This window comes from Caretta caretta, chromosome 14 (assembly GCF_965140235.1).
Source record: "Caretta caretta isolate rCarCar2 chromosome 14, rCarCar1.hap1, whole genome shotgun sequence".
Taxonomy (NCBI): Eukaryota; Metazoa; Chordata; order Testudines; family Cheloniidae; genus Caretta; species Caretta caretta.
In genome coordinates, this window is record NC_134219.1 from 46,767,154 (window position 1) to 46,905,815 (window position 138,662).

The window sequence follows — 138,662 nt, forward strand, 5'->3', positions numbered from 1 at the left end:
TGTCAAAAAGCACAGAATTTTGAGTGGTACAATTATTTTATTGTAGACATTTTTCATATGGGTCGAAAAGCCATTTTTTCCATTGAAAACCCTTTTCTGACCAAAAATAAAATAAAATTCAACCATCTCTAACTTCTCTCGTGCTGGGTTTCCCCCAGTAGTCCACCACGGCTCCTTGCCACCCGCAAATGGTCTTGAAAATCACACCGCTCAGCTGGGTATTTTCCGGCTCACCTCTCTTTGGCTCTGTGCTGCGCAGAAGCCCTTTGATGTTATTAAATCCCCTTTCAAATGTCTCTGTGTCAGAGTCACTCAGCATCTGCTCTGCTGTTTGGGTTGCAGGCTTATGCCATGGTAGAGTTTAGAGGCCTAATCAGGGATTGGGACCCCACAGTGCTAGGCACTGTACATGCATATACCAGTGAGACAGTCCCTGGCCCAAAGAACTAGTAGATATACAATCCAGGATCACATCCTCCCCTTCCTGTTAGCCCCCCAAATACCCATCCACCCCCCTTCCTTTCAGCCTGACCCTCACAAATCCATCCAGGCCCCCATGCCCCATCCACAATCCCCCCCAAATATCCATCCATGTTACCATCCTCAAATCTATCCATGCCACCCAGCCCTCCTCTTGGGACCCCTGAAATCCATCCATCCCCGTTCCACTCTCTTCTCAGGACCCCCTAATCTACTCCTGCCCCACTCCGGCTCTTAAAAATCCATCCATACCCACTGCCCCTCCTGTCAGAAACTCCCCTCCATCCCTGGCCTCCCTTCAGAACCTGCCTCCTTTTGCCTCCCCAAATCCATCCATCTCCCCTTTCACCCATTCCCTCAGCCCTCCTGCCTCCATCACATCATCCATCCTCCCCTAACCTGCCTCTCCCACTGGTTCCATCCAGGTCCCTCTCAAATCCATCTCTGCCTCCCTGCCCCATTTATCTCCTCACCAGCTGGAGTAGGGGTAGAATAGGAGGAACCTTCCTCTGTTTCCCCAAGGGGGTGGAGGTGGCTCTGGGCTCAGCTGCCTAGAAAGAGTTCTGGAGGGCGGAGGTTGGGGTTCCCTATGCTAAGCTGGGTACTGAGCTGTGGTTCTCCAAGCAGGCAGGGTGGGGTCAGGCCCCTTGGTTTGCCTGGTGGGGGGACCTTCCTGAAGTGGTAGGTCACTTACCTGAGGTGGTGACTGGCTTCCCTTGGGTGGTTACTATCAAGAGGAGCAGTAGTGGCCAGAGGAGATGTCCCTTTGACATCTTTCCTCTTCGGTGGCAGTGTGAGAGTGAACCAACTTTCCCCAGAGCCTGCAGTAGGGGAGCCCCTGAGATAACGTGCCTCTGCTGAGTCAAGCGAAAATCCCCTCATTGCTGGGAAGGGAGTGGGGCAAAGCGATGGGTTTCTCCCTTGTCATGATCTTTGGGATCACTGTCCACCTGACACAAGAGGCTTTTGACAGCCACAGACACTTACAGCAAATGGATTTCCGCACAATTCATGCTCTGCCTTTGTCTCCTTTGTTTACCAGGGACACTATCTCCCCCACCCTTAAACTTTCAATTTTTCTTTGCTAGCTAAACAAACCACATTCCGGGATCCATAGTGGAGAGGGAGGTGGACAGAGAGAGCTGAATGGCACCGGGCTGCCAAGTTCGCCTTCTGCCAAGCTGATCCCAGCCAGAGTTGTTATTTTCTCTCCAGTGGTTTCTCATAAATGGAAGTTAAACTCGGTGCCAGAGCCTGACTCACCTTTCTCTGTCGCTAGCTTCCTGGAAATCAGCTTTAGCCAGGGAAAGAGCTGAAGAAATTTAAACCCATGCTATAATTAGGCAGATGGGGTAAGGCATTAAATTCAGGTATGCACTGTAAATAGAAATTAAGATCCATATTCACACAAATCATGAAGGTGCCCTGTGCTCCTTGGCCCCTGCTGGAATGGAAGAATGGAATTCCTAAAATGCAAACTTTGGGGGAAATCAGGAAATGCAAAGGGAAGGTGGAAACTGCCACACCAATCTTAACGCTGCTCCCTTGGGAATGGTGCGGGAGGATTGGGGATTATATCAGAATTTGCCCCCTCCCCTACTAGACCTGTCATTCTCTCTTTGCCCAGCACTGCTCGCCATCCCCACTCCCAGTCTACACCCTGGGACCCAGTGATGTGAACTGGGCAGCGATATTGATCGGGTGGGTATTGCTACTGGCTGGCAGAGGCTGGTACGGTGCTGTGATCTCCCAGAGGGGTGAAAAGGGGCAGAGTTAAGGTTAGAGGGTGAGACAGAGAAAAGTACCCACTCTTTGTCCTCATCTTAACAACCCCCCCTTCTCTTTTGCTGGCACCCTGCAGGTCTAGCTATCTGAGGGTACATCTACATCTCCACAAAAGACCCGTGGCACGGCCGTGAATGGCCTAGGTCAGGCGGCTCCAGCTGCCGGGCTATAAAACTTCAGTATAGATGTTCGGGCTGGGGCTGGAGCCTGGTCTCTGAGACCCTGTGAGGGGGCAGGATAACAGATTCCCACCCAAACCCAAATGTCTACATTGCAGTTTTATAGCCCCGCAGCCCCAGCCCCTCGAGCCCGAGTCAGCTGACTTGGGCTGAGAGACTCGGTGCAGCTGGTTTTTTTATTGCAGTGTAGACATGCCCAGTGAGTTCCATCCTGCTGCCCATCACCATGGTATCTGGGCACCTTCCATGAAAAATCAACAGCAAAGTCCCTAGTGGATTTCCCGGTGTCTCTGGCTCTTCTCCCTTTATGGGATCAGAACCCTGCTCGAGGGAGGGTCTTTTTGTTTTTGGAGGGAATAAACAGGGTGTTCAAATTCTGAGCCTCACTTATGGTGGAGTAGCTTTGCAGTGTCTCCTGAAGATGGGCAGATGCCCGCTGTGTCTGGTCTCCTCTGGAAGCTTGTTGCACAGCCAGGCCCCTTCGACGGCGCATGGCTGGGGGCATTACAGAAACCAGGAGATGTTCCTGGCTTTCAGGGACACCTGCTCTCCCTGGAGTTAAGCTGGTTAATTGCAGGAGTTCCAGGGTACAGCCCTTCTCTGCAGGTAACAGGCCCATCAATGAATAGGCACATGCTCCCCACCTGTGAGGGCCTGCCCCGGTACCATGCCTTTCGTTTAAGGGACACATACATGTGCCCTTTCTCCCCTTCCAATACTGAGGCCTGCTTGCGTTGGCAGAGCGGAGCAATAGCCTGGGCCAAGGGAGCGGATCAGCGCTGCGAAATGTGAGTGATGGGGTCACTTGTGAGGCAGGGGTTAACGTCGCCTTTCCAGGGGGAAACACAGGCTGGGAAACCCCTGATGCACCAGGAGCCCTGGTGGGAGCAGGACCCTGGCCTGATCAAGTGCATGGGGATTTCCCCAGCGTGTAAAAGAAACAGAAACTCTGCAGTGCTCTTGCCTCCAGTATCAGCAGCTGGCTGAGCCCTGCAACGGGCCAAATTCTGCTTTCCATTAGACTGGTGTAAATCCAGAGCAATCACCTCACCGCCTTCACTGAGCCAAATGCTGCTCTCACAATGGGGTATATTCAGAACCATTCCACTGACGTCACTGGTGTCACTCTGGGTTTACACTAAGGTCACTGAGATCAGAATCCAGCCCCACTGACTTCACTGGAGTCACTCTGGGTTTACGCTGGGGTCACTGAGATCAGAATCCAGCCCTACTGACTTCACTGGTGTCACTCTGGGTTTACGCTGGGGTCACTGAGATCAGAATCCAGCCCTACTGACTTCACTGGAGTCACTCTGGGTTTACTCTGGGGTCACTGAGATCAGAATCCAGCCCCACTGACTTCACTGGAGTCACTCTGGGTTTACACTGGGGTCTTTCAGATCAGAATCCAGCCCTACTGACTTCACTGGAGTCACTCTGGGTTTACATTGGGGTCACTGAGATCAGAATCTAGCCCTACTGACTTCACTGGAGTCACTCTGGGTTTACACTGGGGTCTTTCAGATCAGAATCCAGCCCTACTGACTTCACTGGAGTCACTCTGGATTTACGCTGGGGTCACTGAGATCAGAATCTAGCCCTACTGACTTCACTGGAGTCACTCTGGGTTTACACTGGGGTCACTGAGGTCAGAATCCAGCCCTACTGACTTCACTGGAGTCACTCTGGGTTTACACTGGGGTCACTGAGATCAGAATCCAGATCAGACTCCACTGACTGCAGTGGGACCTCCGAATTTATACCCAGATCACTGAGATCAGACTGGGTGTCCCCTCTCCTGCAAGACGTGAGCTGTCAGCTGGTAACCGACCCATAATTCACCTGGGATCAGGTCTCTCCCCCTCCCTCCCAACAACACCACAAAGGTTTTAATCGACCAGAAGGACAGTAGGAATCCCAGACTGGATCAGACCTGAGATCCCTCTAGTCAAGCATGTTGTCTCCAACCAGGGGCGGGCCCTTGGGGAAAGGGGCGGTGCATGGGCGGGGCTTCAGGGGAAGGGGCAGTGTGGGGGCGGGGCCTCAGGGAGAAGGGGTGGCATGAGGGGCTGGGCCAAGGTTTGGTTGCTGGTGCGGGACCTTGTGTCGCTCCTGTGTCCAGCAGCGGCTAGAGCTCCAAATATTGGCAAACCGCTTGGCCCAAAAGAGGCAACGTTGTATTGTGTGATCTGAAAAGAAAGTTAAATCATAGACCACAGTGATCGTGTAAGGAAACCAGCTCCCCTTCCCCCCCAAGCTTTAACTCTCTCTCGGATGGGAGTATCCTAGGATTCCTTCGGCCTTAGCTGCTTCCTGCAGATTGTGTTTAAATGCTGTTTTATTCATGTATGCAGCGGGTGCGAGTCACTTGCCAGGATTATCTGGGTGTGTCTCACTTCATCGCTTCCCTGCCACTGGGGCCTTGGACACCTGGGTCCCTCCTGTTCTCTGCCTGTGGCACAAAAAAGTCTAGTCTCCTGGGCGGGGGGGAGAAGGGGGCCTGTAATGTGTTGGGTTTGGTGTGCGGGGTGCTGGGTGGTGTCGGTGGCCTGTGACACACAGGCGGTCGGAGCAGATGGGCCGGGGGTCCCTTCTGGCTTTAAACTCTATGACCGTGGTCGCTGCCTATGCCCTGTGTATCCTAGCGCTCTCCTGGCGGCTACCTCTCCCCGAGCAGCACTGGAAAGCGGGGCCCATTTCGAAAGCCGCCAACACACCCTTAGTTTTGCAGGGCACAGGAAAACAGGCATCAAGTCAGCCCCGGCGCGAGGTGGGATTTGATCCCCGTGCTGACGTTTTTGGGGTTGCAATTTCCTGTCGAGCTGCCCAATAAACAACAGCACAGAAACGGGCCTAGGAGCAGAGCGCGGGCGGCCGGCCGCTCTAAAAATAATATTTCGGGCCTCAACTCGGCTAGCTAAGGAAATCACCGTTACTGTTGCAGGCCACTGGCTCCTTTTCGGCTGAGGGGAGGGATAGCTCAGTGGTTTGAGCATTGGCCTGCTAAACCCAGGGCTGTGAGTTCAATCCTTGAGGGGGCCATTTAGGGATCTGGGGCAAAATATGGGGGACTGGTCCTGCTTTGAGCAGGGGGTTGGACTAGATGACCTCCTGAGGTCCCTTCCAACCCTGATAGTCTATGATTCTATGAGGGTCAGAAGCCAGGGACTTGGGCCTAGCTCTTGAAAGTCTAACGTCCATGGATCTGGCCCCGGGGGGTGGGGGTCCTACCCACCCCTGAAATACTTGGGAAAACAAACGGTTTGGGCAGCGAGGGGAATGAACTGGCAGCAGTGGGCAGTGATGCCCCAGCAGACCGGCTCCTTCGGAGGAAGACAGAGGGAGTTTAGGGCAGGCTTCTGAATGCCAGTGAGATTTGGGCGGCTTAAGGGCTTGGCCTCCCCCCCGACCCCGCCAGCCTTGTGGAGGCCTCTCTATCCCAAACCACAGCCCCCCGCCTATCCCAGCTCTGGCCAACCCCCTCACAGCTCTGCCGGTGCCCTCAATCCTGGCTTTCAGCCCCCACTGCGGGCACAGAACGGGATGAGGGGGGCAGGGGGCCATGGCCCCCCCACTTTTTACTGGCTGAAAGGGCAAGTCACAGGGGAGGGGGTGGAAAGAAGCAAGCAGGAGGAGGAGGAGTCATGGGGGAAGAGGTGGCGCCTTGGGGAAAGGGGTGGTGTGAGGGCATGGCCTCGGGAGGAATGGGCGGCGTGAGGGTCGGGGTTCGGGGAGACAGGGAGGTGCGGGGGTAGGGCCTTGGAGCGGACGGTCACACACCAAAGAGGCAGGAGCTAGGTGGATGGAAGAATTTTTTTCTAGCCACTTAGCTGCATCCACACCAGCGGCTAGGTCAACCTAACTATGGCACCCAAGGCCTTCAGGTTTTCACATCCCTGAAGGAGGTCGCAAGGTCAATATAGTTTTGGAGCCTCGACCAGGCCTCAGTCGTCAGGTTGGTGACCAAGAGGCCCACCTCATTTTGGAAGGCAGCCGGTTCTGGCCAGTGGGAGGACAAAGGGCTGAGGTGAGAAGACCCTGGGTGACCTGACCAGACAGTTCCAGACAGTGGGGAACAAAGGATGGAAGAGACAGGGCCCCGGAAGAGAGAGGGCCCAGGTGACCCGTTTACTTGGGATCAAAGACAAAGGACGGAGGAGGGGCTGCTAGGGAAGGTGATATAGGATGATCGGCTGGAAAGAGGGGGCTTCTGGACTGGGCTTCCCCTAGCAGTTTAAGGGCTCCCAAGGAGTTTGGGGGTACCTGTCTCCTTGAAGCTTCTTAAAGATTTGGGGAACTTGAAAGAAACTGGATCTTTCTTCAGCCCCATTTTCAGCTTCCCCAAAACTTTCACGGCCTTTTAAGGTGTACATTGACTGAGGCAGGGCTCAGGAGGAGCCCGTACCTCACTGAAGACATGCTGTGCTGCCCAGAGGGGCTTTCCTCTCTGGAAACTCCCCCAGTCTGCCCGCCGAGCAGCCTGCTTAAAGGAGACGCACCCGCATCTTCACAGCCTCCTGCCGAGTAGCCTTTGCTAGAGCCCACAAAGGGGAACTCAGCCATGATCACCACAGACATCAAACCAAGCGTATGTCTCTCTTACAGCTGTGGCGAACAGGGCTGGAGGTGCCTCGGTTCCAGATGGCCGCAGCCAGCTGACACCTTATGAATGCCAGGCCCAGCATGATTGTCAAACCATTTCCCAGCTTTGCCCGCTGTGTGGCTCATCCCTTGAGCGCTCACAGCTCCTGTTTCCCACACAAAAGGCAGCGGCTTCTTGATGATGCAGGAACAGCCATGATCTGTGTGGTATCGAAACCTGTGCAAAAAAATTATATGCTATTGTAACACCGACAGACCCCCCTCAGTCGTCGGCGGGCGGAATCAAACTTGGGACCTCTGGATCTTAGTGCTTGAGCTAAAAGCCGACTGGCTGTTAGTTAAGGCCATACAGCAGACTCCTTTTATCTCTCTCTTTAAGTGGTCTCAGTGCCACTACAGAACACCACACTCAGATGGTGTGTGGGTTACACTATCACTTAAAGAAAAGGAGTACTTGTGGCACCTTAGAGGCTAACAAATTTATTTGAGCATAAGCTTTCGTGAGCTACAGCCATGCATCCGATGAAGGGAGCTGTAGCTCACGAAAGCTTATGCTCAAATAAATTGGTTAGTCTCTAAGGTACCACAGGTACTCCTTTTCTTTTTGCAAATACAGACTAACACGGCTGCTACTCTGAAAACTATCACTTAAAATTTTCCGGGGGGTTCCTAGTCCTGCTGGCAGGCTAAGGCACTGTGTAGGGAAGCCTGCAATATGGGTCTCAGCAGTGAGTTTGAAAAGCACTGACTTTGCACAAGGTGGGGGTTGAGTTGTGCCTCTCTGCCTCAGGGAGCAGCCTGTTTTGTCTCTCACTGTTTTGGGGTTCTTATGTGTCATCGTTTTAAATTCTCAGCATTAAAGTCCTGTTACGTTGCAATCTTCCATCAACAATATTTTATGTTTTTCATCTAATTTGTCTCTGGATATGCCATGAACGTAATAATATGCTTTCACCCCAAAAATTCTGGCTCTGCAACATAATCACCCTAGAGCAGAATATGGAGTCGGTGTCTTCATTAGCCTTCAGTAAGGTAGGGAAAAAAAACACTGAGCAGCCTCTGCCTGATACCACTTCCTGATGTTGTCTGAGTCACCTGTCTCCGTTCGCATATAAAGAAGCAGCTGCCCCTTTCTCAGAGCCCCAGCCCCTGGGCGTGCACTCGCCTTCGGCTGAACCAGCCATGGCTGGGGAAATAGTCTATGCTGATTTAAATATCCGTGGAGATTCGTCCCTCACCAGCCGACCCCAACCTTCTCACCACCTCAGTAAGTGGATTTTACCACCTATGTTCTCACGATGGTCGTGATACTGTATTTCTAAGGCATGCCGCAGCACGGGGAGTTTTAAGGGAGATTGTACAGCACCTTGATTCTGCTCAGTGTCAGGTGAAGCACTGGCCCATGGGTCTGGATTGGGATCTGTAATCCTTTAACACAATAGAGCGCGCTCTGAGAACCTGCTGAATAGTGATGTGTCTCAGAACCCTTCATGGCCGCTTGTAGCCTTACACGCTGATCTGAATGCAGGCGAGTTGTAGGATAGGACCTCTAAGGATTCTTGGTTAAAGTGAGCTGTCGCTCACGAAAGCTCATGCTCAAATAAATCGGTTAGTCTCTAAGGTGCCACAAGTCCTCCTTTTCTTTTTGCGAATACAGACTGACACGGCTGTTCCTCTGAAACCTGGTTAAAGAAAGGAATTGTACAGGTTTCGCTATGGGATTTGTGTGTGGGACAGATGGGGGCAAATCGAGGAGCAGAGAAAGAGGTGCAATGGGCATGTCTGGGGAAGGATGAGCAGTAATTAGCACGAGAATCTGGGAGGACTAGGATTTCGGTGTTTTACTGATTCAGCTCTCTGTTACTTTAGCGGGAGCCTTGAGTGGTCTTGTTGATTTGTTCCCCTGTAACATCGTCTCTTAAACTAGATTGCAAAATCTTAGGTGCTCTTCTTTTACCGTGTGTGTACGGCGGCGCTCAGTGCGAGGGGGCCGCTAGGAATGACTATAACACAAATATTGAATCATTAACAGAAATAGAATTAAGGCCAGGTTCTCATCTGTTAGACCGGTGCAAATCCAGAGTGAGCTCTCAGTGCCGGATTCTGACCTCTTCTGTAAATCTGGAGTGACCCCACTGACATCAATAGATTCAGGGCTGGAGTCTGATCTTAGTCGATCTGGAGCGACCCCCACTGCAGTCAGTGCAGTCAGGGATGGATTCTGGTCTCAGTGACTCCACTGTAAATCTGGAGTGACTCTCCTCAGTTAACTGCTTTACTCTGTATTTGCCCTAGGGTAGCTGGGACCAGATTCTGGCAGAGGCTGAGGAGGTACAGAGAGAGGTGGAGAGATTGGGGGCGTCCGCTGCAGGAAGACATGGAAGATCTGCTGGGGGTCGGGGGCAAGAGGAGACGAGGGGTAATGATTCCAGTGTCTACTGCTGGAGGTGGTCGATTCTCCGTAGGATAGAGAGAAATCACTCTCCTTCTCTCTTGTGTGTGACCAATACTCAAAGTGCATCGGTCACATTAACACATCCCCACAAACCTCCCGCAGTGCATTATGACACAGCTCTGCCTGTAACAGCTAAACCCCCTCCTGGGGTTGGGGGGAATTCCCGTCCCCCTCCGGGGTGGCAAAATCGACCCCACCTTATTGCCTCTCCTCCCCAGCTGAAGGCTGCAAGGGGGCAAATTAATTTCATACCAGGGCTCTCTACCAGAGGCAACCATGAATCATCCACTTCTGTTCAGCCACTATCCCTCACTTTAGGGGCAGCATGGCCCGTTAAAGCTCTCATCCCCCCCACCTCCCCCAAGTGGAGTAGCATTCACTTTGCATGGCCTTAACCCTGCCCCACGGCCGACGGTGTCGTCCTAGCCCCACTGAAGTCAATAGCAGAACTCCCACTGACTTCAGAATTTCATAGAAATGTAGGACAGGAAGGGACCGCGATAGGTCGCCTAGTCCAGTCCCTTGCACTGAGGAAGAACTAAGTATTTTCTAGACCATCCCTGACAGGTGTTCGTTTAACCTGTCCTTAAAAACCTCCAAAGATGGAGATTGTACAACTTCCCCTCCCCAGGTCCCTGGCGCTTAACTACCCTGACAACTAGGAAGTTTTTCCTAATGTCCAACGTAAACCTCCCATGCTGCAATTTAAGCCCGTTGCTTCTTGTCCTGTCCTCAGTGGTTAAAGAGAACAATTCATCACCCTCCTCTTTACAACAAACTTTTATGTACATAACGTCTGTTATGTCCCCACTTTGTCTTCTCTTCTCCAGACTTAAAAAAATTGGGTTTGTTTAATCTTTCCTCGTAGGTCCTGTTTTCTTTACTCATTTTTGTTGTGCTCCATTGGCCTTTCTCTAGTTTGTCCACATCTTTCCCGAAGCGTGGTGCCCAAAACTGGACACAGTACTCCAGCTCAGGTCTTATCAGTGCTGAGTAGAGCAGAACCATACTCCTCGCATCTTGCTTACAACGCTCCAGCTAATACATCCGAGAGTAAAGGTTGCTCTTTTTTTTTGGTAACAGTATTCACCCAGCGTTCCCATCAGGGCTGACACCAAACTAAACTGACACAATTAAACCAGCAACAAATTCAGCTCAGTGACAACTGGCCGTTCATCTCTGTAGCCTTTCCCCACAGAGTTCTCACTTCACACCCCAGGCATTGTGCTGAGCCTCATGTAGGTCACAGGCTGAGAGAGCACAAAGAGGAGCGAAGACCGCAATGAGGCCGACTAGTGCCTGTGCGTTTCTTCCTTTCTTCCACAAGCGACTGGACTGCTACCAGTCAGAGCTGCGAGCTGGTGCCTGCGTCACAAGATTTAACACATCCTTGAGTTTTTGATAAGAATATATACTGGCCTGGTAATGCAGGAAAAAATGTGGGTGGTAGATATCGAGGCATGAATCATAGCAGGAATACAAATGAATCCATTATTTAGATGGACGGTGAGACCATCTAGAGTCATATTAGACAACGAAGGCCTAAGAGGTGTAAGCCTGTGTGCTACTAATTCACAGGGAGGACTGGTTGAAATGTTTCTGTTGAGTCAAGTTTCAATGGAAAATTGGGTTTTCGGCTAGATAATTTTTTGCTTGCAAGCAGCATTTGCTTTCTGCAGAAAACGTAAGTCGGTTCTTTGGTTAAAAAACCAGAATGCCTGAAAATAAAACTCTTTGCCCTGGTGCCACATGGGAATTGCAGTTTAGTTTCTTCATGTGCCCAGTCTTTTCTATGGGTGGGCTCCCCAGCTGGACTACATCTCCCATGATGCACCAGGGCCCAGGGACACCCTGATGCCCATCTTCTCCCCCCCAACAGAGGAGACCACAGGGTATCATAGGAGATGTAGTCCAACCAGGAGCCTGGCCTACAGAGGAGAATGAGAAGCGGAGGAACCTGAACTACAAGTCCCTGGAGGAAATAAAGCAACATTTCCAAATCAAAATATTTCAGTTTTTGGTGATGGGGGGTTGGGGGGGAATTGTTTTGTTTTTGTTGAAAATTCATAGTCTTCATCAGTTCTATTGTTCCAGAAGTTACAATGCAACATTCTGGCTAGACAGTCACAGGGGGGCTCCGAAGCATGGCATATTTCTGTCTAACAAACTGGTCTCTGTTATCACAATAAGGGAGACCTGTCTCAGTTTGGAGGTTTTTTTTAAAGACAGACTGAACCAGCAGGAGCTAACTAAGCTCCAGCCCCTTTTATAATTATTATTAGCTCACTTAACCTTAGCAGAGAGTGCTTAGTCAAAATGCCATCACTCTTACAGAATGCCATCACTTTCCCCGCTGGCGTCAGATAGCTCAGAGGGTCAGCTGGGCTGCAAACGTCGTCCTGCTGGGAGCTATGATGGTCCTGAGCGTCTGGGGTGAGTAGCTCGAGGCCACCCATCCACTTGTTTGGGGGTACAGCGAGGTATCCAACATTCTTGTGTTCCTCCACAGTGCTGCTCTCCCTCAGGCCCGCATTACCCGAGTTCCTGAGCACTAGGCAATCTTGAACATTGAACAACCTTAAAATTAATCCTCTGTGAGACAGAGCTATTATCCCCTTTTACAGATGGGGAAATTGAGGCCCACGGAGACAAAATGACTTGACCAAGGTCACATAGGAAGCCTGTGGTAGAGCAGGGACGTCTCCCAGGTCCCAGGCTAATGCTGTAACCATGGGGCAGGAACTCAATTTAGGATTCTATTCCAGTTGCTAAGAGATGACTCAATACTTCACCCAGGCAGGACATGTCACATGAACAAGATAACATTGACGTATGCCATTCAAGTGACTCATTCAGGACAACTTTCCCTTTGCTAATGTGGAATGGACCTGAATGTTTGTAATGAATGATCTAGCCATCTATTAATCCCCACACAGACTGCCTTATCTGTCCCCCACCATGTCACCTTATCTGACTATCTATCCCCGCCCCCGCACCGCCTTCTCTATCTGTCCAGCACCCTGCATGCTGCCTTATCTAACAATCTATCCCCCCACACCACCTTGTCTATCTGTCCCTTCACCATTATCTATCAATCTGTCACCACCCTATCACCCCACACACTGCCTTACCTTATCTATCCATCCACACCCCCACCACCTTACCTATCTATCCATCTCCATACACAGCAATCTATCTATCCAACCCCCCAACACACCACCTTATCTATCTATCTACCTTATCTATCCATCTCTGTACACAGCCATCTATCTATCTATCCAGCCACCCCACCACCACCTTATCTATCTATCCATCTCTGTACACAGCCATCTATCTATCCAGCCACCCCACCACCGCCTTACCTATCTATCCATCCCCAAACAGAGCCATCTATCTATCCATCCACCCTCCCACCACCACCTTATCTATCTATCCAACCCCATACACAGCCATCTATCTATCCACCCCCAACACACCACCTTATCTATCTATCCATCCATTCTCTCCCACACCACCTTATCTATCTATCCATCCACCCTCCCCCACACCACCTTATCTATCTATCCCCATATCTGCCCCTGCACTCCGTACCAGTCAATAGACCCTCAAAAATAGTCTATTACAGAAGGTCTCAAACATGCAGCCTGCGGGCCACATGCGGCCCACAGAATTATTTCCTGCGGCCCGCCATAGGCGCTGAGTCCACCAGCAGCCAAGCTCCCGTCCCTCCCCCCAGTACGCTGCATCCCTGCTCCTCCATCTATGTCCCAGTGCTTCCCGCCACCAAACAGCTGTTTGGTGGCGCTTAGGACTTTCCAGGAGGGAGGGGGGAGGAGCAGAGATGCGGCGCACTCAGGGAAGGAGGCGAAGAAGAGGCGGGGTCAGGGTGGGGATTTGGGGAAAGGGTTGGAATGGGGGCGGGGAAGAGGCGGGGCCTCATGGACGAGACGAGCAGTCTGAGGTATGAAGTTCAGCATGTGTGATTCTTTGCTGTGAGTAGTTGGGAAGAATGTTGGTTAAAAGTGGCAACGTATTTTGTATGAATAGTTACTTTAAAAAGTTCCTGCCATTGCAGCTATGTTGATAGACTGTTAGTGTAGAGATCATCATCAGTGTTACTGACCACATAAGGAATAGTTACAGGTGTTTATATTTTATTAAAACCCCTCTTCGCGTTACAGTTTTATGAAAGTTCATACGTTGACTTTTAAGAGCATACTATATTACTCTTCATTTTTGACTATACTTGTGTATCGTTGTATGAAAGGGTTTCAGCGATGCGGCCCTCGGGCCAATGTACTAGTCCCCATGTGGCCCTTGTGGTGATTTGCGTTTGAGATCCCTGGTCTATTACAACCCCGTGTTCTCACCATTCCAACCCTAAATCATTCACACCGATGCTACTATAAAGTTTTTCAGGGCGCCTGCCATAAAGCAGAGACCGGCGCAGCCTCCGTGGCCCCCGAGAGCGACAGGGTCACCGGGAGAAATGGACATGGTACAGACTGCAACTCCAGCTTGGCGTCTCACCTAAGACAGCGTCTGTGCGACTCCCCCCGGAGCAGCTCAGCAGGTAAACGCAACTCCCCTCCGCCCACCCGGCTCCGTCCGCGGAAGAGCTCCCTGTGACCCAAATCACGGGTGCTGCTCGCAGATCCGGGGCGGGGTTGGGTCAAGCCGAGAGCAGCCTCGCGTGGTCCCACAACATCAAGGTTTCTGCGGGCAAGCTCCCCTGAATGCCAGCGCGGCTGATCTGGGCCATTCCGGGCTCCTTCGCTGCAGACCTGCACATCTGAACCTTGTCTGAAAAATGAACAGCCCCACCCCGTGCTCCAGCTCAAGCAGATGCGACTGGGCTGGGGAAGGTCTCCAGCCTGCCTTGCACAGGAGATCAGGCTACATGATGACAATTATTTTGAAGGCCAGCAGACCTTCCCACGCAGGCTGTCAGCTTCCCCTTATTTCGGATGGGGGTGGAAGAGGAAAGGGAACTGGTTAGAGAAGCAGGGTAGGTCAGGGTGGGTGTGGTTCCCCTTCCCTCCCCACAATTCCTGTAGTGGTTGAAATGTCCCAGCAGCTGAGGATGGGGGAGGGAAGACTGAGAGGCTGGTTCCCCTCCCCGAACTCCAGGAGAAGGCAGTCTGGGGGCATTTGACCCACTGTTAGGAACAGGGTTTACTGATGGGGGGGCATTCACACAGCTGGGAGGTGTCGGGGTGGGAGCCCTGCAGTGGTGGATTACCGCACAGGCCCAGGAGACCCATGCCTAGGGGCTGCAGCCAATTTGGGGGCCACAGAAAAATCCTCCCCCCCCGCCCCCACCGTGGCCCTGGGGCTGGAGGAGTTGGGGAACAGAGCTTCTCTGGTCGCAGCTCCGCAGTGGGGCAAAGGGGCAGAAAGGAGCAAGCAGGGGCGGGGGCAGGACAGAAAGGAGTGGGGCCATGGGGAATGGGAGGAACGAGCCAGGGCCAGGGGTGGGATGGGGGCAGGGATGTGGAAGAAGGGGGGGGGCTGTGGGAGGGGCTGCAGGCAGAAGGGGCGGGATGGGGATGGGACCGCAGACGGAAGGGGTGGAGCAGGGCCACACTCCCAGCACCAGGGCCTCCCCACTTGCTCTGGTCCAGGGCCCCAGGAGACCTTAATTCACATCTGGGTTCCTGTCATTCTTTTCCCCCCACCAAGATCCCCTCAGTCCCGACCCACAACCTCCTGCTGTCCCAGCCCTGGGCTCTCCTCACCCCACAGCTCCGCCAGCGCCCCTCACGCCTAACTCACAGCTCCTGCAAGCCCAGCCCTGGGGTGCCCCCATCCCACAGCTCTGCTGGTGCCCCTCTATCTAGACCTGCAACCCCCCAGCTATTCCAATTCTGGCTTTTCTCCCAGCGGATGAAATTCTACAAGAGAGAAAAGTCCCTGGTTACCATATTTAGCCGGGAGGCTCCAAAATCATTTGCACAGTTTTGCTGAGTCTTTAGTCCCAGTAAATTCAACTCTTTACATTTCCCCTTCCAGAGGCCCCCGGGTGCAGACTCTGTCCCCTGACCTGGCTGCTGCATGGGGACAAGTGCTACTGGTTTTCTAAAGACAGCAAAAACTGGAACGAGAGTCGTGACGACTGCTTGGTGAAGAGCTCTCAAATGCTCATGACCCAGGACCAGCGTGAGATGGTAAAGTCAATAGTAGGGCATGGGAACTTCAGCTGGAGAGATGTCGAGCTCGACCTATCAAAATGCAGTGCTCTTCTAACCTCTCTCCCCCACCCCCAAATTCTGTAGTATCTGACCACCTCCCACGCTTTAATCTCAACACCCCGTGAGATGGGTCAGTATCAGCCCCGATAGACAGATGGGCAATTTCCCTTTGTGTCCCAGTTTCCTCAGTATGTCTGGGGAAACCGAGGCACCGAGGGACTTGCCCCAAGATCACTCAGTGAGTCTGTGGGAGAGCAGGGAACAGAACCCAGGCGTCCTGAGTCACAGCAAGCATCCCAATCCCTGGACCGGGTAGGCTATCACCTCACTCGAGTCACTCACGTTCTGGTAATCGGTTATTCTAGAGTCACGTTGGCTGCTCAACCAGCCCAAGGCCTGGGCTGTAAAGTTAGACTCGCAAAGGCCAAGCTGGTTCCCCCTGGTGGGAGAAGAGTTCTCCGGAGGATGGAAACACCCACAGGAAACCCTAGAATCATTCCATTCCAGAAGATAAGTGCGGAGGATTGAGTGTAAAAACAACTGCCACGGGAAACCAGCGTTGGGCTTAAGATGCCGTACGGAGCACGTGAAAATAGTGAAATCCCACTGACCATTTTCTGATAATCCTGAGCGTAAACGAAGGCCCACGTCCACAGAGGTGTATACAGAGGTGCAAATCCCTTTGTGCACGTACTGTTTAAAAAAGTTCCGCTCCAAACGCCACGGGGATGTAGTTGGAAGAGTTTGACAGCTAAAATTCAGTGCCACAACTGTGTCTATTCACTCATTACTATATAGAAAGCTATAGATACATAGCTGCAGAGCTACAGTATCTAGGGTCCTGCATGTCCGATACTCTGCTTTCTTTTGGGCACAGAACTTCAAAACTTAGGGCTAGATCCTTGAAGGTAATTTTGGCTCCTTATATCCATTTATTTCAAAACCAACTGAAGGAGCCTAAATTCTTTCGAATTACGGGCAGTTACATTTATCGGTATACCTGGCCTACACTTTACAGGCATTCATAAATAACGTCACAGGGGGGAAATACCCTATTTGGATTGGACTGCACCTGACAACCTCCAAGAGAAACTGGACGTGGCTGGATGGTTCCCTGTTAAATCAAACAGGGTGAGTATTTCCTGTTTTGAATTTAAGTCTGGAATCACCTTGTAACTTGATCATTCTGGCTGTTCGTGGGGCCAAATGCAAACCTCTGCTGGGCTGGAACTAGAAGGTCACTTTCGTCCTCGGCTTCACATGTTAAGGGCCGTATTTTCAAAGTGAGCCACAAAAAAAGGAGTGATTGCAACATCTCCAGCTGAAACGGCAGTCTTACTCCAATGCGACAGGTGTGCATGCAACCTGCAATGTCATCCATTGACCTTCATCTCATTGTTCCCTTGTACTCCCCGGTCTGTCTCCATCTGTTCTTATACTTAGGTTGGAAACTCTCTGGGGAAGGGCTGTCTTTTTGTTCTGTGTTTGTACAGCTCCTAGCACACCCAGGTCCTGCTCCCAGACTGGAGCTCATAGGCATAGGCGCCGACTCCATGGGTGCTCCAGGGTTGGAGCACCCTCGGGGGAAAATTGGTGGGTACTCTGCACTCACTGGCAGCCTGGCTCCCCACCCCGCCCCCCCGTCTCAACTCACCTCCGCCTCCTCCCCTGAGCACGCTGTCCCCGCTTCTCCTCCCAGCGCTTGCTGCCGCGAAACAGCTGTTTTGTGCCGTAACAAGCTGGGGGAGGGAGGGAGAGGAGCGAGAACGCGGCGCGCTCAGGGGAAGAGGTGGGGATTTGGGGAAGGAGTCCAATAGGGGCAGGAAGGGGGCGGAGTTGGGGTGGGGACTTTGAGGAAGGGCAGGGGCAGGAGGAGGGCAGGGCCAGGGCAGGGGGGCGCGAGCACCCACCAGTGCTAGGAGAAGTTGGCGCCGATGCGCAAAGGTGCTACTATAATACACCTAGTAACTAACGTATAGCGCCTCATACCATGGGATCCTGGCTCCTAGGCACGACAGTTATAGTAATTCTCCCTCATGCCCCCTGCTCTTGCCACCTACCCCCCAAAAAAAAGGGGGGCAGAGAAAGTTTGAGGCTCTGTCAAGCGAGGCACGGTTTGGCTGATGGGAGACCCTATGCAGAAGCGGAGTACACGGTTTATAATTAATCTGGTGGATTCGGGGAGCCCATGACAGCTAGAGGGAACAAAGTTGCGGAGGAGAGATGGGCAGAGTCTATTCTCATTCACTCTGGGTGTGTGCGTTTCACCTAAGCCCAGCAGAGTGGGTGGGTAAGTAATTCGGTAGCCATGGCCGCCCTCTCCCACCCTCGTGGCAGGTTTGTAACAGAGATCCCCGTCCACCGAGATTCTGTTCTGATGAGGCTCTTGGGTAACGGCGCCAGAGCCTGGTCACTGGCGGGTGGGATTGAACCTGGGACCTCTGAAGCTTAGCGCATGAGAATCTGCTGCAGGGGTAGGCTGTAGGCGGACTGCGGGCCAAACCTGGACCTCCAGATGCTTTTGAACGGACCGCTAAATCTTTTCGTTTACTTATTATTGTTAGTGTGGCGTGAAAAAGGTTTCTCTGGAGTCCGGCCCTTGGCTAGGCTTTGACCAAGCAATCTGGACCTTGGCAAACAAATAATTGACTAGCCCTGCCCTGATGCATGAGCTAAAAGCGAGGCTGTAGCAGACTCATTAACCTCTAGGCCACTAGACAGGGACAGGGCACAACCCCCAGCAGGCCTGGGTTACACTAGCAGTCACCCCTTTCCCCCCACACTGTCTCTGCACGTTCCTGCCGTGCATGAAACAACAAGACTAATCCCCATCACAGTTGGTTTGTTTCTCTCTCTTTCTCCCTATCAGCTCCTTACAGGCTTGGTGAGGTATCTGAACCCTGGGGGGGGGGAGGGGGAGGGGAATCAAGTGCTACTAAACAACAAGCAAGTCCTGCTCTAGGAGCGAGGTGATAGATCTAGATGCCCCTGGTGACTTTCTTTGTTTTTCTGCAGGGTCTCACTGTCGGCCCCTGACACTGGAAACAGCTGTGGGGTGTGGAAGAAGAATCAGATTCGTGGTGAAATCTGCCGTGGTACCTTTAAATGGATTTGCCAGAGAGAAGCGGTCCTGATATAAATGGCATTAACGGAGCCCCTATTTGATTAAGGGACACACAGGACTAAGGTTCGGGCTTTGGGTAAAGTTCTCAAAGGTGGAGGGCCATTGCTGGGCCTGGGAAAACGCCACCCTCCACTCTGTCAGTGCTGTGACGCTTTAGAAATACACAAGAGAAAGAGCTACCCCCAAGGGGCACGTGTAAGCACAGAATGAACTTGTCTGCATGCAAAGGCACATACGCATGGAACATACACAGAGCTGCACTTCGCAGGCCATGGCTGTAGGAGGACAGATCTTCATGAACACGGGCTTCAGAGTGTTAATTAATTATTTTAATTACAAGTGCAAGTAATTACAGAGTTAGATACATTAAATCTATACAAGAACCCCTGTACTGAGTTTGTACCACTGATTAGTATATTAGCTCCCCCACTCCATTTTAATCCTTGCAGTGAGTGTTTCCCGTGGGGATAGTGTGGAAGAGTCACCCAGCTAATCTCAAACACAATTTGCTTCTGACTCACCTTTCTCCCAGTGCTGGTCTCCACTCTAGCTACACAGCAGAAGATTAGGGTGCCCTGCAGCAAACCTAGGCTTTGCAATGTCTAATCCGGCCCATCAGATGGTGCTAGGCCAGAGGAAAAAATAAAAACAAAACAATATAGACTAGAAAGTAGCTGGAAAAGCAGCAGTTTGTCCTGCAAAAGTTTCCACAGGAAACAAAAAAAAACCCGTTCAAACATTTTTAAACATCCTAATAGAACAATTTAAGTGCAAAACTTTCTTTGCCTGCTTACATGTTTTTATTCGTTCCCCATTTCTTCCACTTTCGAGACCGTGAGTGAGAAAGGGTTTGTAGGAGGGTCGTTTAAGGAATACTTTGTGTTATGTTAACGTTTAAAAGTGAAAGTATTACTTTCAGAAAGGCTCTTACTGTTTTCCATGTGGCAAAAGTCGGAAGGCAGCCAGAAAGTGGAGAGAAGAAACAAAAAAACCAGCACAATTTCAAAACATTTACAAAATTCTGAAGACCACTGAGGCTTCCCCCCCCTGAAATTGTGTTGGGGGGGAAAAAAACAAAAACCCTTCAGAAAACTAAAATATGAAGTCACTGAAAACGAAGTTTCTGGAAAAAAAAAGTTAATGGTCAACTAAATTCTGTTTTCTGACAAACTTTTCATTAGAAAAATTTCAGTTGTCTCTAAGTTAGAATGAAGGAAGAGAGACTGAATAAAACAAGAGGGTCCTTCTAGCCTTAAACTCCATGACTATGAGCAAATTACAACAGAAGGAAAAAAATACAAGGGTTTTTGTTTGGTTGATTGGTTGGTTTTTCACACTGTTCACTTATAGGACTGACAAAGTCATAGCAAACTTTATAAAACAAAAGAAGTAAACAGCAAATCATTAAAGAGGGGAACAGCGAACACTCCATGGCATCACATGATTAATTTTTCGTTAGTTGTGAGGCTTTATACATTTCAATTATTTAGATTCCGCCGCCATGGTTTGAGCAGATGATGTAGCTGGAAAATACCCAGCCCCCCTCAAACTAGGGGAAAATACACATCTTGTCCTCCACAAAAGTACTTGTAACTTGGCTGGCAAGTGAGTCCAAGGGGATTTAAACCCTTAAGCAACATTTGCAAATGAACCTTAAAGCATCTAAAGACTCTTCAGTCTTAGAGTTTTATGCACATATTGATCTTTGCCCTTATCTAAGTTTCTTTAGCAAGGTCAGGAAACCCACCTGCTTACCCTGAATCAGATTTTGCAGTTTGTTTTGCTCACTGATTAAAAACTTGATCACGGGGAAAGTCAAGTGCAATCAAAAGGGTTCTACAGACCTCAGCTTCTCTGCCTCGAACTCACCTTGAAAGATAACTCTGTTAGATTAAAAGGCATCCGCTCTGCCTATGAGTTTGTAAGCAAATTCCTGTGGGTGGGATACGAGGGTGACAGCGACCCACAATTCCTATTGCTAGTACAGACCCATTGCCTTCTCACAAAGTGAACACTTCTCCTGGACAGCTCCACAGCTTCTTCACAGGGTGCCGGCAACTCCATAACTTTGCTGCTCGCACACCTAGCTAGTTATCAACTTCTTCTGGCCTGCACGCATGCCTGGCCTTCCCTTTCCAGTCTCAATGAGCCCAGCAAGGCCTTAACACTCTCAAACATACAGACATTTCGATTTCCACTTGAACCTGCCTCCATTTCTGGCCCTCCTTAATTATCTTCTTGGCTCCACAACGGAGACTCTCCGTCAAAGATGCAGCTCCCACGTTTTGATCTGGGAGACAACACAACACAGTGGACCCTATGCAGGAGGCATCACTAGACGCCTCAACAAAGGGCCCGTTGGGGAGTTCAGATCCCGGTCCCATTTAGCCTTAACTCCCAACTTTGTTGCTCGGTGTTGGGAGACCGCGGGAGCGAACAGAGCCTCGTTCTGCAACAGCCGAAGAAAACCCACAGCCTGGCGGCTTGTGTCTTGCCGCAGCTTCCTTCCTTAGGGAGGGTGATTTTCTTAGCCGGTTGCTGTTTAAGCTTGTCCTCAGGCAGTGCTGCCTTCCTGCTCGGCCAGCACAGCAGAGCTGCGGGTACGTCCACACTGCAATCATAGGGTTTGGTGGCCATTAATGTAGACGTACAACATGCACATGCTAATTTCAATCTAGTTAGTGTTGGGGCAATGATGCCACAGAAGCACGGGCTGGAACCCAGGGTAAAGACCTGGGCGACTAGCCCAGTGCTGCTGCCCCTTCATTGCTTTTATCACATACCCCTACTGCAGTGTAGACGCACCCACAACAGCAGGGGGAGCCGGGAAGGGGTTTTAATCCATGTCTACAGTATGGGGACATGGCAGCAGACTACGCTGGCATAACCCCAAAGCAGACACATCCTACCGTGGGGGAAGGGGTTTCCCCATCACTGCAGGAACACTGCCTTCCCAGTGACGGTAGCGAGGGCAACTTAGCTGCATCTACACTGGGGGTTACGTCGGCCTAGCTACAGCATTCCGGAGCGAGTTTTAAGTTTTAAGCGTAGACCAGGTCTCAGTTACGCAACCAGGACTAAGAGGGCTATACAGGGGCCACAATAAAGAGCAAGTTAGAAAAAAGGATTATTTACCAAAAAAAAAATAAAATCTGTCAAGCTCAATTGAGGATCTTATTGGAGCGATGTTTGGAGAGAGTCAGGCAGCCGGGCCTTGAGGGGTTTCCCCAGCCTTCGCCCTTCAGTCGCCCGGCATTGCGTCTTCCCTTCGCATCCCGTCGGGCTCGCTGCAGATCCAGTAGCGATTCGTGGAGCACCACGACGAGGTGGCAAAGCCGTCGCTCAGGTATGCGCAGTCGCCTCCTCCTCTTGCCGTAAACCTGCGACGGAGACGCCCGGGTGATTAGAGTCAGGCGGGGGCCAGGTATGGGCCCCAACAGAGGGGCCCGTCCAGTGAAACCCCTCAGGATCGCCCCCTTCCTGCATCACTCATTCCACTCGAACTCTTCCCGGCAAGAGGGGTGGGGAGGAAGAGACTAACAGGTTGATCTCCAGCAGGGTTAAGGAACGGTCGTCCGTCCACACTGGCAATGCAAGACACCTAACTCTTTTAACATAGCCGGGTTACAAGCATGGTTATTTCTGCAGCCCGGCTACGACCTCAGTGATTATCCTGCCAGATTCTTCACCAGCAGCCATTCTGCACTTGGCATTGACTCAGCATGGGCACCGGAGACTCTCTTCCCACTTTCTTCCCCACTAGGGAGGAGGTGGAAGGGCTAAGGTCCAGATTGTGAAAGGTATTTAGGCACTGCTCCTCTGCTCAGCAGTGCAAGGCCGAAGTGATTTACATGCCTAAAGCACTTTTGAAACTGAGACTTATGTTCCTAAGTTATTTAGGCTTTGAAATTCTGAGTAACGCTTAAGTACCTTTAAAATCTGGGCTTAAATCCTTACTGAACTTTTCAGGAAATACCATGGGTCTCTCATTTCCACCTACGCTGCCCGTTAGAGGGGAAAGGCATGCAGCCTGCTGATCTGCTAGGTCAGCAATGGGGATGAACCCCAAAAGCTGGGGGGAAATGTCACAAAGGAGAAAAGTAATCAGCGTGATTTTGGAAGTAACAAATTTTTTTAATCTGCCCGAGTTCAGCCCTTTTCCCATTTGGAACCCAACAAAGTGACTAGCTTGAAAAGGACTCACAGATTGTTGAACTGTTCGCCATTCACCCATTGCCAGGTCTGTGCCAATACTCGCTTTAGGCCAATCCAGAACTCAGAGATGCCTTTATATCGCATAATGAACTGCTTTTTTTTAAAAAAAAAAAAAACATTATTCATTATCGTCTGTAATGCTGTTGAAATGGTTAAGCTATTTTCAGTCACTGTTTCAAGGGGACCTGCTGCCTAAAACAAATCGCTTTCATAGCGTAGATGGTCCCTGAATCTGCAGAGAGCCTCATACATTAGCGGTGAACTGCACAGTTCAGCTCCACTTGTGTTAACTCTGAAACCTAATGGTGTCCAACTCAATGTTAACTATTTTGCTGCTAATTGTTTTAATAGCAACATTCAGCTAAGATGCTTACTCACTGCTGTTGGGCACAGTGGCAGGTATCTAGTGGGGTACTGGTGAGGATATCTGATGGGGGAGTGGGGCAGATATAACTTGTCTGCAAGACTCAGACTTTAAGGCCAGAAGGGACCATCATGATCTTCTAGACCTCCAGAACCTCACCCACCCACTCCTGTAACAGACCCCTAACCCCTGGCTGAGTCACTGAAGTCCTGAAATCATGATTTAAAGACTTCAAGTTACAGAGAATCCACAATTCACTCTAGCTTAAAGCTACAAGTGGCCCATGCCCCATGCTGCAGAAAAAGGTGAATTTTCCCACAGGGTTCCCCTTATCGGAGTATCTGAACACCTCACAATCTTTAGTAATAATCATAATGATAATTAATCATACCTAGCTTGTACCTGGCGCTTTTCATAAAATAGATCTCCTAGCACATTACAAAGGAGGGCAGAATCATTAGTGCCATTTCACAGAGGGGGAAACTGAGGCTGTCTGGTTGAGGCACTGGGATGCAGGCACAAGCCCAATGGTTTCTGTGTTACATCTTCCTGTTTTACAAGCTTTCGGGGCACACGGAGATCTCCGTCAGACCTGAGTAAGACGCTCCCGGCGTCACAGCGATCTCGGCGACCTGCATTTTGCTGTGAGGCTGGGAGAACCTTCTCCAGCCCTGAAGAAGAGCTCTGTGTAGCTCAGAAGCTCATCTCTCTCCCCAGCAGAAGTTGATCCAGTAAAAGATTTCACCTCACCCACCTTGTATATCCTGGGACTGACCCGGCTACAACACCACTGCTCAAATCCTGCACCGTCACATATGGGTGACTCATGTTTCCCTGTGTCTGGCTGTTCCCTGGGTGATTCTGACTCAGTGGGGATGACTGAGGAAGGCGGTAGGATGAGCACAGGATAAATACGGAGACAGTCGGCCAGGCCATGTGGTGCCAGACCCAGCCTGGTGCCTGCTTGAAACTCAGGGCATGTCTACACAGCAACTAGACACCTGGGGCTGGCTTGTGCCACCTGATTGAGGCTTTCAGGGCTGCACCATTGCTGTGTAGGCACCTGGGCTAAGCCTGGAGGCCAGGCTCCCGGACCCTACAGGTGGGAGGGTCCCAGAGCCCGAGCCCAGAAGTCGACACGGCAATGAACCAGCCCCACCGCCCAAGCCACGAGATCCCAAGTCAGCCGGCAGGAGCCAGCCACACGGTTTTCTTTGCTGTGTAGACGTACCCTCACTGTCCTCTAGGCCAGTGGCTCTCAATCTTCCCAGATGATGGTACCCCTTTCAGGAGTCTGCTTTGTCTTCCGTACGCCCCAGTTTCACTTCACCTAAAAATTACTTGCTTATAAAATCAGACATAAAAATACAAAAGCGTCACAGCCCAGCGTTACTGAAAAATTGCTGACGTTCTCATTTTTTACCATAGAATTATAAAATAAATTGATTGGAATAGAAACATTGTACTTATATTTCAGTGTGTAGTATGTAGCGCAGTAAAAACAAGTCATCGCCTGTATGAAATTTTAGTTTGTTGTAAAGCTAGGCAAATACCTCGATGAGTTGACGTCCCCCCAGAAGACCTCTGCGTACCCCCAGGGGTACATACATGTACCCCTGGTTGAAAACCACTGCTCTAGGCAAGCACCGGTAATCCCGTGGGCTGTGGTACAAGAATTTACAGACTAGACTAGAGGGAGGGATTACTGGGGCCCCAGGGCAGTATGGATAGACACAGCAATACCCTGAAAACACCTCCACTGTCAGGAGAGAAAACAGATGCAGCAGCCCATGCTCCTGTCCTCAAGAAGCAGAAGAGATCAAGCAAAACCAGGGCTATGCTCCTCCCTCAAGTGGGTGGAACCGGGCACCCTGTTTTTTATTTATTACAGCTGGGGAAGAGGGGAATTCCAGGCCCCTCTCTCATGCCCAGTGGCCTGGAAATGTGCCCAGGGCGGATCTAGGAATTTTTGGGAGGTGCGGTTCTCTGACCTGCGTCATTCAGGCAGGCAAACTAGATGGCCACAAACAGTCTAGTTATTACGGAGACACACGCCCATTGGCAGCGGGTGACACAAACTACTTCCTAGACAGCAGCACGCAGGGGAGCAGTTACTGGCTGGCGGGTCCATCCTTGGCTTTGAGCAGGGAGTGCGGTCTAATGGTTAGAGTAGTGGGTTCATCCGGGGATCTGGCCCATGGACTCCTATAGAGCTACGGCTGATTTAACCCCAAGGTGTTTGGGAGGGAATACACAGCAGCTGTCTAAATACATAAGAGACCAGCTGGGGCCCCTCCCAGCCCTGTGGTTTCCCGCACGTTATGTTGATCACTGTTAATTTGCTACACTCTGTTCTCTTTTCAGAGTAGCAGCCGTGTTAGTCTGTATTCGCAAAAAGAACAGGAGGACTTGTGGCACCTTAGAGACTAACCAATTCATTTGAGCATAAGCTTTCGTGAGCGACAGCTCTGTTCTCTGCTGCTCGATACAACGGCCGTACCCTGTGTCCAGTCAGGGGACAGTACGCTAATGATAGCCAATCACCACTCTTCTTCCAGACTAAATCGCGGGCTTTTGGTCATCTAGCTATCTAGGGGCTTGTGTTGCCTGGCTTGGAATATGGGGAGTTCAGAGCACTCCTCGTGCTCAGAGAGGGGGAGATGGCTGGGGGGGGGAGGGTCATCTGCAGGGGATGCGGCACAGAAAGTGGGGGGTCTTCAAGCAGGTAAGTTGTGAACTTCCTTTGTAGCAGTGCCTTGCGGGGGCCCTTGCCCTCCAGAATGGCTGGTCTGTGTTCAGGGAGGAGAAGCAAACAGTTCTGGAAGTGCTGGGGGGGGGGGGGGGGGGATGAGTCTCAGAGCTCCTAGGGGGTGCGGGTGCTGCTGTCTTTGATAATACATCCCCCAGGCTTTTCCTTGGCCTCTAAGCCTCAGTGAAAGGCAATCTCTAAACGCAGGATTTCTCATTCAGTTCCACCAGCTTGCATGGGCGCTTCCCTGCTGGCCAGCAAAGCAGCTTCTTAGTGAGGACTGGAACTAGAAGAAAACCTCTGCTTTTGGAGCTGCAGGGGGCACTGGGAATCAGGACTCCTGGGTTCTGTCCCTGGCTCTGGGCAGGAGGGGGAGGCAAGCAGATGACCTGGAAAACCGTCTTGGTCTGAAAAACGCTGCCCCAGAGGTGGGTTGGATTCAGGAAGCCCTTGTGGTGTGGAACTACCCCCAGAGGGCAGCCAGATCGGTGTTTAGGGACACTGGTGTCTGCTGGGAGCCCAGCTCTGCACAGCTGATCAGAAGACGGGGACCCAAGTGAGCAGAGTTACTTATGTGGCCTGGTGTTTACAGGGCTGGGAGCTCGTACAGCTGCAAATCACCCTGAAAATGGGTAAAACTGAAAGGTAGCTGCTCTCTATCCCTCCTGCCCCCGCCAACATGGTTTCTCTGACTCGTTTTGCCTTTTCCTTTGAGCACGTGTCTGTTTCACCTGTCCTTGGCCACTGTTGGAGAGGGGAGTTGTAGAGAAGCTAGTGTGTGATGATCTGTCCAGCCCTGCAAATCCAGGGACAATCCACTGGATATCCGCGGATGTGGTTGTTTACTATCTTTGCGGATCAGCTGTGGATCTGGATTTTTCTATCCGTGCAAGCCTTTGACAGGGAGATTGGGTGCTGCTGTGGATACCTATAAAAGGTGTCAGAATAGCAGCCGTGTTAGTCTGTATTCGCAAAAAGAAAAGGAGGACTTGTGGCACCGTAGAGACTAACAAAAGACTTTAAAAGGTGGAGTGCGGATCGCGGGTCGGCTACAAGTTAATTACGATGCGAATCCAAATGTTTGTATCCGCTCAGGGCTCTAATGATCTGTCTCTATTTCAAGCTAGTCCAGTGTCCCTCTGAACAGCCTGCTGGTCTCCAAAGCCTGGTTCTCTTCCAGCCTGCGTGTGGGGGGATCCGTCCGGGTTTGTTTTACAATCCGGCCTATTGCAATTGTCCCTTTTCTCTTCCTTCTCCCAGCTCGGCTGTAGCCGGTCCTGTAACCGGGCACCTAGATCCAGCCATTGGGGTTGGATTCCCCATCTTTAAAATGAGATCTTCCTCTGTCTAGATTATAAGCACTTTGGGGCAGGGACTGTGTGTGCGTGTCCCCCATCACTATGGGGCCCTGACTAGACCTTTATGTTCCCTTGTAATATTTGCTATCATAAGTAAGGTTACGAGTCTGTCACGGAGGTCACAGATGCTGTGATTTTTATTTATTTTTTTTTATGAGCCCTCCATGACTTCTTGAACATTCCAGTAATTCAACCCCAGGCAGTGGGGTTTGGACATCCATCATTTATTGTTTATTGCCTGCATCCTGTCTGTGACTTTTAATAAAGATACCCATGACAGAATCGTAGCCTTAATCATACGTAAATGTGATTTTAATTGTTTTAAAGCTGTTTTATTATTGTGTTTATCTCTGTGCCTCTCTCCCCTGTCCGTCTTGTCTGTGAAAAAGTTTCTATGTAGATTGGCCTAGGGTACAGATGTGGGGACCTGCATGAAAACACCCTAAGCTTATTTTTACTAGCTTAGGTTAAAACTTCCCCAAGGTACAAACTATTTTACCTTTTGCCCTTGGACTTTATTGCTGCCACCACCAAGCGTCTAACAGATATATAACAGGGAAAGAGCCCACTTGGAAACGTCTTTCCCCGCAAAATCCTCCCCAAACTCTACACCCCCTTTCCTGGGGAAGGCTTGATAAAAATCCTAACCCATTTGCATCAGTGAACACAGACCCAAACCCTTGGATCTTAAGAACAATGAAAAAGCAATCAGGTTCTTAAAAGAAGAATTTTAATAGAAGAAAAAGTAAAAGAATCACCTCCGTAAAATCAGGATGGTAAATACCTTACAGGGTAATCAGATTCAAAACATAGAGAATCCCTCTAGGCAAAACCTTAAGTTACAAAAAGACACAAAAACTGGAATCTACATTCCATTCAGCACAGCTTATTTTACCAGCCATTTCAACAAAACTGAATCTAAGGCATCTCTAGCTAGATTACTTACTAAGTTCTAAGACTCCATTCCTTTCAGTTCCCGGCAAAAGCATCACACAGACAGAGAGAGCCTTTGTTTCTCCCCCCCTCCAGCTTTGAAAGTATCTTGTCTCCTCATTGGTCATTGTGGTCAGGTGCCAGTGAGGTTATCCTAGCTTCTTAACCCTTTACAGGTGAAAGGGTTTTTCCTCTGGCCCAGAGGGATTTTAAAGGTGTTTATCCTTCCCGTTATATTTATGACAAAAGCGGTTTTATTATTGTATTTATCTCTGTGCCTCTCTCCCCTGTCCCTCTTGTCTGTGAAAAAGTGTCTATGTAGATTGGCAAAGAGTCCTGTGGCACCTTATGGACTAACAGAAGTATTGGAGCATAAGCTTTTTCGTGGGTGAATACCCACTTCCTCAGATGCATGCATGCTTATGCTCCAAGATGTCTGTTAGTCTATAAGGGGCCACAGGACAATTGCCGCTTTTACAGATCCAGACTAACACGGCTACCCCTCTGATCTCTGTAGGTTGTAAGCTATGCAGCCGAGAGAGTGTGTCTCATTTATCTTTGCACCGGGGGGGGGGGGGGGGGGGCACTGATCTCTGCTGAAGACTTGGTGTGACTGCAACACATGTAATAATAAATCACAGCTGTCTGAATTTTTTTAACCCATGGGGAACCTTCCTGGCTTCTTCAGAAGCTCCAACGTGCTGTGGAGTGAGCATTGGCTTTAGCTCTCCGGGGTCTCAAATGCAAACCTCTCCCCTAGGTTCGCTCTGCAAACCCCCGCCCCCCCCCGGGCAGAATATTGGACTAGCCTTGCTGGGCTCGTGTCCTAACGCCCAATATCTTTCATCACCATTTAGCAGAGGGAGAGCAAATGTCTCCTGGCCGCTAGGTGTCAATATTACACGCTTTTAGTCTGTGAGTCTGCTCTGGCTGCTATTGGAAAGCAAGTCCTAACAGCAGGGTGTACAGTGCCTTAAACTTAGTTCACACCCTCCATCCGCAGCGTTAGAAGCCCAGGGCTGCCCTAGCACGAGCGTGCCCCACTGCCATTCCCTCTATGGGGAGTCTCACGCGTTCACGCCAGGACCAAATGCAGTTTGTGTTATAGCATGTCCTTACTAGAGCACCCCCTTGTGAGGCCCTCAGCCTCAGCGGCCCAGCTGGGCTTCTCCCCCAATCCTCCACCACTGACTGGGTTGCAGAGACCTCACTCTCTAGCTGGGCCACTTACCGAACTTCTCCCCTTTCTGGGGCACTCCACGCCCAAAGCCAGCACGAAGTAACAGAAATTTAACCTCTTCTCTGGGAGATCGAGTTCAGCCTCAGATCTGCTCTCTCTGCCTGCAGGTGAGCAAGGCTCTTCCTTTTAATCATCCCCCTCTGGCTGTCTCAGTTTGGACTGAGTGGGCCTTCATTAGCCTTTTTCTACCTCTTCTGCCCCAGTGCAGTCCCCGGAGGCTAGGAAATCCGCATCAAACTTATTACACTGCAGGGATTCAAATAACCTCTGGCGTAAATCTATCCATCAATTAATTAGCTCAGTTGATGCATTAATCTTTTGCACCACGCTGCTGACCTCAGTAGGGTCACACTGGGGATGGGGATGGTCCCAGATCAGTCGTGTGTTTCTCTTACACCCACATCTGGGGGAGCTGGACTGCCAGGAAGCTGGTGAAGAGAGGAGAGACAGAAAGCCCTGGGACTGATGGATCAGGGTATCTAGCTTCTGTGCATGGCTGCCAGATGATCGGCCGACATCAGCACATCTCTCTGTGGATCCCAGTGTTGGAGCCCCCCAAGCAAGGGAGCAAACTCCCCTGCAGACAGACTGAGCTGGGGCCTACATCCAGGCAGGAAACTGCAGCACTGTCTTTCCCCCACCAGCGGTTCTTTACACAGGAAGGGTGGGCTGCACCCAGAGTTAAGCAACCAGAGAACACCGGCCAATCAGCGCTGGCTCGAAGGCGAGCAGATGGAAAACGGGCTTCCCACACATCAGCAAAGGCTGACCCACAGGAAGCTGGCTTTATCTCAGCTGCCGTGTGACAGTGCGTGGTAATGCAGATATGATCAATCTGATGAAGGGTGTGAAACAGCTGCCATATGAGCAGAGGGTAAAAAGCCTGGGGCTGGAAAAGAGACGACTAAGATGGGAGAGGATGGAAGTCTATAAGATCATGAGCAGTGTGGAGAAAGTCAATGAGGAAGCGTTATTTACCCTTTCACATAAGAACCAGAGCTCTCCCAATGAAATTAATAGGCAGCAGATTTAAAACAAACAAAATGAAGTATTTTTACACACAGGAAACAGTCAACCTGTGGAACTCCTTGCCAGAGGATGTTGTGAAGGCCAAAAGTATAACTGAGTTCAAAAAGAACTAGATAAGTTCATGGAAGATAGACATGGATGGACCTATTAGCCAGGATGGTCAGGGATGCAACCCCATGCTCTGGATGTCGGGTGTGGAAGGAGAATCAGATTCATAGTGAAATGTGCAGTGGTGATGTTAAGTGTATTTGCCAGAGGGAAGCTGTCCTATCTAAATGGCATTAACAGATCTCCTATTTGATTAAGGGAAACACAGGACTAAGGTTCGGGCTTAGGGTAAAGTTCTCAAAGGTGGAGGGCCTGCAAAAACGCCACCCTCCACTCTGTCAGTGCTGGGACGCTTTAGAAATACACAAGAGAAACAGCACCCCCCATGGGGCATGTGCATGCACAGAATGAACTTGTCCGCATGCAAACACACGTACAAATGGAAACCTCGCAGAGCTGCACTTCGCAGGCGCAGATGTGAAAGTATGACTGAGAGGACAGATCTTCTTGAACACAGGCATCTGAGTGTTGAATAATTATTTTAATTACAAGTACAAGTAGTCACAGAGCTAGGCACATTAAATCTGTATAATAATCCCTGTATTGAGTTTGTATCGCTGATTGGTATATTAGCTTCCCCCCTATTTTAATGCTTGCAGTGGGTATTTCCATACTGGGATCGCCTGGAAGAGCCACCCAGCTAGGCTCAAATCCACCTTGATCCTCCCAGCCCTGGTCTCTACACAGCAGATCAGGGCGCTCTGAAATAAACCTAGACAACATTGCAGTATCTTCTCCAGCCCAGCAGATGGCATTGGGTCAGGGGAAAAAATAAAAATAAACCAATACATAAGAGGAGACCAACAACAATAAAGACTAGAGCTAGCTGGAAAAGCAGCATTTTGCCTTACAAAAGTTTTCACAAGGAAAAAAATATCCCCTTTCAAACATCCTAATGGAACAATTTAAGTGCAAAACTTCTTTCCCCACTTACATGTTTTTATTCATTCCCAATTTCTTCCACTTTGGAGACAGTGAGTGAGAAAGGGTTTGTATGGGTCTGTGAAGGGGGTAGTTTTTTAAGGTCGAGTAGCAGCCGTGTTAGTCTGTATTCACAGGAGTCCTTGTGGCACCTTAGAGACTAACCAATTTATCTGAGCAATAGTCTCTAAGGTACCACAAGTACTCCTGTAGTTTTTTTAAGGAACACCTTCACTTTGAAAGGTTAATTGAACACAAAGCATTACTTTCGGAAACGCTCTTACTCGTTTCCGCCTGGCAAAAGTTGGAAGGCAGCCAGACAGTGGAGAGAAGAATGAAAAAAAACTCCACAGTTCAAGACATTTACAAAATTCTGGAAAAGTTGGGCTTCCCCCTGAAATGGTTTTGATAATAAATTAAAAGAAAAAAAAAACAACTTCAGAAAACGTAAAAGATGAACTCACTGAAAATGAAGTTTCATCCATTCATGTTCAACGAAGACCTATTTTCTGACAAACTTTTCGTTAGAAAATACTCCATTGTCTCTAAGTGAGAAGGAGGGGAGACAGATTAAACAAAACAAGAGGTACCCCCCAGCTTGAAACTTTATGAGCAATGACTATGAGCAAATTACAACAGAAGGAAAAATAAGGTGCTTTTTTCTTTTACAGTTAGCTTATAGGAATGACTAAGTCATATCAAACTTCATAAAACAAAAGTAGTGAACAGCAAATCGTTAAAGAGGTGAACACTCCATGGCATCACCCGATTAATTTTCATGAGTTGTGAGACTTTCCACATTTCAATTATTTAGATTCAGCCTCCCATGGTCTGAACAGACGATGCAGCTACAAAATACCCAAACTAGGGGAAAATACACATCTTGTCCTCCACAAAAGTACTCGTAACTTGGCTTGCAAAGGAGTCCAAGGGGAATTAAACTCTTAAGCAACACTTAAAAAATGAACCTTGCAGCATCTAAAAACTCTACGTCTTAGGGTTTGACCACGTTGACCTTTGTACTTATCTAAGGCCACGTCTACACTGGCAAAACAAAGCGCTCTAACTTCCTGGCTCAGGGGTGTGAAAAAACACTGCCCTCCCCCCGAATGCAGCAAGTTTGAGTGCTTTAAGGCGCCAGTGTGGACAGGCTCAGAGTGCCGGGAGCCGCGCTTCCAGCTTCTCTGCCTGGAACTCGTAAAGAGGCCTCAATTAAAGTAAAAGGCATTTGCTCTGCCTAGGAGTTTGTAGGCAAATTCCTGTCGCTGGAACGCACTGGTGACGCATTGCTACTACAGAGTACAAAACCGGCTGCCTTCTCACGAGGGCAAACGCCGCTCCTCGGCATCTCCGCAGCCGCCTCTCTACCTGTGCTGCTAGCTCACCTCGCTAGTTATCAACTTCTGGCACGCATGCCTGGCCTTCCCTTTCCAGTCTCAATAAGCCCAGCAAGGCCCTAACACTCTCAAACATACAGACATTTCGATTTCCATTTGAACCTGCCTCTCATTTCTGGCCCTCCTTAATTATCTTGTTGGCTCCACAACAGAGACTCTCCATCAAAGATGGAATAACTACGTTTTGATCCGGGAGACAACACACCCCAGTCGACCCTATGCAGGAGGTAGCTCTGAATGAGCATCAACAAAGGGCCTTTTGGGGAGTTCAGATCCCGGTCCCATTTAGCTTTAACTTACAACTTTGTTGCTCGGTGTCGGGAGACAGCATGAGCGAATGGAGCCTGGCTCTGCAACCACCGAAGAAAACCCACAGCCTGGCTGCTTGTGTCTTGCCGCAGCTTCCTTCCCTTGGGAGGATGTTGTGTTTCACATCTCTGCTTGCTGTGGATTTTCTTACCCTGTTGCTATTTAAGATTGTTTCGATTGTGCTGCCTCCCCGTCCAGCCGGCCCAGCAGAGCTGCGGGTACGTCTACATTGCAAGCACAGGGTCTGGCTGCAATTAATGTAGACGTACACAAGCTAATTTTAATCCAGCTAGCACTGGAGCAATGATGCCGCAGCTGCGCAGGCTGGAACCCTGGGTAAAGACTTGGGTGGGTAGCGTAACCCCCACGTACCCTCATTGAGGTGTAGACACCCCCTGACAGACAGCAGCAGTGGAAGCTGGGAAGGGGTTTTATCCGTATCTACGGTATGGGGACATGGCGGCGGACTACGCTGGCATAGCCCCAGAGCATAGATATCTCCTACCATGGGAGAAGAGGGTTTTCCATCACTGTAAGAACTCTGCCTTCCCAAGTGACGGTAGCGAGGGCAACTTAGCTGCGACTACACTGGGGGTTACGTCGGCCTAACTACAGCATTCAGGAGTGAGTTTTAAGCTTTAAGTGTAGACCAGGTCTTAGTACACAACCAGGAAGGAGAGGATTATACAGGGGCCACAACACAGAGAAAATCAGAAGAGAGGCTTATTAAAAAAAAAAAACAACTGTCAAGCTCTATCAAGGATCTTCTTGAGCGATGTTTGGAGTGTAAGGCAGCTGGGTCTGGAGGCGTTTCCCCAGGCTTCGCCCTTCAGTCCCCTGGCATTGCGTCCTCCCTTCGCATCCCGTCGGGTTCGCTGCAGATCCAGTAGCGCTTCGTGGAGCACCACGACGAAGTGGCAAAGCCGTCGCTCAGGTATGCGCAGTCGCCTTCTCCTCTTACCGTAAACCTGCGACGGAGACGCCCTGGTGATTAGAGTCTGGCAGGGGCCGGGCATGTGCCCCATCGGACGGGCCCATCCAGTGAAACCCCTCAGGATCGCCCCCTTCCTGCATCACTCATTCCACTCAAACTCTTCCTGGCAAGAAGGGTGGGGAGGAAGAGACTAAAATGCTGATCTCCAGTAGGGTTAAGGAACTATCTTTTGTCCACACTGGCAATGCAAGACACCTTTTAACGTAGCTGGGTCACAAACGTGGTTATTTCTGCAGCATAGCTACGACCTCAGGGATTGTCCTGCCAGATTCCTCATCAGCATGGGCACTGGAGACTCTCTTCCTACTGTTTTTTGCTAGGGAGGAGGAGGAAGGGCTAAGCTCCAGAAAGTTATTTAGGCACTGCTCCTCTGCTCAGCATTGCGAGGCCCAAGTGACTTAGGAGCCTGTGCAGTGGCAGATTAGCCACTGGGCCAATGAGGCCCTTGCCTAGGGGTCCCTGCAAATTGAGGCACCCCTGTGCCCTGCCCCACCTGCCCAATGTTCGTGCCAGGGAGCAGGGTCAGGGTGTGGGGGCTTCCCCTCACTCCCTAGCAGGAGCGCCAGGCGGGCGGAGCGAGGCAAGCCCCCGCGCCCTGACCTCATTTCCCCAGCAAGAGCGCTGGCGGGGCCGGGCGGGACTGCAGGCGGAAGGGGTGGGGAGGGGCCCCCACTTGATCTGGCCCAGGGCCCCACAAAACCTTAATCCGCCTCTGAGCCTAAGTCACTTCTGAAAGTGACTCATGTTCCTAAAATTATTTCGGCTTTGCAATGCTGAAGTACCTTTAAAATCTGGGCTTAAATCCCCACTGAACTTTTCAGAAAAATACCTGGGTCTTTCATTTCCACCTAAGCCGTACATTAGAGGGTTGGAGCCTGGGGAAGGGCATGCAGCCTGCTGATCTGCTAGGTCAGCGATGGGGGATGAGCCCCAAAGACCCGGGGAAATGTCACGAAGGAGAAAAGTAACCCATGTTTTGGGAATAACTAATTTTTTTACCTGCCTGAATGCAGCCCTTTTCCCATTCGGAACCCAACAACGTAACTAGCTAGAAAAGGACTCACAGGTTGTTGAACTGTTCGCCATTCACCCATTGCCAGAGCTGCGCTGATACTCGCTTCAGGCCAATCCAGTACTCAGAGGGGCCTTTGTATCGCATAATGAAGTTCTTTAAAAAAAAAAAAAGCACCTTATTCATTATAGTCTGTAATGCTGTTGAAACGGTTAAGCTATTTTCAGTCACTGCTTCAAGGGGATCTGCTGCCTGAAACAAATCGCTTCCCTAGTGTAGATGGTCCCTGAATCTGCAGAGAATCTCAAACATTAGCGATGAACTGCACACTTCAGCTCCACCCCTGTTAACTCTGAAACCTAGTGATGGCGAACTCAACGTTAACTATTTTGCTGCTAAATGTTTTTATAGCAACATCCAGCTAACATGCTTACATTGTTGGGCACAGTGGCAGGTATCTGGTGGGAGGACTGGGGCGGATATCTGGTGGGGGGACTGGGGCAGATAGCACTTGTCTGCAAGACTCAGACTTTAAGGCCAGAAGAAACCCCCATGATTATCTAGTCTGAACTCTGGCACATCACAGTCCACTGAACCTCACCCAGGCACTCTTGTAATAGACCCATAACCTCTGGCTGAGTTACTGAAGTCCTCAAATCATAATTTAAAGACTTCACTTTACAGAGAATCATTTACTCTAGTTTAAACGTGCAAATGTCCCATGCTGCAGAGGAAGGCAAGAAGACCTGCAGGGTCTCTGCCAATCTGACCCACAAGGAAAATTCCTTCCCGACCCAATAGATGGTGATTATTTAGACCCTGAACAAGTGGGCAAGACCCACCAGCCAGATACTTGAGAAAGAATTCTCGGTAGTAACTCACAGCATTCCCCATCTAGTGTCCTCAGAGACGGAGTAAGATTTATTGGGACCCAAGTCCAAATTTATTTAAAAACCCTTTGCAAACCACCATTAAGAACTAGAGAAGTCCCATCAATGGCTATTAGCCAAGATGGTCAGGGACGCAAACCCAGGCTTGCGACCCTAAAGCTCTGACTGCCAGAAGCTGGAAGTGGAAGACAGAGGTGGGTCACTCCAGAAATTCTCTGTGCTGAACCCTATCCCTGAAGCTCTGGTAAGGGCCACCATCCGAGACATGACGCTAGGCTAGATGCACCATTGGTCTGACCCAGTATGGCCGTTCTAATGTTCTAATTAACACGGCTGGATTTTTTAAAATATATGAATATTTGTATCTATCTGAGTTGAGGGTTCAGCTGCCAGAGCTTTTGTTCCAGCTGATTTGTTCCTCACAAGAGCACTAGAAGGAACCCTGGGACAAGATCATACCAACATGCCGCTTGGTGTCTATACCCGTTTTATTTTTCGTTTTCCCTTACCAGGTCTTTCTGGGTGTCGATCTCAGCCAGGGAGGCATTGAGTGAAGAGCAGAGGCTCTGGCTGGAGTCCCAGATCCCCTCAGTATCAGAGAAATAATAGCATTTCCCTCGAAACCCGACCCAGCCATCCGGGCAGCAGGCAGTAGGGCGTTTTGCATTTAGCTGGGTTGGGGTGGAGACATGAGGCAGCTTGGATTCGGGTGGAGATTTCACTGAAGTTAAGAGAGTAACAGTGATAAGAGAGGTTTCAGAGTAGCAGCCGTGTTAGTCTGTATTCGCAAAAAGAAAAGGAGGACTTGTGGGACCTTAGAGACTAACCAATTTATTTGAGCATAAGCTTTCGTGAGCTACAGCTCACTTCATCGGATGCATGCATCCGATGAAGTGAGCTGTAGCTCACGAAAGCTTATGCTCAAATAAATTGGTTAGTCTCTATGGTGCCACAAGTCCTCCTTTTCTTTTAGTGATAAGAGATTTTGCTTTTCCTAAACTCAAGGGAGGAAGCTGGAGGAAGCTGATAAACATGCCACCTTGTGGATCGTGGGTAGCACCTTTCTGTGCCCACAAATCAATTAACATTGAAATGGGTCACGTACCAGGTGCAAGCCCAGATTTGCCGGTTTAAAGGCGCTTTGGTTGTTTGCTCAGGGCTGACTTGTCCTCTGGTCTAGTACAGTTGTCTGCCGTCCTCTTCCGGCAGCCCTTCTGCGCAGCTGCCGGACGTTTCAGAAGCTTTCAGGGCCAGATCTGCACAAACACTCAGCTCCCACTGACACACCAAAAGGAGCCCCTGGATTTTCAAAAGGGCTCGGCCCGTTGGGTCCTGAACATCTGGCCCGGAACATTTTAAAATCTGATCCCAGGAGTCTCCTAAGCCTTCCCGTGGAGGGACCGTCCCCATGAGCTAGGGAAACACTTTCAGCCAGAAGGGCTGTTTTAAGCTAGCTTCTCTGTGGAAAGTATTGGGGGGGGGGGGTAACCAAAGGGACCAGCAGAGGCGGTTGCCGGAAGCATCGCATACATGTAATTTCAAGCCAAAACAGACTTGGTAACTGCAGCTGCTGGCTGGCGAGGAAGGATGCGAGTCACCCGGCTTCTCTGTACTCTGGGCTGCCAGCCCCGTCTCGCTTCCCTGCTCTGGGTGTCACCGAGTGGGGCTCGGCGGGAGCGCTTGCTGCTGGTGCCTTTCGCAGGCATGTCCCTCTCAGCCATGCACCCCGACAGAAATCTGAGTGGGGGCATATGACCCCACATGCCTCCCCACCTCACACCGCCTAGGAGAGAGCCTGTGGCTGGGGAATGGGCAGTTGTCAGGGTTCCCTCCCCACTCTGAACTCTGGGGTACAGATGTGGGGACCCACATGAAAGACCCCCTAAGCTTATATTCCACCAGCTTAGGTTAAAAACTTCCCCAAGGCACAAATTCCTTTCCCTGTCCTTGGACAGTATTGCTGCCATCACCAAGTGATTTACACAAACATTCAGGGAGGGGCCACTTGGAGCTCTAGCCCCCCAAAATATCCCCCCAAGGCCTTTCACCCCCTTTCCTGGGGAGGCTTGAGAATAATATACCAACCAATAGGGTAACAAGGTGAGCACAGACCAGACCCTTGGGTTTTTAGGACACTAAAACCAATCAGGTTCTTAAAAGAAGAACTTTATTAAAAAAAAAAAAAAGTAAAAAGCACCTCTGTAAAATCAGGGTGGAAGGTGATTTTACAGGGTAATAAAAAGATTTAAAACACAGAGGATTCCCCTCTGGGCTCAACTTCAAAGTTACAAAACAGGAATAAACCTCCCACTTAGCATAGAGAAAATTCACAAGCTAAAACAAAAGATACTCTAATGCATTTCCTTGCTATTACTTACAATTTCTGTCATTTAATTCAGGATCTTTTTAGGAGATGTTTTTTCCTGCTCTGGTCCCTCTCTCTGTCCGAGAGGGCACACAACAAAAGAGCATAAACAAAAACCTCCACCCGCCCAGATTTGAAAGTATCTTCTTTCCCCATTGGTCCTTCTGGTCAGGTGCCAACTAGGTTAATGGAAATGATTAACCCTTTACAGGTAAGTGATTCTGTACTCTGGCCAGGAGGGATTTGATGTTATGGCATACATAAAGGTTGTTACCCTTCCCTTTCTATTTATGACAGCAGTGAAGGCTGACAACTCACCGGACAAAAGTATCATGGGAACAGCAACAATCACAACAACGACTGTGAGTACAACACCGACAATCAGGGGGACTTTCCACCCAACTGGTTTCCTGTGTCTAAGGTGAAGCAAGTCACCTGAAAGAGAACAAAACCCGTTCATGGTACCAGATGGCATTTATCTTGCCAGAGGCCAGGTAGCATTCCATTAGCTGGCCCATCGCCAGGACAACTGGCTTCCCAGGTGGGGAACAGATGGTAAAGTATTAATGCTGCTGAGAAAGTGCCCCTGGTACGGCGCCCCTCGCAGTCTGACACCCAAAGGTCGGTGCTTCCACATTTAACACAAGGAACCAGGTTCACGTAGGGTTGCCAACCCTCCAGGATTGGCCTGGAGTCTCCTGGAATCACCATCAATCTCCCAGTGACTATTGAAGCAATCAGAGAGATTTTAATAGGATATTTGAAAAAAACCTACATTACATCATGTTGGGGGGGGGGGGGGGACGACTCCCAGAATAGCTTCAGTCAGAGTTGGCAACCCTAGGTTCGTGGAAGGCAGCGGAAAACTCTGGAGAAATCCCAAGGGGTCACTGACTTTGCACTTCCACAGCTCCTTCCCTCCAATGCTCGCAGCCCTCTGCCATCATGGAGCTTATCTGCTTACCTGCTAGGCGGTATCATTGCCACCACTTCACAGATAGGGAAACCGAGGCAGAGGGAGGGACAGCTTGCTCTGGATCACAATAAGCCAGCAGCAGATGCATGACTCCAAGTCTTGTGCATTAGCCACAAGACTTTCCTTCTGCATGGTTTCCTTTTAGCTTCCCTAAGGTGCCTCATCTGACTATTTCTCAAGTTAGTTCCATCCAGCCAAAATAATTAAGCCACCAAAACTTCTGCAAAAAAAAGGGCATTTTCCTTCCCTTCTCCCACATCCACAGGATCCTCAGAAAGGAGATGAGCCCGCTCCCAGTTTTGGGGCTGCACTGATCACTCTTTATCAGTCCAGACTAGTCAAAATAGGACTGAGAGTCAAGCAATCTGAGCCAGCCACAGACTCCATATCACCTTTGGCAAATCACTTACTTGCCTTTGAAACACTGACTCCAAGTGCTCTAGGAATTTAAACCCCCTTTAAAAACCAACTTCACTTCGATACGGAGGAGCCTAAATTTCACTGGGGAGGGGGGGATCAATGACATTTAGGCTCCTAAGTCTTCAAACTTCCTTTTGAAAGTGAGGAAGCTTTAAAAGTTTTCCTCCTCACCTCTCCAGGTCCTCAGTTTCCCCATTTTTGGTAAGGTGGGGACGATCCCTACCTCACCACGTGGGTGGTCAGCATTATTTCTGGCTGTTTGTAAGGGGTGCAAAGACCCCTGGATGGAGGGGGCCGTTGTACTGTTTGAATAAATGACTGTGTCCGTTCAATGAAAACTGTTTTGGGCAGAAGTTAACGGTTTCTTTGAAATCCCTTCAGTCATGGAACGGAATGCTAGACCAACGTCAAAATATTCCTGATGGAAGCATTTCAGAGGCCCTGGCGGATGAAGCCACAGGAGCAGGTGTGCATTTACTGTATGTCTACAGAAACCTATGTTTGCATAAACAAGCAATCCAGTTCCCCTCCTGCCCGGCACATAGCTAGTCTCAGCAATGCCCACTGTGGGATTCTGGGTGAAGCAGGTGCAGCAATGGAAAACTTGGCTCAGTTGTCCTTAGCATAAAGCAGAGCGAGAAAGAACAAACCCATGCAGTCATATGAACACTATGCAAGTGGAATACGGTCTGTTGGCAGGCGGGATCGAACCTGGAACCAGTGAAGCTCAGTGTATGAGCCTCTACTGCGTGAACTAAAAGCCACATACTTCTTAGCTAAGACTGTAGCAGACTCATTGATCTTTAGATGCCACTAGACGGGGGACAGGGCACGACACCAAACAGACCTGGGTCACACCAGGCCACAAAATCCCACCATACAACCATCGTCTCATGTCTGTGCTTGGAAAAAACCAGGGGGCCTGCGTGTAGAAGCTTGGGACCCGGGACTCTTGATGCCAACCCCCAGAAGGCAGCATAGGTAGGGTTGCCAATTTTGTAATATTTAAGAAACAGACACTCTAGCAGGTATGCCAGAACCTTCCCCCCACCCCGCCTCTTCCCCCCGAGGCCCCGCCCCTGCCCCGACCTTCGCCCAAAGCTGCACCTCTTCCCCCGAGGCCCCGCCCCTGCCCCGACTTTTCGCCCAAAGCTGCACCTCTTCCCCCGAGGCCCCGCCCCTGCCCCGACTCTTCGCCCAAAGCTGCACCTCTTCCCCCGAGGCCCCGCCCCTGCCCCGACTCTTCGCCCAAAGCTGCACCTCTTCCCCCGAGGCCCCGCCCCTGCCCCGACTCTTCCCTCCCAAAGCCCTGCCCCCATTTGCTCCTCTTTCCCTCCTCCCCCCTTGCTTGCTGCTTATTCCCCCTTCTCCCCTTCCTGGGTCGGGAGGAACTCGCCTGCAGAGCCAGGGCTGGGAGCTGCAGCCGCCCGACGCAGGTAGGAGGTGACCCCGGCTGAGTAGGGGCTGGCACGGGTGATGACCCGGCGCCGCCCTGCCTCCCCCACCAGCAGTAACCGGACTTTGCATGGCCGGTCAGTAGATCTGACCAGACATTGTCAGGTCCCCTTCTCAACTGGACTTTCCAGTTGAAAACCAGGCACCTGGACACCCTAAGTATAGATGTAGCCCCCAGGCTGTTCCTACTCAGTCAAGCGTTAGTTACCTTGTCTTCCATTGAGCGACTGCTCTAAAGCCATGGGATCCACGCCTTTTGTCACCTCTCCTCTCTCACCGAGACAGATGAACGCTGGGGTGTGGGCACTGGGCTCTGACCAGTTCCTCTCTAGCTGCAATTGGGTCCAGTCCGGAGGCAGCAATCAACTTCAGAGATCCCAGCGCCGGATCCTCTCCCCTTGGCAGCGACTGGACCAAACTGAAATCAAGAGACAGTAACAGTCCCGATTTTCAAGGGTTGGCTGTTTGTCTGTACCCTTAGTTCCTTCCCCAGCCGGGCCCGCACACCCAGAGGCGTTAACAGTGTAACGAACGACCTCACGTTTCCTCAGAAACCTGGACCACCTCCCCGCCACCGCACGGCAAAGGGATTTAGAAAGTAAAATGGACAGACAGAGATTACACACGGGAATTTATTCACCCACCACAACTGGAAAAGAAGAGAACTGCCCCTGTCCAAAGTCCAACTAAAGGGGAATTTTCCAGGAAGCCAGTTCCCATGTGGAAATTTAGCTGGAATGCCCCCTCCTCTTCAGGAAAGTGACACAGAAAAAGCAACCACACGCAACGAGATGTATTTACAGTAGACGCTGCTTAATAACAACCCTCACTACGTTTTGCCTGGAACCAGTACTGTCCAGTTGACTATAAAGGTCTGGCCATTGGCAACCGGCTTGACAGTTTAGAAAAAAAAAAAAAAAAAAACCCTAGCATCTCCACTCTCCAGGGAAAACCCCTGCTTGCAGGCAGGTTTGCGGGGCTGGAGCCAGAGAAATGACGTCCTAGCCATCCCTTTCCTGGCTACAGCACCACAATCCTGACTTCTGCTGATCATGCCGCATCGGATAATGGCAACTTTCAGGCATCCACCAGCAGCTTGCGAACAAGCGGAATGTGCTGGATTGCTAATCTGTGGGCCTGTCTATATTAGAAAGGTTGTAGCAGTGTAACTAACTCAGTTTTAACACTGATCTTCTCATGATCCTAGTGAAAATTCCTAATGTAGATGTAGATTTAAACCAATTGAAGGAAGACAAACCATTGAAGGGCCGGGAGCAGCAGAAGCGTGCTAAAAGTGAGGGGGCCACAGGCTCCCGACTGTGGCCCCGCCCCCTGCTGTGCCCCCCAAAGGCCCCGCCCGCACACCACCCCTTCTCCCTGAGCCCCCGCCCTGACATTGCCTAGTTTCATGGAAGCCCCGCCCCTTCCCAAGATTCTGCCCCCGTGCTGCGCATTCCCACTGAGACCCCGCCCCTTCCCCCGAGACCCCGCCCCCACCCCGCATCTTCCCCTGGGGCCTTGCTCCTGCATCGTCTCCCCAAGAACAGGCCCGCTCTTCTGCCCCACCCCCGTTGCTTGCTCTTACGGCCATAGGCGCCAACTTCCACTGTTCCCGGTGGGTGCTCGACCCCACCCCCGCACCACCCTCGCCCTGCCCCCATTCCACCCCTTCCCCAAATTCCCTGCCCCTGCCCCGCCTCTTCTCCGCCTCCTCCCCTGAGCACGCCACGTCCCCACTCCTCCCTCCTGGAAAGTCCTAAGTGCCACCAAACAGCTGTTTGGCGGCAGGATGCGCTGGGAGGTAGGTGGAGGAGCAGGGATGCAGCGCGCTCGGGAGGGGGAGGGGAAGGTGAGGTGGGGGAGCTTGGCTGCCGGTGGGTGCTCCAGCCCCGGAGCACCCACGGAGTCTGCACCTATGCTTACAGCCAGTAAAAAGGGGGGGGCATGGCCCCCAGGCCCCCCCTTCCGGTGACCCTGGCATCTACATTAGGTATTTGTCTCAGCATAACGAGATCGATTTTTAACTATGGCATCCTCGTGGCCAAGATGGAGGCCGCTGTGCAGGCAGCTCCGGCCAAGAACAGATGCTTCCAGGAACGCAGCCGGGAAACTCCTTGTCACCCCGTGGGCACCTGTTCCACACCCCTGGAGTAAAGACACCACACATCCAGAGCAGTCCAATGACTACAGGAAAGGGAAATATTTATTTACAGAGGGACGAATGGAGAAAAACAGGGTTATATCCAACACAAGGCCCCACAGGCCCATGTACCAGCGGTCTGAAAGGACAGGCACTGAGCAATGTGTCCGCTGAGAGTTCAGGAGATCCGGGCACAGTTCCAGTCCAGAGGTGAGTCCTGGGTGCTCCCAGTCACCTCCGGCGCAGTGAACTTTCCCCAGACCCCAACAAACCCCTCTGGTGCCCTCTTCTGCAGCTCTCTGCAAAGCCGCACAGAGCAACCACCTCCCCACTTAACTAGCTAACAGCCTCCCTCCTTATTCCCAATGCAAGGTCACATGCTTCAGCACTCATGGTCCCACACGGCTCTGGGCAGCAGGGATCCTGGGTCCAGCGCCGGTTTGTCCTTCTCGGGCGATTCCTCCCTGGCACGGCGCTCCTTCTGGCTCCCGTCCTGGGGTGTCCCCGGTCAGCCGCTCTGTCCCTTCCGGGCTTTGGAAAGGGACGGGGGTTTGGGCAGGTTCTCAGCTGCCTCGCTACGTGAGGGCCTGCTCGCTTGGAGCTCTCTTGTCTGGAGCTCCAGACACGCACACGCTGTCGCTTCCCCTTTCCCCATCCCAGAACAACCCGCCTTTCCGCTGCCTCAGGACAAGGTTGTAAAAGGGGCCAGGCTCTCTGAACCCCAATGGGGTTACATGAGTTACAGGGGTGCAGCTTAAAGGTGGCACCTTCACCCTAGCTCCCCTAGCGCTTCATTGGGGTCAGCGCTGACTGCCAGGGGAGAGCGCCCCCTACTGAGCCCCCAGCCCCACTCCTTGTAGCACAGCGCCCCCTAGCGCTGCACTGGTGCATTGGGGTCAGCGCTGACTGCCAGAGGAGAGCGCCCCCTACTGAGCCCCCAGCCCCACTCCTTGTAGCACAGCGCCCCCTAGCGCTGCACTGGTGCATTGGGGTCAGCGCTGACTGCCAGGGGAGAGCGCCCCCTACTGAGCCCCCAGCCCCGCTCCCTGAAGCACAGCGCCCCCTAGCCGGGTGCTGACACTCACTGCAAGGGGAGAGCGCCCCCTCCTGGTCCTCAGCAGCCAGTACAGAGGAGAGGCAAGGAAGAAAGCAGTCAAGTGAGCCCAGGAGTTGCTCGCTGGGGGTAGGGGGGTGGAGAGGAGGAAGAAGGGGGAAGGGCTTGCCTTCCCTTGAAAGTCGATTCCAAATGCTGCTGCTCCGATGCGAATGCCAAGCGTTCACACAGGGAGCAGCTCATCCGGAGCAGTGGTGCCGGAGTCAAGTCATTCCACGGGGAGACCATCCCGAGAGGGAAACAATCATCGGGGCGCTGACATGCAGTTTTCCACCCTCACAAGTGGGGGGGGGGTCCCAGCCTGGAGCACCGCCCCCCACTCCTGCCGGCCCCGCCTGCCCAGTGCCACGCGAAGGGCCCCCAATCCACTGTCCCAACTCCGTGCACAAGTAAACACAACAATCACGGCTGCAGGGGGGAAGCTGCCCCCCCAGGGCAGCTGAGCACCGAGACAGCCAAACGTGGAGTTGCATCAGGAAACTAATGCAATAAACTCACCTCCCAGGACGCTGTGGCAGGAGCTGCCGTGGCAGGTTGAGGAAGCGAAAACGAAAGCAGCGACTTTATCCAGCTGCGATGTAAACAACCCCGCTCCGCCCAGTCCCTTCTCCCTGCCTTGCCGAGACCCCAGTTCCCTCCCTCCAGCCCAAGGCTTGAAGCGACTCCCCTGGTCTCAAACTAGAATCTTTTCCAGCTAAACCCCCCCGCACACACACACGCCCGCAGCTTCTGCTTTATTTGCTCCTAAGGGGGATCAGCTGCTTTGCTTGTGTCCAGCTCCTTGCACACAACAAAGGCCCTTGCATCCTCCATTCCTCCAGCGTCCCCCTCTGTTGCACAGACCCCACCTGCAGCTGCCCCGCCCTGCCTCATGCCAGGGGCTCTGTGTGCCCCCCAGATCCCCATGCCAATAGACCGGGGGTTCCCCTTTCTCCCCCCAGATCCTCATGTCCCTAGACCAGGGTACCCTTTTCTCCCCCCAACCCAAAGGCTCGCTGTGCCACCCTCACAATCCCCTCTCCAATGATATCAGCTCTGTGTCACCCCCTCCCATTGCCAGGGCCTCTGTTCACCCCTATTCCTACCCCCATCTGTGTGTCCCTCCATGCCAGGAGCTCTCTGTCCCCCACATGCCCCCCTCCCCCATATCACTCTCTCCCCTTCTCATCGTCACGGCAGGTTCTTTGTGCATTCCCCACCCCCCCCCCCCAGCTCCCTCCTCAGGGTTGCAAAGATTGGTGTCCAAAAATGCCCCCAGCTGACACAGTGAGGTCTGCCTGAGTTTGCAGAGAGCCTGCTCTGGAAGGCCACAGGCAGCTCGTAACAGCAGATGCCTGAACACTGCTGTGAAGAGCAGGGAGTCCAGGGGAAACCCCTAAAACAATCCAGCACAGAGCTCTGCTGGGATGCTAGCAGCTGGCCCTTCAGTCCTCACACAGAGACCTCTGCAGGGTTTTAAAAAACTCCTCTCCTCCCCCTTGATGGCATGGTGCGTATGGAAGACCAATTGTAGGAGGGGTGGCGGTAGGAAGGGTTCCCACCGCCTTTGGTCTTCACTCTGATCAGTGTCTCCCTACCCACTGCACCCTGTTTTTGAGTGGGCTGGGTTCAGAGAAGAAGGTGGGGAACACAACTCCAGCAGGGGGCTCTGTGCGGGGAGGGATCCCGCATGCCAACAGGGGGCCCACAGAAAAATCACTAGAGGGTGCCAAGGTTTGTTGCTGACGGAGGGGCCGCCTACGATATATGTAGGCAACAGCCTGTCGCATGGAAAATGGCCCTGTGTGGGCCTCAGTTTCCCCTTACTTACACCAGTGGACATCAGATTTATCTGGTCTTCCCCCCAGATTAGTAGGGCTCTAGCCATAGGGTTCCCCTTATCAGATTATCTGAACACCTCACAATCTTTACTAATAATAAATAATAATAATAATACCTAGCTTGTATCTTGCGCTTTTCATAAAGCAGATCTCCTAGCACTTTACAAAAATCATTAGTGCCATTTCACAGATGCGGAAACTGAGGCACGGGTAGGGGAAAGCAATTTACCCCCCTCCCCCCACTCACCCAGCAGCAGAGCTTGGAATAGACAGGCTCGAAAGCTTGTTTCTCTCCCCAGCAGAAGTTGGTCCAATAAAAGATATCTCACCCACTGTGAATATCCTTGGACTGACACGGCTACAACACTGCTCAAATTCTGCACCGTCACACATGGGTGACTCACGATTTTCTGTGACTGGCTGTTCCGTCCCCTGATAAATCACAGGGCTGACTCAGTGGAGATGACTCAGGAGGGGTGTAGGATCAGCACAGGATAAACATTCAGACACACAGGCCATGTGGTGCCAGACCCAGCCTTGTGCCTGCTTGAAACTCAGGGCATGTCTACACAGCAACTAGACACCTGCGGCTGGCCCGTGCCACCTGACTTGGGCTCGCAGGGCTGTTTCATTGCTGTGTAGACATCTGGGCTAAGCCCGGAGTTCAGACTCTGGGACCCGATCGGGTGGGAGGGTCCCAGAGCCAGAGCCCAGAAGTCTACACAAAAATGAAACAGCCACGAAAGCCTGAATCAGCTGGCATGGACCAGCCATGGGTTTTCCTTTGCTGTGTAGACGTATACTTACTGGCCTCTGGACCAGCGGCTCTCAGCCTCCCCAGACAACTGTACCTCTTTCTGGCATCCCTCCCAAGTTTCAGCTCACTCAAAAATGACTCGCTTATGAAATCAGACATAACAATACAAAAGTGTCACAGCCATTGTTACTGAAAATTTGCTTCCTTTCTCATTCGTATCATATAATTATAAATCAATCGGGATATAAATATTGTACTTACCTGTCCGTGTGTAGTCTATAGAGCAGTGTAAAGAAGTCATCCTCTGTCTGAAATTTCAGTTTGGGCTCGTGCTTTTTCTGTAGCCTGTTATAAAACTCGGCAAAGATCTAGATGAGTTGATGTGCCCCCTGGAAGACCTCTGCGTACCCCCAGGGTACATAGATGTACCCCTGGTCGAGAACTACTGCTCTAGGCAAGCACCAGTAATCCCATGGGCTGTGGTATACGAATTTACACAGCCTAGACTAGAGGGAGGGATTATTGGGGTCCAGAGCAGCACAGACACACAGCAATCATAGAATATCAGGGTTGGAAGGGACCCCTGAAGGTCATCTAGTCCAACCCCCTGCTCGAAGCAGGACCAATTCCCAGTTAAATCATCCCAGCCAGGGCTTTGTCAAGCCTGACCTTAAAAACCTCTAAGGAAGGAGATTCTACCACCTCCCTAGGTAACGCATTCCAGTGTTTCACCACCCTCCTAGTGAAAAAGTTTTTCCTAATATCCAATCTAAACCTCCCCCACTGCAGCTTGAGACCATTACTCCTCGTCCTGTCATCTGCTACCATTGAGAACAGTCTAGAGCCATCCTCTTTGGAACCCCCTTTCAGGTAGTTGAAAGCAGCTATCAAATCCCCCCTCATTCTTCTCTTCTGCAGACTAAACAACCCCAGCTCCCTCAGCCTCTCCTCATAAGTCATGTGTTCCAGACCCCTAATCATTTTTGTTGCCCTTCGCTGGACTCTCTCCAATTTATCCACATCCTTCTTGTAGTGTGGGGCCCAAAACTGGACACAGTACTCCAGATGAGGCCTCACCAATGTCGAATAGAGGGGAACGATCACGTCCCTCGATCTGCTCGCTATGCCCCTACTTATACATCCCAAAATGCCATTGGCCTTCTTGGCAACAAGGGCACACTGCTGACTCATATCCAGCTTCTCGTCCACTGTCACCCCTAGGTCCTTTTCCGCAGAACTGCTGCCTAGCCATTCGGTCCCTAGTCTGTAGCGGTGGTAACAACCTTGCTTCTCTTTCTGAATGCACCTATTGCCTTTATCCTTTTCCTCCCAGCTCTACGTTCTCCTGCCATCTGACACCCCACTAGCCTTCTAACCACCCAATTTATGCCTTAACGACAATGCTCCAAATTCTGCATTCAGTCCCAGCTGTATGAGCCCTACTAAACTGACTTGGGCATTTTGGCTCAGGGTCTCCTGCTATCTCATATTATGCTTTGAATAGATACGGTTTGCAAGTATTGTTCTGTGTTCCCACTTGCCCCCATACCTGCCCTGCCTCATGTGAAACTAGCTTGCAAATTAAAATAACCCCAAAGCACCTCCCTCCACTGTAAGGAGAGAAGCAGAAGAGACCAGGACCCAGGGCTGATCCCCCTAGGGGGCAAAGCTCGGCGCCATGTGGCTGCTTGGTTTTTTATTTATTACAGCTGGTGAAGAGGCTGAATTCCGTGTCCCTCCCTTGTGCCCAGTGGCCGGGAAATGTGAGCAGGGCAGATCTGCTGTGGGAATTATTTGGGGGCAGTTCTCTGGCCTGTGCCATTCAGGTGGGCAGACTAGATGGCCACGATGGAGGTTTCAGTGTAGCAGCCGTGTTCGTCTGTATTCGCAAAAAGAAAAGGAGGACTTGTGGCACCTTAGAGACTAACCAATTTATTCGCGCATAAGCTTTCGTGAGCTGCCGCTCCCTTCATCGGATGCATAAAGTGGAAAATACAGTGAGGAGATTTTATACGAAAAAATGCGGGAAGTGGGCAGGCTCAAGCCCACCCACTGTTAAAGGCCCCTCCCCCAGCCCAGCGGGAGGGACCACTGGACCCAGGGACCAACTGAGTCCCGGGAGACAACTAATGAAAAACAGGGATCAGAGATGCATCCGATGAAGTGGGCTGTAGCTCACGAAAGCTTATGCTCAAATAAATTGGTTAGTCTCTAAGGTGCCACAAGTCCTCCTTTTCTTTTTAGGGATCAGAGTGAAGGTCAGAGGTTCAAAATGAGGATACTGGATGGGGACACCGAGCAGACAACCCCGCTAAGGCCCGTTGGCAGCGGGTTTTACACAAGCTATTTTTCCTAGACAGCAGCATGCAGGGGAGCAATAAGCAGCTGCTCCAATCTTGGCTTTGAGAGGGGAGCGTTGCCTAAGGGTTAGAGTAGTGGTTTCACCCTGGGGGGGGATCTGACTCATTGACTCCAACAGAGCGAGGGCCACTTTACACCAACCTCTGCTTGGGAGGGAACCCAGAGCAGCTGGCTCAATGCACACGAGACCAGGCGGGGCGGCCCCCCAGCCCTGCAGCTTCCCGCGCGTTATGCAGATCACCGCTCATTTGCTACACGCTGTCCTCTGCGTACGCTAATGACAGTACAGTATGCTAATGACAGCCAATCACCAGGCTTCCAGACAGGCGGGGCTAAATCCCGCGGTTTTGATCGTGCCTAGGTGCTGTATTTGCCCGGCTTGGAATAGGGGGTTTGCAGAGCACGCCTGGCTGTTCGTGCCCAGAGAGGGGGAGATGGCTCATCTGCAGGGGATACTGCACTGAAAGGGGGCCGGCCAGCCGGTAAGCTGTGAACTTCCTTTGTAGCAGTGCCTTGAGTGCCCCGTCCCCCCCTGCCCCACTTAGAATGGCTGCTCTGTGTTCAGGGCGGGGGAGGGCTAGGAGGGAAGTGAGGGTCAGAGCTTCCAGGGGTGGGGGTGCTGCCTAAAACCTTCCATCTTCCCAGGAGCAGCCCTGGACCATGCATCTCTCACTCCCAGGCTTTGCCCTGGCCTCTGAGCCTCTGTGAAAGGCGATCTCTAAACGCAGGATTTCTCATTCAGCCCCCCCCCCCCCCGCAGCTTGCATGGGTGCTTCCCTGCTGGCCAGCAAAGCAGCTTCCTAATAAGGACTGGAACTAGACCAGAAAATCTCTGCCCTTGGAAAATAGGGGTGCCTAGTGGTGAGAGCTGCAGGGGGCACTGGGAATCGGGACTCCTGGGTTCTGTCCCTGGCTCTGGGTGTGGAGTGGGTTAGGACAGGAGGAGGAGGAGACACAGGTGACTTGGAAAATCATCTTGGTCAGAAAAGTGCTGTCCCAGCGTGGGTGGGATCCTGCAAACCCGTGTAGTGTGTACCCACAGAGTACAGTCAGATCGGTGTTTAGTTTAGCGGGGTGGTCTGCTGGGGGCACAACCAGTGGTGAGCTGGAGCCCGTTCGCACCAGTTCGCTAGAACCGGTTGTTAAATTTAGAAGCCCTTTGAGAACCGGTTGTTCCGGGAGGGAGAAATTTAATCGGCCAAAAGTAGCACCTTAGGCGCCAATTCCCAGGGGTGCTCCAGCCCTGGAGCACCCAAGGGGAAAAGTTGGTGGGTGCAGAGCACCGCATCCTCCCCTGAAGGCGCCGCTTTGGCTTCCTGCGACTCAGCTGTTCGCGCAGGAAGCCAGAGAAGGCTGAGAAGCAGGTGGCGGCTTCCCCCTCAGGCCCAGGGAGGCAGAGCTGATGTGGGCCGGCGCAAAGGGGAACCAATCCCTCGTCCCAGCTCATGACGATGTCTGCACAAGTCCCGGGAAATAGGAGCCTCCAAGAAAATTTCAACCATTGTCGCTGTGTGCGCGGAAGGAGACAGACACGCTCAACAGCTGCTACTTGGGCCAATGTGGAGACTAAAGACCCTGATCTTTTTGGGGGCCCTCTGGCTGACTCCAGGGACTGGGCATGTGGCAGGTGGGCAGGGGAGATGGGTAATGGGGGGACGGAATACAGCTGTGCTGGGTTCAGAGGGGATATGGTGGGGGATCCTTATTTCGGAGAGCGGCAGAATAGGGGGGTGGGGGTGGAATGCTCCTCCTGCTGGGGATGGGGGTAGCAGGCTGCTCGGGATGGATGGAGGGGGGGTGGTCCATCCTCTTGCTGCAGGGTAGCAGCTAGGGAGTAGATGGGGAGGAGGATGTCTCCTTACTGGTGGGGGGGAGGTAGCAAGTATGGGGCTGGGAGGTAACAGGGAGTTGGAGGTCTGGAGGATTATGTCTTTCCCCCCATTGCTATGGGGAGAAGGCAGGGCTGGAAAATAAGGAGCTGGGTCTGTGCAAGTGAGTGGATGGTGGGGGTGGGAAACTGCAAGAAATGATCTTCATTGGTAGGCTGGACTGGCCTCTTGCAGATGGCAGCAGGGTGAGTCACGGTAAAAGTGTGTGTGGGGGGGGAGGGATCTGAGGCACTGACAGATTTTATTGGCCAAGGGCAGGAGATGGGTGTGTGTGTTTGCAGGGGCAAGGTGTCCAGGTGGCTCTTAACCATATTTACCCTCACCTCTTGCTCTCCCCCCTCCCAAATCTGGACACTTAAATCTAGATCCCCCCCACCCCACCCCCGAGTTGAGTTGCATTGGGGATCTTTGAAATGTTGGCTGGGGGGTGGGGGAAGGTTGGTCTCCCTTTCCATGGAGCATATTGCACCCATCCCGTACCCCAGTATTGCAATTTCGGTATACACCGCTCTCCTGGTGCCCTATAGTTCTTCTAGCCCTGGGCTTCCCTCCTACATCCACCAGTGCCCCTTGATCCCAGGCCCCACGGGGATCACTCCCACCTAACTCTGCCAATTCACCTTAATCCTGACCCATGTTCCCTCTGCTATTCCAGCCCCCGGCTTCCCACCCTCCTGCTCTGCGGATGCTCCTCTGTCCTGACCTTCAGTCCCCACTTCTTCCCTCAAGCCCTGGTCTTCCCCCCCCCAGCTGAGCTCTGTTGATGTCCACAACTATTCCAGCCCAGAGCTGTCTTCCCCCTGCCCCCCAGCCAGGGAAGCCTGGCCCCTGCCCTTCCTCTTCCCCCTGAGGCCCCGCCTCCCCCAGCCCTCCTGGCAGCTGGAGCCTGACCCAGGAGCCTGGGCAGCTGTGAAGAGTCATGGACCCTCCACCTTCCTGGGGTGGGGGGGCCCTGAGAACAGTCCCCGCCCGCTGGACACCCTCCCCCCCTGCCCAGGACAGGTGGAGCATCTGCAGGTGCCTGCATGGCTCTTACCAGGGCTGAGTGTGGCTCCAAGGCCCTGCCCCCCAGCTGGAGCCAGGTGGGGGTAACAATCACGCAGGCAACTGTGGGGAGCCGTGGACCCTCCACCGCCTTGGGCAGAGGGTCTGGGGGGTGGATACATGGGCCAGGAGCTGCTCTTGGGGGGCCCACCTCAGGCAGGTGGAGGGGCCTGGGCTCTCCAGCCCCACTCCAGCTTGGCCGGGGGTGGGGGCAGGGCCACAGAGGGGATGGGGGCCCGTGGGGGGCCCCCCCCCCACTTCTGGGAAGGTTCCGCTGCCCTAGCCCACAGCTCTGCCAGTGCCCCATAGTCCTGACCCGCGACATTCTGCCATCCACGCCCTGAGCTAACCCGTCCGCAGCCAGCTTTAGCTTTGCTCCTGGGCCCCGGACCTGCAGCATGCCCGCTTCCTCTCCAGAGGAAATCATTGTCTTCCACAAGAGCAGCGTAGAATCCACTTGTCGCTCACACACCTTTTTCCTTCTAGGGTCTGGAGCTTGTCCCCGCTATAACCTGTCTGTGCCCGAAGGCTCCTCTGGGCATGTTGAAATTAACCTGCCCAAGAAGGCATCTCGTTTGTGTAAGATGCCAACCACCATCACGGCCTCCGACACTGCTTGTGACCCCATCCTGGTGTTCACTAGTAAAGGAAAGCAGAATTACTACAGCCGCACGTACCGGGGACGGATCGCTGTCTCAGGCTGGCTCCTCGTTTCTGTGAAGAACGCAAGTGAATGGATGGCCGGAGAATACCGAGTCGTCAGTGACCTTCATGAAATCTGCATGGCGCGTATCAACCTGACGGTGCCTGGTAAGTTTCCCAGGTGCCTTGCCTTGAGGTTTACGGCCAATTCCAGTTCAGTCTCACGCGCACAGCCTCTCCCCCCTCCATCCGATGTGCGGAAGTGGTGTATAATTCCCAGGGATGTCGTTCAGAGCGGCATAGTTCTTCTGGCTTCGCTGTCCCTGAGATCCTTGTCGACAGTTGGGATTGCTTTCTTGGAGGCAGATGGGTCAAGTGGGTAAGGCTGGATTGGGACTTCAAAGATCTGGCTTTCATTCAGAACTCTGCCCCTGATTTTCTGGGTGACCTTGGGCATGTTGCTGCCCCCCTCCCCTTTTGTCCCTCCGTTTCCCCATCTGTAAAATGGTGGGGATGACACTGACCACCTCTGTAAAGCACTTGGACGTCTATGGATGAGAAATGCCGAATACATGCTCAGTTTTCAGAGTAGCAGCCGTGTTTGTCTGTATTCGCATCCGATGAAGTGAGCTGTAGCTCATGAAAGCTTATGCTCAAATAAATTGGTTAGTCTCTAAGGTGCCACAAGTCCTCCTTTTCTACATGCTCAGTGTTGTTTATGACTCCCTTTGGGCGTCTGTTTCTTCTGCCATGTTTAGGGAGGAAGGAGGTCCTTGTGCTTGGTCTGCCGGCTCAGGCCTCGGGAGACACTGGGTCAATGCCAGCTCTGCCACAGACTGTCTGTGTGACCTTGGCCAAGTCACTTAGCCCCAGATTTGTAAAGGTCTTGGGCGTTGCTATGCACAGTGTCGCAGCCCCTAACTGATTGATTTAGTAGCCTAACTCTTTCAAAAGGCATTTGGGCACATGGGAGCTGAAATTCTGTCTATCAATGGAATCTTTTCTCCTAAGTGCCTAAATCCCTTGTGAAAAGAGATGTAGGCTCCTAACTCAGTTAGGCGTTGTGACCCTGTGCACAGCAACGCCTAAATACCTTTACAAATCTGGCACGAAGTCTGTGTGTGTGCGCCTCTGTCAGGGGATATAGTATCGTGGCCACCAATCTGCCTCTGTTTCCCCTTCATCGGGCCCCCTTTAAGAACTCACACAGGTTCCAATCACTTTGTCCACCCAGAATTGTTGAACCGCTTTTCTCCAGGCTGGCAACGGAGTTTGTCCAAACGCAGAATTCAGCGGTCCCAAAACACACCAAGTATTGTATCCATTTCAGCTCAGTACATCTCCTGATTCCTGGCCTTCCCTAGCTTGCTGTCAGGCTCAACTTTCTTTCAACCACCCCCCCTCTCCCCCAGCCCCACACTGCCCTTTACATTGGAATCTCCGGATTCCCTTCGGCTGGGATGACTCCTGTGATCAGGGCAGGCTTGGCCCTAATCTCTCCAGCCCAGGAGCAAACCGCCCTGGTACAGGGGATAACGGTGCTTCCCCCACCGTGGTGGGGAATGTTGGGAGGATAAATACTTTAAAGGGACTATGAAGTGCACGATACTACGGGGATGGGCAGAAGGGCTGGATCAGAGCCTAGATATTGCATTACTGCTTCCTGCAAGGTGCTGTGTATCTCAGCCTCCCATCGCCGCGAAGTCTTTAAATCAAGACTGGATGACTTTCAGGGAAAAAAAGCTCTAGGCCACCACCAGATATGGGCTGGACGCAGGAACCCCTGGGTGAGGTCCTCTGGCCCGGGTTATATAGGAGATCAGATCAGCTGACCTAATGGTGCCTCCTTGCCTTGACATCTGTGCCCTCCTGTTTGCCTGCAGGTCCTGTCTTGTTCCCACCACTTATATCGGAGACTCCCGCTGTCAGAGAGGGGACTGCCAATCGGACTGGAGAGGGAAGTAGACGAGGGATGCTTTCCAACGGCTCTCTGGAGCGGGGTAAGTATTAATGACCTGAATCTCTTTACAGGAGCACTTCCCAGCAGGATTGTGCAGAACTGGGTCAGTGCCTGATCAGCTTTTACCCAGAACTCTGGGTGTTTGTGTGTTGATCCCAGCGATCACCCGCAGCCGGGGGCTGTCAGATAATTAGAGCCCTGTGAATTTTTTTTTTAAATAATGTCTTATTTGGAGGGAATTGTGTGAGGTTTTGTTTTATCCACATGGTGGTATGGGGGGGTCAGGTCCCCTGGGGGAGATGGGGAAGCCCTGGGCCTGGCCAGGCCAGGCTGGGCAAGGGAAGGTTTGGAGAGTGAATCTGCCTTGCACTCACCCTGCAGCGGCAGCTCCTGTCCTATAGGGCCAATCCCCCCACCCCCCCAGCCCGGTTTGGCCCGGCTGCCCCCATACCTGAGCGGTGATGTGACCCCATGCGCCAGGTCACGACACAGGAGTGGAGAGCCAGGCCCAGCTCCGTGAGATGGGCACTGCCATTGAGGGGTGGGTGTTTGTGTTTTGTTTTTTTACCATGGTGTCTTGTATTTGCGAATTTCTTGGGGCTCTCCAGCTAATTATTTATGCCCAGTGGAACAACGTTGGGGGGGTCCCTCAGTCCCTCCTGGCGGTCAGTGGGTACAGCCCATTCCAGAGAGGTGGGAGACTTGGGTTCAAGTCTTTGCTTCTCTCCGTGGGTTTGAACTTTGGTCTCCCACACCCTGGGCAAATGCTCTAACCGCTGCCATCTTGTTTCTTCTCAAAAATGGACTGACCCTGCTTAGGCATTTAACTCCAGGAGAGGGCGCCTGGCTGTGAATTGCAAGTGGAGGGAGGCGGCTTTTCACAGCCTTCTCCTCGGCATTTCCTACTGGCTACCTTAGGCAGCCCCCTGCCTCGCACGCTGGCTTCTGTGAATCCCAATTTTAGGGGCCTCTGAATTGTATAGGGAGCCAGGGTGCCATGCTCTGGGGTGGCAGGGGATTGCAATGCTCAGTCTCCGTCCCCCTTTTGGACCTACCTCTAGGGACTGTGTTTTCAAACTCTCCCCACAGCCCCAAGGGCTGGAAACCTTCCCTGAGAAGACCCAAATGAAAGCGGGGAGTCTCCTCTAATCACAGGACTCCAGGAGCTGGGGCTTTAAGGAACGCACCAAACATCATGAGAGGCAGCAACATGAGGTTACCCTTGCTCTAGTCTGAGTGACTCTAATGTATTATTTGCCTTGGGTTAATAGCCAGGACCCCAGAATGTTAGGTGCTGTGCAAACAGATCTTTGTGGCAGAGGCCAGCTTCTTTTCAGTAAGGCTTGTTCTAAAATATTTATCTGGACCCCGTCATGTTAGTATCTGAGCACCTTGGATTCAGCCTCACAGCACCCCTGTGAGAAGGCAATGCTATTATCCACACTGGAGAGGGGGAACTGAGGCCCAGAGAAGGACTCAAAGGTAGAGCAGGAAATTGAACCCTGGTCTCCCAAGACCTAGGCAAGGGCTCTAACCACTGGGACACTTGTCTTCTCTTAGTCCAGCTGTGCCTAAACTGACTCTCATCTTTGGTTTTCTTTCCAGAGCCAAGGGGCCACAGTGGCATGTGGGTATCGCTGGGGTTCGTTGCTGCTTTGTTTGTTGCTGCTGCACTTTATGTCCGCTGGAAACGTGGGAGAGAAGGACCGGAAACCCGTCGTGGTTGCAAAGAGGAAGGGATCTTGGACTCGGCAGACTCGCCCGTTTGCGTACCGGCCCGTGTCTCGCATCTGCCCGAGGCTGGAACCCGAGACGGAGAGGCTGGTGAGGAGATCCCATCGAATGGAGAGGTGGTACAGTCCCGGGACCTGAGCCGGCTGCCCCAACGCAGCCGAGAGCGAGCACGTGAATAGCGTTGAATGGCCGAGGGGCAGGTGCCTTCTGTGTGCGTTACACAGCTACGATCGTTGCACTATCCTGGATGTGACTTCTTCCCCTGTGGGGCCAGGGCTGCCCTTGCACTTAAGGCTCCGGGCTGGGACTTGGGAGACCCGGGTCTTCCACCAACTCCCTGTCTATGGGTGAGTCACTCAGGGCCGAATATTCAAGAGCTCAGACAGTGAGTGGGGTGTTTAATCCGAAGGCTCATGCAGCTGCCTAACTGGGAATTGAGCTACTCTGAAAATCGGGCCTTCCACCGTCCTGTGCCTTAGTTTCCCATCTTTAAAATGAGATACTCCTCCATGTAGATTGTAAGCACTTTGGGGCAGGGACTGTGTGTATGTGTGTGTCCATCCCATCGCTATGGGGCCCTGGCTGGAACTGTATTGTAACATTAATAATTATAAGTAAGGCTACAAATCTGTCATGGATCTTACAGATGCTGTGATTTTTTTTTTTTTTAAATGAGCCCTCCACAACTTCTTGAAAATGCAATAATTCAACCCTGAGCAGCAGGGTTTGGGCATCCATCATTTATTATTTATTGTCCATGTCCTGTCCAGGAGTTGACATAAAAATACCAGTGCCAAAATCGTAGCCTTGATCATAAGTAAATGTGATTGTTTTTTTAAATCTGTTTTTACTATTGTATTTATCTCTGTGCCTGTCCCTCCTGTCTGCGACAGGATTTCTATTTCGTCGATAAGCTATACAGTAGAGGGAGTGTCTCACTTATCTTTGCACAAGGGGGGCACTGATGTCTCCTGAAGACTCGATGCGACTGCAATACACGCAATAATAAAGTCACAGCTGTCTGAATATTTTTTTTAACCTACCGTAAACCTTCCTGCCTTCTTAGGAATTTCCAACACTAGCAGAGTGCGATCAAATGTCTCCTGGCCACTCAGTGTCAGTATTATACGCTTTTAGTCAGCTACGTGAGGGTGAAGCCCAGTCTTCTCTGGCTGCTATGGTAAAGCAAGTCCTACCAACAGGGGTGTAAAGCGACTTAAATTTAATTCACGCCCTCATCCCCAGCGCTAGAAGCTCAAGGCTGTCCTAGCGTGAGCATGCTTCCCTGGCATTCTTGCCATAGAGAGTCTCACTCACTCACGCCAGGCCCAAATTCGATTTGTGTTATAGCACGTCCTTACCAGCGTGCCCCCTTGTGAGTCCCTGGGCTTCTCCACCCACCCTCCCATGCGGTTGTGGGGCACTCCATGCCTAAAGCCAGCAAGAAGCAACAGTAACTTAATCTCTTCTCTGGGAGAGTGAGTTCAGCCTCAGATCTGCTCTCTCTGCCTGCAGGTGAGCAAGGCTCTTCCTTTTAATCATCTCCCTCCGGCTGTCTCAGTTTGGACTGAGTGGGCCTTCATTAGTCTTTTTCTACTTCTTCTGCCCCAGTGCAGTCCCTAGAGGCTAGGAAATCCGCATCAAACTTGTCACACTGCAGGGATTCAAATAACCCCTGGCATACGTCTATCAACCAATTAATTAGCTCAGTTGACGCATTAATCCTTTGCACCACGCTGTTGTCCTCAGTGGGGTCACACTGGCGATAGAGATGGCCCCAGATCGGTCGTGTGTTTCTATTACACCCCTGCCCAGAGGAGCTGGGCTGCCAGGAAGCTGGTGGGGAGAGGAGAGACAGACGGCCCTGGGACTGGTGGAACGAGGTATCCGGCTTCTGTGCATGGCTGCCAGATGGTCTGCCGACATCAGCACATCTCTCTGGGGATCCAAGTGTTCGAGCCCCCCCAAGCAAGGGAGCAAACCCCACTGCAGACAGATGAGCTGGGTCCCACTCCAGGAGGAAGCCGCTGTGGCGTTCTCTCCCACAGTTTGTTGTTTACACAGGAAGGGTGGGCTGCACCCAAAGTTATCCAGCAGGAGAAGGCCGGCCAGTCAGCGCTGGCTCGAAGGTGAGCAGATGGAAAATGGCTTCCCACACATCAGCAAAGGCTGACCCGCAGGAGGCTGGCTTCATCGCAGGTGCTGTGTGATGTTCTCAGTGTGGTTGGCAGCCGTGGGGGGGAATGCAGATATGATCAACCTGATGACGAGTGTGAAATACCTGCCGTGTGAGCAGAAGGTAAAAACCCTGGGGCTGTTCAGTTTGGGGGGAAAAAAGATGACCGAGGGGGGAGCTGATAGAGGTCTCTAGAATCATGACTGGTGCGGAGAAGGGACTGAGGAAGTGTTACTTACCCCTTCACGTAACACAAGAACCAGGGGTCACCTGGTGACGGGAAACAAACAAAAGGGATCAGAGTAGCTGCCGGGTTAGTCTGTATTTGCAAAAAGAAAAGGAGGACTTGTGGCACCTTAGAGACTAACCAATTTATTTGAGCATAAGTGGAAAACAAACAAACAAAAGGGAGTATTTCTTCCCACCATGCACAGTCAACCTGTGCAACTCATTGCCAGGGGAGGTGGAGGGGGCCGGAAGTGTAACAGGGTTCAAAATGAATTAGATCAGTCTCTGGAGGATCGGTCCAGCCAGGAGTGAAAGTAGCCACCACGACATACCGCTGCACCCTGCACTGGGCCCAGCATCCTTACCGCGGATGGGAAGTGGAGAGCCCCAGCCCCCTCCACTCTGCCGGCTCCCAGCTGCGATGACATTCCACTTCCTGCCACCGCCGGTGAGTGCCGGGGGCGGGAAGCGGTTGTGAGCTGGGGGAGTGGAGCGGGCTGGGGCTGAGTGTCTCCTCTTCCCACCGCCGCTAGACAGTGCAGGGGGGGCTCGGCCCCTGCTCCCAGCTGGAAGCAGGTCCCTCACTAGCCCCCTGGGCTCCAGGGGGGCCCCCAAAGCTGGGGTCTGGGGCAGCTGCCCCTTTTTCTCCCCCCCGTCGGCACTCTCCCGGTAGGGTCTGACAGTGCTGCTGACGGGGGAGCAAAACCGGAGTCCATCACTTCTGGGTCCATCAATGGCTATTAGCCAAGACAGTCAAGGATGCAACCCATGGTCTGGCTGTCCCTAGCCTCTGACTGCCGGAAGCAGGGACAGGGTGACAGGAGATGGCTCGCTCGATAAATTGCCCTGCTCTGTTCATTCCCTCTGAAGCATCTGACATTGGCCGCTGTCACAGATGGGATACTGGGGTAGTGGGACCATTGGGCTGAGCCAGTTCGTAGGTTCTTATCAGCTAGTTCTTATCAACGTCTCCTCCCCACAAACTGCTCTGAACCCGATTCCCCACCTGGTACAAATCGCCCATAACTCTACTGGCGTCAGTGGGGCCAAACTCAAGCTGGTGTGAATCTACGGTTGCTCAATTGGTGTCAATGGGCCCAGATTTTTTCAGCAGGGGTCAATGAGCTGTAGCTACGCTGCCTTATTCCCAAAGAACATCTGGCCCCCCCAGGTCGGGCATACAGCCATGTGACACCTGCACCCCCCTCCTCAGCATCTGGCTCCACTGTCACGGCTGGGTCCATCGGACACCAGCATCTCTGCATGTTGTGGTTTCACACCTGATTCTTGGGGAGGAGCCAGTACTTCCTCTGTAGGCTTGTGGAGACCAGCCGGAATCCACAGGCGTCTCTTCTTCTTCTCCAATCCTCTGTTCGAAACCGAACCCGACACCGGCATCAGAAGATGGAGAATGAAGACGGTTACGTCGTCATGACCCTCCAGATGAAGAGGATAAACTCAACCCAGCCATCTCCGCACGGGAGCCAAGGTACTGCTCTATAAACCAACCTACACTGTCCACTCAGGAATGGCGTCTGCTCTTTAGGTTTCAGTGACGGCACGAGCAAAGCTGGTTGAAACTTCCCCAGCAAAAACAGGTTTTTCTTGGGGGAAAAAATGGCCTTTTTTGCCCCTCTTCAAACATGGACTTTTTTGCAAAAATATTTTTATTTTTTTTTCCAAACACCTGCAGTTTAAAAAAAGTGATCAGAAATGTGAAGACAAAAAATTTTTTTTGCGTGTTGGTTGTTCTGCAAAATTTTTCTTTCAGTCCTGATTTCGGTAGGTCAGCAGAGTCAGATGGAGAGCTTTGGTTCAAAGCAGAAAAAATGCCATTTTTTTTAAAAAAAAAGGGGGGGGTAACATTCTCAACCACAGCTGAGTGATTTTATGACATTTTTAAAATCATCAGTTTCCTGGTCTGGTAGCTCAGTCTCTGACCGGAAGTCAACATTATTACCAGCAAAGAGCAGTGCTAGAATAGGAATCTGTCCCACACCCTTTGTAGTGAAAACTGATGCGAAGAAAGATATTTAGCTTCTCAGAAATGTCCTTAGCCTCCTTAATTGCTCCCTTAAAATCATGGTTTTCCAGCAGACTAACTTATTCTTGCACAGAGGGTTCCTGCTTCTGCTCTAGTTAAAGAATCTTGTTGATTTGACGTCGTGAGCTCTTTGCTTTTCAAATTCCAGTTTGGCCCTTTTTAGTTCCCTTTCATAGACACTTGTGGAAAAACTCATCCACCTTTTCTGACAGGGCTGCAGCATTTCTTCCACAGCTCCACGAGGGAACAAACGAGTGTTTTGCTGACAGAGAGCACTTTTGATGTGCAAAATTACTGTGGCGGCTGTTCAAAACAGTGCAACAGAGATCAGTAAAGGAGACTGGTCAGGGTGTGGGGTAAGCGTCAGAGCTCTCAGCATCCAGACTGGTTGCTGTAGATATGGGGTTCTTATATCACCTTCGAATGCATCTGGCACTGGTCCCTATCAGAGACAGGAGACTGTACAAGATGGACCCATGCTCTGGTCCAGTGTGACAACACCTACGCTCCTACCCAGGGAGACAAGGAGGGAATAAACAGTGGGCTGCTTAATTGTATTGTCTGCTGGTTCTGTTGACACTAATGGGGGGGGGGGGGGGAGTTGTTAAGAACTGTTGGCTGGCCTGGCCTGAAATAACAGTATATCTTTCTGACGTGCCATGGGGTACTGGGTAGGGTAAAGGCCAGGGGACCTGGTTTAGGTCCCTGCTTGTGAGGTTGGGTAAGTCTCTGTGCCTCTGTTTCCCCTTTGTCTGTCTAGTCTAATTATACTAGGTCAACCTTTGGGCAAGGACTGTCTCTCCCTGTGTGTCTGTACAGCGCCTGGCACAACAGGGCCCTGATCTCAGCTAGGCCTTCTAGGTGCTACTGTTTTACTTCTATTAATTGTGTACCCCAGCTCCTACCCCAAAGATCTTACACTGAGATGGTCGCACTAACTCTGCCAGTGAGCCCAGCAAAACTAGATGTGGAAATTGCAGGGAATGCACTAGGATTAGTACCACAATCCGGTTGGTAGGTTTGGCAGGAAATCCCTCCATGGCTACTTTTATCCTTCACTGAAAAGGTTTCCCCACGTTTGCATTTTTACAGGTTCTCCTCCTGGTCTCGATGGTTATAAAGTTGCTGTGGGGGTTTTAGGGGCTGTGTGTGTCCTTCTGGTGTCGGCTGTGATTGCTCAGAGTGTCTGGGGTAAGTATCTGGCACAGGCGCTGGCTTCCTCCAGGCCCTGAGGGTGTTTAACCCACAGCTCTACCTTTCACACGTCCTCTGGGACCCCACCTGTCCTCCACTGTCAGAGACAGGGTACTGGGCTGGATGGGTCATTGGTCTGACTCAATACGGCAGCTCTTATGTCTGTAACCCTGTTACCTCGGTGCCTACTGCAAGTGCAGGAAGAGGGTAAATGAGAGTGGCAACTTTCATTCGACTCTCCCACCAGCTATGGTTCATCTTCCCCAGTGGGGGCATGACTGCGGCCCGGTTTCCACCGTGTTCTCCAGACCAGCTCACCTCCATGGGTCTGACTCCATGCATCTGATGAAGTGGGTCTTAGCCCATGAAAGCTTATGCCCAAATACATTTGTTAGTCTCTAAGGTGCCACAAGACTCCTCGTTTTTGCTGAAACAGACTAACACGGCTACCCCTCTGATACGTGTCTGATTCCCTGCCCTTCACCGCAGGGGGAAAACCAGTGCAAAATATTACTAAAGATACCAGATCGTGGCTTTTTTTGTTTTTGTTTTTTTTGACAAAGGCCTTCGCTAAATATTTTTAAAATTTCCTGGAGTTTAACGAAACATCTGAAAATATTTTCCCCATTCCTTCCCCTTTTTTTCCTTCCATCAGCCCTTTTTAATGGGAAAACGGAGGAAGGGGGAAAAGGAAGGGAAACAGAAGCGAAAAACTGGATTTTTTTGGGTATCTAATTGAAATTTTTTTTAAAAAAAAAGCACAGAAAATACAGATAATATTGACTAGATCTGCTACCAGAGCAGATGGTGGCATTCTACACTAGCGTAAATGACACCATAAGGGGCAAGATAATGGGGAACCGGGCCCAAATTTGCTCCCCTTCTCTCTTCCCTCTGGGCTATGGAACGTGACCTAGCTCCTTAGAGCTTCCTTATGTGCTGTGTCCTAACCTCCCTCTGCACGGATGCTGTTTGGAAGGTTTCCAGGCCGGATGGGCAGAATGCGACATCCAGCAGGCCGCCTTCGTGTCTCGTCTCAAGCAGAGTCTGTGTGACCCAGCCTGGAGCGGCCCAGCAGGTAACCTCAGCTCAGATTCTTTCTCAACTGATTTCCAGGCTGGGCTCAGCATCTGGGAAACACCTGACCTGGGGAAGCCGGGTGGGACGTGGAATGACTATGGTCGTTCAACATCTGCTGGAAAAGCTCACTGCTCACATGCCAGAGTGGGACACAGCAGACCTGGGTACAACGCCTGGCTCTGCCACGGACTCCCTGTCCGAGCCTGGGCAAACTATTACATCACTCTGGGCCTCAGTTTCCCCATCCGTACAGTAGGGATAATGATCCTTCCTTTGGATGTTTTCTCTGTTTAGATTGAGCTTTTGGGATGGAGGCTGTCTGTCACTAGGTCCATTAGAGTAGCACATGGAGGCCCAGACCATCCCTGCCCCAGCTGAGATCAGGGCCCCGTTGGGCCGAGCGCTGCCCAGACACACAGCGAGAGACAGTCCCTGCCCCAGCTGAGATCAGGTCCCCCTTGTGCCAGGCGCTGCCCAGACACACAGGGAGAGACAGTCCCAGCCTGGCAGAGTTTGCAACCTAAACAAAAGGCAGGAGGGGAACCAGAGGGGAAGTGACTTGCCCAAGGTCACCCAGCAGCTCAGTGGCAGAACTGGGAAAGACCCCAGATCTCTTGAGTAACAGTCCAGTTCCCCTAAGTTAAGGCAGTGTGGCCTTTAGGTGTTACTGAAATGCAGGTAACAAAAATACCCTTTGGGGTGGGGACTGTCTTCTTGTGCCTTGTTGGTTTAGTGCCCAGCATGGGCTACTGCAATGCAACAAACCAACACAAAAACAATCCTATATTCAGCAGAGACCTGCAACATACCCAGACTCCCCGTCCTCACCTGTGTTAATGGCAGCAGTGACCTCTAGTGGTCACATGGGGGTAGCTCTCACTCTGCAGAGCACCCAGAACTGTAATTAGAGCCCCCAAATGCTCTGATACTCAACCTCCAGGGTCACGCTTCCTTTGCTGGGTCTGTGACAAACATTTATTACATCATACAGTGTTGGGGATCCGGGGCGGGGGGGGGAGTTTGAGTGAAATCCTTTGAGCTCTGAGTTATGAGAAAAGAGGGGAAAATAAATCCATCGCCCGCCACTATGACAAAATTGGATGGAAATTTTTCACTAGGATCGCTCTCGGGCCAGATCCTGAGCTGGTGTAAATTGATGTGCTCCATGCTGACCGACACCAGCTGGGAGTCTGGCTCCTAGCGCCCATTGTGGGCTAGGGCTTTTGAATGGCTTGAAATAAAAATATTGGCTTTCTGTGAGTTCACGGGCATCTCTGTTTCTTCTTCCAGGGGGCACCGGGTGCGAACTCTGCCCTAAGGACTGGCGGGCACACAGGGGAAAGTGCTACTGGGATTCTAGAAGGAGTCAGATCTGGAGTGAGAGCCGGAAAGACTGTGAGTCGAGGAATTCACAGATGCTCGTGATCCGGGACCAAGAGGAGATGGTAAAGTGAAATGCACAAGGCCAGTTCTCCAGCTGGTGTGAATCAATGTGCCACAAATTTTTGACTCCTTTACCACTCAGCAACTCTCAGGGAAACAGGTCTATTCTTCAGTACCACTGAAGCTCTCCAGTGAGAGGGTATCATGCAGTGTGCTGGCCCCATTGGGTCAGAATCCATTTTCCTTGCATGTTTTGGGTCTCTGATACATCTCCTGGTGTGATGGGGCTTGCGGGGAGGAGGGGGAAGTCTCTGTATATGCAGGGGGTGTAAGACCGTGTGACAGTCACCCAGTCGCTTGCTTTACACTCCCCAGGATTTCATAAACACTATCGCAGAAGGCACAAACCACATCTGGATCGGCCTGAACATCACGTCCCACACCAGGAACTGGACCTGGGTGGACGGCTCCCCTTTAAATCAAACACTGTGAGTGTTGCCTGCAGATTCACTGTGGCTAAGATAACTTTTTCCTCCGCATTTGTAGATTTGTTAGGAAGGATCTGGGGGGGTCACGGTGGACTACAAGCTAAATATGAGTCAATAGTGTAACACTCTTGCAAAAAAAAGCAAACATCCTCCTGGGATGTATTAGCGGGAGTGTTGTAACCAAGACACGAGAAGTAATTCTTCCGCTCTACTCTGCACTGATTAGCCCTCAGCTGGAGTATTGTGTCCAGTTCTGGGTGCCACATTTCAGGAAAGATGTGGACAAATTGGAGAAAGTCCAGAGAAGAGCATCGTTAAAGGTCTAGAAAGCATGACCTATGAGGGAGGATTGAAAATATTGGGTTTGTTTAGTCTGGAGAAGAGAAGACTGAGAGGGGACACGATAACTGTTTTCAAGTATATAAAAGGTTGTTACAAGGAGGACGGAGAAAAATTGTTCTCCTTAACCTCTGAGGACAGGACAAGAAGCAACGGGCTTAAATTGCAGCAAGGGAGGTTTAGGTTAGACATTCGGAAAAACTTCCTAACTGTCAAGGTGGTTAGACACTGGAATAAATTGCCTAGGGAGGTTGTGGAAACTTTGTCACTGGAGGTTTTTAAGAGCAGGTTAGACAAACACCTGTCAGGGGTGGTCTAGATAATATTTAGTTCTGCCATGAGCACAGGGGACTGGACTGGGTGACCTCTCGAGGTCCCTTCCAGTCCTATGATTTGCTCATTCTGAAGCTTTGCACATTTGGGCTCAGATTCCGCAGGGCTGTGCGTTTTTGGACGGAAATCTCTCCTAGCATCCCAGCAGGAGCTCAGGTTTCACAGACGACTTGGACATCGCTGCGATTCAAATGTTCTTATTGCAACCATCTGCTCTGCGACTAGGCTATAAATCAGGGCCTTGTTTCTCCTTTGGCTCCTACTGATTCCAGGGCCTTGGATTAGACCATCTGGGTTCTAGTCCCAGGTCTGGGAGACAGCACGGTCTGATAATAAAACAAGGAGAGGATTAAGAATCTCTGTACCCCATTGGGCCTCAGTTTCCCCATCTTCATAGATTCCAAGGCCAGAAGGGACCAGTGTGATCATATAATCTGACCTGCTATATAAACGCAGGCCAGAGAACTGCCCCCAAAATAAACCCCAGAGCAGATGATTCAGAAAAACATCCACTCAATTTAAAAATGGTCAAAGATGGAGAATCCACCATGAACCTTGAGTTACTCTACCAGTGGTTAATTACCCTCACTGTTAAAAAAAAAAAATGTCGGCCTTAATTTCCAGTTTCAATTTGTCTAGCTTCAACTTCCAGCCATTGGGTTGTGCCAGACCTTTCTCTGCTACATTGAAGAGCCCGTTATTAAACATTTGTTCCCCATGTAGGTATTTAGAGACTGTGATCAAGTCACCTCTTCACCATCTCTTTGTTTAGCTAAAGAGAGAGCAGTTAGCCTTTGATTTTTATTTCAAGTGAGTTTTGTAATCTGGGGTCACACCACTCTGCATTCGGACGTGGTCCCTACAGGTTCAAGCTTAATGGCGTGAAAGTCACCTCTGCCACTCCCTTCAGATTTAGAGTCTCTAGGAAGGAATAAAGACCAAGGGTAGTGACCACACAGACATTCACAAGTACAAAGTCTATCTGTTTTACAAATTGTATTAAGGGTATGAATACCCATGCACATAGAAATTCTCCACAGACATATGCACAAGTTACAAATATACTCACAACCTTAACAGCAGTGTTAAGGTCTGATGGGTCTCGCATGGCTTGCCCATCAACAGAGGGATGGTTCCTGCTGGAGTTTTCCCGTAGGGAGCTCAGTTTTCCCACTCTGGGCATCCTCTTTATAATGTGATTCTGTCTACGCCTACGGTCTGTGCCTGTCCATAAAAGTGTCAACCCTCTTTTTCCTTATTGGTCTGATGTCCTCTAGAAAGGTACAGTACCCCGATTCCTATAGGTCGTGTAGGTTCTCTTTATCCTCATGAGCATTAATACACAACCTATGTCCTGTGATTAAGGCACACGTTGGAAACAGGTGCACCTTTGCGGCATTCTTATGATTTAAAATTAATCTTCCCGCTAGATTTTTCACAATTCCACCACTTGGTACCTCTTTCCCTGTAATCTTAGGGCATCGGGTTATTCTTTGGTCACTTGCTTATGTCGGCATTTCTCAGCTCCATCAGCGAAGCTTAAATCTTGCAGGCCTGAGCCTGCAGGCCTTGTGTTTCAGCCCCTCGTTAGTTAGATACCGAATACAAAATTAACCCTTCCAGCTCCTAATCATTCTTAGACTTCTATAATCCTACATCTTAACTCTATTGAGCATACAATGATTATATACGACGTAACCTGCTTATTGATTATAACCATACAAGAAATGAGCAATAAACTAAATACCATTGGCTACAGAAGCTTTATAATGATTGACGCAAGGGCCTCAAACTTTCATTGAATTCAATGGGAGTTAGGAGCCGAAATACCTTTGTGGATCTGGGCGTCCGTGTTGTTAAATCGGCAATGAGCGAGAGAGGAATCGGCCACAAGAAGAGAGCAGAGATGGAATGATCCTGGCAAAGCTCCCAGTGACTTCAAGGGGGGGCAGGATCTCCCCGGAGACTTGTGGGGCCTGAATAACGGGGAGTGGTTATCAGAATGGGGGAAGACGAGACTGTTACCCGGGGTTCTTTCAACCCAAAGCTCTTAGTAACTTTTACTCTGTGCGAGGTGGTGTCAGGAAATAAATCAGCTGTCCGACCGATAGATGGCTGGCACAAACAGGACAACACAAGGGTGCTTTCACTTAAAGCTAAACTTTACTTAGTCTCAAGCATTTACACACGTCTGCAAAAGGTTAGTAAAACACCCCCAACCCTCGATAATTACCAAAGCTGAGGGTGGCTCTCGAGTGGCACAGCGGCAGGCTTCCGGTGGCCAAATCTTCCGTCTGCCGGTGCGGACTGCAAGATGTATCCAGAAGGAGAGTCCAAAAAGAGTCCAACTATCTCAAACTTTTCCCCCTTATTTATACATTAGTCATAGAATGACGTGTCCCTTAAAGAAAACTTGTTCAGTAAGCAGTTTCAATAGTCAAGCAAGAGGCTCCTTCTGATTATCGATTAACCAGGTGTGGGTTTTTCCAGAGTTTGCAGCCTTGAGGCCCCACTAGACATTCCTGGGGCACATACATGCATTTTCGAAGAGCAGGATCAGCCACTTCAACACAATTCTTATCTGGAAGGAGGGGGGGGGTGTGTGTCAAGCTGCCCTTTCTGTGGCACCCAAAACTCCCCCCCCACCCCTCCTGCCTTGGTCAAACTGAGAATGCTGAATGGCCAATTTACAGCCTGCGGACTTGGCTGCTTGTAGCAATAAGCCATAGCGGTTTCAGGCATTTTACTGGTTTGCCAAAGTCTCCCCGTACAAGACACCCTAACTCAGTTCATGTCCTGGGAGGTTTTGCTGTGACGGCTGACAGCCCAGGGACTGAACTGGGGACCTCCAGAGCTAAAAGCAAAAGCTGCCACAGCTTGAGCTAAGAAGCCATCCCATGAGATTAGGAGAGGCACTCAGCCATGGGTTACGCTATCATCAGCATCTGGGCACAGCCCAGCTGGGTTGGTATCAAGGCCAGCATCCCATCACTGCGAGAGGAGGGGGTCTCTGATCCATCTATCACTACCTTTCTCCTTCGCTCCGCAGGTTCCCGGTCTCGGGCCCTGTTGCCTCCGGCAGCTGTGGGGTGGTAAAGGGGAACTCGATCAACTCGGAAACCTGCAGCGCCGAATTCAAGTGGATTTGCCAGAAAGACGCTATCGTGGTGTGAGGCAAATGAGAACGTCAGCGCCCCAGCAGAGTGCTCCTGCCCCATGGTGACGAATTTCAAAGGGCTTTATATACAGAGGCCTCCGTCTTCCTCTGAGCTGATGCGGAGCAACAGCTGGCAAAATAAGGGAATTTGAATCCTTGATCTAGTCCCTTTGTTCCCTAGCGTTGCTGGGAGCAGACCACAAGGTGGGGGGCGGGGGGGGGGGGGGGGGATCAATGTTAGCCCAGTAGCTATAGCTAGGCTTGGCAGCATTCAATGGTTGCAATTTTGACTGATAATATAGGTTTATTTTTAAGCATTTTTTTCTATTTAAATGTTCATAGTTGTGGGAATATGTGTGTGTGTATATACGGTGAAATCGACTTTTACCAATAAAAGCCCAACGTTTGCCAGCCTAGTTAAACCTGTACAAAATCTGGGTGGAGCAGGCCTTAGCCAGCTTGTAAGCAGTTTGAGGCAGGGACCGTCTCTTTACGGTGTACATGCAGCTCCCAGCCGGCCCTGAACTTGGCAGGGGGCTCTGAGCAATGGTTTAATTAAACTCCTAGACTTTTAGGCCAGAAGGGCCCATCATGACCATCCAGTCTGACCTGCTCGCTGCAGGCCACCGAACCTCGCCCACCCACTCCCGTGGTAGAGCCCTGTGTATGGAGGTGCTCTCCTAACTCCGGAGTTAAGGTTGAGCTGAGTACGGCACTTAAAGCAGCTATTCAATGTCTGTAATATAGGAAGCAGCAGTGACCGCTGAAGAGAGGGGATTTGCTTCACTCCAGTGAAGCTTGCAGGGCCCCGTTTTGTTTCCTCTTTGCCAGTTCGTCCGGCTGGCTGCAGATCGATTGCATGTTGGTATGGCCCAATGAACTGCTGGGCCGTTCGTTGAGATATACGTATAGTCCGTCTCCTTCCACTTTGAACCTACAATGGAGGGAGAGTCACTCATCAGCTGCATCACACAGGAAGCATCCAAACACGGGACCCTCTGTGTAATTGCTGCACTCGCAGATCCGGTCTACGAGGGCAGGGCCCATCTTTGTTCTAGGTTTGTACAGCGCCTAGCGCAATGGGGGTCCTGCTCCATGAATGAGGCTCCCACAATACAATTAATCGGTAAAAACCAACCAAGTTACAGTTCTCTCATCAGAGCTGGTTATAACTGACCCGGTTTAATGGTGTTCACAGACCATGTGTCACTATATTTGCATGGACACTCCCACAGCACAGCCTGACCTGTAACGGTGCATTCTGGGAAAATCTAAGCAGCTGTGCTGGAGAGAATGGCCTTCTGGGTAAGGCATGAGGCTGGATTCAGGGAACCTCCGTTCAGGCTAGAGCACTGATCCACGCTTAACAGATTTTCCCATGAGAGACTGTCACAGAAGCCTTTTCTACACTAGGGATATTTATCAGCGCAAGAACCATTCAGACCCATAAAGGGGGTAAATTAACAGATTTTCGGGTACTTTAGCAATTTCATAAAATAAAAGAAAACCTCACTTTGGGTCAAACAATGTTTCGTTTTGACAAAAATTGAAATGTTTTATGTGGCTGGCAGCTAGTTTTTTAAAGTTTTGAATTTGAAAAAAAAATAAAATTAAAGGACATTTTGCAAGGAAAATTTGTTTGAAACCAGAACATTTTGATTTTTTTTTTTTTTTAGGTTTTTTTTCCCCTTCAATGAGCAATCTAGTGAACGTGACAGGGCCAAACATTGCTGTGTTCCTAAATGGTTTGAGCCCAAAAGTTTCACCCAGCTCAATCTGTAAAGGGCTTCAGGCCCATTCTATGTGGCCCTGCCCCTTGCATGGTCATTTTCACCACTGGAAAGTGGCTGAATCAGCATGGAAGCATTTTACAACCGGTTTTCCCTGGTGTGAAATCACTGCATGGAGTGCAGGGGGAAATGGGACTTGCCCAGTGCAGGTTTTTATCCCTCGCTAGGAGCGGGACCCAGTGAAAGGCTTATAAGTCTGCTCCTGCCTTTTAACAGCCTTCTTCAGCTTGAGCTGTAGAGACTTGTGTTTTACAGCCAGAGATCCGCAGCTCACTCCCAGCCAGGGTGTTGTTACACGGGGCCATATCTTCCCACACAAGGTGCCACAATTGATTTACAAGTGTCCAGAGAACGAGATTGCTAAATGTGTGCCCCACGGGCTGTGCTCAGAGAAGGGCTCGGACCCTCTGCACAAAATGAAGGAGACACCCCTGGAGGAAAGGATTGTCAGCTCTACCAGATGAGAGCCCTAACTTCTGACTCAACCGTGAGCGGGCTTTTAGCAGAAAGCACTCACAGGCGGTTGTTGAATTCTGTACCATCCACCCATTTCCAGGGCTGGGCCGGGTCCCTCCTCCAGAGGCCGATCCAGCATGCAGGGGAGCCTTTATGTTGCTGCAGGAAATCCTTTAAAACCAACAAAGGGAGAAATGTCCGGGATGACTCTCACAGCACACTGGGGACAGCAAACTCGTCATTCACTGAAGGAGAAAAGGAAAGTCCTCCTGGGATCTAATTGTCAGTTACGCTCAGGCCACACTGGGCAGCATGAGGGTCCCTTAAAGCAGGTACGGACAGCCCCTTGAGAATCTCCCTGCAAGGTGGAGCTGGTGGGGCTGGGTGCAGAGCCTCTACAAGATGCTAATGGGGAATCAGGCCTCCGGGCCTTGCCTACAAAGCCCTTCCCTGGAGGCTGCTCCACTCTCCAAGACAGCTGGACAGACACAGACTGGGACCAGTGCCCTGACCTCAGCTGTAGAATTCCTTGCTGGGAGAGATCAGAACTGACCCAAATCTGGACTGTGGGCAGATCAATGTGTCAGGCACGCTTAAGGAGCTGATTCATAATAACCTTGAACATAAACTATGGGAATCTATTATTTGTGTATGGCGGTAGCCCCAACTAATATTGGGGTCCCACTGGGTGTTGCATAGACACACAGTGACAGTCCCTGCCCCAGCCGAGATCACGGCCCCGTTGTGCCAGGCGCTGCCCAGACACCCAGGGAGAGATAGTCCTACCCCGAAGAGCTCACAGTCTAAGTAGACAAAGGGAGAACTGTTATGTGATCCAGGAAATCATCTAACCCTCAGCTTTCATTGTCTGAGCTCCCAGCACCGGTTCCCCAGAGCAGGACAGGCCTCATTCCATCATTGTCTGCTCTGCCACATCTGCCTAACTGCATCCCACAAAGAAGCCGGATCTCTGCCTTACCAGGTCTTGCTGGGTGTCAATCACAGCCAGGGAGGCATTGAGTGAAGAGCAGGTGCTCTGGCCTTCGTTCCAGGTCCCGTGAGCCTTTGAGAAAAGGTAGCATTTTCCTCGGTAGCCAATCCAGTCATCTGGGCACGCGGCAGCAGGAAGGTCCAGAGGAGAGGAATGATGCTTGGAGGCTACTACTGAAAGCAAATAGCAGAGTGGTTAGGCATTCTCCGCTCCCCACTGTCTGTTTTAATTGCCCCCCCCACACACACACATACAGACATGTGTTTCTAGGAATAATCCTAGCTCTTACCCAGCACTTCATCTGTAGATCTCAAGGCTCCTTATAAAGAAATGCAGTGCCATTATTCCCATTTTACAGATAGGAAAACTGAGTCACATGGCGGGGAAGTGACTGGCCCAAGGTCACCCAGCAGACTGTCAGAGCTGAGAACAGACCCCACTTCTTCTGAGTCCAAGCCCATCTTGTAAACTGCACTTGTTGCTCCGAGTTACAGGCAGGAAAGTTGGCATTTGAAATTAAAGTGATCGATACTGCAGATAAAACTGATCCCTAAGCAGATTCAATTACCCATGTTTATATAGGAAATCAGGGCCTGGGGTACTGCCCCAGCAGCAGGGCATCAGCACCTGTAGCTCATAGAATCAACCACTCTGTGTCACTCAAGATACAAGAAAGAAGCTACGGGAACTGCGGGTCTAACCGCTGGCGTCAGGACTGGATTCTGATCTCATTGACTTGGAGGGAAAACCGGAGTCCGTGGATCCACGTGTGGATTCTGATCTCAGTGACGCTGATGTAAATGTAGAGTGATCCCACCGAAGTCAATGATGCCTGGGACAGATTCTGATCTGTTATCCTGGTGTAAATCCAGAGTCACTCCGCGGAACCGCATGGAGTTATTCTGGATTGTAGCTCATAGCAGACTATGTCGGAAGATCACAACCACACCATTCTCCACCCCAAACAAAGAGGATTCACAGGGCCTGGTCACAGCCCAACCATTTATCACATCACCCCTGCAGGCTAATGCCTCTGAGGTTAAGCATGGATTTGTCTACCAGCCCCTCTTGACTGCACTCTCTGGCCAAGAAGAGGTGCAAGAAGCCTGGACAGGTAAAGCAGCAGGAATTTCACTGCCTTGTGACTTGTGCATGAGATGGATGGGAGATAGTCCCATGTTCCCCTTATACCCTGATGTGGAATGGCCAGATCACAGGTGTCTGAGCCTGGGCAGTTATACTGAGCAAAGCTGTGTAATGTACCAACTAGCTGAGAACTGTGAAAACTCGACTCACCTCGATGTTTCCTTCATCTGCTAGGAAAGCAGTAAAAGGAGAACAAAATGAACCCAAATTTAACCCTTTCAGTCCAGCAAAGCAGCCATGGTGTAATCCCCAACAGCAGCAGGGAGGGAGCTAAAGGGCCGGGGAAGTGATTTTCTGGTCAGAGTTGGGGCTATGAGAGCGTCAGAATGACCTGAGATGGGCTGATATTTCCAGTCAAGCTGGAAATAAAATGCAACTTTTTAACAGTCAGGGAGAGTGACCATCAGAGTAACTCCCTATGGGACGGGGGCAGATTCTCCATCATTTGCCTGGAGATTGGATTGGTCTCTCTTAAAGGTTTGGTTTCAGATCCTCAGCTGATGCAAGCTAGCAATGTAAACAGAGCTATGTTGATTTACACCAGCCTTCTCTAGTTAAATTGGTCAGCAATTCCCCCCTGTGGAAATTCATTGATATTTTTGGTGAAAATTGGAATAGTGAGAAACTCAGCAAAAAGACAAATATGCCACCACAGTGCCTCATGGGAGTTGTAGTCCAGGTGCCTCATTCTCCCATTCTCCTCTATAGGCCAGGCTCCCTGGTTGGACTATATTTCCCATGATGTCATCATGGTTTTTTTCCCCTTTTGGAGAAGGGTGGAAGTGCATCATGGGAGTCCCTGGCAATGATCTATCATGGGAGATGTAATCTGGGCCACAGAAGAGAATGGGATCATGAGAGTCATAGCTCAGTTGTCTCATGCCCAGGGTTTAAATTCTCATACTGTATTTCCTGAGGCTCTGGGCTTCTGGCCCACAGAGGGCACCGGGCTCGAGCCTTTGAAAATATTTATCAGAGCTCCACTCTGGACAGCTCAGGCTGAATTTAAGCCCTGCTCATGCCTTTATTTATGACCCATTTCTTTAACTTTTCAGCCTGGAGGTTGTGTTGTTATAGGTTTTTGCATTGCTTAATGGAGCATGTTCTATAGACAAAGGGCCAGCCCCTCAGTCAAGCAGCCGAGCGCCACTGAATAATAATAATATCTCGCTCTTCTAAACACTTTTCATTCACACAGCTCAAAGCACTTTGCAAAGGGAGATCAGGATCCCCATTTTACAAATGGGAAAACTGAGGTACACAGGCACGAAGTGACTTGCTCAAGGTCACCAGCTGGCTAGTGACAGAGCCAAGAATAAAACCCAAGTCTCCTGTGTCCCAGTCCAGTGCCCTATTTACTAGGCCACACTGCCTCCCAGTGTCAAGGAAGCTACCCCGATTAATGCCAACTGAGAACCTGGCATGTGCAGGTGACATGCATTCTGCTATGGGAGTGACTGGGGGAGTTTAATGTAGGGAGAGCCCTGCAGAAAAGCAGGGTGATAGCCACTCCAAGGTGTTGGGAGCCCCAGAAATAATCAGAGAGAAGCTGAGCCAGTGCTTGTAATCAGACCGGAGATCATGAGTGAGACAGAGCTGCAGGGGAACCGGAGCAAAGAGCCAGGGGTGGAGAACTCACCTGCCAAAGCTACAACTAGGGAAATGATGATGCTCAGAACTGCCATGAATCCGATGGCGAATCGAAACCAGTTCTTGGCCCCGGCCAGAGGCTGAGCTGAAAAATTAAAGCAGCTGTTTACATTCCCTGTGCCATTCGGGAAGAGACGATGAGGGATCAAACTTTGGATCATCACAGATATTAAGAGCTTGGCTACAGAACAGAGGCAGTGGCTAGCGAGGATGACGGGGTCAGAATGGTAGGCCAGGAAGGTGACCGGAGCGGTAGAATTTGGAAAGGATGGCTTATTCTGTTTGCTGATTTCAGGCCAAAGTTTTCAAACTTGGATGCTTAAGCCAGACTCCAGTATCCACAGTCAGGCATCTAAACAAGAAGCTGATTTCCAGCAGTCTGGGCTCCCACTGAGGCCAAGGAGGGTATCAGCACCTTTGAACATAGAAATAGCCATCCTGGATCAGACGCAGGGTCCGGCTAGCCCAGTCACTTCAGTCAGGATCCACAAAGTGACGTAGCTGCCTTAATCTGGGATTAGGCACCTAAATCCAAGGTTCAGGTACTGCTGTGATGCACAAAACCCCTGCTCTGCTGCGTCTAACCCTGCAGATGCCTAAACTAATTCAGCACCTAGGGTAAGTGTCTGTGTTTCTGCCTATGGGAATGGGCACTGTCAGTCTAGGCACCCAGACACCTAACTCATGCCTAAACTCCAGAGTGATTCAAAACCAGAGGAACGACCAGCGCCCCTCCGCCTAACTTGTCTGATCCAGTACGTGTGCTCAGAGGCCACCTAGCGGAAGAAGACCTCTCTTTAGCCGAGTGGTTAAGATACTCACCTAGCATATAGGGGACCCCGGTACACATTCCCCCACAAAGGGATTTGAACAGGGCTCAGCTACCTCTCCAGTGGGTTCCCAACCCATTGAGCGATGGGATATTCTGATGCACATCTCGCTTGGTGACATTGTTCATTTTTAAATAATTGAACCCTTAAATGGGTCAGAGACCATGTGAGAGGGACTCCTTAGCCCCGTGGTTAGGCCCTCACCTGATAGGCAGCAGATCCCTGTTCAAATCAGCCAGAGGAGGATTTGAAGGGGAGTCTCCCACATTCCAGGTGAGTATCAAAAACAACTTGGGCACCCCAGCCACCTGGCGCCAGGAGAGGGGCCTCCAGCTGTGGATCGCTAGCAGAGAGAGGCACCTCCTGACAACCTGGCCTAGATGTTGAACTCCGTGAGGGGGCAGGACTGGGGACACGCCCCTGCTCAGCGTCTTCCATGGGCTAGCTTAGGTGTCTCCCTGTCTAATGGGCTGCCTTTTGTGGGTCCCATTCTGAGGTGCCCCTCTCCCCCCATGCATTGTACAGGAAGCCGAGGCTCCTAACCCAGGCTTGGCGGATCCCAGTGATTTTTCTAGGCACCTAAAAGTGGGGCTATACGACGCTCCGCTTTGCAACGCTTAAGTCCCTAGGTGGATCTGGCCCCTTGTCTCCCTTGGCCTCAGTTCCCCACGTGTAACTTCCTTAACCTCACAGCGGGGTTCTGAGGATCAATACAGTGACAATTGTAAGGAGCCATGATACTACATTAGCAGGAGGCCACATACAATACGTAAGCTGCCTAGATAGATCACTCAGCGAGAAAGCATCTGTGAGATACTTGAATGCTATGGCAATGGAACCGTGTAAAAGGAACTAGAAAATTAGATAGACCACGCTGAAAAGAGACGCAAGGCTGAAGACACAGAGGAAAACTGGCACATATATAGGACTGACAAGCTTCACGGGTAGTTTGGCTCAGTGGGTAGATGACAGACCTACCAGATTTCTGGTTTTCATCCTGGCTGACCCTGTGGCTACTGAAATTGTGAGAATTTCCTATTTGCAAGTTTTTGAGGGCTTGTCTTTTTTTCTGTGACACGAGTCATGCACATTTCATTGTCTCTTGGCCTTTTGACAAGAACCGGGGAAGGGAAATGCGTGAAGGGAAGAGGCAGTTTTTCTTAGAAAGTGAGAGCGTGACACTTTGACTCCAGGGGAGCGACGCCCGATTCACACCAGTTGGGGATCTGACTGCATTGACCCTCAAGGAGCTTTAAGTTACGCTGGAAGTAGCAGTCCCTATGGCCACTTCACTGGAATAGGGTCTCTGGAGTATACTGTGCTCCAGCCCCACCCCTTCCTGCCTCTGGCAGCCTCCCCTCCCTTGTTGGCAGACGACTAGGAGCAGCTCCACAAGCTAAACTCCCAGCTGCCCACTTTGGGTAGGTTTGCACCATCTAGCAGCTAGAAGGGGGGGTCCAGGATCTGGCCCAATAAGCGCAGGTTTTGCTCCACCCTCACTTTTGTGCAGCTTTTAAAATGAAGTTGATGCGGCAGGATGGAAGGGGCTGAAATGACTCCCCCTGACCTGTGTCTGTAGCAGGGGTTGAGCCCCGTGACCTACAACACTGAGAACATTGGCCTCTACCACTTGAGCTAAAGAAGTACCTCCAATGGATGGCAGCAGTAGTAGGTTATTATCCTCTAGTAGACCAGCTTCTGGGGTGGGGGATGTGACACCCACTCCCAACAGCAGGGTTTTAACCCAGGACCTTTAGCTCTAAAAGCGGCTGTTTCGACTACTTGAGTTAAAGAATTAAACCCACAAGACAGCAGCAACTGTAGGCTGTTATCCTCCAGTGATGGGGTAAAGAATGTAACACTCACTCTACCAGCATGAAGAAAAGGAGTACTTGTGGCACCTTAGAGACTAACCAATTTATTTGAGCATGAGCTTTCGTGAGCTACAGCTCACTTCATCGGATGCATACCGTGGAAACTGCAGCAGACTTTATATACACACAGAGAATATGAAACAATACCTCCTCCCACCCCACTGTCCTGCTGGTAATAGCTTATCTAAAGTGATCAACAGGTGGGCCATTTCCAGCACAAATCCAGGTTTTCTCACCCTCCACCCCCCCACACAAATTCACTCTGAAATCTACCAGCATGGATCACTAGCAGGGTTTAAACCAGGGACCCTACTACACTAGAAAGCCTGGAATGCTCTTAATTGAACTAATGGAAAAAACTTAATTAGCTTACAGAAGTTGTAAGTTGTTATCCTCTAGTGCTACTAAGGGAGAACGAGAACCAGTGGGTTACAGTGTCACCAGACTATGCTGAGATGGCTCCCTAGGAAACTGGTTAAGAACAAGAGCAAACAGAAGACAAATATACCTCGAGGCTGCTCTGTCAGCACCTGATTGGAAACATTGTGTAGCATATCTCCCACCTGCTCTTCATTGTGCCTGGGCTTCCTGAAGCTGTTCCCCATTCTGTCCAAGTCAGAGCACACTTGAGTGAAAGAAAACTAGAGCATAAAGAAGTTTTCCATTAATTAAATGAAGAGTGCAGAATAAGAGCCAGACAGTCACCAAAATCAGAGCATAACCCACAAATACATGGGGACTCTTTGTCCCCTTCTTGTAGCTATTTCATGATGGCTCTGTTATTGTAACCACCAGATAACAGGAAATAAACCCCACCCCTTCTTTGGATGTGGCAGTCAGACTTGAATTTGGGGGCCCTGATCCCTGACCACATGCTACTGAACTATAAATTAATAGTGATCTGGCTCCTAGAGAAAGACCCTAGGAGGCAGGAGTGTATTTCAGAGCTCACTACGCCCACTTAAACACACCATAGATGGCTGTGTAATTGTGTCACTCAGTCAAATTCGGCTGAGCTTCCTACTGCTGGAGCAGCCCCGGCAGCAGATACCTATGTCTGTAAACTTCCAAGCTCCTGTGAGGCGAACCATGGATAATTGTGGTGCGTGTTACATCACAGCTGTAAACTATCTCTCCCAGCTCAGTCACTGCCAACAGCTTCTCTGTGACTCAGCTACGCTTTTCAACACTCAGCGCTTGGCTACATGGGGAAATTGACCAGAATTACCATTTCAGAATACGCTATTTCAGACCAGTTCCGCTGGCAGACGGTACTGTGGAATAAAAAAAGGATTTTATTCCAGAAGAATTACTCTACTTGGGATTTTGCACTAATTATTCCAGAATAAGGTGACTTTTGTTCCAGAAGAGAGTGTCCATATGCTGTCCAGAATAGCTACTGCTGTCAATTTCCTGTGTAGACGAGCCCTTATAAAACTCACATGGACTTCAGTGGGGCAGGATCAATTCAACTCTATAATCTGTTTGACAGTGCGCAGCACAAAGGGCACCCTGCACCCCCATTTGGGCCTTTGGGTGCTACAGCCATAGAAATAAATAATAATAATAATTAATAATAAAAATTAACACATCTCTAACAACATAACACCCATTTCTTATCTAGTGCTTTTCATTAATAGATCCCAAGTGCTTAACAAGTACTGACCCTCCCAACATCCCTGTGAGATAGGGAAATGCTGTTACCCATCAGATGGGGAAACTGAGCCACGGAGAGGCTAAGTGACTTGCCCAAGGTCACTCAAGAAGTCTGTGGTGGAGCAGGGGATTGAAGCTGGGTGTCCCAAGGCCTAGCTAGTGCCCTAACCACTAGGTGATCCTTCCTCTAAATAAGAAAAAGATGCCAAGGAACTGAGGTGCTGGAGCTCTGCAGGCCACTCCTTCACTCAGGAATCATTTCGCTGCATTCTAATTCTTGAATCCAAAGTGTCAGTGTAAAGGGCTCTTGGCTAAGAGGGAAAGACAAGTGCCAGAATCCTGCGACTGGGATCTTCACTCAGGATGAAATTTAAGCTGGGCAAGGGCTAGGCAACACTTAAATCCCACTTCAAGGCCTTATGTGGGATTTGAGGGATGTCTGGTTATTACACATTGCGAATGACTCACCCTCCAGCGATCTGCAACTCTTTGGACTTCCAACCATGCCCTCGGTGGCTTGAAATGTTACGAGGCATTAGTGCTATGTGACTTCCAAATGACCTGACCTCAAAGTATATTCCTGCCTCACCTTCACTGACAAAATCGCCCTCAATCTCCTGGCCACATGCACGTTAAACCCCTTCCCTTATGTTCCAACTATCGGGGGTGCGGCCCTGCTGACACCTCCACCATCAGGGACATGGTGTAGGGGAGCCCTGCCAGACAGCAAACTGATTGGAGAAAATTCACCCTGCCGACATTGCCGCCCACCCCACTCCCGAAAGAGACTGAGCTGCTGATTCTGTGCATCTGACTCATTCAGTTAGGAACCATTTAGTTGCATTTTAATTATTGAATCAAAAATGTATGTGGGTGTAACAACTTCTGGGCAAAGGGGGAAAGAAAGAGAAGCCCCAGGACTCCTGCTAGAGAGGGCAGCACTGTACAGAGCATGAAGAGAGATTCACTCAGGGGCTCTCTGTCCAGGGGTGGCTCTCACCCTAAAGGAGAAGTCATTGCAAGGAGATGGATTGAGAATGCAGATCATAAGCAGGCTCAGAGGATGTGAAAGTAAGGCAATAGATTGACAGTTCAATGGATTCCAACACCCGAGTGAGATCGCTGATGATCTGGCCAGAACTGGACAACTAGAAACTCGGGTGGCAATGACAACGGGTGAGGATACGGGAAAACAGGAAGATGTTAACTGATGAAAAGATGAGCACTCCTCTGATTGAGATCAAAGCATCTCAGAGAATAAAAACGCCAGTCGTGAGATTGCGGACGGGGGTATGCGGTGGGAATGACAATCCCTAGAGATGAGACCGAGATTATTTGCCCTCTGCATGATGTGGCAGGAACATGTTAACTTAACACCTGCCCACACTTGTCAATGTAATAGTATAAGGAAAGGGAAGCTTTTTGGATCGCACACCTTGGATCAAGCCCTGACAAAGGACCCCATACGAGTTGCCACATTCGTTCTCAAACTTCCTGGCCTGATACAATTATTGCAGGACAGGAAAAGAGGCAGACAGAAAGAGGGGTGCACCTTGCCTGCTTCCTAAACCAACTCCTCTCATCTCCCAGCCATAAGAAGGCACGCACCGCACAGAGACCCACCCACCCACATGCTGGATCGATGTGTTGTGGTGGGGAGGGGATCTAGTCTGTAGGGTACTTACAAGGGGCTTGGCCTCTAGGACGTGAAATACTGACTGCCACCTGGAATGCGTGTGAGTAGCAGAGGTGAGACGGTGCAGGGAGAGAATGCCTCTCCACAGCAAAAAACTTTATAATCCATGCAGCTGGATTTGGATGATTCCCCCTTCCCCCATTTCAAACACTGCACCTCGCACCTGATTTAGAAATAGATCTTCAACTACCAACAAAATCTCCCTCTCCCTGCATGCAGCAGCCAGTCTCACCCCTCCCAGCTTTAACAGGGACGCCAGGGCCCAGCTGGGTACATCAGCGCCCACAGCCCTGAGCAAGTGCCCTGCAAGAGAATCAGGCATCCTGCCAGAAGCAGTGGTCTGGGCTTCTTTATCGTGCTCAATCTGTCACTTCATAAATGGGAGATTTCCTCTCACAGCAACCCCTTGGGAGCCTAATGAGTTTCCACATTGGGAACAGGCTTCCGTTTAGCCATTTCTTCAGGATTTACTTATCTTAATTATAATACTTTCTAAGTCACGCAATGTATGAGAGCTGTACAGTGGAAGTGGGCTGCAAGCCAGGTTCCTTGACGTACCTCTGATGGCAGCTCAGTCGGACACGCAGCAACAACCGGAGAATCGCTCCCTTTTTCTCTATTGCAATAAAACGTGCATCTTACTTTGGTGGAGACGCCCGGGGCTGTGTCGGGCTGTTGGAAAGCAGAGGACACTCAGCAGCACCTGCGCAGCGGAGCGCCGGACAGCGAGATGAGAAGGAGGAGAATTAAAGAAGAAGCTGGGTATATACACTGAAGTCTGGGCTGCCTGCCAAGCCCGTTTATTACAAGACCCAAGTTTCTGGTAAGATGACTAGAGCCCTGCAAGTCTTCAGATAGCCACATGATGGCCGGGGATTCCCACTTGGCAGCCACGGATGTGGAGGTAGATATCTGCTGCCCATGTTTGTAGAGGGCAGCTCAGATTGGGTTCTAAAGAGGACTCAACTCTCACCATGTTTACTTCATTGGGCTGCAAACACAGCACCAGGGCACAGCGGGGTATTCCCATCACCCTTTCATTGAGCGAGACTTGAGTGACATGCAACCCCCACACTGATCACTTTCCCTGTGCACCTAAAAGCCTCCCCCCGGCTCCTTGCTACAATGGGGCGCCTGCAGATGTCCCCCAGCACGGTGGACATGGGGGAGAATGAGCCCTGCACAGAGAGCAGAGTGACTGGGCAAAGTCACTTTGCAGACATTGCTGTGGGGAAGTGTCTCTTTAAAGGGCCTGGCACGAGCTGAGTGGAAGCAGTTCTCAGACTGTGCAGAGCTGATCCCTAGAAGGTCATGGTCACTGAATAAAGCCAAAAGAACGAGGAGTCCTTGTGGCAACCTGATGAAGTGGGTTTTAGCCCACGAAAGCTTATGCTCAAATAAATGTGTCAGTCTCTAAGGTGCGACAAGGCCTCCTCGCTGTTTTTGCTGATACAGACTAACACGGCTGCCCCTCCAAAACCTGCATAAAGCCAGTGTCCCGCAAGCGCTGGCTGAGTGTTTACTGAACACCACGGCTGCCCTCCCAATTGATGCAGGGGGAGAAGGGAGTGTAACCCTCAGCAGGAAGGACACCTGGAAGTCATTGGAGGGAGAGAGGGGAGGAGAAGTGGGGTAAATACATCCTGCATGTTCTTCGGTCCAGACACCCAGTGTAACCCACTGCTCAGCCCCTCCAGCTGAGCCCAGCCGCAGAGTACTGAAGAGTATGACAGGTAGTGACCCATAAGCCTGACTCTAGCTCAAGGAGCGGTGGGTCATACCTTTTAGCCCTGGAAGTACCCAGTTCAGTCCCCGGCGTGTCAGCCAATCTGGGGCGGTCACACCTGTTTGCAGCGCTGGGGAATGCCGTCCCTCAGAGCCAGGGCAGGCAAAGCGGCCAGTAACCCACCTCCTGCGTCAGTCTACACATGTGCATGGCTCGCTCCTGCTGGGGACGGACGGTTTGGGGGTCAACGCACAGGACTGGCCTGTGGGAAACCCGGATTCAACCCCCAGCTCTGCCACAGATTCCCTGGGCGACCGTGGGCCAGTCACTGCCTCTCTTTGGGCCTCAACTATCCGTCTCAGAGTAACAGCCGTGTTAGTCTATCTATCTATCTAACTATCGGTCTGTAAGGGATAATAATCCTTCCTGTTCGTTAGCTCTTCAGGGCAGGGACTATCGCTCGCTGTGCATCTGTGCAACGCCCGGCACGACGGGGGCCTCTGGGTGCTAAAGGAACACACACGAACACCGAGCCTGGTTTCCGTACAAACAATCCGAATGATTGGGGAGGGAGGGATAGCTCAGTGGTTTGAGCATTGGCCTGCTAAACCCAGGGTTGCGAGTTCAATCCTTGAGGGGGCCATTTAGGAATCAGGGCAAAAATTGGGGATTGGTCCTGCTTTGAGCAGGGGGTTGGACTAGATGACCTCCTGAGGTCCCTTCCAACCCTGATATTCTATGATGTCGAGGAAGCGAGGGCCTGTACTTCACAACATGTGACCGACCGTGGTGCGTGTGCTGAATGAACCCAGCCCTGCCAGTCCTCACGGTTTGCTGCACAGCTGTAAGCTCCAAGCTGGCAGCCAGCCCCGGAGAATCGGGCGACTCCGACGTCAGAAACGTTCCAATCAAATTGGTCTGACTCACATCTAGTATTTCTGCTGAGCGATGGGCAGTGGCCCTGTGGAAGCTCAGTCTCGCTGCTTTACAGCCACGGATCCCAATGCTGCAGCCCGTGGGAACCTGGGAACCCAGCCCGTGCAGTGATGGTCCTCCCAGTCCCCCATAACTAAGCAGACACCAGACGGTAACAATCATTTTATTCTGGTTCGGCTTTCGCACCCCCTCATGGGCTACCTCTGGGTCCAGTGTTGGTTCGGGTGCACTGCACAGACTCCCCCTGGGCCCAGCACAGGGATGGAGGGGTTGGAGGAGGGTGGGCACTGGAATCATAGAATCATAGAATATCAGGGTTGGAAGGGACCCCAGAAGGTCATCTAGTCCAACCCCCTGCTCGAAGCAGGACCAATTCCCAGTTAAATCATCCCAGCCAGGGCTTTGTCAAGCCTGACCTTAAAAACCTCTAAGGAAGGAGATTCCACCACCTCCCTAGGTAACGCATTCCAGTGTTTCACCACCCTCATAGTGAAAAAGTTTTTCCTAATATCCAACCTAAACCTCCCCCACTGCAACTTGAGACCATTACTCCTCGTTCTGTCATCTGCTACCATTGAGAACAGTCTAGAGCCATCCTCTTTGGAACCCCCTTTCAGGTAGTTGAAAGCAGCTATCAAATCCCCCCTCATTCTTCTCTTCTGCAGGCTAAACAATCCCAGCTCCCTCAGCCTCTCCTCATCAGTCATGTGCTCCAGACCCCTAATCATTTTTGTTGCCCTTCGCTGGACTCTCTCCAATTTATCCACATCCTTCTTGTAGTGTGGGGCCCAAAACTGGACACAGTACTCCAGATGAGGCCTCACCAATGTTGAATAGAGGGGAACGATCACGTCCCTCGATCTGCTCACTATGCCCCTACTTATACAGCCCAAAATGCCATTGGCCTTCTTGGCAACAAGGGCACATTGCTGACTCATATCCAGCTTCTCGTCCACTGTCACCCCTAGGTCCTTTTCCGCAGAACTGCTGCCTAGCCATTCGGCCCCTAGTCTGTAGCTGTGCATTGGGTTCTTCCGTCCTAAGTGCAGGACCCTGAACTTATCCTTATTGAACCTCATCAGATTTCTTCTGGCCCAATCCTCCAATTTGTCTAGGTCCTTCTGTATCCTATCCCTCCCCTCCAGCGTATCTACTACTCCTCCCAGTTTAGTATCATCCGCAAATTTGCTGAGAGTGCAATCTACACCATCCTCCAGATCATTTATGAAGATATTGAACAAAACCGGCCCCAGGACCGACCCCTGGGGCACTCCACTTGACACCGGCTGCCAACTAGACATGGAGCCATTGATCACTACCCGTTGAGCCCGACAATCTAGCCAGCTTTCTACCCACCTTATAGTGCATTCATCCAGCCCATACTTCCTTAACTTGCTGACAAGAATACTGTGGGAGACCGTGTCAAAAGCTTTGCTAAAGTCAAGAAACAATACATCCACTGCTTTCCCTTCATCCACAGAACCAGTAATCTCATCATAAAAGGCGATTAGATTAGTCAGGCATGACCTTCCCTTGGTGAATCCATGCTGGCTGTTCCTGATCACTTTCCTCTCATGCAAGTGCTTCAGGATTGATTCTTTGAGGACCTGCTCCATGATTTTTCCAGGGACTGAGGTGAGGCTGACTGGCCTGTAGTTCCCAGGATCCTCCTTCTTCCCTTTTTTAAAGATTGGCACTACATTAGCCTTTTTCCAGTCATCCGGGACTTCCCCCGTTCGCCACGAGTTTTCAAAGATAATGGCCAATGGCTCTGCAATCACAGCCGCCAATTCCTTCAGCACTCTTGGATGCAAGTCGTCCGGCCCCATGGACTTGTGCACATCCAGCTTTTCTAAATAGTCCCTAACCACCTCTATCTCCACAGAGGGCTGGCCATCTCTTCCCCATTTTGTGATGCCCAGCACAGCAGTCTGGGAGCTGACCTTGTTAGTGAAGACAGAGGCAAAAAAACCATTGAGTACATTAGCTTTTTCCACATCCTCTGTCACTAGGTTGCCTCCCTCATTCAGTAAGGGGCCCACACTTTCCTTGGCTTTCTTCTTGTTGCCAACATACCTGAAGAAACCCTTCTTGTTACTCTTGACATCTCTGGCTAGCTGCAGCTCCAGGTGCGATTTGGCCCTCCTGATATCATTCCTACATGCCCGAGCAATATTTTTATACTCTTCCCTGGTCATATGTCCAAACTTACACTTCTTGTAAGCTTCTTTTTTATGTTTAAGATCCGCTAGGATTTCACCATTAAGCCAAGCTGGTCGCCTGCCATATTTCCTATTCTTTCGACTCATCGGGATGGTTTGTCCCTGTAACCTCAACAGGGATTCCTTGAAATACAGCCAGCTCTCCTGGACTCCTTTCCCCTTCATGTTAGTCCCCCATGGGATCCTGGCCATCCGTTCCCTGAGGGAGTCGAAGTCTGCTTTCCTGAAGTCCAGGGTCCGTATCCTGCTGCTTACCTTTCTTCCCTGCGTCAGGATCCTGAACTCAACCAACTCATGGTCACTGCCTCCCAGATTCCCATCCACTTTTGCTTCCCCCACTAATTCTACCCGGTTTGTGAGCAGCAGGTCAAGAAAAGCACCCCCCTAGTTGGCTCCTCTAGCACTTGCGCCAGGAAATTGTCCCCTACGCTTTCCAAAAACTTCCTGGATTGTCTATGCACCGCTGTATTGCTCTCCCAGCAGATATCAGGAAAATTAAAGTCACCCATGAGAATCAGGGCATGCGATCTAGTAGCTTCCGTGAGCTGCCGGAAGAAAGCCTCATCTACCTCATCCCCCTGGTCCGGTGGTCTATAGCAGACTCCCACCACTACATCACTCTTGTTGCACACACTTCTAAACTTAATCCAGAGACACTCAGGTTTTTCTGCAGTTTCGTACTGGAGCTCTGAGCAGTCATACTGCTCCCTTACATACAGTGCTACTCCCCCACCTTTTCTGCCCTGCCTGTCCTTCCTGAACAGTTTATAACCATCCATGACAGTACTCCAGTCATGTGAGTTATCCCACCAAGTCTCTGTTATTCCAATCACATCATAATTCCTTGACATCACCAGGACCTCCAGTTCTCCCTGCTTGTTTCCAAGGCTTTGTGCATTCGTATATAAGCACTTGAGATAACCTGTTGATCGCCCCTCATTCTCAGTATGAGGCAGGAGCCCTCCCCTCACAGGCATTCCTGCCTGTGCTTCCTCCCGGTACCTCGCTTTCCCACTTACCTCAGGGCTTTGGTCTCCTTCCCCCGGTGAACCTAGTTTAAAGCCCTCCTCACTAGGTTAGCCAGCCTGCTCGCAAAGATGCTCTTCCCTCTCTTCGTAAGGTGGAGCCCGTCTCTGCCCAGCACTCCTCCTTCATGGAAGACCATCCCATGGTCAAAGAATCCAAACCCTTCTCTCCAACACCACCTGCGTAGCCATTCGTTGACTTCCACGATTCGACGGTCCCTACCCAGGCCTTTTCCTTCCACCGGGAGGATGGACGAGAACACCACTTGCACCTCAAACTCCTTTATCCTTCTTCCCAGAGCCACGTAGTCCGCAGTGATCCGCTCAAGGTCATTCTTGGCAGTATCATTGGTGCCCACGTGGAGAAGCAGGAAGGGGTAGCAATCCGAGGGCTTGATGAGTCTTGGCAGTCTCTCCGTCACATCGCGAATCTTAGCCCCTGGCAAGCAGCAGACTTCCCGGTTTTCCCGGTCAGGGCGGCAGATAGATGACTCAGTCCCCCGGAGGAGAGAGTCCCCGACCACCACCACCCACCTCCTTCTCTTGGGAGTGGTGGTCGTGGAACCCCCAACCTCAGGACATCGCATCTCATGCCTCCCAACCAGCGGAGTCTCCTTCTGCTTTCTCCCCCCAGACATATCATCTGGTCCACTCTCCGCAATGGTACCTGTGGAGAGAACATGAAAGTGGATAGTTACCTGTGTCCGCGTTGCTGGAACCCGGACATTCCCCCTTCTTCTTCTGGAGGTCACGTATTGCCAAGCTTCTTCACTGGCCTCAACCTGCTCTATATCTTTAGAGCTTTGTGCCCCTAGAAGCATATCCTGAGTTTTGTCCAGAAAATCCTCAGTTTCTCGTATGCAACGCAGGGTCGTTATCTGTTGCTCCAGACCTTCAATCTTCTCTTCCAATATGGAGACCTGCTTGCACTTTGTACAGACAAAGTCGCTTCTGTCCTGTGGAAGAAAGACAAACATGGCACATCCAGTGCAGGTCACAACAGCTGAACCCCCCCCCCCCCCTTCCATATCACCTTCCTACTATGAGCTTCCTCAGAGCAGTTTGCAAGACGTAAGCCTCACTGGGCTCACTCCAGGCGAACTCCCAGGCAAACTCCTGCTGTGAGCTGCTCTGCTGTCCCCCGCCGCTCAGCTGGTTCGCGAAGCTCTGGCTATTTTTAAACAGCCAGGCTTCCCTGACACAAACAAACGGACACCCTAATGCCCGTCCCCTGCAGGCTAGCAGCCAATCAGACACTCACTCAGGCTCTCACACTGATGCAATACCTCTCTGGACTTCCCTTCACTTCCCTCTGTGGGAGCAAAATCTTAACGCCCATCCCACCCCCACCCCACCCCTGCCATTGTGCAGAAGACCCGGGTCTTACCAGGTGCAGAGGGAGACCTGGGGGGCAGCAGGGAATTCCAGTGGTTGCTGCATTCAGAGAGAACCGCCCACCGATGCATGCGGCCCGGTAGAGCCCGCACTGAGGGCTCCTTGTCCAGGACATGCTGGGACAGCTGCCCTGGAGGGAACAGGTTCAGCTTCCTCCCAATGCTGGGCGCTGGGTTGGACCTCGCCAACGAAACTCAATTTGGAGTAGCTGAGGAGGGAGCGAAGGCCCCCTGCAGTGACTGCCCCCCTCCCTAGGCTGACTCAGTGCGTCCCTCCTGCTCCCATCCCACCCAGCATCAGTGTGCAGCTGGGGAGAGAGCTCCTTCCCCTTCCCCGGCCCCCCTCCCTGCTGCCCTGCACACCCCGGATTGGGAGGCAGCGCCAATCAAACGCACCAAATTAACTCTGACCCTGGGGAGCGAAGGAGCAGATGGGGGGGAGATGGGGGAGCAGCCTGGGAAATGCAGAAAGAAAGCAAAGAGCGAGCGAGGAGCCGTCCCCGGAGCGAGGGCAGAGAGGGAGGAGAGCCAGGCGCTGGCAACGGGGGACTCGTGTCAACTCTCCACCTGCTGCTGGCAGGAGCCGAGACCACGTACCCGACCCACGGCCGGGGGCTCCCACCGCACGCAGCACCAGAGCAGAGCACGGACAGGCTGGACTGACCCAAGCAGGGCCGGCGCGGGGCAGAGGCTCTGTGTGAGTCTAGCCAGGCGGGGCGAGGGAAGAGCAGTGTTATGCCAGGGGGGAGGGAGCGTGTGAGCCCCCGGCTAGAGATCCTGACCTGGGTCTGCTCCTGGCTTGCCTGGCTTAGAGAAAAGCCTTGTGTGATTGTTGAGTGTGAGCCCCCTGCCCAGGAGGGCGGGCGGCTGGTAGGGCCGAGGGGCATGGCTGGAAGCCGGGACCCCTTCCCTGACGCTGGCTACCCCTGCCTGACATCGATTAGGGCTGAGTCTTAACAAAGAACCCCTCCCGCTGGGTATGGAGCAATCCAACTTCCCTCTCCCCTGGTGCCGGCTGCTCTGCTCAACCGTCAGCCAAGTCAGACGGCATGTGTCTGTCCCCACTCTGTCTCCAGGCTCACACCCCAGAGGCCGCCTCTGACTGCACCCAGATGCCGGGAGCGCCGCCCTCAGGAAGCCAGCTCCGAAGTTGGTCAAGGGGCTCTGGTACAAGAAGGCTCCCCTCTGAGCTCTGTTTAACGGCTGTGCAATCATTCACTCGGCAGAAGGCCTGGAAAGGCCCGCAGAAAGAGCTGGGGGTTTGCTCTTCACGGTCCCTGAAGGGCTAGTTTGAGACCGTGACTTTCTAGAGAACTCTGCATGGGTGCAGCAGGCCAGGTTGCAGGAATCGAGGGCCTTAAATTCACTATGACACAAGGCCCCTTGTGAATCCTCACTGTGTCCTCGCCCCAGAGTTTCACCCACCATTTGGAGGAGCACTAGCAGGGGGCCCTCCCACAGAGGCAGACCAGGGGGACCCTCCCGTAGCTACCCCAGAGGCTTGAGAGGGGTGGCTGAGCCTTCTGTATTCTTCCCCTCCCGTCACAGACACAACCGCTGCTGGGGTGGGCTTGGTGAGGGCCCCCAAGCAGTGGGTTCTGGAGTTGACACCCCTTTGAAGCCCATGGGGCAGCACAGAATTCCCCAGCTGCCTAAGGTGACTACATCCTGCTACAAACATGTCCCACACTCTGTGCAAACCGCGAGTGCGGAGTTAACCTGGGGTAAGGGAAAAGTTCAGCCTTTGTTAATTAAGTTTGGAATCACTTTGGTACCTTTGAAGTATTTTAAGCTCTGGGGTGGGGTCCCAGTGAAGATTCCACTGCCCCTCGCTTGCACCATAGCGCATTGCAAAATCCCTTCCTTCCCTCCCACTCTAGCTTCGCAGATTCGGGCTTGTCGCCACAGTCGGATCAATTGCCCGCTAGTGCCTTGCCGAGAGAGTGGGGCACTTCACGGCAGGATGCACTTACTTCATGCATCTGGGAAGCCGGGAATCTTGTCGCCAGGTGAACCTCCCGGACGTGGGGAGATGCTGCAGTGCAGGAGGTAACAAGGGTGGTGTTGTGATTTGCTTCCTTCAGTCAGCCGTGGTGATCTCACGCTCCTCGTACTGCCCCAGGCATCGGGAGGGAAACACGCTGCCCTGGTGGGATATTTCCCAGCATCTTGGTCCAGGAGGCTGCTAACAGAGGCTGCCTCTTGTGTGCGAGCCTTTAGCCAGAGCCGGGGCAGAGGCCTCCTGAGGGGGTAGACGGTTGAGCCGAGCCGGCACCAGGGGAGAGGGAAGTTTGAAGGCTCCATACAGAGGGAGGGGTAATTGCTAAGATTCAGCCTTAACCGACGTCAGGTAGGGGTTACCCAGCGTTTGGGAAGGGCTCCCAGCTCCCAACCTTGCGCCTCGGCACAAACGCCAGCCCTGACTCTAGTGGGGGTGAGAGTAACCTGGAGACAGCCCCACACGTCACAATGACACAATGCTTTTATTTAACCCAGGCAAGCCGGGAGCAGACCCACTTTAGGATCTCTAGCAGGGTGCACACATATTCCCCCCCCGGCCCCAGCACAGCAAACGGAAAAACAGCTCTCCGCACGCCCCTCCTGGCTAGACACACACGGGCTCTCTGCCCCGTGCCAATGCGATCCCTACCCTACCCTACAGTCCAGGAACATGCACAAACTCTGAGCCTGGCTTTCACACAAACAACCCGACTGCGATTTAGGAAGTGAGCACCTGCACTGTGCACCATGTGACTTACAGTAGCCTGTCCGCGGAGTGAACCCAGCCCTGCCAAGAATCACAGCGAGTTCTTCACTGCACGACTCGAAGCTGGAAGCTGGCAGCCGGCCCAGGAAAAGCAGGCAATTCTGACATTGCAAACGCTCCAGTCAGTCTGATTCGTGGCTGGTGGTTCTGCTGAGTGAAGGAGCAGTGGCCATGTGGAAGGTCAGTCTCTCAGCTTTGCTGCCCTGAGACTTAATGCGGCAGCTCATGGGGAACCTGGGAATCCAGCCTGTGCCCACTAGTGGCTTACATAGGTTGTGCAGCGTGGTTGTCGCAAGATGCAGTCACCCTGGGCAGCTGTAGGAATTGTGTGCTGGCCCATGCACCTCAATGGGGAGTTAACTCCAGGATCCATTGCTTGGGGGGGCCTCACCAAGCCCATCCCAGGACTGATTCAGGCTAGTGGAAGGTGGCAATCACTGCAGGGGGCCTTCACTCCCTCCCCGGCTTTTGAAAATTGAGGTCATTGGCAAGGACCAACCCATCTCCCAACAAGCTGTCATTTGGAAGAGCCTATCACCTGTTCACTCAGAGCAGCTGTCCCTGCATGTCCTGAACAAGGAGCCCTCAGTGCAAGCTCTACCGGGCCACATGCATCGGTGGGCGGTTCTCTCTGAATGCAGCAGCCACGGAAATTCCCTGCTGCACCCCAACATCTCCCTCTGCATGGGGTGAGACCTGGGTCTTCTGCACACTGGCAGGGGTGGGGTGGTGGTGGGGGGCGGCGTGTTAAGATTTTGCTTCGAGGGAAGTGAAGTGAAGTACAGAGAGGTATTGAATCGGGGTGGGGTCCAGTGTCCACCCTTCTCCAACCCCTCTGTCCCTGCGCTGGTCCCAGGGGGAATCATCCTCACTAGTGCTGGTCCCAGGAGGTAGCCTATGGAGGAAGACTAACCGGAATAATGTGATTGTTAAGGTCTGGTGTCTGCTTAGCCATGGTGGCTGGGAGCAACATCACTGCACGGGCTGGGTTCTCACGTTTCCCAAGGGCTGCAGCATTAGGGTCCAAGGGGAGAGACTGAGGTTCCACATGGCCACTGCTCCCTCGCTTAGCAGAAGCAGGGATAAAAGTAACTTACAACTGTTACCGGTATGGGGGCCCGGCTCCAGGAACTCTAGAAGGGGGCGGGGCTTTGGGCGGAAGGGCGGGGCCTCAGGCAGAAGGAGCTGAGCTGGGGTCAGCCTCCCCCACCCAGCTCTTCAGTGCTGCCCAGGCCACGCCGCCTGGCTCTCCAGCAGCCCTTTAACCTCAGCTGTGTACGGGCCTGTACCGGCAGCCACTTCTCACCGGTACGCCATACCGGCTGGTACCGGCCCACTTTCCCCTCCGCTCACAGAGCCACCGGCTGTGAGTGGGACCCGCTGGAATGCTAGCAATGCCAGAGTCGCCCCTTTCTCCTGGGCTGGCTGCCCCCCACACGGTAACCCACTAGACCCCATTCCCCTCCTAGAGCTGGGATAGAACCCAGGAGCCCTGGCAGGGTCTCTCCCTCTAAAGAGTTGGTAACAAAGTAAGAATCTACATTCAAATTTTAACCAGTGTCCCAAAAGTGATTTTCCACAAGATGTCAGACCACGTTAGTATTAGAGCTCAGTGGGTCTAATATTTATTTAATTTTCTTTCTTTTACATATGAAAGTTATTGAGAGCTTAAAGCAGGTAAAATACATGAACAGGTTCGGACAGTCCAAGTTCGTCAGTGCAAAGTGACAGCAGAGATGTGGTATCTGCTAGTTTTCCATAAGTCTCTCAGGGTTACCCAGGATGACTTTGGGGATCTCTGTCTTGCATCTGCAATGTTCCCTGGAAGTGTCCAAACAGCTCAGAGATACAGAACCATTCCCTGGATCCATTCTTATCGCTGTCTTCCCCGGAAAGCAGTCTGGCAAGTGTTCCTGTCAGCTCTTTGCTAAGTTATCTGCCAAAACGCTAGAGTTTTCAGGTGCCTAAGTAGCCCCTGGAATCATGGTGAACTTATCCTCCCCGCCACCACCAAAATTTGAAATGGTGCCCTGAGTGCACGGGACCCAACCGTGCTCCCCCCAGAGGAGCTGCATTAACAGGCAACTCTGCAAGTTCTCTGCATGCCTCTGCAAGTGACCCCCATGCCTCTCCATTTCCTTGGCCACATGTATCCATGCTGGTGGCTCATCCAGAAAAAGAAGGAAAGAGCTCACCACTGCGACCACCTGAGGGATGTGTTGGGGTGAGATCAGCTGGTCAAAGCAGGCAATAGGGACAGAATCGGAGACTTGAAGCTCCTCGAGTGGCCTCTGACCTTTCCAGATCTGCCCTTCAATCAGACACAGCGATTGTAAAGTTGAATGTGATAGTAACTAGACCCATTTTAAACCCTTCACCACACAAGACAAAGCCCGCAGGATTCATCATTAATGATTTATTTCTCCTCCCCTGCATTCCTGCAGCCACCAGCCACCTTGGAGCTTTCCCTCGTCTCTCCCAGGCTGGGCTCACGTGATGGCAGGAGCTCAGCGGAGGGTCCAGCTTTGCTCTTTCGCTTCCATTCTTCACGTCTTTGGGTGGCTGCATTTGCAGCTGAGCAGCCTGATGGAAACACTGAGTCCTCTGTCTCGGCAGGCAGGCCCAGCCGCCAAAGCCAAAGACTCCCTGAGAACAGGGGGAGGTTCGCCTGAACTCTCAGGAGTGGAGGCTGGGCCCATTGGGTAGGGTTACTGTCACGGAGTGTGGGGGAGTCCAGGCCCTGCACCCCTCTTCCTGGGATCCACTGAGACTCTCAGCCAGCCAGTAAAACAGAAGGTTTATTGGACAACAGGAACACAGTCCACAACAGAGCTTGTGGGTACAACCAGGACCCCTCAATCACGTCCTTCTGGGGGAGCAGGGAGCTTAGACCCCAGCCCTGGGGTTCCCTGTGTTCCTCCCCCCAGCCTCCAAACTGCCAACTAAACTCACCCCGCAGGTTCCCTGCTGCAGCCTCTGTTCACATTCCTGGGCAGAGGTGTCACCTCCCCCTCCCCCTCCTGGCTCAGGTGACAGGCTCTCAGGTCTCCCATCCCCAGGGCACATTCCCAGGTCAACACTCCCCCCTCCCTGCTGAGTCACATCGTCACATCTCTCCCCCCTTCGAGACTGAACTGAGCGGGGTCACTGTGACCAGTGACCTGGGGAAGTTCGGGGCCCCCTCTCCGGGACAGCGCATCCGCTATCAGGTTGGCACTTCCCTTCACGTGGACCACGTCCATGTCGTAATCCTGCAGGAGCAGGCTCCATCTCAGGAGCTTGGCGTTGGCTCCTTTCATCTGGTGCAGCCAGGTCAGGGGCGAGTGGTCGGTGTACACGGTGAAGTGCCGCCCGAAGAGATAGGGCTCTAGTTTCTTGAGGGCCCACACCATGGCCAGGCACTCCTTCTCGATGGCCGCGTAGTGTTGCTCCCGGGGCAGCAACTTCTTGCTCAGGTACACGATGGGGTATCTCTCCCCCTTTTCATCCTCCTGCATTAACACCGCCCCCAGTCCCGTGTCGGAGGCGTCGGTGAACACCACAAAGGGCTTGTCAAAGTCTGGGTTTGCCAGAACTGGGCCACTGACCAGAGCCTCCTTCAGCGCCCGGAAAGCCTCCTGGCACTGCTCGGTCCAGACCACCTTGTCTGGCTTCCCCTTCTTGCATAGCTCAGTGATGGGGGTGGCTATGGCGCTAAAGTGAGGCACAAATCTTCGGTAGTATCCTGCCATCCCAATAAAGGCTTGGACCTGCTTTTTGGTGTGGGGAGCGGGCCAGTCTCTGATCACCTCCACCTTGGCTGGTTCCGGCTTTAGGCGGCCGCTCCCCACCCGATGGCCCAGGTAAGACACTTCCGCCATCCCCACCTTGCACTTCTCCGCTTTTACAGTCAGCCCAGCCCCCTGGAGTCGGTCCAGCACTTGTCTAACCTGGGACACGTGGTCCTCCCAGGTCTGGCTAAAGACACAGATGTCATCAATATACGCCACGGCAAAACTCTCCATCCCCCTCAGGAGCTGGTCCACTAGGCGCTGGAAGGTGGCCGGCGCTCCCTTGAGGCCGAAAGGCAGGGTCAGGAACTCATAGAGCCCCAGAGGGGTGATAAAGGCCGATTTCAGCCGGGCATCTGCATCCAGCGGCACTTGCCAGTAGCCCTTTGTAAGGTCCATGGTGGTAAGGTACCGAGCTCCTCCCAGCTTGTCTAGGAGCTCGTCCGGCCTGGGCATGGGGTAGGCATCAGATACAGTGATGGCATTGAGCTTCCGATAGTCCACACAGAACCGGACCGACCCATCCTTTTTGGGGACCAGCACCACCGGCGAGGCCCAAGGGCTGGCAGATGGCTGGATCACCCCCAAAGCCAGCATGTCCCGGACCTCTCTTTCCAGGTCCTGAGCAGTTTTCCCTGTGACTCGGAAGGGGGAGCATCTTATCGGCGGGTGCGACCCTGTCTGCACCCGGTGGACAGTCAGATTAGTGCGTCCAGGCTGGTTGGAAAACAGCTGTCGGTACGGATGCAGCACCTCCCTGACCTCATCTTGCTGGGCAGGGGTTAGCTGATCCGAGAGGGGAATTGTTTCCAGGGGGGAACCAGCTCTAGTCCCAGGGAATAGATCCACTAAAGGGTCATCTCCCTGCTCTTCCCACTGTCCACACACGGCCAACACCACATTCCCCCTGGCATAATATGGCTTCATCATATTCACATGGTACACCCGGCGGTGGTGCGCCCGGTTCGACAGCTCCACCACATAGTTTACCTCATTGAGCTGCTTGACGACCTTGAAAGGGCCCTCCCAGGCGGCCTGTAGTTTGTTCTTTCTCACTGGGATGAGAACCATCACCGGATCCCCGGTGGCGTAGGCACGGGCCCTTGCCGTGCGGTCATACCAGACCTTCTGCTTCTTCTGGGCTCTGGCCAGATTCTCCCTGGCCAGGCCCATGAGTTCAGCAAGTCTCTCTCGGAAGATCAGGACATACTCCACCACTGACTCTCCATCGGGAGTGGCCTTCCCCTCCCACTCGTCTCTCATCAGGTCCAGGGGGCCCCTCACCCTCCTTCCATATAACAGTTCGAAAGGCGAAAATCCGGTAGACTCCTGTGGCACCTCCCTGTACGCGAACAGCAGGTGAGGTAAGTACTTGTCCCAATCCTGTGGGTGCTGGTTCATAAAGGTTTTCAGCATCATCTTTAGCGTCCCGTTAAACCTCTCCACCAGCCCGTTGGACTGGGGGTGATAAGCTGAGGCCCAGTCGTGCCGGACCCCACATTTCTCCCACAAGCACCGGAGCAGGGCCGACATGAAGTTGGAGCCTTGGTCTGTCAAGACTTCCTTGGGGAACCCCACTCGGCTGAAAATGGTCAGGAGCGCATCGGCCACGGTGTCTGCTTCAATGGAAGCTAAGGGCACTGCCTCGGGGTAGCGGGTGGCAAAATCTACCACCACCAGAATGTATTTCTTCCCCGACCGGGTCGTCCTGCTGAGAGGCCCCACGATGTCCATGGCCACCTTCTGGAAAGGCTCCTCTATGATGGGCAAAGGTCTCAAAGCCGCTTTCCCCTTGTCCCGGGCCTTCCCCACCCTCTGACAGGGGTCACAGGATCGGCAATACTGCCGGACCGTGGTAAAGACCCCGGGCCAGTAAAAGTTCTGTAGCAACCTCTGCCGGGTGCGCCGGATTCCCTGGTGCCCTGCGAGGGGGATGTCATGGGCCAGGTACAGGAGCTTGCGGCGATACTTCTGGGGGACCACCAGCTGCCTCCTGATCCCACAGGACTCTACTTCCCTTGTGGGAGCCCATTCTCGGTATAGGAACCCCTTCTCCCACAGGAACCTCTCCTGGCAGCCTCTCCTCATGGTCCGTACCACCCTGAGGTCGGCCAGGTCCCTGAGCTTCCGCAAGGAGGGATCTTTCCTCAACTCGGCCTGGAACTCAGCAGCTGGGGAAGGGATGGGGACCGGTTCCCCCTCAGTGGCCAGGTCTGAGGCCTCAGCCTCTCTGAGCCGTGCCCCTCGGCCCTCCCTTCCCACCAGGGTAGGGTCCTGCGCCTCCGGTGCGGTACCCTCCCCGAGGTCAGGGAGCAGTGGCCCTCGCCGGCTCTGGCTACGGGTCACAACCAGGGCGGTCTGGGGCTTGCTTGGCCAGTCCTCTAGGTCTCCCCCCATCAAAACTTCAGTGGGCAAATGGTGGTGTACCCCCACATCCTTGTGGCCCTCCTTGGCCCCCCATTTCAGGTGTACCCTTGCCACGGGCACCTTAAATGGGGTCCCACCCACCCCTGTCAGGGTCAGGTAGGTGTTGGGCACCACCCGATCTGGGGCCACCACCTCGGGCCGGGCCAGCGTCACCTCCGCACCCGTATCCCAGTATCCATTGACCTTCCTCCCATCCACCTCCAGGGGAACAAGGCACTCTCTCCGGAGGGACAGCCCCGCGCCCACCCTGTAAACTGAGCGCCCTGAGTCCAGAGCCTCCAGCCCTCTGGTGGAGCTGGCCTGGGGTACTCTTCCCTCCGGGGCAGGTGGTAAACTGGCAGCCCCCCTTGCCTGAGTTGTCTGCCCCTCGTCCAGCTGGGTCCCTACCCAGTTAACCCTGGGTAGGTTGGGTCTGCTCAGTTTGTCCCTGAGCCCAGGGCACTGGGACCGTACGTGGCCTCTCTGGCCACAGTGATAGCAGCTCAGGTCACGTTGGTCCCCTCGAGCGGGTCGGAGGGGCCCGACGCCAGGCGTTCCCCTTGGGAGGGGGTTCTCCCTATTTCCCCGCTGGGAGGCCCCCTGGTGAATCTCTCTCTGCATCGGGGGGGGCCTGTTCTTTTGGGACTCCTCCCGGCTACCCCCTGACCGACTGTTCACAAACTCGTCGGCCAGCTGCCCTGCGTGCTGGGGGTTCTCGAGCTTTTTGTCCACCAACCACAGCCTCAGGTCGGAAGGGCACTGTTCATACAGCTGCTCCAGTACAATTAGGTCAAGCAGGTCCTCTTTAGCTCGGGCCCCCGCTGTCCACTTGCGGGCATACCCCTGCATCCGGTTGGCCAGTTGTAGGTAGGTGACCTCAGGCGTTTTACGCTGACTCCGGAACCTTCTCCGGTACATCTCGGGGGTCAGCCCAAACTCACGGAGCAGGGCCTGTTTGAACAGTTCATAGTCCCCTGCCTCCGGCCCTGTCATCCGGCTGTACACCTCCACGGCTTTGGGGTCCAGTAAGGGGGTGAGAAACTGGAGCCTGTCTGCAGGGTCAACCCTGTGCAGCTCACAGGCATTCTCAAAGGCCGTCAGGAAGCTATCTATGTCCTCCCCCTCCTTACGCTGGGCCAGGAAGCACTTATCAAAGTTCCTTGCAGTCTTGGGTCCCCCCTCACTCACCACAGCCGGGGCCCCACTGCTCTTCAGCCTGGCCAGCTCCAGTTCGTGCTGTCTTTGTTTCTCCTTCTCCTGGCGCTCATGTTGACGTTGTTTCTCCTTCTCCTCCTGCTCATGTTGACGTTGTTTTTCATGATCCTCCAGCTCCCTCATTTTCATCTCCCTCTCCCATTCCAGCCGCCTCCGCTCCAGGGATGGGGAGCTCCGCTGGGAGGATCCCCTGCTGGGTGCTGGGGTCAGGGTGCCCTCGGTATTCGCTGGGCTTCCCCCAACCCCTCCCCCAGACATAGGTAGGAAGGGTCTCGGGATGTCCTCGGCAGCAGTCTGACCCCTCCCAGCCCGGTCAGGCCCCAGGGCCCACGCTGCGTCTGCCGGGCGGCTCCCCTCAGGGATAGGGATCGGGTCATCCAAGCGATCCCTCTCCTCCAACTGGGCAATCAGTTGTTCCTTGGTGGACCTCCCGATGCGCAGCCCCCTCTGCCTGCACAGCTCCACCAGGTCACTCTTAAGGCGTTTAGCGTACATCTCCCTGCTGGCCACTCGCAGGCCGGGCAGCTTCCCACGGTTTCCAGGAAAAGCCCTTAGTGTGCCAGTCCTTCTTGAGGTCACCACCTCTTTGCCAGGGTCGAGCTGCAGACTCCTCCGCCCCTGGGACTGCTCGCTGCAATCCCCCGGGGGACCCTGTTACTGCAAAAGTCTTTCTCTCTGGTCACACATTCCCAGGGGTTAACCGCCCCCCGAAACCGTCTCTGAATCTTCAGCACGCCTGGTCCCCGTCAATTCCCCTTCGTTTTACTGTTCCCCAGTCACTTACTGCAGGAAGCGCCGTTCACGGGGTGCAGTAGATCCCACCGCTGCCACCAGTTGTCACGGAGTGTGGGGGAGTCCAGGCCCTGCACCCCTCTTCCTGGGATCCACTGAGACTCTCAGCCAGCCAGTAAAACAGAAGGTTTATTGGACAACAGGAACACAGTCCACAACAGAGCTTGTGGGTACAACCAGGACCCCTCAATCACGTCCTTCTGGGGGAGCAGGGAGCTTAGACCCCAGCCCTGGGGTTCCCTGTGTTCCTCCCCCCAGCCTCCAAACTGCCAACTAAACTCACCCCGCAGGTTCCCTGCTGCAGCCTCTGTTCACATTCCTGGGCAGAGGTGTCACCTCCCCCTCCCCCTCCTGGCTCAGGTGACAGGCTCTCAGGTCTCCCATCCCCAGGGCACATTCCCAGGTCAACACTCCCCCCTCCCTGCTGAGTCACATCGTCACAGTTACCATATCAGAAATTTCAAAAAAGAGGACACTCCGGGGGGGAGGGGGGAAGTTGTAGCTCTGCCCCCTATCTACTCCCTCCCACTTCCTGCCCCCTGACTGCCCCCCACAGAACTGTCAACCCATCCAACCCCCCCCGCTCCTAGTGCCCTGATCGCCCCCTCCCAGGACCCCGTCCTCTATCTAAGCCTTCCTTCTCCCTGTCTCCAACTGCCCCCTCCTTAGACGCCCCCACCCTAACTGCCCCCCTAGAACTTCCCCCCCTACCTGTCCCGACTGCCCCGCCCCCTATCCGCACCCCCGCCCCCTGGCAGAGCCCCGGGTCTCCCACACCTATCCAAGCACTCCCTGTCCCCTGACTGCCCTCGCAGAACCCCGGACTCATCTAACCCCCCCCGCTCCCTGCCCCTGACCTCCCCCCTGAACCTCCGCCCCATCCAACCCCCCCTGATCCCTGTCCCTTGACTCCCCCGACTCTTCTTCATATGCCCACCCCCTGACAGGCTCCCCCCAGAACCCCTGACCCATCCAACCCCTCCTGCTCCCTGTCCCCTGACTGTCCCTTGGGACCCCATGCCCCTTCTCCAGCCCCCCGGCTCCCTTACCCTACTGCTCAGAGCAGTGTGTCTGGGGTGCGGAGCCAGACACAGTGCCGCGCTCCCCCGCAGAGCACGCAGCTCCCCCCCCCGCCCCCAGAGTGCTGCATTGGGAGGGAAATCCCGGCCCTTTGGAGAGTTTTACAAATTCCTCCCGGAGGGCGATTTAAAACCCAAAAGCCGGACATGTCCGGGAAAATCCGGACGCATGGTAACCTGACCACAGGGACTCCAGGATCTGCAGCTGCTGCCACCTCTATGGTGATTCCTCCAACTCATCACCAACCAGCTCTTCCCCATTCTGCCAGCTGGCCCCACGGTCTGACCGTGCAGGAGAACAGAAACCCTTTGGGACAGCAGGAGAGTCTCCTCAATGCCGCACGCTTTGCATGGCTTCCCGCGGTCACCGGGAAACGCGACTGCCCTGCCCCAGGAGTCTCTCAAGGAGCTGCCGGCGCAGTCACTGGGCACCCACTCGTGATGGTCTCGGGCAGTGGCATTGCAGAGGGAGCTGAGCAGACCGTCCCTTCCGTGACTTCCTGAATTGCTGCCAGGACGGATTCTCCTCTGCGCTAGGGAGAGTCCCCGAGGAAAAGCAGCCGTGGTAGGGGAGGGGGCAAGACAAGCTCTCCCCCAGAGCCCCTTGAATAGCAGGCAAGCAGGACTCTGGGAGCCAGGGATCAGTGTGTCTTGCTGGGAGAGCAGAGCTGGAGAGCAGGAAAGGGCACTGGAGGAATTGTAGAAAAGTCAGTGTCATGTCCGGGTCATGAGCAGCCGGACCTAGTGGTAAGAGGCAGAGTCCACACTCACAAGGCAGGAGTCGAGTCAGCTGGGTCAGGACACTGGAAGAGCAGAAGCAAAAGACCAAATTGTGTTCAGCACCTCAAGTCAGATGCGTCACCCCGAGTCCGCATGCCAGGAAATCAAGCCTGGGGAGCAGGAACAGCCAACACACGGTCCAGAGCCGGGGAGGAGCTCGGGTGTTCAGACAGCTCCTTGTTCCTGCTGCTGGTTTAAGGAGGTCCCGGGGGCCGATTAGCTGCTCTGGGACTCTGCCAATAGGTCCTCAGGGATGGAGCCTCAAACTGGATCTGGACTTCGTCAGTCCCAGATAAGCAGTTTTTCGTAGGCTTCCAGGTGGCGTGCTGGAGGGTGGCTGCTCCCAGGAACCCTGCAGACTCGGGTTAATGACCCATGACAGTGAGTGATCTCTCCCCGCTCAAATCTCCTGCACAAAACAGTCTCCAGGGTCCTGAACACATCCTCTGAGAATAAAAAAACACAGTCATGAGGACAAATAGGCTATGGAACAGGAGCCCCCTCTTTGTTGCAACAGCCCCAAGTGCCCGGAAGAGTGGACGGTTCTTACCTCCAGCAGATGCCTGGGATCTTCCATCTAAGCCTCACTGGGACCCCTGTTGCTTGGTCTGACAGGATGAGACCATCTGTCCCCACTGCTCCCTGCGCTAGGCTGGCTGCAGCACACATCTGTGTAAGAGGCTGGGCCAGAGAGATGTTACAGTCAGGGTCCAGGCAGCCCAGAAGGAGAACAGAGGGTCTGAAACCAGAAGACGAAGCAATCAAATCAGCGGATTCGACAGAGAAGTTTTCTACCCTACAGGGACATCAAAGAAGGTCTGTTAGGAAAGCGGAGATGTTAGTCTGGAAACTGCTAAGGCAAAGATTGTGACTTGTTAAGATTCAGTTTTAGTCACTACAAAGTGTGTTGTGTTTTGTTTGTCTGTTTGAAATTTGTCTCTTTCTCTTGCTTAGTGTCACTTAAATCTCTTCTTTGTTACTGTGCTTCCCAAAGCACCTCAGCGTTGTGTGTTCGAGTGAAGTGTGAGTCTCCAGCCTACCCAACAGGCTGAGCTGTGCCCTGTCTCTCTGAAGGTAGCGAATAATTTCTGAGCGGTGCTGGGCCCAGAGTCCAAGGGCACTTCACCAGACATCTCCTGTGAAGCCCAAAGAGACCAAAGGAGCAGGAGAGATTCAGGCCCCACTGACCCATGGGAACTTCCCACAGAAGAGGCTACACAGGGCTCCAGACACAGCCAGCAGGATCCCTCCCACAAGCAGGGCCATGTCCTTCCCCTCCCAGCCCCACAGCTTCCTCCCCACCCCAGCCTCAGGAACCCCTCCCATCTCCCTGCTCTCCCCAACCACTCTCCAATACCAGGCTGTTTCCAGAATGGAAGCAGGCGTGTACCAGAGTTCACTCACCGCTAGATGCTGGCCAGGCCTCGTGTCACCGCTTTCTCGCTGGGCTAGCAACCCCGCTGATACTCACTCTTGCAGTTTGTTGGCTGGGAACTCAGCCCTCTAACCAGGTGACTGGCCTTTACTCCACTCCAGGTCAGAGCTGAAGGTTCGCTTGTCCTGCTGCAGGAAGTGGAGCTGGAGAGCGGAGATGTTATGTGAATGAGGCTGCATGATGGAGTTGGAGACTGAGGGACGGGAGCCTCCTCCCAGAAACGCTCCCAGGAGAACAGGTTTGAGGAGATCTCTGGGGAGCCTCTTGCTAGGAAAAAACAAGGGTGGCACATTGATGGAGATGTCTCTGTCCCAGGGATGGGGGAAGCTCCCAGCCAGGTTATGCAGCAGGGATCTCATTTCTCTCCCAAGAGACCCATATGCCCAAAGAAGTCAATGGCTCTTACCTCCATGAGGGAGCAGGGTCTTCCCTCTCAGCCTCTTTGAGAATTACCACTGCTTGGTTTCCTCGGACAAGGGACCTGCCCCCACTGCTCCCTGAGGTGGTTCAGCTTCTGACTGCAGCCATCTGGGAGGCTGTCACACACCCCAGGGCCAAGAAGACACGGGGGGAGGAGGCTCCTCTTCATGTCAGACTCTGAGAGCCCAGAGAAGGGCCGAAGGAAGAATAAAGGGCAGGAGATGAAGCTAGCCCTGATCCTCTGTCCCATCCTCACCTCCTCAAATGTGGAGCTTCCTGAGCTTCAGTTGGGCAGACAGTCTGTAGCCCTGACCCAAAGGTCCTTCTGCGCCATATGGGGCAGGAAGATCTCTGCCTGGGAGCACGGGGAATGGGCTGGGGGTGAGATCAAGGAAAGAGGGGTGGGTTTGGGTGTGAGGGAAAGAGCTCCTGCCCCAGATGAAGGAATTTGGGGGGCCAAGGGAAGGACTCGGCTCCACAGAGAGGGGAGAGAGTTTCTGTGAGTGCCAGGGGCCTCCATTTCCGCTTCCACTAGCCCCGCATTTACAGTGAGACAGAGCAGTACCTGCAGCAGGGAAGGGACTTGCTGAACAGGGAGGGGAACCTTTCAGAGCATCAGAGGAGCCACAGCCCTTGCAGCGCCTCGGGCATCTGGTGCAAGTGCCGGATGATGTGAAGCTGGCCCATGACCTTGGCTGTGACATCCTCGTGCTGCAGGGGAACGAGAACATGTCAGAGACGGAGACACTCCCCAGGAATCAGGGAGGATTAAGGGCACCTGGAACCAGCACCATCATTTCCACCCAGCAGCTGCTCATGTCTGAGTGGTGGATTCACCCTCCCGACCCCCAGGATGGAGGCTTGCTGTCCTCTCTAGTGACCTCCAGTGCCAACCCCCCTCCTTGTCGGCTGAGCTCCTGCCACCTCCCCATCAGTGCCCCTGACAGCTGTTCCACCTCCAACCCACCTGGGGACACCGCTCAAGTTCGTAGAACCCTCTCCTCCACCCCCACCTCCATCCCCACCCAGGTAGGGCAGGGAGGGGGCTCTAGCAGGGTGGCGGGGGGCAGGAGGGATTCTGGCAGCAGTGAAGTGGGATGGGGAGAGATTGAGACCTTTCCCCAAGTCACCCCAGTGACAAAAGCTGAAGCCACAGGATGGCAGCCCTGGTGAATGAGGCAGGTCAGCAGCCCCTGCTAACTGAATCCTCCCAATCTCTCGAGAGCGGGTCCAGCCCTACCAGCAGCAACACCAGCTTCCCATGCCCATGTGCCTCAGCCCTTCCTGCTCAGTTGCCATCACCAGTCAGTCCTTGGCCTCCCAGGCTGCCAGGGATGGGAGCAACTCTCAATGGTGGCTCGGGTGACATGGACACGAGGCCATGGGGAAATGGGTGCAGCTCTGTGGGGCAGGAAAGGTTCCCAGAGGGCACTTAGGGGATTCTCCTGTCCTTCCCAGGAGTGATAGCAGAGCACCACATCCTAAGAAGAGAAGTCCATGAAGTCCAGAAGTCCCCACTAGGCTCCTTGCTACCAGGCCAGCGAATGGCGATCGGATGGGAATGAGGCCCTGGCCTCCACCCCAAGCTCCTGAGTCGATTGCAGCTGCTTACCGTGACCCCCATCAGTTGCTGGGCTTCCCCCAGGAGGGAGTAGACGAGCACCAGCCCAGCCTGGCTGACACGCAGCAGGGGGTCGTGGATAGCCAGCACTGCTGTCTGCAGAAAGGATCTTTTCTGCCTGTCGCAGAAGAATTTTCCAAAGACCTAGAACCAAGAGGACACGAGGCTCGAGCAGATTGCCCAGAGCCAGCCTCCAAGTCCTGGCCGTACAATGGCATCACCGTCCAGTGCCCCAAAGGGCGGGGAAGAGAGCTGCTGTGGCCAAGGCAGTTCATTCCCCAGGAGGCTTTCAGGGTCCCAGGGCTCAGGGAAGCCCCTTTATTAAAAGGTCGTAGATGCTGAGGGACCAAAGCCTCCAGTGGCTCTTTCGGGAGGGCAATTTCTGGCAGGGGCCAGGATGGGCTGGAAATGGATCTCTAATGTGTGTGAGCAGGCCACTCTGCTGTGCAGGGCACAGAGACGACAGGGGACCCTGTGTTGCTGCCAGCAGAGAGATCTCCTGCACCTCAGCGCCTAGAGGAGTGTGTGTGTGTTGTGGGAGGCGAGGGGGTTGGAGCTGACAGACCAAAGGTCTCTTCCCCCCAGCTTAGTGATTTCTCTCGTCGCTGGGAATGGCCTCTGCAGCTCCTTGGTTTCTTCAAGGGGAATCCAACCTGCAGCCTGACAAGGACAAGGAGACTCATGGCCCAGTCCCCATCCCAGACGCTCCTCGGAGACTTTTCTTCCGCTGCAGCAATTCAGCTTGTGGGAGGTGGGACAACCTCACACAGTCTCTCTCACGGGGTGTCTGTGGAGCAGCGTTCTGCAGACGCCCTTGTCGACCCAGGAGCCGCTCCAGGGCCTCCTCTGTGATGTTGTGGCAATCACCCATTTCACCTTGGACTCCAGGCTGGGGGCACTGTGTTACGGTGTGTTCGAAGGTTTGGATATTCTTACCACAGTTTTTGGGCAGGGGCGGGGGAGGGGCGCGATGTCTTTGATTTTCTACTTGTGCAGCAAGTAGCCGTAATTTGGGTCAGTGACAATGTGCTTCTTTGGAACAGTGGCTGAGGTCCAGATACGCTGCCATTCCCTGGCCAGATCTGGAGACATGAGGGGGGCGCATGTGGTCCATATTGGCTCTGGAGCTCATTGTGTCCCCAGCCAGTTCCCAGACTGGAGCATTCTGCTTCCTGACCGGCAATGGAATTGGGCAAAGCCCACCTCCTTTCTCTGCTTCTACAGGGTGCAGGGAATTAAACAAGGGTCTGATCACGCAATCGTGACTGACTGACCCAGTGCTCTCCTCTCAGACACTTGGGGATCAGCCAGGGGGACAAGGAGCAGAGAGACACCCAGAGCCATAATCCTATATTAACTCACCCACCCGGGGATCCTCCTTATGCCACGGAGCAATGCAGCCATGTAAGACACTCAAATCACGGCAACTAGCGAGGTTCCAATGTGGGACCTTTAGCACCAGCCTGTCCCACTGGTTGTTGGATGAGGAGCTCTGAGCTGGAAATAAGGAGCGGGCTCTTCTCCTGTCTCCAGGAGGCATCCACTGCAGGGAACCCAGCCAGCCCCACTCCCCGGGCTGTGTCATGCCCTGGCACAGTGCCCTTACCTCCCCCACTCTGGCTGTATTTTTGTAGCCCAAGAGCCTTCTGTCCTGGTGCCAGTCATAGCACCAGAGATCCTCCGCGTCATGTATGGTCAGGCCTGGAAGAGAGAGAGAGAGAGAGAGACTTTTCTCATTCTGGCTGCAGTTTCTGTGTCCTTCCAATCCCATTGGTGGCTCCACAGTGGAGTGGAGAAGACCAGAGGCAGAGAGAGACTTGTCCTCCAGCTGGGGTCAGTCTGAGAGAAATGGTCTGGGGTCCCATTATCCACCTGTGGTCACTCTTAGTCCCCTATTGGGTTCCCTGTCCCAGCTGGGTTCCTTACCCCTCTGTCGGAGCAGCAGCTGGTAGAGCCGGTAAGTCCCCTCCCTGGCCTGCCGGCTGATGTCCTTGTCTGGATCGCTGACAAATAGAGCCAGCTGGGCCACATGGTGCCCCATCTTAGGGAACTCGGCTGAGATCTAATGGAAGGGAGAGGAGAGGGGACTCCATCAGTATTTTCCTCTCAGCTCCCTGTCCCCCCTGGGCCAGAGGGCTCCTTCCCCTTAGCCCCTCCGCAGGAGATGCTGGGGGAGAGGAGCTTGAGATCGACCCTTCATTTGCTCTGCTGCCAAGGGAGCCCGGAGCTGCTTTGGGATGCCAAGCAGGGGTGGAGCATGGTCCCCTTAAAGGCTCAGGGACAACACTGAACCAGGATAAGAAGAACTTGACTCAAGCCGAGCTCAGTCCCTGCTCTGACTCTGCCTCCCCATGAAGAACCCTCCTAAGTCACAGCCCCGGCAGCAGCAGATCCTGCAGACCGCCGGAGCCAGCCCGCCTCCGCCGGGAGCCAGCAAGCTTGGGTCGGAGGTCACTTACGTCAAACTCAGGGAGGGAGGCTGTGTATCTCAGCAGGGCTGTGCTGCTCCTGATGGCCCTGGCTCGCTCCTGGGACACCCTGGACACGACCCAGAAGTTGACATGCTGTGGGGAAAGGAGGCAGGTCAGACTCAGTGGCCAGCTGCACCTGCTTTGCAAATGAGCCCCCCACGCCCTCAGCCCCAGGGGCCTGAGACATTCTGCGCAGGGAGGAATATCTGAGGCCTTGATGGCAGAGCTTTAGAAGGGGATTCTTTCCCCCAGGACGCAGCTTGTACCTTGCAGGTCACAACTTGTCAGCGTCTCTCTAGATTGGGACAATGTTCGGGGTCGGGGCTGGTCCCATCCTCCCAGAACTCCTGATTCCTGAACAGTTCACCAGAAAGGAGACTGAACCCTCGCCCTTCCCTGCTACGCAGATCCTTGGGGGGGTGTAGGGAGTGACTGAGAGCACAATCCCCCCAGGAATTTCAGAGCAGATCAGAGGGAAGGGCTCATTCCCTGGGGTCCTCCTGTTTCTCTAGGAAGGAGCGTGTGCCTCTTGTCTGAGAACCATCTCCCAAATCTCATGGGGTGTGTGTGTTGGAGGGTTGGGGAAGGGTGGGTTTTCAGACTCTCACTCCCCAAGACAGCCAGGAGCCCTGTGGTTCATGCTCCGCAGAACCAGGCAGAGCTCTGGCTTGAAGTCCCAGCTCCTTCCTCTGTCCCTCAAGAAGGAAGGACCTGACACTGCATTGCACTGACCGCCCCAACCAAGGACGGCCCACTGGGGACCCAGCTAGGAGGACAGAGTAGAAAATGGATCTCCCAGGCTCTCCTTACCAGTCCCCCAAAGAGTTCAGGTAAAATGGGGCTCACCTCCAAGATGAAGTGGAGCCTGTCTGTGTCTGGGGACTCTGCCAGCAGATTCCCCAGCATGGCATCCAGGACCTCTGGGATGACTTTCTGCAGAGCCTGCAAAGCATGGGTCAGAGTTAGGGAACCTGGGCCTACACCTGCCACAGGATGGGAAGAGGGGTCTCTGGGAAGCACTGGGGAGACTCCCAAACACATCTCCTGGCCTCTCTCCTTCACATCCCACTGTAGGCAATTCGCAAGAATTGATGACCCCTGGACCTTTGATCCATGAGCTTAGCAGGTCTCTGCACAGGGCCTTGTAGGCAGAAGAGTATGAAACAGCCAAGTTGCTATGGATGGAAGCTGGGCTTCTGGGCAAAACAGGGCTTATGAAAGAAAGAAAGAAAGAAAGAAAGAAAGAAAGAAAGAAAGAAAGAAAGAAAGAAATCCCCCAGAGAGGGGTAATCTCTTCCCTGCTGGAGGGAAGGATCCAACCCTGCAGCTTGTTCCATCTCCGCTACCCCACCCCTAAATCTGGAGCTCCAGCGAATCAAGGGAGCAGGACCGAGGACCACTCTGGAAGAGGAGGAGGATGGAGGAGGAGGAGGTACCTGGATGCCGGTGGTGTCCTTCTCCGTGCCCAGGGTGAAGACGGAGTGAAGGGCAGCTCGCAAGAGGTGGGTCTCTAGGTCTGGCTCCAGGGCAGGTTTCATGGTGCTGGCAAGAGAGAGGAGCTGGTATTAGACTGTGCAGTACGGGGGTGGGACTGTCGCCAACACGGACACCAACCCACAGGGATAGAGGCACAGGCTGGCGAGAATGGAAACTGAGGCACTGAGCTCGGGAATGACAAGGCCAAGACGTCCCAGACAGACAGTGGCAGGACAAGAATAGTTCCTGTTCCCTGGAGCCTGCTGCCCCTCCTGTATCTGAGCCCGGGAATGAGCCCCTCCCCAAGGCCCCTGTCATGTGATGGGAGTGAAAAGAAGAGCCCCGCCAGGAGAGAGTGACCCTTCCCACCCCACCATCTCTGCCAGAGCCGCCACTCTTGGGAGGTGACCTGGGCGGGACAGTGACGGTGACTCCCAGCCTTGGGCCTGAGCAGCACTGGGGTGAGGGGAGCCGGCGGGGTGGGGGGTGGGGCTGTCTCAGTACCAGAGGTTCCCCACTGCAGCCAGGGAGTGGGCGAGGACGGCGCTGGGTGACGAGTCGTCGGGAAGCTCCTCGATGAGCTCCTGTGAGATGCGAAGGAGACAAAGGAGCGTGTGAGATTCAGGCCCGACTGACACCTCCCAGTGAGGAGATGACACAGCCAGTGCCCCACATGGCCAGCGGGATCCCTCTCCTCCCGCCAGCTGCCGTATGGCGTGTCTCACTCACCACGATCCTCTTCACCACAGCCGCCTTGCAGCAGCGCGGCTCCAGCGTGTCCTCCCCTCTCTCCCGTGCAGCCAGACAGGCGGGGTAGATGGCCTGAAGGAACAGGAGCTGCTGCCCCTCATCCTGGACCCACCAGGAGTGGGGTATAGCGAGAGAGAACCTGTTAGCGAGGGACCCTCCTGCCCCACCCACACCAGCTCCAGGGCTCGGGCCTCAATGGGGGATTGTGGGGACCCGCCGATTGTCCAAATCCCCCACCACTGCTACGCAAGCAGGATCAGGAACCGGGACAGTGCCTGTGGGGGGAGACGACCTCGGCTGTTGTGGGACAAACACCCCCATCTGGGGGTCCCACATCATGGATGTAAAAGGGCCCCATTAGGGGTGGTGGATCAGGAGGGACAGGACCCTCGGCAGGGGGTGGGGATGCTGGGAAGGGACAGGGCCATCTTGGTTCCAGCCCAGGTGGGGAACATTTGTACCTTATCTCTGCATTGGAGCTGCTCTCGGATGACCTTGAGAGCAGCTTCATCTTTGGCCACGTCCACCCCTTCCTCCGGCTCCGAATCCAGGGGGGTCCCTGCACCCAGGAGAGAAGGGAACAGGGTGATGCCTGCTGCCACTTGGGGGATGGACGGGGCGTGGTGGGCAGAGCAGGATTCAAGACCCCCCTTCCCACCTCAGGCCCCCAGGGCAGATCGGGCCCCAAACCTCCCTCTCAGGGATGCCGTCAGCCCCCAACAGCTGCCGAAGCCCAGAGCAGAGCCCCCCTCCCCTGCCCAGGACTCCAGGGGAGGGGCCTGTTCCCCCCGCCCGGAGCAGCAAGGACCAAGGTGGCAGCAGCTCTTCACGCCCCCACCCCCAGGTCCCCGTGCGAAGGGGCAGCTGTGTGACGGCTGCTGCTGTCCGTGGGGTTCGCGGGGCTCAGGCCAGACACCTGGGCTGGGGACCCCCCCCGTCTCCCTGGGAGAGCGTCTGGGCCCAGGGGGTTCACATCCCGTCCTCAGCCCTCCCGGAGCCCAGCCTGGCTCCTCACCTGGCACAAAGCCGTGGCCTCCATCGGCCTGGCTGCTGCTAAAGGCCCAGGTGCTGCCGCGGTCCCAGGCTGAGCTGCCGGTGCTGGGCCAGGGACCTTCCCCCTCCTGGCCGGCGGGGGCTGGAAGGGCCTCAGAGAGCGGGCAGGGCGAGGCCTCCTGATGGGAAGGAGGGCTGGGCTCCTGGGGCCGCTGCTGCCCACACAACCAGCCCCAGAGCCACCCTGCCCGGCGCCCCTCCTGGGCTGGGTCCCGTCTGCAAAACCGCAGCCTGGGCCAGCTCCACCGGGGCCTGGTCGGGGCCGCTCCCAGCTCGGCGCCTGCGCCGGGAGCCGGGGTCCTTTTCCAGAAGGCCGGGCACTTCCGACGTCTGGGCTGGACGGGAGCTGCTTCCCCGCCAGCGGGGACGCAGGGCTTGCTCTGCCCCTCGGGAAGGCGGCAGCTGCTTCCCTCAGGCTCTGGGGCCACCGGCAGAGCCTTCCTCCGCAACATCCGCAGGAGCCTGGCCATCCTGGAACCGAGCGGGGAGCAGGGGTGAATCTGGGCTCAAGGCAGCCTTTCACTCCTGGCCCTTTTCCGTCCCTCCTCCTCCCTGCTCCAACCACAGCCGCCCCCTCTGCCCCCACAGGAGTGCAGGGAGTGCCATCTACACACACGGGCAGGAGTTCATTGCATGATCTGCTCCCAATGTTCCCCCTCGTAATCCCTGCTGCTGCAATAGCCAGGAAGTCTCATCCTTTTCCAGCAATGGGGTCAGTCCCAAAGACCATCGGTTCCTCTGGACAAGCAGCCCCCTCCTGTCATCCCAGGCCACACTCCCACCCAGGCTTGAGAAGGAAGAGAAGCCAGGAGTCCGGACTTCTCCTGGGAAACCATTCCCACGTCAAAGTCACAAAGACCCTAGGCACAGGAAGACCAGGGCCCTCCTCGTTCCCCCTTGATTTCCCCAGCTCAGAGACTGTCAGTCTGGGGAACAGTGTCCCACAAGGGAAGGGCTGGGAGCCCCATTGCTGGAACCTTTCCAAACACACTGGAGACGGCTCTGGAGAAGCCCCTGCCCTGTCTAAGAGTGAGGGGCTCTTGGGGGCTGATTGCAAATGAAATCCCCCTTTGGAGGTATTCTCTCCCTGTTTCTGCCTCTCCCCACACAGACAGGGGAAGCCACCGAGGAACCCGAATGCCACTCACTTGCTCTCAGTGATGGTATGATGGATGGCGGATGTTCAGGGTCAGCAGACGTCCCTCGCCCTCCTCCTCACTCTCCAAGCCCAAGGCAGGCTGGAGAGGGTGGTGACCTCAGGAGTTACCCTGCCCAGCCAGCAGGCAGGGTGATGACACGAGGGCGATCGACTGGCTGTGAAAAAAAGAGTCTGTCTTATTGCCAAGGGATGGAGAAACTCTGCCAGCAGCAGGGGGTTCAGAACACTGCCCTAGGGCGGAGGAGACAGCGACTCCAGGATCCTGACATCCCAGCACTTAAAGAGCCCAGGAGATAAGGTGTGAACATTTTCATGGAAACCGTTTTCTGTCAGAAAATCCATTCAGGCGAAACCACTTTGTTTCTTGAAATCATAACAAGTAAGATAAAATTCTTTGCAAAAATATTTGTTTGCAAAAGAAGAGCATCTCCTGTTTGTCAGAGTGCATTAAACTGTCTCGTCGTACACAAAGGGGAGACACGACGCTCTGGAAAATTAGACGAGATGCTTCAGTCTGAGCTAAGTAGTTGCTGCTCTTCACAATTTCAAAAGAATAAAATGCAAATCAAATCGAATCTTAGGTCATAATCTGCTATGGCTCAGTGTGATCGGACACCCCCTAGTCTGCACTGCTCCGAGTGACACTCTTCAGTGGATCCCCAGCAGCCACCCATGGCGAGGTAGGTGGGAGAGGATTGTTAGTCGTCCTTGACAGAAGGAGAAACGAAGGCTGAGAAAGGAGCAGGGACTTGTTCGAGAGGATCATGAACTGCTCTGAGACAATGAATGGAGAGCAGCATCAACATTGGTCGAGCACCTAACGGGTTGTGACTTATTTGCTTGGTCATAAAAGAGAACAACAAAGACCAGAGTTTCCTCCCTGTCAATAGCCCCCTCCTCAGCCAATCAAGGTTGAGACTTTGAGGGGTGGGAGGCTAAGAGGTCTCACCAAATAGCCCAAAGAATGGCCCTGGTCACCACCGAGGGGATCACTCTCGGAGCACTAGTCCAGTCTCACCTCTCTGTGAGGGCCTCCCACAGCCCCCCCGGCCTCCGCTCCACCCACAGAACTCCTGGTGGTGGGAGGAGAGCAGAGGAAAAGGACAAAGGAAGCAAGAAGAGAAAGGTAGGAGGGACAGAGGAAAAGGATAAACAAATAGGAGAAACTCCAATGTCCCCAATAATTCTAAGGGACAAAGTCCTAGGTCGGAAATAAAATGCTGCCCCCACAATCTAGTGTTTTCCTTTCCTAAAAATCAGCCGGCACCTGATGGATCAGACTGAACAGGTTCCAAACCTCTCCGAGGCTCTTACCTTCTATACAGGGACGTCTGTTTTCGAGCAAAACCACTAAAAGAAAAGGAGAAAACTCCGAAGAGGGTCCTCCTTGCGCTCACGTAAGTGCAAGTGAATGCTCTCTCAGTCCTCCAGGAGAGACCTCGAGAAGGAGACGTGCTGAAGCAAAGCCACAGGGATCTCCGAGGTGGCCCCTGTCCTGCACCCCTGTCCTGCCTGGCTGATGTCAAGATCTCTCTGTGAGGTCATCGCCTCCCCACCACCTTTGTCCAATAGGCTGAGGTCCTACCAAAGGCCCTTGTGATGTCACTGCCACACCCACCCCTCCCCTGCAGTGCTGATGTCCTACCCCTGTCCAGCCACATTGGATGTTTGAGCTGCTTCCCCTGGATCACCCCACGCAATGAGCGTTCATTGTGGGGATGACACCGACCACACAGTAGAACACAGAGGCTCTTCCCCAGGCCACAATTAGGTTTTCACAAGTTAGTAGACTTTATGGCCAGAAGGAACAGTTAGAGCATTTAGTCTGATCCCCTGCGTATCCTAAGGCCTCCTGTATGTCAGAAGAGCTGGGCTTTTCTTTTACTCAAACATTTTCCAGAAAGGTATCTAGTCTTTATTCGAAGAGATCAAGAGATGGAGAAGCCATCATTTCTCTTGGTACTTTGTGCCAAGGACGACACCAAGAGCCCTTTTATACTCGACATTTTCTCTCCATGAAGTCTAGCAACGCACCTCTCATTTGTCTTTTGTATCTACTAAACAGATTGAGCTTTTTCAATGTCTCATTAGAAGGCATCATCCCCCTCACTCAATTTCAAATCTCTTCTGCACCCTCTCCAATTATTTTAACATAATATTCAAAATGTGGACACAAGAACTGGATTCAACATTCCAACATCAGTCTCACCAATGCTGTTTCACTTCCCTTTCCATCCTCACTACTCTATCCATCCAAGAATGGCTTGAACCTTTTTTATCACAGTTTCACATTAACAGATCATGCTGAGCAGCTTGTCCACTATGGCCCCAAAATCCTTTTCAGGGTCACTGCTTTCCAGTGGATTGTCCCCCATTCTGTAGGGCGCCGCCTGAATCCTTTGTTACTGGAGGTATGGGGTTGCATTTGGCTGTATTAAAACCTAATTATTTAGTAAGTATTTTAGAAGAACTAGCCCATTAGAGAGAGAATCATGAATTACTCAAAGACAATGAATGGAGAAAAGCGGCAAAAGCAATCAAATACATGTTTGGTTACGGCCTATTTCCTTGGTCTTAAAAGAGGGTAACAAGGACCTGAGTCTCCTCCCTCACAATAGCCCCAAGCTCCCCCAATCAGCATTGAGACTCTGAGAAGCAGAAAGCTGAGAGTTCTCACCAGATGTCCCGGGTCACCACCGGAGGGAGTCACTCTTAGAGCATCATTCCAGCCACATGTCTTTGGGAGGGCCTCCCACAAGGAGAGTTGGAGTGCAACCCCCCATCCCCTCCAGCCCCCGCTCCACACACAGAGCTCCTGGTGGTGGAAGGAGAGCAGAGGAAAAGGACAAAGGAAGCAAGAAGAGAAAGGTAGGAGGGACAGAGGAAAAGGATAAACAAATAGGAGAACCCCCAATGTCCCCAGTAATTCTAAGGGACAAAGTCCTAGGTCGGAAATAAAATGCTGCCCCCACAATCTAGTGTTTTCCTTTCCTAAAAATCAGCCGGCACCTGATGGATCAGACTGAACAGGTTCCAAACCTCTTCGAGGCTCTTACCTTCTATACAGGGACGTCTGTTTTTGAGCAAAACTACTAAAAGAAAAGGAGAAAACTCCGAAGAGGGTCCTCCTTGCGCTCACGAAGGTGCAAGTGAATGCTCTCTCAGTCCTCCAGGAGAGACCTCGAGAAGGAGACGTGCTGAAGCAAAGCCACAGGGATCTCCGAGGTGGCCCCTGTCCTGCACCCCTGTCCTGCCTGGCTGATGTCAAGATCTCTCTGTGAGGTCATCGCCTCCCCACCACCTTTGTCCAATCGGCTGAGGTCCTGCCAAAGGCCCTTGTGATGTCACTGCCACACCCACCCCTCCCCTGCAGTGCTGATGTCCTGCCCCTGTCCAGCCACACCGGATGTTTGAGCTGCTTCCCCTGGATCACCCCACGCAATGAGCGTTCATTGTGGGCTCAAGCCAAATACACAGTAAAACTTCAGAGGCTTCTCCCCATGCAACGCTCAGTTTTTCATAAATTAGCAGACGTTATGGACAGAAGAGACAATTAGAGCATGTCATCTGACCCCCTGCATATCACATGCTTTCTGTAGAGCATAGGAGCTAGTTTTTGACTACACATGTTCCAGAAAGGCATCTAGTCTTCATTAGAAGACATCAAGAGGTGGGGAATTCCCACCACTTCCCTTTCTAGTTTGTTCCTTTGGTGATTCATCCTCACGGTTGAATATGTGTGCCCGCTTTCTCATATGAATTGGTCTCTTTTGAGTTTCCAGCCACTGGGTCTTCTTATGCTTTTCTCTGCTAGATCAATGAGCCCTTTCGTACCTGATAGTTTCTCTCCATGAAGTCACTTCAACACTTCAATGACGTCACCTCCTGACCTTTTTTATCATCTAAACAGCCTGAGCTCTTTCAATAGCTCACTCGCAGGCATTTTTCTCCAGCCCTCAAAACGTTTCATTGCTTTTTGCTGCCCCATCTCCAATATTTCCAAATCTTTTTTCAAAGGTGGACGCCAAAACTGGATGCAGTATTCCATGATCAGTCTTCCGCATGGTGTGTCACCTCCCTGTGCGCCTCACTGCTCTTTTCATACATCTAATGATGGCTTTAGCCCCCTTCACCACAGCATCACCCTGGGTGCTCTTGTTGAATGGCTTGCCCAGCATGGCCCCGAAATCCTCTTCATAGTCAGTGCTTTCCTGGATACACTGCCCCATTCTGTAGGTGTGGCCTGCATGCTTTGTTGCTAGCGATAGGAGCCTTCCTTTGGTTCTTTTCAAAGCGGTTTTCTTTGAATGGGTCCAGCTTCTCAAGGGATCCGACTGCTCTGTGTCACTGCCCTCTCCTCATCATTAATTACCACTCTGCTACTATTTTATCACCCACCAATGTTAGCAGCAGTGATTTTTTATTTGGGTTGCAGTTCCTTGATATTTATTTTCAAGAATTAGTCCTTGAGAGCCTCTTCATATCCCTAGTGCCCAGAACCTGCTCCACACAGCACAGCGAGAAGAGGCCGTCCAGCCCAGCTGTGCCATAGGGGCTAAGCACAGAACTAACTTCGGAGCAAAGAGATTCGCTCATGGTCAAAAAGCCAGAAATAGAAAACGGCAGATCTGCTGATAGTCAGTCCTGGGCCCTAGCCGTGTTTGTCCTGGCCTCTCTGCTTCAGCTCCAGCAACAACCCGAGTCGAGGTTTTCTTCGTCTCCGTGTCCTTTAACTTCACGTCACTGCAGAAGAAAGATGGTTTCTGACCAGCTGGCTCGAATGCATGGAGATGTCTTTCCAGAAGACGTGCTCTGGCTCAGTCCCATGTCGTGGGTTTCCTGGAAGAAGCGCTCGGTGACGTTCTAGGGCCTGTGTTACACAGAAGATGGACAGAATGGTCCTTTCTGACCTTCATGTTTTTCTTTCGCTCGGAGGATAACGCTGGACATTTTCTCTCATTCACTTTCCTTTGGAATAATTTCAATCCAGTCCAAAGGATTTCCTCTTCCATTGTGTCTTCAGCACCTTTCCTAGCAAACAGTTACTGTCCGAGCACAGGTTTCCAGTTTCAGGCTGCCCCAGGGTGAGATGGCCATGAAAGGGGTAGTAGCTGAACTGAACCTATCCCCAGGTGAAGGGAATGAATTACGGGGTTCACGTGAGAAGGAGCAGCATGTAACTAGGATCCAGGCCTGTTGGGCGATATAAGAACAGCCTGTGCTCAGCCAGGTAACCCTCAGTGGGATCAGAGGGTAATGGTTTGTAGAAAGTGGTGTTGGAGAGCTTTACAAAAACTAGGCAAGCCATTTACAACACACACTTTGCTTCTCTACAAAAGAAAAAGGACACTAAACCATCTAAACTACTACATGCCACAAGGGGCCACAACAGTGGTTCCTTTAACCCACCCAGCAATATTCTTAATCTATCCAACTATACTCTTAGCCCAGCAGAAGAAGCTGTCCTATCTCGGGGCCTCTCCTTCTCCCCCCTACCCCCACGAACAGGATACAGTTCTGTGGTGACCTAGACTCCTATTTTCTACGTCTCCGACTCAAGGAATATTTCCAACACACCTCTGAACAGCACACTAACTCGCAGAGAGCTTCCTACCAAGACTACAAAAAGAAGGATTCTGGGTGGACTCCTCCTGAAGGTCGAAACAACAGACTGGACTTCTACATAGAGTGCTTCCGCCGACGTGCACGGGCTGAAATTGTGGAAAAGCAGCATCACTTGCCCCATAACCTCAGCCGTGCAGAACACAACGCCATCCACAGCCTCAGGAACAGCTCAGACATCGTAATCAAAAAGGCTGACAAAGGAGGTGCTGTCGTCATCATGAATAGGTCGGAATATGAACAAGAGGCTGCTCGGCAGCTCTCCAACACCACTTTCTACAAGCCATTATCCTCTGATCCCACTGAGAATTATCAAAAGAAACTACACCATCTGCTCAGGAAACTCCCTGAAAAAGCACAAGAAGAAATCTGCAGACACACCCCTGGAACCCCAACCAGGGGTCTTCTATTTGCGACCCAGGATCCATACACCTGGAAATCCTGGATGCCCCTTCATCTCAGGCATTGGCACCCTGACAGCAGGATTGTCTGGCTATGTAGACTCTCTCCTCAGGCCCTACGCTACCAGCACTCCCAGCTACCACTTCAATCTCTCTGGTCACTCTCCAAGGAACTCCCCACTCCGAGACCCTGGACACTGTGGCCTGTAAATGCAGGTGGGGAATTAATTACTGACCTCGGTGGCGTTCAGACTATGTCCTGAAGCATGGGATTGGGCCAGAGGGACAGCTAGCGCTGGCCACGGTGTCTAGGGCCTCGGAGTGGGAAGTTCCTTGGGGAATTCCACTGGGTGGGAGACTCAGCTGTGAAGGGAGGGGGCGGGCAGGAGCATCTCATCAACCCAAGGTTGGAATAACTGAAGTAATGTTCCTTTTACACGGAGCCTCAGCTCCTTGGAACCTCTGCAAACGCTTTAGCCACGTAGGAGTAGCCTTAGATGGCTGTGGGAGGGCTCAGGTGTGCAAATGTTTGCAGGATGGGCGCTCAGGGCAGTCCCTGACCCTAGGGCAAAGTGGGTGTGAAGAGCCACTGTCTGGATTTGGGAGCCTGCCTGTACACCGAACTCACTCGGCACTGGGTGCATGACTACAAGGCGCTGGGCAGGGGAAAATCAGCCCCGGGTGATTATTTCAAGTTGAAAACCAGAGCCACTTCTGGGGTCTTTCAGCTTCTAATGCCCTTTCCCTTCTGCAGCTGGATTTCAGCATATGATAAAATCTCTCTCAATGCCAAGTCAGTGCCATAAATCACTGGACTGGGTGCAGGAATCAGTAGGCGACGTTCTCTGGCCTGGGTTATGCCAGGGCTCAGACTAAATTACTGTTCCCAAAACTTTTAAAAGCTGAGCCCTCTCCTCAAGGCAAAAAAACCAATCGTGCCCCTCACCCGTCAGCAATGTGTTCGTGACCCCACCCCCCATTTTCATGGATACATCTTCAAACCCCACCCTTCCCACCACGGCTAGCCCTTCCCCACGCTTCAGGAGACGCTGGAGTAGATGATCCTAACCGTCCCCTCTAACCTTTAAGACCTGAGGGACCCCATCCTGGAGCATCTTAAAAATCACAGTTCCCAGACTCTGGAACAGGGGCTGCTTTGCCGGGCTCACCTTTCTCCCTCTGTCAGGTTGGCCGATGGGGATAATGAGCCTGGAGATCTCATTCCTGCTGCTCTGAGTGGTGACCATGTGCACACGACCCAACTCAGCTCTTACTGTATCCCAGGAACGTCTTCATCTTCTGGGAGCCCCATGGCAGCAGTGGGATGATTTAACGGACTCCCTTAGTCATGGGGCCTTTCTCTCACTTTTTTTGTTTCAGAGCCAGCGTCCTGGAATCGTCTCATGGTGCGTGGAGTGGTGGGGGTGGTGGGGGTGCTAGTCTCACTATACGAATGTGGGTTTTGGAAAGGTAGAGGGAAAGCGTTTGCCTACCCGCGACTCGTCTTCAGGAAGCTGCTGACTCATCCCTCCCAGCAGCCTGGAAGTCCGCAGGATTGACAGGAATCTGGGCTCCCCACAGTGTGTGACAGGGACGGGGACCAGGCCCAGGGGACCAGAAACAGGAATCGAGACCAGCCCTGGAGAATGGGGAAGGAGACCTGCTCATGGAGGACAGACGCTTCACCCAGGAACCCAGAGGAAGGGATCCATTAGGTGGGGACACGGGTGTGGCCCAGGAAACTGGAGTAGCATTGCCAATCCTCCAGGGTGACCGGGAGTCTGCAGGAATTAAAGATTAATTTTTAATTAAAGATCATGTCATGTGATAAAATCTTCAGGAATCCGTCCAATTAAAATTGGCAACCCTAAAGCGGAGTGGCGGGGAGGGACCCATTAAATAGAGACAGACATGGGCTAGGGAACCAGCTAGAAGAGCTAATCCCTCTTACGGTTCCCCTCAATGGTGGGGACTAGACTGGGCGAAACTTTTCATCTAAACCAATTTTAGGTGAAAAATGCAGATTCAGCAGTTTGCGAATTCGTATCCGGTCTGCTGAATTGTTCACGTCCAGCCCCTCCCCCCAGTTCTTAACAAGTCGAAGCATTTCGTTTAGACACTTTCCAAACAAACCATTTTGATTTTTCAGTTTGAAACAATTTTTTGTATAAAAATGTCCTTCAATTTTATTTTAAAAATTCAAAAAGTTACAACCCTTGAAATGTTCCTGGATTTTGTTTTATTTTTAAGCTTTTTGGTTCATCAAAAATTTGGAAAAAATTTAGTTTTGTTCAACCTAAAACCAGGTTTTTTCCATCTCTTTTTTGAAATTGCCAGCGACCAAAAATTCTGTTTGCCCAGCTCCAGGGGCGGGTGAGGATTTTAGCGGTAATAGTGTGGGTCTCTGAGTCTCCTTGTTGCTCAAAGTTTTCTTACTGTTACAAATTTATTTGGGATGAGGGCAGGATGGGCAAAAGCTCCTTAAAAGTGAGGGGGCTGCTGACAGCCAAACTGTGGCCCAGCCCCTGTGCCACCCCTTCTCCTCGAGGTCCTGTCCCCTCAAACCGCCCCTTTCCCTGAGGCCCCCCCTCATGCTGCCTTTCTCCCTGAGCTCCCACTTCACACCGCCCCTTGCCCCCAAAACACCGCCCCCCCTCCCGCTCCCTTCTCTTCCCCCTCATCCAGTCGCTCACACTTATGGCCAGAAAAAAGTGGTGGGCCCTGGTCTCCCCTGGATGAGAGTGGGAGAGGATGAAGAACTCCTTTCAAATATAACTCCCCCCCACCACCACCTCACAAAAGCACAATTTTGCCAGCAACAGCAAAACATGCACCTAACCAACCCGGGCCAGTCACGCTGTGTTGTGTGTGACATTCCAAATTTTTGTTTAGTTTTGGTGGGAAAAACTCCACGTTCTCTCTCAAGTGGGCAGAGAAATCCAGAATGTTTTTTTTTAAACGGGAACTCTTTTCAAATGATCAATGTTATCCAAAGTGGCATTTTTAGTTCAAAGGTTGCATTGTGAGTGTAAAACCATTTTGAACCAGCTCTATTACTGTATAACAAGATGAGTTTATTTTTCATGCTGCATTGTTTGGGCCACGTTCCAAGTGGTATTTCAGTTTTTGCCCAGCTCTTCTCTTCTTGTGTCTGCCCCTCTCATAAGCTCTGGCCTTAATCTTGGCCCTGGAAACCCTTATGTGCATGTTTAACTGTAATGACTGCTGTGAATAATTCCATTTCAATGGGACAACTCTGAGGTCGGGTTTACGCTATGGCCCTATATCAGTGTAACTATGTCATTTATTTAATTTTCTTTCTTTTATATGTGAAAATTATTGAGAGCTTAAAGCAGGTAAAATACATGAACAGGTTCAGACAGTCCAAGTTTGTCAGTGCAAAGTGACAGCAGAGATGTGGTATCTGCTAGTTTTCCATAAGTCTCTCAGGGTTACCCAGGATAACTTTGGGGATCTCTGTCTTGCATCTGGAATGTTCCCTGGAAGTGTCCAAACAGCTCAGAGATACAGAACCATTCCCTGGATCCATGCTTATAGCTGTCTTCCCCGGAAAGCAGTCTGGCAAGTGTTTCTGTCAGCTCTTTGCTAAGTTATCTGCCAAAACGCTAGAGTTTTCAGGTGCCTAAGTAGCTCCTGGAATCATGGTGAACTTATCCTCCCCGCCACCACCAAAATTTGAAATGGTGCCCCTGAGTGCACGGGACCCTACCGTGCTCCCCCCAGAGGAGCTGCATTAACAGGCAACTCTGCAAGTTCTCTGCATGCCTCTGCCAGTGACCCCCACACCTCTCCATTTCCTTGGCCACATGTATCCTGTCCCCATGCTGGCGGCTCATCCAGAAAAAGAAGGAAAGAGCTCACCACTGCGACCACCTGAGGGATGTGTTGGGGTGAGATCAGCTGGTGAAAGCAGGCAATAGGGACAGAATCGGAGACTTGAAGCTCCTCGAGTGACCTCTGACCTTTCCAGATCTGCCCTTCAATCAGACACAGCGACTGCAAAGTTGAATGTGATAGTAACTAGACCCATTTTAAACCCTTCACCACACAACACCAAGCCCGTAGGATTCATCATTAACTATTTATTTCTCCTCCCCTGGATTCCTGCAGCCACCAGCCACCTTGGAGCTTTCCCTCGTCTCTCCCCGGCTGGGCTCACTTGATGGCAGGAGCTCAGCGGAGGCTCCAGCTTTGCTCTTTCGCTTCCATTCTTCACGGCTTTGGGTGGCTGCATTTGCAGCTGAGCAGCCTGATGGAAACACTGAGTCCTCTGTCTCGGCAGGCAGGCCCAGGCGCGAAAGCCAAAGACTCCCTGAGAACAGGGGGAGGTTCGCCTGAACTCTCAGGAGTGGAGGCTGGGCCCATTGGGTAGGGTTACCATTTTTGAACTTTCCAAAAAGAGGACACTCCGGGGTGGGGCGGGGGGAGTGGTAGCCCTGCCCCCTATCTACTCCCTCCCACTTCCTGCCCCCTGACTGCCCCCCACAGAACTGTCAACCCATCCAACCCCCCCCGCTCCTAGTGCCCTGATCGCCCCCTCCCAGGACCCCGTCCTCTATCTAAGCCTTCCTTCTCCCTGTCTCCAACTGCCCCCTCCTTAGACCCCCCACCCTAACTGCCCCCCTAGAACTTCCCCCCCTACCTGTCCCGACTGCCCCGCCCCCTATCCGCACCCCCGCCCCCTGGCAGAGCCCCGGGTCTCCCACACCTATCCAAGCACTCCCTGTCCCCTGACTGCCCTCGCAGAACCCCGGACTCATCTAACCCCTCCCGCTCCCTGCCCCTGACTTCCCCCCTGAACCTCCGCCCCATCCAACCCCCCCTGCTCCCTGTCCCTTGACTCCCCCGACCCTTCTTCATATGCCCACCCCCTGACAGGCTCCCCCCAGAACCCCTGACCCATCCAACCCCTCCTGCTCCCTGTCCCCTGACTGTCCCTTGGGACCCCATGCCCCTTCTCCAGCCCCCCGGCTCCCTTACCCTGCTGCTCAGAGCAGTGTGTCTGGGGTGCGGAGCCAGACACAGTGCTGCGCTCCCCCGCAGAGCACGCAGCTCCCCCCCCCCCCCCGCCCCCGGAGTGCTGCATTGGGAGGGAAGTCCTGGACCTTTGGAGAGTTTTACAAATTCCTCCCGGAGGGTGATTTAAAACCCAAAAGCCGGACATGTCCGGGAAAATCCGGACGCATGGTAACCCGACCACAGGGACTTCAGGATCTGCAGCTGCTGCCACCTCTATGGTGATTCCTCCAACTCATCACCAACCAGCTCTTCCCCATTCTGCCACCCGGCCCCACAGTCTGACCGTGCAGGAGAACAGAAACCCTTTGGGACAGCAGGAGAGTCTCCTCAATGCCGCACGCTTTGCATGGCTTCCCGCGGTCACCGGGAAACACGACTACCCTGCCCCAGGAGTCTCTCAAGGAGCTGCCGGCGCAGTCACTGGGCACCCACTCGTGATGGTCTCGGGCAGTGGCATTGCAGAGGGAGCTGAGCAGACCGTCCCTTCCGTGACTTCCTGAATTGCTGCCAGGACGGATTCTCCTCTGCGCTAGGGAGAGTCCCCGAGGAAAAGCAGCCGTGGTGGGGGAGGGGGCAAGACAAGCTCTCCCCCAGAGCCCCTTGAATAGCAGGCAAGCAGGACTCTGGGAGCCAGGGATCAGTGTGTCTTGCTGGGAGAGCAGAGCTGGAGAGCAGGAAAGGGCACTGGAGGAATTGTAGAAAAGTCAGTGTCATGTCCGGGTCATGAGCAGCCGGACCTAGTGGTAAGAGGCAGAGTCCACATCCACAAGGCAGGAGTCGAGAGTCAGCTGGGTCAGGACACTGGAAGAGCAGAAGCAAAAGACCAAATTGTGTTCAGCACCTCAAGTCAGATGCGTCACCCCGAGTCCGCATGCCAGGAAATCAAGCCTGGGGAGTGGGAGCAGGAACAGCCAACACACGGTCCAGAGCCGGGGAGGAGCTCGGGTGTTCAGACAGCTCCTTGTTCCTGCTGCTGGTTTAAGGAGGTCCCGGGGGCCGATTAGCTGCTCTGGGACTCTGCCAATAGGTCCTCAGGGATGGAGCCTCAAACTGGGTCTGGACTTCGTCAGTCCTAGGTAAGCAGTTTTTCGTAGGCTTCCAGGTGGCGTGCTGGAGGGCGGCTGCTCCCAGGAACCCTGGAGACCCGGGTTAATGACCCGGGGGTCCAGACAGTGAGTGATCTCTCCCCGCTCAAACCTCCTCCACGAAACAGTCTCCAGGGTCCCAGACGCATCCTCTGAGAATAAAAAAACACAGTCATGAGGACAAATAGGCTATGGAACAGGAGCCCCCTCTTTGTTGCAACAGCCCCAAGTGCCCGGAAGAGTGGACGGTTCTTACCTCCAGGAGATGCCTGGGATCTTCCATCTAAGCCTCACTGGGACCCCTGTTTCTTGGTCTGACAGGATGAGACCATCTGTCCCCACTGCTCCCTGCGCTGGGCTGGCTGCAGCACACATCTGGGTAAGAGGCTGGGCCAGAGAGATGTTACAGTCAGGGTCCAGGCAGCCCAGAAGGAGAACAGAAGGTCTGAAACCAGAAGACGAAGCAATCAAATCAGCGGATTCGACAGAGACATTTTGTACCCTACAGGGACATCAAAGAAGGTCTGTTAGGAAAGCGGAGATGTTAGTCTGGAAACTGCTAAGGCAAAGATTGTGACTTGTTAAGATTCAGTTTAAGGCACTACAAAGTGTGTTGTGTTTTGTTTGTCTGTTTGAAATTTGTCTCTTTCTCTTGCTTAGTGTCACTTAAATCTCTTCTTTGTTACTGTGCTTCCCAAAGCACCTCAGCGTTGTGTGTTCGAGTGAAGTGTGAGTCTCCAGCCTACCCAACAGGCTGAGCTGTGCCCTGTCTCTCTGAAGGTAGCGAATAATTTCTGAGCGGTGCAGGGCCCAGAGTCCAAGGGCAGTTCACCAGACATCTCCTGTGAAGCCCAAAGAGACCAAAGGAGCAGGAGAGATTCAGGCCCCACTGACGCATGGGAACTTCCCACAGAAGAGGCTACACAGGGCTCCAGACACAGCCAGCAGGATCCCTCCCACAAGCTGGGCCATGTCCTTCCCCTCCCAGCCCCACAGCTTCCTCCCCACCCCAGCCTCAGGAACCCCTCCCATCTCCCTGCTCTCCCCACCCATTCTCCAATACCAGGCTGTTTCCAGAATGGAAGCAGGCGTGTACCAGACTTTACTCACCGCTAGATGCTGGCCAGGCCTCGTGTCACCGCTTTCTCGCTGGGCTAGCAACCCCGCTGATACTCACTCTTGCAATTTGTTGGCTGGGAACTCAGCCCCCCAACCAGGTGACTGGCCTTTAGTCTACTCCTTCCTGGAGTCGTGCTCCTTCCAAACAAAGTCCAAAAATGTCTTGAACAGAAACAAGGCCTTCCACCCTTGTGGGGAGCTCCTCCTCGGCCTGATTTTGGCTTGGCCTACCCTTCTTGGGTTTCTATGGTCTTCTATGTCCCCTTCCTTAGGGACGGTGAGAGAACCCAGTCCTACCCTGGACTCCAGGTTTTGGCCAGAGGCCGTCTACTGAACAGCTCGGTCTGCTTCTGTACTTTTGCTGCTGTTTCCCCTTGTTTCCTCTCAGGTGGGGCTCACTTGGTCATCAACTTGGCCTAGCCCCAGGCTTGGCAGCCACAGGCCAAGCCACCCTGTTAGATACCCTCCTCCTTCAAATCCGGTCCAGCCCGGCTGACAGGTTTGCTGAGAGGATGGTGAAACCCCATTGCTGATCAGAAGGAAGTCAGAGTCTGTTCTCTAGGAGCTGAAGGTCCCTTTGTCCTGCTGCAGGAAGTGGAGCTGGAAAGCAGAGATGTTAGGTGAAAGAGACTGCATGATGGAGTTGGAGACTGAGGGATGGGAACCTCCTCCCAGAAACGCTCCCAGGAGAACAGGTTTGAGGAGTTCTCTGGGGAGCCTCTTGCTAAGAAAAAAACAAGGGTGGCACATTGATGGAGATGTCTCTGTCCCAGGGATGGGGGAAGCTCCCAGCCAGGCTATGCAGCAGGGATCCCATTTCTCCCCCAAGAAACCCATATGCCCAAAGAAGTCAATGGCTCTTACCTCCATGAGGGAGCGGGGTCTTCCCTCTCAGCCTCTTTGAGAACTACCACTGCTTGGTTTCCTCGGACAAGGGACCTGCCCCCACTGCTCCCTGAGGTGGTTCAGCTTCTGATTGCAGCCATCTGGGAGGCTGTCACATACCCCAGGGCCTAGAAGACACGGGGGGAGGAGGCTCCTCTTCATGTCAGACTCTGAGAGCCCAGAGAACGGCCGAAGGAAGAATAAAGGGCAGGAGATGAAGCTAGCCCTGAGCCTCTGTCCCATCCTCACCTCCTCAAATGTGGAGCTTCCTGAGCTTCAGTTGGGCAGACAGTCTGTAGCCCAGACCCAAAGGTCCTTCTGCGCCATATGGGGCAGGAAGATCTCTGCCTGGGAGCACGGGGAATGGGCTGGGGGTGAGATCAAGGAAAGAGGGGAGGGGTATGGGTGGGAGGGAAAGAGCTCCTGCCCCAGATGAAGGAATTTGGGGGGCCAAGGGAAGGACCCGGCTCCACAGAGAGGGGAGACAGTTTCTGTGAGTGCCATTTCCGCTTCCACTAGCCCCGCATTTACAGTGAGACAGAGCAGTACCTGCAGCAGGGAGCGGGACTTGCTGAACAGGGAGGGGAACCTTTCAGAGCATCAGAGGAGCCACAGCCCTTGCAGCGCCTCGGGCATCTGGTGCAAGTGCCTGATGATGTGAAGCTGGCCCATGACCTTGGCTGTGACATCCTCGTGCTGCAGGGGAACGAGAACATGTCAGAGACTGAGACACTCCCCAGGAATCAGGGAGGATTAAGGGCACCTAGAACCAGCACCATCATTTCCACCCAGCAGCTGCTCATGTCTGAGTGGTGGATTCACCCTCCCGACCCCCAGGATGGAGGCTTGCTGTCCTCTCTAGTGACCTCCAGTGCCAACCCCCCTCCTTGTTGGGTGAGCTCCTGCCACCTCCCCATCCGTGCCCCTGACAGCTGTTCCACCTCCAACCCACCTGGGGACACCGCTCAAGTTCGGAGAACCCTCTCCTCCACCCCTACCTCCATCCCCACCCAGGTAGGGCAGGGAGAGGGCTCTAGCAGGGTGGCGGGGGGCAGGAGGGATTCTGGCTGCAGTGAAGTGGGATGGGGAGAGCTTGAGACCTTTCCCCAAGTCACCCCAGTGACAAAAGCTGAAGCCACAGGATGGCAGCCCTGGTGAACGAGGCAGGTCAGCAGCCCCTGCTAACTGAATCCTCCCAATCTCTCGAGAGCGGGTCCAGCCCTACCAGCAGCAACACCAGCTTTCCACACCCATGTGCCTCAGCCCTTCCTGCTCAGTCGCCATCACCAGTCAGTCCTTGGCCTCCCAGGCTGCCGGGGAAGGGAGCAACTCTCGATGGTGGCTCAGGTGACATGGACACTAGGCTATGGGGAAATGGGTGCAGCTCTGTGGGGCAGGAAAGGTTCCCAGAGGGCACTTAGGGGACTCTCCTGTCCTTCCCAGGAGTGATAGCAGAGCACCACATCCTAAGAAGAGAAGCCCATGAAGTCCAGAAGTCCCCACTAGGCTCCTTGCTACCAGGCCAGCGAATGGCGATCGGATGGGAATGAGGCCCTGGCCTCCACCCCAAGCTCCTGAGTCGATTGCAGCTGCTTACCGTGACCCCCATCAGTTGCTGGGCTTCCCCCAGGAGGGAGTAGACGAGCACCAGCCCAGCCTGGCTGACACGCAGCAGGGGGTCGTGGATGGCGAGAACTGCTGTCTGAAGGAAGGATCTTTTCTGCCCATTGCAGAAGAATTTTCCAAAGACCTAGAACCAAGAGGACACGAGGCTCAAGCAGATTGGCCAGAGCCAGCCTCCACGTCCGGGCCGTACAATGGCATCACCGTCTAGTGCCCCAAAGGGCGGGGAAGAGAGCTGCTGTGGCCAAGGCAGTTCATTCCCCAGGAGGCTTTCAGGGTCCCAGGGCTCAGGGAAGCCCCTTTATGAAAAGGTCGCAGGTGCTGAGGGACCAAAGCCTCCAGTGGCTCTTTCGGGAGGGCAATTTCTGGCAGGGGCCAGGATGGGCTGGAAATGGATCTCTAATGTGTGTGAGCAGGCCACTCTGCTGTGCAGGGCACCGAGACGACAGGGGACCCTGTGTTGCTTCCAGCAGAGAGATCTCCTGCATCTCAGCGGCTAGAGGAGTGTGTGTGTGTTGTGGGAGGCGAGGGGGTTGGAGCTGACAGACCAAAGGTCTCTTCCCCCCAGCTTAGTGATTTCTCTTGTCGCTGGGAATGGCCTCTGCAGCTCCTTGGTTTCTTTAAGGGGAATCCAACCTGCAGCCTGACAAGGACAAGGAGACTCATGGCCCAGTCCCCATCACAGACACTCCTTGGAGACTTTTCTTCCGCTGCAGCATTTCAGCTTGTGGGAGGTGGGACAAGCTCACACAGTCTCTCTCACGGGGCGTCTGTGGAGCAGCGTTCTGCAGACGCCCTTGTCGACCCAGGAGCCGCTCCAGGGCCTCCTCTGTGATGTTGTGGCAATCACCCATTTCACCTTGGACTCCAGGCTGGGGGCACTGTGTTACGGTGTGTACGAAGGTTTGGATATTCTTACCACAGTTTTTGGGCAGGGGCGGGGGAGGGGCGCGATGTCTTTGATTTTCTACTTGTGCAGCAAGTAGCCGTAATTTGGGTCAGTGACAATGTGCTTCTTTGGAACAGTGGCTGAGGTCCAGATACGCTGCCATTCCCTGGCCAGATCTGGAGACATGAGGGGGGCGCATGTGGTCCATATTGGCTCTGGAGCTCATTGTGTCCCCAGCCAGTTCCCAGACTGGAGCATTCTGCTTCCTGACCGGCAATGGAATTGGGCAAAGCCCACCTCCTTTCTCTGCTTCTACAGGGTGCAGGGAATTAAACAAGGGTCTGATCACGCAATCGTGACTGACTGACCCAGTGCTCTCCTCTCAGACACTTGGGGATCAGCCAGGGGGACAAGGAGCAGAGAGACACCCAGAGCCATAATCCTATATTAACTCACCCACCCGGGGATCCTCCTTATGCCACGTAGCAATGCAGCCATGTAAGACACTCAAATCACCGCAACTAGCGAGGTTCCAATGTGGGACCTTTAGCACCAGCCTGTCCCACTGGTTGTTGGATGAGGAACTCTGAACTGGAAATAAGGAGCGGGCTCTTCTCCTGTCTCCAGGAGGCATCCACTGCAGGGAACCCAGCCAGCCCCACTCCCCGGGCTGTGTCATGCCCTGGCACAGTGCCCTTACCTCCCCCACTCTGGCTGTATTTTTGTAGCCCAAGAGCCTTCTGTCCTGGTGCCAGTCATAGCACCAGAGATCCTCCGCGTCATGTATGGTCAGGCCTGGAAGAGAGAGAGAGAGAGAGAGACTTTTCTCATTCTGGCTGCAGTTTCTGTGTCCTTCCAATCCCATTGGTGGCTCCACAGTGGAGTGGAGAAGACCAGAGGCAGAGAGAGACTTGTCCTCCAGCTGGGGTCAGTCTGAGAGAAATGGTCTGGGGTCCCATTATCCACCTGTGGTCACTCTTAGTCCCCTATTGGGTTCCCTGTCCCAGCTGGGTTCCTTACCCCTCTGTCGGAGCAGCAGCTGGTAGAGCCGGTAAGTCCCCTCCCTGGCCTGCCGGCTGATGTCCTTGTCTGGATCGCTGACAAATAGAGCCAGCTGGGCCACATGGTGCCCCATCTTAGGGAACTCGGCTGAGATCTAATGGAAGGGAGAGGAGAGGGGACTCCATCAGCATTTTCCTCTCAGCTCCCTGTCCCCCCTGGGCCAGAGGGCTCCTTCCCCTTAGCCCCTCTGCAGGAGATGCTGGGGGAGAGGAGCTTGAGATCGACCCTTCATTTGCTCTGCTGCCAAGGGAGCCCGGAGCTGCTTTGGGATGCCAAGCAGGGGTGGAGCATGGTCCCCTTAAAGGCTCAGGGACAACACTGAACCAGGATAAGAAGAACTTGACTCAAGCCGAGCTCAGTCCCTGCTCTGACTCTGCCTCCCCATGAAGAACCCTCCTAAGTCACAGCCCCGGCAGCAGCAGATCCTGCAGACCGCCGGAGCCAGCCCGCCTCCGCCGGGAGCCAGCAAGCTTGGGTCGGAGGTCACTTACGTCAAACTCAGGGAGGGAGGCTGTGTATCTCAGCAGGGCTGTGCTGCTCCTGATGGCCCTGGCTCGCTCCTGGGACACCCTGGACACGACCCAGAAGTTGACATGCTGTGGGGAAAGGAGGCAGGTCAGACTCAGTGGCCAGCTGCACCTGCTTTGCAAATGAGCCCCCCACGCCCTCAGCCCCAGGGGCCTGAGACATTCTGCGCAGGGAGGAATATCTGAGGCCTTGATGGCAGAGCTTTAGAAGGGGATTCTTTCCCCCAGGACGCAGCTTGTACCTTGCAGGTCACAACTTGTCAGCGTCTCTCTAGATTGGGACAATGTTCGGGGTCGGGGCTGGTCCCATCCTCCCAGAACTCCTGATTCCTGAACAGTTCACCAGAAAGGAGACTGAACCCTCGCCCTTCCCTGCTACGCAAATCCTTGGGGGGGTGTAGGGAGTGACTGAGAGCACAATCCCCCCAGGAATTTCAGAGCAGATCAGAGGGAAGGGCTCATTCCCTGGGGTCCTCCTGTTTCTCTAGGAAGGAGCGTGTGCCTCTTGTCTGAGAACCATCTCCCCAATCTCATGGGGTGTGTGTGTTGGAGGGTTGGGGAAGGGTGGGTTTTCAGACTCTCACTCCCCAAGACAGCCAGGAGCCCTGTGGTTCGTGCTCCGCAGAACCAGGCAGAGCTCTGGCTTGAAGTCCCAGCTCCTTCCTCTGTCCCTCAAGAAGGAAGGACCTGACACTGCATTGCACTGACCGCCCCAACCAAGGACGGCCCACTGGGGACCCAGCTAGGAGGACAGAGTAGAAAATGGATCTCCCAGGCTCTCCTTACCAGTCCCCCAAAGAGTTCAGGTAAAATGGGGCTCACCTCCAAGATGAAGTGGAGCCTGTCTGTGTCTGGGGACTCTGCCAGCAGATTCCCCAGCATGGCATCCAGGACCTCTGGGATGACTTTCTGCAGAGCCTGCAAAGCATGGGTCAGAGTTAGGGAACCTGGGCCTACACCTGCCACAGGATGGGAAGAGGGGTCTCTGGGAAGCACTGGGGAGACTCCCAAACACATCTCCTGGCCTCTCTCCTTCACATCCCACTGTAGGCAATTCGCAAGAATTGATGACCCCTGGACCTTTGATCCATGAGCTTAGCAGGTCTCTGCACAGGGCCTTGTAGGCAGAAGAGTATGAAACAGCCAAGTTGCTATGGATGGAAGCTGGGCTTCTGGGCAAAACAGGGCTTATGAAAGAAAGAAAGAAAGAAAGAAAGAAAGAAAGAAAGAAAGAAAGAAAGAAAGAAATCCCCCAGAGAGGGGTAATCTCTTCCCTGCTGGAGGGAAGGATCCAACCCTGCAGCTTGTTCCATCTCCGCTACCCCACCCCTAAATCTGGAGCTCCAGCGAATCAAGGGAGCAGGACCGAGGACCACTCTGGAAGAGGAGGAGGATGGAGGAGGAGGAGGTACCTGGATGCCGGTGGTGTCCTTCTCCGTGCCCAGGGTGAAGACGGAGTGAAGGGCAGCTCGCAAGAGGTGGGTCTCTAGGTCTGGCTCCAGGGCAGGTTTCATGGTGCTGGCAAGAGAGAGGAGCTGGTATTAGACTGTGCAGTACGGGGGTGGGACTGTCGCCAACACGGACACCAACCCACAGGGATAGAGGCACAGGCTGGCGAGAATGGAAACTGAGGCACTGAGCTCGGGAATGACAAGGCCAAGACGTCCCAGACAGACAGTGGCAGGACAAGAATAGTTCCTGTTCCCTGGAGCCTGCTGCCCCTCCTGTATCTGAGCCCGGGAATGAGCCCCTCCCCAAGGCCCCTGTCATGTGATGGGAGTGAAAAGAAGAGCCCCGCCAGGAGAGAGTGACCCTTCCCACCCCACCATCTCTGCCAGAGCCGCCACTCTTGGGAGGTGACCTGGGCGGGACAGTGACGGTGACTCCCAGCCTTGGGCCTGAGCAGCACTGGGGTGAGGGGAGCCGGCGGGGTGGGGGGTGGGGCTGTCTCAGTACCAGAGGTTCCCCACTGCAGCCAGGGAGTGGGCGAGGACGGCGCTGGGTGACGAGTCGTCGGGAAGCTCCTCGATGAGCTCCTGTGAGATGCGAAGGAGACAAAGGAGCGTGTGAGATTCAGGCCCGACTGACACCTCCCAGTGAGGAGATGACACAGCCAGTGCCCCACATGGCCAGCGGGATCCCTCTCCTCCCGCCAGCTGCCGTATGGCGTGTCTCACTCACCACGATCCTCTTCACCACAGCCGCCTTGCAGCAGCGCGGCTCCAGCGTGTCCTCCCCTCTCTCCCGTGCAGCCAGACAGGCGGGGTAGATGGCCTGAAGGAACAGGAGCTGCTGCCCCTCATCCTGGACCCACCAGGAGTGGGGTATAGCGAGAGAGAACCTGTTAGCGAGGGACCCTCCTGCCCCACCCACACCAGCTCCAGGGCTCGGGCCTCAATGGGGGATTGTGGGGACCCGCCGATTGTCCAAATCCCCCACCACTGCTACGCAAGCAGGATCAGGAACCGGGACAGTGCCTGTGGGGGGAGACGACCTCGGCTGTTGTGGGACAAACACCCCCATCTGGGGGTCCCACATCATGGATGTAAAAGGGCCCCATTAGGGGTGGTGGATCAGGAGGGACAGGACCCTCGGCAGGGGGTGGGGATGCTGGGAAGGGACAGGGCCATCTTGGTTCCAGCCCAGGTGGGGAACATTTGTACCTTATCTCTGCATTGGAGCTGCTCTCGGATGACCTTGAGAGCAGCTTCATCTTTGGCCACGTCCACCCCTTCCTCCTGCTCCGAATCCAGGGGGGTCCCTGCACCCAGGAGAGAAGGGAACAGGGTGATGCCTGCTGCCACTTGGGGGATGGACGGGGCGTGGTGGGCAGAGCAGGATTCAAGACCCCCCTTCCCACCTCAGGCCCCCAGGGCAGATCGGGCCCCAAACCTCCCTCTCAGGGATGCCGTCAGCCCCCAACAGCTGCCGAAGCCCAGAGCAGAGCCCCCCTCCCCTGCCCAGGACTCCAGGGGAGGGGCCTGTTCCCCCCGCCCGGAGCAGCAAGGACCAAGGTGGCAGCAGCTCTTCACGCCCCCACCCCCAGGTCCCCGTGCGAAGGGGCAGCTGTGTGACGGCTGCTGCTGTCCGTGGGGTTCGCGGGGCTCAGGCCAGACACCTGGGCTGGGGACCCCCCCCGTCTCCCTGGGAGAGCGTCTGGGCCCAGGGGGTTCACATCCCGTCCTCAGCCCTCCCGGAGCCCAGCCTGGCTCCTCACCTGGCACAAAGCCGTGGCCTCCATCGGCCTGGCTGCTGCTAAAGGCCCAGGTGCTGCCGCGGTCCCAGGCTGAGCTGCCGGTGCTGGGCCAGGGACCTTCCCCCTCCTGGCCGGCGGGGGCTGGAAGGGCCTCAGAGAGCGGGCAGGGCGAGGCCTCCTGATGGGAAGGAGGGCTGGGCTCCTGGGGCCGCTGCTGCCCACACAACCAGCCCCAGAGCCACCCTGCCCGGCGCCCCTCCTGGGCTGGGTCCCGTCTGCAAAACCGCAGCCTGGGCCAGCTCCACCGGGGCCTGGTCGGGGCCGCTCCCAGCTCGGCGCCTGCGCCGGGAGCCGGGGTCCTTTTCCAGAAGGCCGGGCACTTCCGACGTCTGGGCTGGACGGGAGCTGCTTCCCCGCCAGCGGGGACGCAGGGCTTGCTCTGCCCCTCGGGAAGGCGGCAGCTGCTTCCCTCAGGCTCTGGGGCCACCGGCAGAGCCTTCCTCCGCAACATCCGCAGGAGCCTGGCCATCCTGGAACCGAGCGGGGAGCAGGGGTGAATCTGGGCTCAAGGCAGCCTTTCACTCCTGGCCCTTTTCCGTCCCTCCTCCTCCCTGCTCCAACCACAGCCGCCCCCTCTGCCCCCACAGGAGTGCAGGGAGTGCCATCTACACACACGGGCAGGAGTTCATTGCATGATCTGCTCCCAATGTTCCCCCTCGTAATCCCTGCTGCTGCAATAGCCAGGAAGTCTCATCCTTTTCCAGCAATGGGGTCAGTCCCAAAGACCATCGGTTCCTCTGGACAAGCAGCCCCCTCCTGTCATCCCAGGCCACACTCCCACCCAGGCTTGAGAAGGAAGAGAAGCCAGGAGTCCGGACTTCTCCTGGGAAACCATTCCCACGTCAAAGTCACAAAGACCCTAGGCACAGGAAGACCAGGGCCCTCCTCGTTCCCCCTTGATTTCCCCAGCTCAGAGACTGTCAGTCTGGGGAACAGTGTCCCACAAGGGAAGGGCTGGGAGCCCCATTGCTGGAACCTTTCCAAACACACTGGAGACGGCTCTGGAGAAGCCCCTGCCCTGTCTAAGAGTGAGGGGCTCTTGGGGGCTGATTGCAAATGAAATCCCCCTTTGGAGGTATTCTCTCCCTGTTTCTGCCTCTCCCCACACAGACAGGGGAAGCCACCGAGGAACCCGAATGCCACTCACTTGCTCTCAGTGATGGTATGATGGATGGCGGATGTTCAGGGTCAGCAGACGTCCCTCGCCCTCCTCCTCACTCTCCAAGCCCAAGGCAGGCTGGAGAGGGTGGTGACCTCAGGAGTTACCCTGCCCAGCCAGCAGGCAGGGTGATGACACGAGGGCGATCGACTGGCTGTGAAAAAAAGAGTCTGTCTTATTGCCAAGGGATGGAGAAACTCTGCCAGCAGCAGGGGGTTCAGAACACTGCCCTAGGGCGGAGGAGACAGCGACTCCAGGATCCTGACATCCCAGCACTTAAAGAGCCCAGGAGATAAGGTGTGAACATTTTCATGGAAACCGTTTTCTGTCAGAAAATCCATTCAGGCGAAACCACTTTGTTTCTTGAAATCATAACAAGTAAGATAAAATTCTTTGCAAAAATATTTGTTTGCAAAAGAAGAGCATCTCCTGTTTGTCAGAGTGCATTAAACTGTCTCGTCGTACACAAAGGGGAGACACGACGCTCTGGAAAATTAGACGAGATGCTTCAGTCTGAGCTAAGTAGTTGCTGCTCTTCACAATTTCAAAAGAATAAAATGCAAATCAAATCGAATCTTAGGTCATAATCTGCTATGGCTCAGTGTGATCGGACACCCCCTAGTCTGCACTGCTCCGAGTGACACTCTTCAGTGGATCCCCAGCAGCCACCCATGGCGAGGTAGGTGGGAGAGGATTGTTAGTCGTCCTTGACAGAAGGAGAAACGAAGGCTGAGAAAGGAGCAGGGACTTGTTCGAGAGGATCATGAACTGCTCTGAGACAATGAATGGAGAGCAGCATCAACATTGGTCGAGCACCTAACGGGTTGTGACTTATTTGCTTGGTCATAAAAGAGAACAACAAAGACCAGAGTTTCCTCCCTGTCAATAGCCCCCTCCTCAGCCAATCAAGGTTGAGACTTTGAGGGGTGGGAGGCTAAGAGGTCTCACCAAATAGCCCAAAGAATGGCCCTGGTCACCACCGAGGGGATCACTCTCGGAGCACTAGTCCAGTCTCACCTCTCTGTGAGGGCCTCCCACAGCCCCCCCGGCCTCCGCTCCACCCACAGAACTCCTGGTGGTGGGAGGAGAGCAGAGGAAAAGGACAAAGGAAGCAAGAAGAGAAAGGTAGGAGGGACAGAGGAAAAGGATAAACAAATAGGAGAAACTCCAATGTCCCCAATAATTCTAAGGGACAAAGTCCTAGGTCGGAAATAAAATGCTGCCCCCACAATCTAGTGTTTTCCTTTCCTAAAAATCAGCCGGCACCTGATGGATCAGACTGAACAGGTTCCAAACCTCTCCGAGGCTCTTACCTTCTATACAGGGACGTCTGTTTTCGAGCAAAACCACTAAAAGAAAAGGAGAAAACTCCGAAGAGGGTCCTCCTTGCGCTCACGTAAGTGCAAGTGAATGCTCTCTCAGTCCTCCAGGAGAGACCTCGAGAAGGAGACGTGCTGAAGCAAAGCCACAGGGATCTCCGAGGTGGCCCCTGTCCTGCACCCCTGTCCTGCCTGGCTGATGTCAAGATCTCTCTGTGAGGTCATCGCCTCCCCACCACCTTTGTCCAATAGGCTGAGGTCCTACCAAAGGCCCTTGTGATGTCACTGCCACACCCACCCCTCCCCTGCAGTGCTGATGTCCTACCCCTGTCCAGCCACATTGGATGTTTGAGCTGCTTCCCCTGGATCACCCCACGCAATGAGCGTTCATTGTGGGGATGACACCGACCACACAGTAGAACACAGAGGCTCTTCCCCAGGCCACAATTAGGTTTTCACAAGTTAGTAGACTTTATGGCCAGAAGGAACAGTTAGAGCATTTAGTCTGATCCCCTGCGTATCCTAAGGCCTCCTGTATGTCAGAAGAGCTGGGCTTTTCTTTTACTCAAACATTTTCCAGAAAGGTATCTAGTCTTTATTCGAAGAGATCAAGAGATGGAGAAGCCATCATTTCTCTTGGTACTTTGTGCCAAGGACGACACCAAGAGCCCTTTTATACTCGACATTTTCTCTCCATGAAGTCTAGCAACGCACCTCTCATTTGTCTTTTGTATCTACTAAACAGATTGAGCTTTTTCAATGTCTCATTAGAAGGCATCATCCCCCTCACTCAATTTCAAATCTCTTCTGCACCCTCTCCAATTATTTTAACATAATATTCAAAATGTGGACACAAGAACTGGATTCAACATTCCAACATCAGTCTCACCAATGCTGTTTCACTTCCCTTTCCATCCTCACTACTCTATCCATCCAAGAATGGCTTGAACCTTTTTTATCACAGTTTCACATTAACAGATCATGCTGAGCAGCTTGTCCACTATGGCCCCAAAATCCTTTTCAGGGTCACTGCTTTCCAGTGGATTGTCCCCCATTCTGTAGGGCGCCGCCTGAATCCTTTGTTACTGGAGGTATGGGGTTGCATTTGGCTGTATTAAAACCTAATTATTTAGTAAGTATTTTAGAAGAACTAGCCCATTAGAGAGAGAATCATGAATTACTCAAAGACAATGAATGGAGAAAAGCGGCAAAAGCAATCAAATACATGTTTGGTTACGGCCTATTTCCTTGGTCTTAAAAGAGGGTAACAAGGACCTGAGTCTCCTCCCTCACAATAGCCCCAAGCTCCCCCAATCAGCATTGAGACTCTGAGAAGCAGAAAGCTGAGAGTTCTCACCAGATGTCCCGGGTCACCACCGGAGGGAGTCACTCTTAGAGCATCATTCCAGCCACATGTCTTTGGGAGGGCCTCCCACAAGGAGAGTTGGAGTGCAACCCCCCATCCCCTCCAGCCCCCGCTCCACACACAGAGCTCCTGGTGGTGGAAGGAGAGCAGAGGAAAAGGACAAAGGAAGCAAGAAGAGAAAGGTAGGAGGGACAGAGGAAAAGGATAAACAAATAGGAGAACCCCCAATGTCCCCAGTAATTCTAAGGGACAAAGTCCTAGGTCGGAAATAAAATGCTGCCCCCACAATCTAGTGTTTTCCTTTCCTAAAAATCAGCCGGCACCTGATGGATCAGACTGAACAGGTTCCAAACCTCTTCGAGGCTCTTACCTTCTATACAGGGACGTCTGTTTTTGAGCAAAACTACTAAAAGAAAAGGAGAAAACTCCGAAGAGGGTCCTCCTTGCGCTCACGAAGGTGCAAGTGAATGCTCTCTCAGTCCTCCAGGAGAGACCTCGAGAAGGAGACGTGCTGAAGCAAAGCCACAGGGATCTCCGAGGTGGCCCCTGTCCTGCACCCCTGTCCTGCCTGGCTGATGTCAAGATCTCTCTGTGAGGTCATCGCCTCCCCACCACCTTTGTCCAATCGGCTGAGGTCCTGCCAAAGGCCCTTGTGATGTCACTGCCACACCCACCCCTCCCCTGCAGTGCTGATGTCCTGCCCCTGTCCAGCCACACCGGATGTTTGAGCTGCTTCCCCTGGATCACCCCACGCAATGAGCGTTCATTGTGGGCTCAAGCCAAATACACAGTAAAACTTCAGAGGCTTCTCCCCATGCAACGCTCAGTTTTTCATAAATTAGCAGACGTTATGGACAGAAGAGACAATTAGAGCATGTCATCTGACCCCCTGCATATCACATGCTTTCTGTAGAGCATAGGAGCTAGTTTTTGACTACACATGTTCCAGAAAGGCATCTAGTCTTCATTAGAAGACATCAAGAGGTGGGGAATTCCCACCACTTCCCTTTCTAGTTTGTTCCTTTGGTGATTCATCCTCACGGTTGAATATGTGTGCCCGCTTTCTCATATGAATTGGTCTCTTTTGAGTTTCCAGCCACTGGGTCTTCTTATGCTTTTCTCTGCTAGATCAATGAGCCCTTTCGTACCTGATAGTTTCTCTCCATGAAGTCACTTCAACACTTCAATGACGTCACCTCCTGACCTTTTTTATCATCTAAACAGCCTGAGCTCTTTCAATAGCTCACTCGCAGGCATTTTTCTCCAGCCCTCAAAACGTTTCATTGCTT

At 52.9% G+C, this 138,662-nt stretch overlaps 6 protein-coding genes and 2 long non-coding RNA genes across 13 annotated transcripts; 3 read left to right on the top strand and 5 right to left on the bottom strand.

Annotated features, from left to right (window-relative positions):
- The first annotated feature begins 8,207 nt into the window (after positions 1-8,207).
- On the top strand, positions 8,208-19,199 carry LOC125621673 (killer cell lectin-like receptor subfamily F member 1). Of its 2 annotated transcripts, XM_048818802.2 has the most exons (6): positions 8,208-8,313; positions 11,836-11,934; positions 13,913-14,074; positions 15,514-15,668; positions 16,711-16,823; positions 18,708-19,199. In XM_048818802.2, exons 1-6 carry the CDS (start codon positions 8,229-8,231, stop codon positions 18,829-18,831), a joined length of 738 nt encoding a protein of 245 aa, XP_048674759.1. In that variant the 5' UTR covers positions 8,208-8,228; the 3' UTR covers positions 18,832-19,199. The 2 variants fall into 2 exon arrangements, with proteins under 2 accessions (XP_048674759.1, XP_074975665.1); XM_075119564.1 differs by lacking the exon at positions 11,836-11,934.
- LOC142069147 (C-type lectin domain family 2 member D-like) lies at positions 19,124-32,284 on the bottom strand. Of its 2 annotated transcripts, XR_012664989.1 has the most exons (4): positions 32,198-32,284; positions 23,021-23,124; positions 21,952-22,196; positions 19,124-21,427 (listed from the first exon to the last, which is right to left on the bottom strand). XR_012664989.1 is itself a non-coding variant. In XM_075119566.1 (3 exons), exons 1-3 carry the CDS (start codon positions 32,216-32,218, stop codon positions 22,058-22,060), a joined length of 264 nt encoding a protein of 87 aa, XP_074975667.1. In that variant the 5' UTR covers positions 32,219-32,284; the 3' UTR covers positions 19,124-22,057. The 2 variants fall into 2 exon arrangements, 1 of the variants encoding a protein (XP_074975667.1); XM_075119566.1 differs by having other exon boundaries at positions 19,124-22,196.
- Positions 31,275-68,844, bottom strand: LOC125621688 (C-type lectin domain family 2 member B). Of its 4 annotated transcripts, XM_075119565.1 has the most exons (7): positions 68,511-68,844; positions 68,108-68,253; positions 41,760-41,969; positions 39,019-39,135; positions 36,845-37,056; positions 35,498-35,601; positions 31,275-34,407 (listed from the first exon to the last, which is right to left on the bottom strand). In XM_075119565.1, the coding sequence occupies exons 3-7, from the start codon at positions 41,791-41,793 to the stop codon at positions 34,269-34,271; spliced, it is 606 nt and encodes a 201-aa protein (XP_074975666.1). In that variant the 5' UTR covers positions 41,794-41,969; positions 68,108-68,253; positions 68,511-68,844; the 3' UTR covers positions 31,275-34,268. The 4 variants fall into 4 exon arrangements, with proteins under 4 accessions (XP_074975666.1, XP_048674779.1, XP_048674777.1 ...); XM_048818822.2 differs by lacking the exons at positions 68,108-68,253; positions 68,511-68,844 and adding an exon at positions 46,873-46,947; XM_048818820.2 differs by lacking the exons at positions 68,108-68,253; positions 68,511-68,844 and adding an exon at positions 45,304-45,411.
- Positions 50,152-57,816, top strand: LOC125621682 (uncharacterized). Its single transcript, XM_048818811.2, has 4 exons — positions 50,152-50,225; positions 53,163-53,486; positions 55,202-55,318; positions 56,884-57,816. The coding sequence occupies exons 2-4, from the start codon at positions 53,261-53,263 to the stop codon at positions 57,189-57,191; spliced, it is 651 nt and encodes a 216-aa protein (XP_048674768.2). The 5' UTR covers positions 50,152-50,225; positions 53,163-53,260; the 3' UTR covers positions 57,192-57,816.
- Positions 60,714-69,563, top strand: LOC125621686 (killer cell lectin-like receptor subfamily F member 1). The gene is made up of 6 exons (XM_048818815.2): positions 60,714-60,905; positions 62,553-62,651; positions 63,634-63,732; positions 65,025-65,179; positions 65,493-65,605; positions 69,327-69,563. Exons 1-6 carry the CDS (start codon positions 60,821-60,823, stop codon positions 69,448-69,450), a joined length of 675 nt encoding a protein of 224 aa, XP_048674772.1. The 5' UTR covers positions 60,714-60,820; the 3' UTR covers positions 69,451-69,563.
- Positions 69,564-69,643: 80 nt separating this feature from the next.
- LOC125621416 (C-type lectin domain family 2 member A-like) lies at positions 69,644-82,553 on the bottom strand. The gene is made up of 7 exons (XM_048818280.2): positions 82,497-82,553; positions 82,166-82,195; positions 78,680-78,812; positions 75,457-75,552; positions 72,660-72,844; positions 71,742-71,851; positions 69,644-70,368 (listed from the first exon to the last, which is right to left on the bottom strand). The coding sequence occupies exons 1-7, from the start codon at positions 82,551-82,553 to the stop codon at positions 70,218-70,220; spliced, it is 762 nt and encodes a 253-aa protein (XP_048674237.2). The 3' UTR covers positions 69,644-70,217.
- Positions 82,554-109,055: 26,502 nt separating this feature from the next.
- LOC142069037 (uncharacterized) lies at positions 109,056-109,844 on the bottom strand. The gene is made up of 3 exons (XR_012664904.1): positions 109,788-109,844; positions 109,563-109,642; positions 109,056-109,124 (listed from the first exon to the last, which is right to left on the bottom strand). It is a non-coding gene; the product is annotated as an uncharacterized LOC142069037 (long non-coding RNA).
- Positions 109,845-131,722: 21,878 nt separating this feature from the next.
- LOC142069024 (uncharacterized) lies at positions 131,723-132,511 on the bottom strand. The gene is made up of 3 exons (XR_012664884.1): positions 132,455-132,511; positions 132,230-132,309; positions 131,723-131,791 (listed from the first exon to the last, which is right to left on the bottom strand). It is a non-coding gene; the product is annotated as an uncharacterized LOC142069024 (long non-coding RNA).
- Between the last annotated feature and the right edge of the window lie 6,151 nt (positions 132,512-138,662).

Coding starts and splice junctions, on each gene's coding strand:
- LOC125621673 (XM_048818802.2), top strand. CDS start 8,229: ATGGCTGGGGAAATAGTCTATGCTGATTTAAATATCCGTGGAGATTCG. Junction 14,075..15,513: donor CCCCCGGAGCAGCTCAGCAG/GTAAACGCAACT, acceptor TTCCCCTTCCAG/AGGCCCCCGGGTGCAGACTC. Junction 16,824..18,707: donor TCCCTGTTAAATCAAACAGG/GTGAGTATTTCC, acceptor GTTTTTCTGCAG/GGTCTCACTGTCGGCCCCTG.
- LOC142069147 (XM_075119566.1), bottom strand. CDS start 32,218: ATGGATGAAACTTCATTTTCA. Junction 23,125..32,197: donor TGGATGAAACTTCATTTTCA/GTGAGTTCATCT, acceptor TTTAAAAAAAAG/CAGTTCATTATGCGATATAA. Junction 22,197..23,020: donor GGCGAACAGTTCAACAATCT/GTGAGTCCTTTT, acceptor TCTCCGTCGCAG/GTTTACGGCAAGAGGAGGAG.
- LOC125621688 (XM_075119565.1), bottom strand. CDS start 41,793: ATGGCTTTAGAGCAGTCGCTCAATGGAAGACAAG. Junction 37,057..39,018: donor TCCCATGATACTTTTGTCCG/GTGAGTTGTCAG, acceptor TCTTAACTTCAG/TGAAATCTCCACCCGAATCC. Junction 34,408..35,497: donor GGCGAACAGTTCAACAACCT/GTGAGTCCTTTT, acceptor TCTCCGTCGCAG/GTTTACGGTAAGAGGAGAAG.
- LOC125621682 (XM_048818811.2), top strand. CDS start 53,261: ATGCCAACCACCATCACGGCCTCCGACACTGCTTGTGACCCCATCCTG. Junction 53,487..55,201: donor TATCAACCTGACGGTGCCTG/GTAAGTTTCCCA, acceptor GTTTGCCTGCAG/GTCCTGTCTTGTTCCCACCA. Junction 55,319..56,883: donor CAACGGCTCTCTGGAGCGGG/GTAAGTATTAAT, acceptor TTTTCTTTCCAG/AGCCAAGGGGCCACAGTGGC.
- LOC125621686 (XM_048818815.2), top strand. CDS start 60,821: ATGGAGAATGAAGACGGTTACGTCGTCATGACCCTCCAGATGAAGAGG. Junction 62,652..63,633: donor GATTGCTCAGAGTGTCTGGG/GTAAGTATCTGG, acceptor GCTGTTTGGAAG/GTTTCCAGGCCGGATGGGCA. Junction 65,180..65,492: donor TCCGGGACCAAGAGGAGATG/GTAAAGTGAAAT, acceptor TACACTCCCCAG/GATTTCATAAACACTATCGC.
- LOC125621416 (XM_048818280.2), bottom strand. CDS start 82,553: ATGGGAATACCCCGCTGTGCCCTGGTGCTGTGTTTGCAGCCCAATGAA. Junction 82,196..82,496: donor AGCCCAATGAAGTAAACATG/GTGAGAGTTGAG, acceptor GCTTTCCAACAG/CCCGACACAGCCCCGGGCGT. Junction 71,852..72,659: donor TTGACACCCAGCAAGACCTG/GTAAGGCAGAGA, acceptor TTGGTTTTAAAG/GATTTCCTGCAGCAACATAA.